Raw genomic sequence first — 144,179 nt, 5'->3', positions numbered from 1 at the left:
GCACGACCGCGTATCGATTCATATCGGTTAATCTTCCCATCCCTATTGCAATCATGACGTTCATTGATAGATCCATACATATACAGTCATGGACAAAATTGTTGGTACCCTTCGGTTAATGAAAGAAAATATCACAATGGTCACAGAAATAACTTGAATCTGACAAAAGTAATAATAAATAAAAATTCTATGAAATTTAACCAATGAAAATCAGGCACTGCTTTTCAACCATGTTTCAACAGAATTATTTAAAAAAAAATAAACTCATGAAACAGGCCTGGACAAAAATGATGGTACCCTTAACTTAATATTTTGTTGCACAACCTTTTGAGGCAATCACTGCAATCAAACAATTCCTGTAACTGTCAGTGAGACTTCTGCACCTCTCAGCAGGTATTTTGGTCCACTCCTCATAAGCAAACTGCTCCAGTTGTCTCAGGTTTGAAGGAAGCCTTTTCCAGATGGCATGTTTCAGCTCCTCCCAAAGATGCTCAATACGATTTAGGTCAGGGCTCATAGAAGGCCACTTTAGAATAGTCCAATGTTTCGTTCTTAGCCATTCTTGGGTGTTTTTAGCTGTGTTTTGGGTCATTGTCCTGTTGCAAGACCCATAACCTGCGACTGAGACCAAGCTTTCTGACACTGGCCAGCACATTTCTCTCTAGAATCTCTTGATAGTCTTGAGATTTCATTGTACCTGCACAGATTCAAGACACCCTGTACCAGATGCAGCAAAGCAGCCCCAGAACATAACAAAGCCTCCTCCATGTTTCAAAGTAGGGACGGTGTTCTTTTCTTCATATGCTTCATTTTTCCATCTGTAAACATAGAGCTGATGAGCCTTGGCAAAAAGTTCCATTTTTGTCTCATCTGTCCATAGGACATTCTCCCAGAAGCTTTGTGGCTTGTCAACATGTAGTTTGGCTTTTTTATGATTTGTTTTCAACAATGGTGTCCTCCTTGGTCGTCTCCCATTAAGTCCACTTTGGCTCAAACGACGACGGATGGTGCGATCTGACACTGATGTTCCTTGAGCTTGAAGTTGACCTTTATTCTCTTTAAAAGTTTTTCTGGGCTCTTTTGTTACCGTTCGTATTATCCGTCTGTTTGATTTGTCATCAGTTTTCCTCCTGTGGCCACGTCCAGGGAGGTTGGCTACAGTCCCATGGATCTTAAATTTCTGAATAATATGTGCAACTGTAGTCACAGGAACATCAAGCTGCTTGGAGATGGTCTTATGGCCTTTACCTTTAACATGCTTATCTATAATTTTCTTTCTAATCTCCTGAGACAACTCTTTCCTTTGCTTCCTCTGGTCCATATTGAGTGTGGTACACACCATGTCACCAAACAGCACAGTGACTACCTGTAGCTTATATATAGGCCCATTGACTGGTTACAAGATCGTAGACACCTGTAAAGCTAATTAGTGGACACACCTTGGATTAACACGTCCCTTTGGTCACATTATTTTCAGTCTTTTGTAGGGGTACCATCATTTTTGTCCAGGCCTGTTTCATGAGTTTATTTTTTTAAATAATTCTGTTGAAACATGGTTGAAAAGCAATGTCTGACTTTCATTGGTTAAATTTCATAGAATTTTTATTTATTATTACTTTTGTGAGATTCAAGTTATTTCTGTGACCATTGTGATATTTTCTTTCATTAACCGAAGGGTACCAACAATTTTGTCCATGACTGTATAAATGGATCTATACACATATAAACATTGATGTTTACATACATTCAATGGACTATACATGCATGCAGGCCTACATATGAATATACATGAATCTATACATACATGTATTCATTCATAGGTGTATATGCACATAAATATTGTACATGTTTATTTTATATCAGGAACCATGCACCAAAAATGTTAATCTCAGAGGAGAAAAGCTGCATTATTCCAGATTTGGCAACTGGCTAATTTCCATCTGCGGTCCCAGAATAAATAAATAAAATAAATATAGTTAAATAAATATAGTTAAATTCCAAAAAGTACAAAAACAATTAAACAAGCAACATCCCACTACAATAGAACTCATAATAAACCTGAAGTCATAAACTTACACCACTATTTAATTTCCTATCTTATAGACTTAACAGTTTGAAGATGTATTTATTCATATTTAATAATAAAATAAGATTACAATATGATTATGCATTAACATTCTTTAGTCCTGCATTAAAAATTCTGAAAAATCACATGTTTTCAAGGCACCAAGAAGTTTATTCCACTCTTTAACTACCCTAAGTGAAAAAGCAGATTGTGCAAAAGCAGAGCTTTGTAGCAATCAAAAGTTTGGAAGCAGATTTCTAGTTGAGTGTATGTACATGGGTTGATGCACACATACATGGATCTATAAATATATACAATCTAAACATAGGTACATACTTGCTTACACACATACACAACTGGTCAAAAATTTTAGAACACCACATTGTGGACATTCAAGCAGTTTGAGTCCAATTGCATGAAATGGTAAATGGTGAACAAGTAAAATGCAATTAACAATGAAAGAGCGACAGACTATGGTGAACGTCCCCTTTAAATGCAGCGGATGACGTCAGATGCTTGGTTTACTGGCTTTGTTTGTCCGGAGCTGAGCTTCAGACTGACCGCAGAGACGAGAAGAGACCAAGTTGCTCCGCGAGCCGCTGCACTGTTTCTTCATCAGGCTACGACTGTGTTATAACTGCGACAGAGATGCCGTCTGACAGACCCTTCAAACAGCGGAGGACATTTGGTAAGAAGCCCGCCGACATGAAGGAGAGAGAGGGAGAGAGAGAGAGAGAGAAAAAAAAAAAAAACGCTGAGCGAAGAAGCTGTAGCCGGCCTGTTAGCCACCTAGCTTAGCCCGTCTGTTGACAAGTGGAGTTACATGGTATCTTCTGGTCTGTGGTGTTGTTACAGAGGTATGGAGGCTGCTTATAACACAATAGTAACACTACAGGAAAGTTTACAGCTGTCAAGTTAAACGAGTATTCCAATTTAGTGTGTTAATGTGAGAGGGTGAATATTTTGATTAAATATTTGTCAGCTTTAGGGTTTTAGGCATTATGTAGGTTAACTCGGCTCTGCTGTTTAAAGGGCCATCTGGGTCACTGTCACATTAGGTTGGCAACCCTTGAGGTTACCACGGCCTGCCGCCAGTAGCTTTTATGCAACTGGATAAACTAGCCGACACTGTAAGCAGCGAACACTGTTTGCTGAGAGGAAAAACAACATGTGCTGACACATTATCCCAGTACACGTGTTCCCCGATTTACGTTGTAATTTGATGCCAAGAGACGACCCCTGTGCTCGGTAGGGAGGAGCCCAGAGTGTCCATTGCATAATCTTCCCACACAGAGGAATAAAGGAAAGGCAACTGAGTGGAGATGGACTGGAAAATGCATTTACTATTTTCTTGTATCATGAGTCAAACAGCCTTGTTGCATGTTGATTAGCTGACCTCTGGCCCGTTTTATGAACGGCTGCTGTTTGTTCATTGTGAGCCACACTGGCTCGCTTCACAGTTGCATCATTTAACAGCAAAAGGACATTTTTAAAACTCAACTAGCTTGGTCATTTAGTTCCATCAGCATTTAGGCATGTGATATATATATATATATATATATACACAAATAAAAAAATTGTAATAAACACAGAGAGGACATCTTATTAAACTTATAACTTTTTATGCTTTAAGAAATTAAAAAGTTCGTAACGACCAGAACAACACGTGACATATTACTCCATATCAATAGTTACCTAAAAACTAAGCCAAAGTAAATATGTAGTGTGTGAAAAACATAGTACTCCTTCGTTGTACCATAGGACTGCTACCTTTTCTTACATTTTTGAACATCTCTTCAAAATTTGGGCTCTCAGGTTGTTAATAACCTGCTCACATTCAAAAAGTAAAGTCTGAGTACTTGTCAATGTTAAGTTTGCACTACAAAAAATAGTGAGAAAACTAGCAAGCAGAGATGTGCTAAGAGGACATTTTTAACTTCAGATAATCAAAGAAAGGAGACATATCCATATGGAGAATTATATGTTGTTAAAAAATAACATCATTACTGCTTATAAAGGAATGAAGAGGGTCAGTAGCAGCCATGAGCCTCTGATCAATGCACTGATTAATTGATCCTCATCAGTGTGAGCTCCTGTATAAAAGCAGAGGTTTGTCAGTTTGCTGCTCTGCAGCGTTCAAGTGTGGGTTAACACAATGCCAAGGAGGAAAGACATCAGCAATGATCTTAAAGAAGCAATAGTTGCCGCTCAGACTGGGACGGATTATTACATTATTTCCAAACTATTTGGAGTCCATCACTCTGTGAGAAAGATCATTCACAAGTAGAAAACATTTAAGACACCTGTCAATCCTCCCAGAGGTTGATGTCCGAGCAAGTTCAGCCCAAGGTCAGACTGTTTGCTTTTAATGCATAAAGAAACTGCTAACAACCCAAGATCTACATCCCAGACTCTCTAGACCTCAGTTAGTATGTTAAATGTTAAAGTTCATGACAGTCCAGTTATAAAAGACTGCACAATTATGGCTTGTTTGGATGGACTGCAGGAGAAAGCTTCTTCTCTCTAACAAAAGAACATGGCAGCAGAGCTTAGGTTTTAGGCTGCATCTGAAGAACTCACAGGACTACTGGAACAACATCACTTGGACAGACCAGACCAAAGTGGATATGTTTGGTCATAATAGCCAAAAATCAAACACAGTATATCAGCACAAACACTTCATACTAACTGAAAAGAACAGTGGTGAAGGGCAAATAAGTTGGTGTTGCTCTGCAGCTACAGGACCTGGACAGCTTGCAGTCATTGACTGGACCATGAACTCCTCTGGATACCAAAGTGTTTCAGCATCAAATGTTAGGCTGTTGGTCTAACAGCTCATGCAACAGGAAAATGATCCCAAACACAGCAGCAGATCTACAACTGAATGACTGAAAATGAAGGGAATCAGGTTGACATGATCCAGTCAAAGTCCAGACCTCAACCTGAATTACACGCTGTGGTGGGACCTTCAGAGAACTGTTCAGAAACTAGTCCTGCAAACCTCTATGAACTGAAGCAAGGTTGGAAAGAAGACTGGATTCCTCAACAACCATGTGACAGACTGATAATTACTATTATTAAAACCATTATTTTAACTTATTGCTTGTAAAGGAGCCTCTCCAAGCTGCAGTTTTTCACACACTACTTCTTTCACCTGAGCTTTGAGCCCAGTGAGAGTTAAAAATAAAAAAAAATAAAAAAACAGCTCAAGGTGTTCTGAATTTGACCATCAGGCTGCAGTGGTGAAAAACTCAGAACAGGTAGTGAACGTAAGGAAACACACCAAGGATTACAGGTGGCATTTACATACAAATTATATGCAAAACTGTAAAAGTATGCAAATTCAGTGCACAATTATATACTTTATCTACGTATATCATGAACAGTTTGGCTGTTAAAAGGGAAGAGACGTAATGCAAATTGTGGCTTCAAATGGTGTTGTGTGTTACTCTGATAATTATTCTCTTATTTAGGTTAGTCAATCGTTGCAGCTCTGTTGGTGAAGTTGCTCAAATGACAAATGAACCTCACTGCGCTGCAGTAAACCAAACGCATCTCTCTATGTTTAAATATTACATTACAAAAAAAGATGTGGACACTGAGGAGACAGCAGTTAGAGACAGACATCATGGGTTGGACGACAGGCTTGTTTTGTTGGATTTACTGTCAGTGGCTGGTGTGGTGTGGTGTGGTGTGGATAATGTGGACACAGATTTGTTGCAGCCGTAGTTTAGCTTCACTGATGAAACAAACATTGACATGTTGTGTAAGGTTCTATTTTAATTAATGAATGTGCACTTGGATCAGTTCCTGTGAATTTTATGAATATAACCAGAAATCTTGCAAAATTAGTACTAAATTATTTTTCTTCTATAGAAGCAGACGTGTATAAAATATTGAATATTTTTCATTCTGACCCAGTTCGGTGGTTTTACCCTCCAGTGATACTTCCGGTAGATAACATGATTCCAACTAAAGTCAGTCCAACTGTAGCCTGAAGTTTAACCTTACAAATGGATTTTGTTTAAAGTTTCTTTAGAGGCTTTAAAAGCTGAAGGAAACTGGAACATGGAGCTGGGAATGACATCCCATCTTTTAGTTCATGTCTGAAAACCAGCAGGAATCAGTTTTCACTCAGAAATGCCATAGCAACAGATTCCGACAGTTTTACTCTGTCAGCACTTTGTGTGCAGGGCAGCCATGTTGGATTTTCAGGTCGGTACAGGGTTCCTCTGACTTAGAAATCTGAATTTGGGATTTATTCTAGTATATTTTTCTTAGAGGGGAGCTGGGATTTCTGAGTTTAAATGAAAAAGCTCTGCTCAGAGAAACTGCTTTGTTTTTTCTCTGTTTTGTAATCTGAGTTGTTCTGTTCTGGGTCAGGGCAACTGGTCCAGCCTCCTTTCTGTGCAGACTGCAGTGAGTGAACTCATTATTTTCTCCACTGAATAAACCATTAATCCTTAGGCTGTAAGGCCACACAGAGATCCGGATCAAGCAAACCATTATCCTCAATCTGGTTTCTGAAGTAGAGAAAGATGCTGCAGCTCAGAATGGTTCACTAGGATTGTGGGAAATTATTCCATCTTAAGATAATTTGCTGTTCAGCTTAGAGAAAACTCCTGTAACTGCCACAACATAACCCTCAGAAACTGGAGTTACAGAAAGATCCTCATTACACCTCTGCATCTTCACTTAGATAACAGATGGTTTCTGCTAGATGTTGTCTGTTAAACCTTTAACTTGCTTTCTGCTCCTATGTTTTAATTGTGTATGATTTACATGATCAAACTACAACCAGTGTCACAGCAGGATCTCCCACACAGAGATTTCAAATCCTGGTCTGGTTGTTTCCACCTCTGACAATACAAAATTTCTCTTGGATCTGATTAAAGCTGTAACGATCAGCTGATTTATAACACAAGGTTGTCAACTAGTTCATGGTTTGTCTGTGTAATCAGATATCAGAACAGAATCAGATCTGTCTGATGAAACGTTGTCACGTCATGCAGATTTATTTATCGTTTGCAGCAAGATGAAGATGAAAATATTAATAAAAGAAACTGGAACTGTAAACTACATTAATGAAACCACAGCTTTATGAGTGGTTGAGGTTCTTTCTCTTTTTTTTGTCCCCACAGCTGACCGGTGCAAAGAGGTCCAGCAGATCCGTGAGCAGCACCCAAACAAGATCCCTGTAAGCTGCTGTTCAGATCTAATCTCACACTTCACACCGCACAGCAGAGATTCACGAGCATGTATCATACTGGTGTCTGACTCTTTGGGATGACTTTCTGCCCAGACACCATAAAATCAAACTTACTAAATATACTAATCTGCTTTTAACGATTGAGCCACATTGAAGCTGCATCTCCACTGAGGTAACCAGAGGGTCATTTCCTCTGCCCCTTTCCTTATGAGACAACCCCAAACCTTTAGGCTTGCAGAGCTGAACATTTCTGATTGGTCAAGTATTCCATCGTTTTCTTTCTTTGTCATGGTTTAATGTCTTCATTGTACCAACAACATTAAATCTGGAACTTTTACACACTTTTAATCAGCTGAGAGGACACCAACACACCGTCAGCCCCACAAAGAATGAAGAGAGAAAACTTATTTTGACAGGAAAGCAGTGAAATGAGAGCAAGATGTTCATCTCAGGTGGTTTGGCAGCAGTTATGCATTCATGCAGCTCACAGATCATCCCAAAAGTTATGTGACAAGATGAGGTTTTTAATGTTTCATTCTGACACTGCTGTGTTTTATGTCTGCAGGTGATCATTGAGAGGTATAAGGGAGAGAAGCAGCTGCCCGTTTTGGACAAGACCAAGTTCCTGGTACCTGACCACGTCAACATGAGTGAGCTGGTCAAGATCATCAGGTAAACAAACACCTGTTTAAAGCCTCTTGACAACATAATTTTAACAAGGTTTACAGGAGCAAGCAGAAAGGTCAGCCACTGTCTGAAGTGCTGTCCTTACAGCCATGTTTGAGCCGATTTTTTTCAACAATGCTGATTGGACCAAGTCGCTCTGTTATGATCGTCATGGAGAGATCCACGAGAATCCAGCTTCTTCTCAGGCAGAGAACTAATCTGCCATTTTACAACTGATTCCAGTTTCACTGTCAAGCTCTGCAGTTCTCGCCTGTCGTTTTTCTTCGTTCCAGATGAAAGTACGCCGGTCAGAACGTCAAACCAACATTTAACATGATGTACAGCTTCTGATCAGAGCCAATCAGAGGAGGAGACCCAGTCCTGCTCCTAGACCTGATAAATGTTAGACACACTGGCACAGCAAAAACAAGAAAAAATATTCCTCTAGATCTCTATTGCCATGACAACCAGGTCAACAGTTATTCATTATAGGTTTTTGAACTGTAACCCACAATTTAAACCGTATGGCCTCGGCCTCCACAGCTGTTCATGGCCATTTAGACAATGGTTTGGTTCACATCAGGTGCAGAAGCTCCCAGAAGCACCTTGTCGTGGCTCCGCTAAACATACGCACGAGTCTATTTTTGATGGAGCACGCGTCCAGAACGCCTCAAACTCCAGAAAGGAAATAAGACATCGGAGCAGTGTAAAAGCTTCCGGCAATTTTCAAAATAAAAGCCCTGTGCATGTAAACATTATGTCATTAATCGGTCACAGTGTTTTAGTGTTTTCTTTCTTTATCATGGTCAACGAGACGTTTATCCTGGAAGTGGATAAACCCGGTGGAAATTGGGGGTAAGAGGAAGTTATTTGAGGTGTATGTTCGGTACATGCATGAGCATTAGGAGCTGCCAGTTAACGTACACATGTACCAGTAGTTTTACAAACCTTAAGATGTGTGTGTGCATCAGTGAAGCTCCACTTTTATTCAGCTGCAGATTAACGAGCTGGTTGTTAACCTTGAGGTATGTGTGGTAAATAGTAAAGGGATTTGTACTTATGCAGTGCTTTTCTAGTCAGCTTGACTTCTCAAAGGGCTTTACACTTCATGTCATATTCACCCATTCACGCATATCCCAATACACATCAGGAGGCAATGCAGGGTTCAGTGTTTTGCCCAAAAACAAGGGCATGCAGTCAGGGGAAGCCAGTAATCAATCCTTCCAGTTGGAAGACGTCTGCTCTTCTACCTGAGCTACAGCCGCCCTTCAATGCCTGTGGTGGGGATTCACTTGTTTCTGGTGAACCTGAAATTCTGAGCAGGCCTTAATACAAAAGCACTTTTACTTGTCGAAGATGTAAACAAACTATAAACCTTCATTTGCCATCGTGTCTCAGTCGGCTTGTTCTGGATCTCATTCACCATCACAGCAGCGAAGGCTGGAAATGGAAAATGAGGAGACTCAGAGGAGGTGAAATATGAGCATGGAAGCTAAAAATGAGCTGAAACATGAAACGAGATGTCTTAGAAACGTGGGATTGGTTTGACATCCTCTGTTGCGTTTATACATTTTTTATTTCTAAAATCAAACTAAAAATAAAGCATATTCAGAAAATATTTGTCTGCAAAAGCTGAATCTGTGTACATCCTTGCATGTGTGGACATGAATTTGCTTAGCTTATTTTTGTGATTCTGCAGAAGATTTAAGTCTCTCCTGATCGAGCAGCTGATGAAATGTTGTAACACCTACCAGTCAGATCAGCATTGTAACCTGTCTTCTTCTATTTCTGATAACGCCCCCCCGCAGGCGTCGGCTGCAGCTGAACCCCACCCAGGCCTTCTTCCTGCTCGTAAACCAGCACAGCATGGTGTCGGTTTCCACTCCCATCTCTGAGATCTACGAGCAGGAGAGAGATGAGGACGGTTTCCTCTACATGGTCTACGCCTCGCAGGAGACCTTCGGCTGCTAGGGAGGAAGAGGAGGAGGGGGGTACATCCTCCAGTATTGGGAGGATGAACGTGGGGGGAGGGGTAAGGCTGAAAGGGGATGCTCAAGGTGTCAGAATCCATCAGAAACCGTCACCGTCCTTTTCTCACCTTGTTGCATTACAAGCTCACATAACTGCATCCTGTCAGAGTACACGTGATCGACCCCCCCCTCCCGCCAACCCCCTGCCCCACTCCATCATAATCGAGCACCCTCTTCACGTTGGTCAGTACGTATATTAGCTACAAACATCGGAGGACTCAGTTCAGATCTCAGACTCATTTGCTCCCGAGTTCTGATTATTTTTCATCTCTAACCTCACACACATTAGACAAGCTAAACCGGAACGCCGCTCCGGGTTCTGGATGTAATCCGAGGCTAAACTCCATCTACAGGCCATCCTCACTGCAACAGCAGTAACGTAAGCTAGAAAAGTCTTCAACACGTTTTACTTTTAGCCTTCTGTTTTAGCTGTAGTTTAGTTTGTGTTCAGTAGAAAAGTTTAATCAGATTTCCTGAAGCTCAACCAGCCGCTGGAGTCACCGCGTTGGGCTCAAAATTCCTGCGATCTGGGTCAAAACCTCTTAATGTGCAATACTTTCTCCTCACGCCTCTTTCAGGTGACACACAAGCACAGCTGTGGTGTTTGTTGTATCACCTGTCTTCACCGCCAACCTGAACACACGCTCATCCTGCCTTCCCCCTTCCCCAGCAACGTAAGCACAACGACATCACTGCTCATCACACTCTTTAACATTGTAAGCAACCAATCAGGTCAAGCCGATTCTGTCTGGTAGATGTTAGGCAGCTGAGTTGGAGCGAACATGTGAGCATCGCTCCGATCCACCAGGTCTCCAGCTGCATCCACAGCTGTTTCACAAGGGTTGAGATGTTTAGCACATGACGCTGCTGCTTCAGGAGGAGGGGTCGAGCAGGATGTTTTTCTTCCAAAAGTATCCGTATTTATTCCTTTCTTCAGCCGGAACAGACGAACATAACAGTAAAATGATCCGCTTCGTGTTTGGAGCTGACGCCTCCTCCTGGTTAGAACACTACGGTAGCATCGTGTCAATTATTAGACCTGACAAAATGTAACTGATGTAGGAACTGAATGAGCTTCTTTTGCACATGAATATATAAAAAGAGTTGGCATAGATTTTTTTTAAAGAAATGACTGTATCTATGTAACATTTCTCTTCTTTTGTATCTGCTCCCCGTCTGTCTGCCTTTCTTTAACAAGAATTAGTAGACAACAGTTTTCTGCACTACAAACTTGCATGTTTTGACCTTTTTTTAATATAAGTAAAAATGTATATTGATTTGATGCTATGGATATAATTGTACTTTTTAGATGTTTTCCATACCAAAAACCCAAGTGTGTGTGTAAAAATGAAAACTGCGCGTATAAACGATCATATAATCAATCTGTATTGGTGTGTTATTCTTTAAGCTTTCTCACTGTTTGGATGGGTGTACATAGATGCACTGCTGCAACCTTATTCAAAGCATTTGCCAATAAATAAATAAATAAAGTTGCCTTTAAACAGTTATCTTTGTTTTGATTTTGCTGCTTTCCATGTTAGTGAACAGTTGCTGCTTCCTGCCAGCAGGTGGCACCAAAGGCCTGCAAAGCCCCGAAGAGAAGTTTTTAGGCCAAGTCTAAGAAATGCCTATTCATGTGAATAACTGGAGTTGCATACATCTAACAAATAAAAAAATCTATGATCCTAAATCTGGTGATTTGAAAAAGATAAGCAGACTGACAGCATCACTGCAGAAGGATGCTGAGTTATCCAGTGCTCAGTTAGTTAATCAGTGTAACATAAGGGACATGTGACAAAGTTTGTTTTCTGTCAGAGAAGCTTATTACTTTCCCTGTGGGGGGGAGTTCTCCCCCGAAGAGAAAGAGAAAATTCAGAGCCATTGTGCTTAATGTCCACACATTGTCCCCATTTTAAGAAAGAAATGTAAGGCTAAAAGTTGTTAATTTAACTTTGGCTTTATCAAAGGACATGACTTAACTCCCCCCCTTTAAAAGTATAAAACCAAGAATGGTTTAAGCAGAGTGGGGCACAGGGTCCATGACTTTTTAGTATTTGCATGAAGGGGGCCCTCAAAGAAAATGGGTTGTTACCCACTACTGTAGATAGATTTTAGTTTGTCAACTTTCAGACTCCAGAGGACTTTGTGGTTGTTCAGATTTGTCCTGGGACTTCAGCCTCCAGTACTGTGAAAACCCCATGACCGCCACCATGCTGTAGAACATTAGTCAACCTACAAAACCAAACGCAAACTCAGAAATTTGACTCACGGTCATTTCGGAGAGCTGAGACGGAGCTCTAGTGAAAGGAGGAAGGCTCCAACACAACTAACGGACCAGGATTAGATCAGACTGAACCACACCTTTGGATTGGGATTTTGTAAAATTATCTTGTTAATTCAGAAATGGACCCCAGGAATGTCTCCCACCTAACAACCTAACCTGCTCAAAAGTGAATCATCTTTGTGATGGTGAAAATCCAGTTAACTCATAAACTGGTTACATCCACACCAGCATGTGTCCCAACACTGACATAAGGCCATTTTGCAGGTAAAATCCAGTGTTTCTGATTCTCTGGAACTTCATATCAACCACTGAATACTCATCCTGCACTTGGAGGCGGAGTCTAACTTAGCATACAATTTCTTTCAATTTCAGCAGAGGTGAGGCAGATTGGTGGGCGGGGCTTGCGGTAGTAAGAGAAGATAACCAATCAAAACAGAGTGGGCTTCAAGAAGGGGGGAGAGTAGGGCTACATACTGTTCCATTTTTTACCATGTGACTGACTGCTGATGCAGATGTATAACCAGATATTCTGATACATTTTCAGTAAACCTGTAAACTTTATTAGACTGAGATTTAATCCTCACATCGCTTTGATTTCTGACTGATGGCAATATGTAAAATCTTTATTGATCCATCATGATATGGATATAATTTTTCTTCCCAATTAAAAACAAACTTGCATTTACGTTTTCAGTATGCATTCAATAGTTGCCAATTAAAATCTCTAAGGTATTTAATTTTTAATGAACGAGCTGGTTCTCACTGATTCCGATCTCATTTAAATTTGATCGTGAAGCAGATTTAATGTATATATCTGTTGAGATGTTCAGTCCTCTCACCCCTGACATGTAGACCGGGCTCCTGCAGAGGCTCGAAACAAGTCTGATGATGATCTATATGAAAGTACTGCTGCAGTTCTTTGAGTTTTTGTTGTTTCTATTCCATATTTCTCAAGGAGAAACCTGATATTTAAGGTGCATTTACAGTGTCAGCACTTCCCACTGACTCGTTATAATTCAACCAAATTTTGGCCATGTGTTTAAAAAAAAGAAAAAAAAAAAGGAAAGCGATAAAAAGAGGGTTTACTTTATTTACAGTAAGAAGTCCAAGGAAACATTGGTTGTGTCCAATTTGTCTCATTTCATACAGTCTGATGAAAAAACCTCATTTCTGCATAAACACGAACAAACACTTTTTCATCTCACTGCATCATGTTTTCATTTTCTGGATGCTGCAAAACCAAATGTTGATTTCAGACCTCAGACTGAAGCTTTCTGAGCGCTCATTCAGGCCAATTATCACCTTCTTTTTTACTTTTAAAATTCATGTTTGCTTTCTGCAGCCTTCACATGATCCAACGGGTCAGACTGGAGAAAATTTATCTGTAAATATTAAGAAAATGGAGATGATTTTAATCTTATGACTACAGGAAACCAAACATGTCTAAGCAGCTGACTGTGTGGACTTAGGCTTCAAACAGCAGCACAAAAAAAAGAAAACATTCACATCACTCTGTTACTGCACTTTTCCTCCCAACACACTGAAACAAGACTGCAGCTAGTTTAACTCCGTCCATCAGAAGCTTCCACGACGAGAACGAGCAGCTCAAACTTCTCTCTGCTCAAATATATTCAAAAAGTGATACTTTAATACGGCTGCAGGTGAAAACTGGGGGATCTGACAGAAAAAGGAAGCAAGTTTGTGTTGAAGGAAATGCGGTCCAGCAGCTTTGTGTGGCAGGGCTCCTCCACGGCAGGAAACTGACGCAGCTTCTACGCCATGCTGGTGAGAAACAGAAGAGACACCAATTAGCTCATCAGACTAGGTGGAAGCGGTGCAGGTTGAGGTTTCTCTGAGCATCTGCTGCAGGAAAACATTCACTTCAGACTTGAAGACAATTTGAAACAGACGTTATGCGACTGACGCTAAGAAGAGTGTTTCCAAGAAGTTCATGTTTATTTTAGTAAAAGTGAAGCTGCTGCTGGTGCATTCAATAACAAATGGGAAACTGAAGTTTCTAACTTACAACTGGGAAAAAATAAAGACGGTCTTTTACAAGTCAGATTTTCTACCTGTGATAAAAAAAAACATTACTAATTACAAGGATTGGGCATGTTAACACATTATTGTGTAAACACATTATTTATTAACGCTGTAATTATTTAATTGATTTTTCGTTGCATGTTACAGGTTTTTTGTTCCCCCCCAAACTTCTTGCTCATTGGCTCTGAACACAGAGAAACCACATGCAGAGGCAGCAGTCCATGCCTCGTCCTCCTGCTGCAGCGGTGCGTTTGATGTAATCAGGAGAGAGCAGGTTTAATAAAATGAAGAGAAGTTTTCTGTCTGGAACTTAAGAAAGAAGACGAAGAACCGACGTTTCTCTTTGTCTGTCAAAACCCATACAGATGGGCAGAACGTTTTGATTTTGGGACGAAAAACTGCTCCCAAAAGACAATCAGTGACTTAGTGTTTGTGTTCAGCTTAATGGCTGAAATTAAAGCTGCTAAGCGTATTAATGGCAGAAATGTAGTTACCGGCAGAACTGAAATTTTTCCTTTTATGACAGTTTTGTGTGAATATATTAAGGTAATGGGATTTTCTCTCTAGAGCAGAGTTTAACCTAAACAAATATAGCCCAACCTCAATTTAAGGACCAGTCTAATAGATTCACTTGGAATTAGAACAACAAAACGGGTTGATCTTATTGGTTGTTAAACAAAGGAGTTACAGGCACTCAGCACAGTGTAAATGTTGTTTATGTCTTATGATGTATATTGTATTTTGTGTTTACTAAAAATTGCTGGCTTATATAACCAAGTCTTAAATCTGATTTTGATTTAACTAAGCTACCACTCCTTCTGAGCCTAGTACTGGTCCAGTGGCTCTGTCTTGACAGCGATGTAGGTGCTACAGTAACAAATTATCTAATTATCGATCCTTAAATACAGTTACTGGTACTTTAAAAAAAAAAATCGATCAGAAAACCACATGATGTGACTGAATCACTGTCTGGAGGTTGTTTATCTGCAGCAAATAGGTCTTCAATGAGCAGAAGGCAGCCCGAGTGTGCGGAGCAGCTGAACAAGTGTTCGTGAGTCAGTTTATCCCACAGGTGTTGAGGAGGAGTGTTACAATCATCTGCGTGTCTGAGTGTGTAACACAAAACAAAGAAGTGGGTCAGAGCAGATATGAACATTCAGCATCGTCTTCAGATCCAAGTTACTGATGAAAACAAGATAATTTGAGTCGTGACACCGAACGGCTCAAACGTTTTCACTCAGACGATTTTTCTCTGACTACAAAAACAACAGGTCATAAAACAAGTGAAGAATCTATTCATATTTGTCATCTGTGGGAAAAACATACTGAACACTATCAGGTCATCCTGTTCAATTACTGTTAACACAAGTATCTATTCAGCCAATCACATGGCAGCAACTCTGAACATTTAGTCATGTAGACATGGTGAAAACGACTTGCTGAAGTTCAAACTGAGCATCCGAATGAGGAGGAAAAAGGATTTAAGTGACTTTGAACACGACATAGTGGTTGGTCTGAGTGTTTCAGAAACTGCTGCTCTGTGGGGATTTTCACACACAACCATCTCTAGAGTTTACAGAGAATGGTCTAAAAAAGAGAAAATATCCAGTGAGCAGCAGTTGTCTGGACCAGAATGTCTTGTTGGTGTCAGAGGACAGACGAGAATGGGCAGACTGGTTGGAGATGATAGAAATGCAACAAATAACCACTGGTTTCCACCAAGGTATTTAGAACAGCATCTCTGAACACACAACACATCCAGCCTTGAAGCAGATGGACTACAGCAGCAGAAGACCACACCGGGTGCCTCCTGTCAGCTAAGAACAGGAAGCTGAGGCTACAATTCACACAGACTCACCAACACTAGACAATAGAAGATGGAAAAATATTTCCTGATCGGATGAGTCTTTATTTCAGCTCCACGTTCAGATGGTAGGGTCAGAATTTGGTGGAAACAACATAAAAACATGAATCCATCCTGAAATGCATCAACAGTTCAGGCTGCTGGTGGTGTAATGGTGTGGGAGATATTTTCTTGGCACACTTTGGGCTCCTTAGTACCAACATGACCTAGTTCAACCACCACAGCCTACCTGAGTATTGCTGCTGACCATGTCCATCCCTTTATAATCAGTGTACCATCTTCTGATGGCTACTTCCAGCAGGATAATGCACCATGTCACAAAGCTCAGATCATCTCCACCTGCTTTCTAGAACATGACAATGAGTTTACTGGACTCCAAAGGCCTCCACAATCACCAGATCTCAATCCAACAGAGCAGCTTTGGGATGTGGTGGAACGGGAGATTCTCATCATGGATGTGCAGCAACTGTGTGATGCTATCGTGTCAATATGGACAGTTATGGAGGAAAACGGAGAACCAACTAGGTACTAGCAAGGTGGACCTGACAAAGTAGCTGGTGAGACAGCGTTCCACTTCTGCATCAGTGCATGTTGGTTAGTTGTAAGTTAAGTTTCTGCAGCCTGAATTGTGGGACAGCTGCAGCATGAATGCAGCTGCATACATGCAAACACACTGTTACCATGGAAACGTACACAAACTACGGAAGTGAGGCACTAGTGCAACGTGAAACACCAGTATTCAGGCTGTCTGTGGGAATCATTTTTGTCTAATGAGGAGACACCAGCCGCTTGTTGCTTTCAGACTCTGTTCAGGGTAACTGTGTGTTGTGTGTGTGTGTCACCTGTCGATCAGCGAGTCTCTCATGCTGGTGGCGATAGCAGACGGCTGTGCCGAGTCACTGAGTTTAAAGACGCTCTCGATAACAGACAGCTCAGTGCTGGTGGTGTCCAGCCCACAGAAAGCGCACCAGTCGTTGACCACCATCCCCGCCGCGATGACCTCGCTGCCCCGGTTCACAGTGCCGGCCTGGAAGAGACCGTCGTGACCATCTGGTACTTCGTACACTCGGTCATATGACATAAACAAACTCATAGCACAGTAAGCAAGAGAAAACAACCACAACGCTGCCGGCACTCACCACCAGGGGGACCTGCAGCAGAGACGACAACTCGTCCTGGTCTTCGATGGACGTCTTTGGGTGGACGAGGCCTCCCTGGTTGCTGAAGGCGCAGTAGGAGCCGACGAGGACCTGCTCTGCAACCGTCTGACGGAAAACCTCCACCTGCAGCGTGTCCGCAAGGATCTCCTCCGTCTCCTGAGAGTCAGAACGGTCACGTTGACACAGAACTGATGAGTCACCTGCAGCTTCACTGTTTCTGAGCCAATAATCCCACATTTAATGAAACCAACGAAACCATCAAAAGCAGCTCGATTAACCTATAAACTACTCACTAAAAGTTAGATATTCAGCCGTTTGTTTAATGGCAAAATTAAGTTAAACGCAGTATAATCTTTACAAGTCAACTTAATTTGTTCTTCTCTAAACTGTTGAAAGTACACGTATAACTGTTCAATATTTAAGTATTATTGCACAACATGCTGTTCGCTAACAACATAATTAACCACAAAAACCTCTAAAAGAAGTGTCTGCACCATGAACTGACCATTGATTGGCGCCTCTGTATTTGTCTAATTGGAGCATACTCCGGTTAGAGCTTGGGATGTAATAGATTTTCTTGGTATGATTATTGTCAAAGAAAAAGACGTTTTTATGATCATCATGATTATTATGTGTAAATCAATTTCCCAGTACTATAATGTGTAAAATTTACTGAACACTCCTTATATGTCTATTAGTTTTATTTATTTCTATTTTTCATGCCAATAAACCTAACTTATATAACAACAAAGTAACTAAGAAGTCCAATTCCAGCTAAATCCCCTCTTCTGTGTACAGAATAAATAAATCTACATATTAACTCAGGAATTCTCAAATGTTTGCAGGTCCTCTACCTGAACGTGGGAGGCTTATTTTTGTAACCACATTATCAAAATTGTTTTGAACATTTCTTTTCAACCTGAGTTGAGAGTTTAGAAACACAAGAAAACATCCAGCTAACTTTGACGTCCAGCTGTTTGTTTGGGACATAAATAATACAACAGTTTAAAAAAAAAGACCATATATCTGGAATTAAATGCCATCTCTTCTACGAGCTATTGCACACTAACAAGTGAAAGCCACGGACCTCATATTGGGTCAGTTATGTTTGAAACTATCCGTCACAGAAGACGTATTTAGTTTTTTTTCTCGTCTGTGTAACGTAATGTTCAGTGAACGCGTCCAAGACCAACCCGGATCGTACATGATTACAAAATAGTAAATGACAGGATAAGATTTCATTTCAATGTTTCGTTTGATAAATATTAGCGTCATTTATCACAAACTATTGTGCATTTATCTTTACTGTAGCATAAAAAACTGCTGGTGATCCTCCAGTTGGTGAAACGTATTGGACGTATTTCCTACTTTCTCTGCAACTTTTTATGTGCTGCTTGACAGGCTGGTGAGTCGTCCTCCACAATGACACCTTGGTCATCTTTTTTCCTCACGCAACCAAAACAAAGCAACACAAGTGGAAACTCGTGGAAGTGGTCTAACGTAGTTTTTGCTCCGTGAGGAATTTGTTCTGATCTGCTGATATAATTCATACACAATATTGTATATGAAGTGATGATTTTCAGGGATCTTTACAATTAATTAATCATAGTGTTTACTACTGTGATTAATTGTAAAAATAAATAATCGTGACATCCTCGGTTAGAGCTCTGAGGTCCTCCTCACAGTTGCTTCTGGAGGTTCCTTGAACCACATCCATTTTCTAGAGGTGAGAGCCTTTTCTGTGCCGACTCCAAAACAAAAATGTGCCGTTACATGCCAGACGTTCTCAGTCCATCTCTGCTTTTAAATCCTTGCTAAAACAACTTTTTTCCTTGGCTTTTGAATCCTAGTCAAGAACAAAGTATAACAGCTATTTTCTTACTTTTAACTATCTTAATCTAATTGTTTTAATATTTTTTAAGAATGCTTTCATTGTATTTATTTTGGAGTCTTTTATTGCAGCACTTTGTGCATCAGTGGTCGCTGCAAACTTGCTATAGAAATAACTTAAACCATTACATGTTCTAGCTCAATGACGGCTTGTATTTAGGGCATTCACACTGACGATGTTTAGTCTGCTTTGGACTAGACCTGAACGATACGGGAAAAAGGGGAAAAATCTAATTGCAGTTTTTCTGACCAATATTACAATTTGGTCTGTGATTCTTCTCTATATTCTAACAAGGATGTGAAGTTGAGATATGAACGACTTCACTTACCATCACTGAAGCCTGAAGGTTACATTTCCTCCAGAGCAGGTTTATACTTTGTCCTTGTAGTAAAAACTGAACCGGCTGATGTTATTTATCTTATTTACACCAAAGCGGCTCATTTCTCTCTACATGATTTCTGTACTGCAAACAGCAGAGTTTCACCCCGATGACACACACAGACGTGTGTGTGGCACCGAGGGAGATGGAAACACTTGTGTTATGGTGGAAACTTCATGTCCATCACAGAGACGCAGCAGAACCAGCTGAATCTACCTTCACTGTAGCCCCCCTGGGTCTTCTACAGGTAAAGACAGCAGGCTGACCACCCATTGAAAATAAAGTTCGATAGTCTAACTGAGGTCCATCAAATACTGGAATGATTCATTTAGAGTACACCCCCCCCCCCAAAAAAAAAAAAATTCTTTCTTCGGATCTACACCATTCATGTAAGTCACCCATTTTGGATTCAAAACGGCAAATTTCAGGAAAATGTGAGATTTTCCTGTCTGAAAATTCTCCAGAATCAAGATACCAGGTATTATAGAAACTTTCCTTGTTTTTTGTTTTGCTATTTTTATGTGTCGCATCAAACTTGCACTGTTTTTAAGTTCTGAATATAATCATGTTGGTGTGTTTAAGGTTTAAGGTGTGTTAAAAGATGTGTTTCTGTCGTCTCACCCTGTCGAGATCGGGGTGCACCAGTGCAACGTAGTCATTGCAGGCGATGACGTTCCCGAGCGCAGACAGCCTCTCCTCCACTCGCTGGATCTTCACAACCTCTGGCAGACAGTTTCTGATGTGCTGCAGCTCCTGGTCTGTTGTGTTGTTGGGCACCAGAAGGCCATGACGGTTCCCTGATCACAGGAGAGGGTATGAGGAACGTGAAGAGCGAAGTGCTGCTGCAGAGGAACATTATGAGAAGCTCAGATTTACCCACCGACACACAACCTCCCGATGATGCGACAGCCTGCGATGGAGGCGTGAACCACCGGGATGGTTTCTGACAACTCGCCCTCAAACACACTGCACAAAACAAAAAGCAAACACAACACACATTTTAATGCAAGTGCAAAAAAAGAGGGAATTTGTCAGACCTCCCTCCAAATCCCTGAAAATGTTCATGTGTTCATAAAGTCTAGTTTTAGATGGATTAGCGGAATCATTTGAACTTTTTCAGACATCACATTGCTGTACTGACTGAAAAAATACCGTTGGATCTGAAGTGACGTCACTATGGCCACCATCGTGCTCCGTTTCCTTCTATGATGTTTAATGGTGGCTCGTCAATCTAGACTCCTGCTGACCCTTTCATTTTTGTTATATTCTTAATATTTATTTGTCTTGTCCTTTTTCTGTGAAGTACTTCCTGTCGTCTCATGGTTTGAAGCCCAACATACCATCTTCATCTCTTTTAAGTTTCATTGTCTCAATTCTCCATGTACTCCTGATTATTGACCGCCCACTAAACAAGGAGGAGAGAATCAGAGAATAAGGAGGTGTTTTAGGACACGGCTTATGGTTGTCAGGAGGAGGAGCTGCCTTACAGGCTAAACTCAGGGCGAAAAGTCATCATACAAACTACACTGTTTTTAAGTCCCACTGTGGCTTGTGATTCCTCCTGATTCTCTAAATCTTTTGATATTATACTGTGGTGTATAAGTAAATAGTGGGATCTTTTAAGTTTTCACTGTTTTTAGATGCAGTTCATCTCTGACCTGTTGCCAATTAATCTGATTAGTTATCAAATGCTCCTTTAGTTAATTTTGATTTGTACCAGTTACTTCCAGCCTTTTGCTGCCCCTCTTCAAATCAACTTCATAATCATTAAATTCAAACTGAGGTAATATTTTCAAAGAAATGTTAAAATGTCTCAGCTTTAACAACTGATATGTTGTTTATATTTTACTGGGAATAAAATTTGGGTTGAGAGTCCCAACATATCTGGACTTGAAGTTGTAAAATGAGCTCTACCTGCAGCAGTTGAGTGATTTATACATTAACACACTGCATATGAGTCTGAAACAGGTCATTCTACTTGACTCCACTTATGAAGGTTTACTTGTCCTGAAGCACTATTTTTAGGTGTAACATGAATAAATTTAAGGATCTAAAAGGTTTTAATGTCACCATCTGCTCCATGTGTGTTGGTCGTATTTCATTATATTTCCAGCTCAGCAGTTTTGACTCTCTGCGGTCGGGTGCTGTAAGGTCACGTGGTTTAATGAATCTTCACTTAGAACTCTGTAGCTTGCTTTTTCATTGATGCTTGTTTCTGTCACAATATCTGGCAACATTGTCTAAAACTGAATGTCATGATGTCTGGTGGACTGACAACCAACTTCTCATCCAGGAAAGACGTGTATGCCTCCACGCGCCCACACCTGCCTGTCTCCAGCTTGTGAACAAAATGACGTGACAGGTCATAGGTGGCAGCTCACCTGTAGAAGTTCTCCGAGCCGCCGATAGCCACCAGGCAGTAGGTGTTGGTTAGTTTGGCGAAGCAGCCGATCTCGTTGTTCTTCTCAAAGGACGCTCTCACGGCCATGATGGAGAGGAAGATGACGATGAGGATAACTGACTTCTGATCCTGGAAAAGCGGGGATGAGTTTAAAGACGCAGAGCTCCGAGTTGCAGAGTTAGCTGAGCGGCTAAAAGGCTAATCTCAGAAGTTTACGGTTTATATTCCGGAGAGGAAAACGCGTCAGAGTGACACGTTTCTCTTAGAACCTGAAACTTTTCGTGTTGGGCAGCTTCTGATTGTTTTAAAAACTCCGTAATACCAATTAAAAAAGGACTAATTACCTGAAGAAGAGTCGTGGCCTCTCAGTATGCGAGGTGGCGAACCCTTCAACCACACGTGTCCACTTCCGCAGTTAACACGATGACGTAAGACGTACCGTAGACGTCAAACATGTCGTATATTTAACTTTATGAAAACGATTTTTAAAGTACAAAACCTATAATAATCAGCATTAAACACACATTTCTGTTAAAATATTGATTTATTATTAAGTTATAATCAGTCTAGAATTAAAATAAATGTTTTTGTGACTTAAAGTCCTTCATCAGATTACCCACCAAACTCATACCAAAAGTAGTGTAATGTTTCTTCTACACCTAGTTTTCTAAATTATACTTTAAGAAACATCATACACAGGAAAAATAATGCACAAGGTTCTGATACAGTTTTCATTGTTTTAATCTTTCTTTCCCAGTAGTCAGACTTGGTTGTAATCTGTTAAAGTGGTCTTGATCAATTCCAGCTTCAGTTTTCTGAAAGTGTTTCACATTTTCTGCTTTATTTCCCTTATTTTTAGTACAGTCCTTGTACCTGACTATTTTCAGAGGAATCTGCTTTTTTTCCTGTTAGGCCAACTAACAATGAATCATTCAAGAAGAATGATGGATGAATCCCGCAACCTGACACAGGACCTTCAGTTGATCCATCTAGCCTAAGCCTCATCAGGCATGGTCTCCATGGAAGGCTGGTTGTCAAGAAGCCATTATTAATGAAGGGAAACATGGATAAAAGGCTGAGGCATGCCACATGACACAAGAACTGAATTGAAAATCAGTGGCAACAGGTGTGATGGTGGAGGGATGAATCCTCCCCAGAGCGTGGATCTCAACATTATTGAAGCAGTGTGGGATCATCTGGACAGAGAACAGAACAAAAGGCAGAAACATCCAAAGAAGAGCTTTGGAAAGTCCTTCAAGAAGCCTGGAGAACTATTCTTGGGTGCTCTTGTGTGCTTTATCTGTGTGAGTGTGTGAAAGATTATGATTGGAGTGTGTTTCTGTTTTTAATTTGGTTGAGTTACATGCTTGGGTATGTGAAGGCTTATCTTTAATTTTGTTTTGTTGTTGATATTAAGTAGTTGTTGTGTAAAGCTCTTTGTGCTGCTCTTTTGTATGAAAAGTGCTATATAAATAAAATTTTGATTGATTGATTAAGGATTGCTAGAGATGACAAGAAAGCATGTCTAAGAAGGTTCAGACTGTTTTGGAGAATATAGCTGCTAAGGCCAAATATTCATTTCAAGATGTTTAGAATTGGACTGACTGTTTATTCATCATATACTGGATTTACATTTGTGTTTGCATGTTTCAACAAATCACTGAAACTATATTCTGTCTTTTTGACAGCATATAAAAAAATTGAGTCCCACATGTTCAGGCTTTTGCATCTGAAACATCTAATGACTGTGATATTATAATTATTTTCGTTTTAAAAATGATGTTTGATTTATTTATTAATACTTTTGTGATGTATGAACTCATTGTTTTCTTTTCGGTTTGAACATGCTGAACTTTCTGACTTTTTGATGAATCCTCAAACAAGGTTTATTTTCATCAGGTGTTTTCATGCTCCCTCCTCCCTCCAGCCTCGATTATTCACCAAGATGCTCAGTGTGTGTGTGTTTGTGTGTGTGTGTGTGTGCGCGCGCGCGTGTGTGAAGAAAGACACTTAAAAAAATCTCTAAATTGTCCTCCTGCTCAGCAACCTGCATAGCAACGGGCGTCCTCTTCTTTCGTCCTCGTGCTTCACAGGGCTCGGCACTCTCTGCCAATCACGTCGGCTTCTTTGCGTGACGTCACTGAACAGGTCAGGGCAGGGAGGGGGTAGAAGAGGTGGGGTGGACAGGAGCGGAGGGGAAGACAAAGAGTAACCAACAAAATGAGGAGGTGTCACTCCTCCGCGTTTTAGTGCGCCTCAGCTCTAACACGTTTTATGGAATTTAGATTTAACAAAAATGATCGTTCCTCAAACTTACACTCCTCTGAATAAAAACAATAATATAAAAGCCCATTTTTTAAAAACAGTTTTCTTGTGATAACAGGACAATTTATCTAATTATAATTGATAAAGGTTTTTTCAAATGCAGAGTCTCGAGGGGGTTGAAGCTGTCCCTACTCCATCTCAGAACCAATGCAGAGACACATATTCAATCAGACTCACAATCACTCCTCGAATCCTCCAAACATGCATATCACTGGACTGTGGGAGGAAGCCACATAGTTAATAAATTATATTGGCTTTTATTGAGTGTGTTTGTGGTCTACAGGGGGAAGTGCTCCAGTTTTTCCAGTCTACCTGCTGCAGAAATCCATGACCTGCAATAGCTTCTTCACACTTTGGGTGCAGCGAAGGAGCTGTCAGTGCTCAGGTGGGGTTTGAGGCATTGGGGAGGGGGCTGTCCTTCAAAATGGATGAAAGCTTAGCTATTATCCTCCTCTTTCCCACTACTTTTAACTGGTTGATCCAGGGGGATCCCAATACAGAGCTGTTCTTTACTGGGATGCCTCAGTACAGTCAAGCCAGCAAGCTGATGCCAGATCAAGGAACATCCATCAACGCATCCGACTTTACTTCTTTGAAATCTGACGAAGGCCAAAACTGCGACGTGTCTGACAATTAAAATTTACCAATCACTCATTCACAGACTTATATACCATGACTTAACTCCTCCTTACTTTACCCCCATAACAATTTCATTACCTTGGCAAAACAAACTTAATTTTCTAGAGATAACAAGATAAATTATTCTGTTTTCACACACACACACACACACACACACACACACACACACACACACACACACACACACACACACACAAAACAATCATCGTCATCGTAAAAGTTTTCAGTGTGCTGTGAAACTTCGGCTGTCTGAGAGTTATACTTTAGTCTTCAGTTGCCATAACTGCTCAGTTATTTGCCTGCCTTAAAAAAACAAACAAACAACAACAACAACAACAAAAATAACATGTATACAGCAGTTAGCTTAATATAAACTAAAATAATTTAACTATCTATATATCTTCATATTCTTCTTAATGTCTGATAATTTAAAAACTAATTTGTGATTAAATACAATCATATAACTCACAGGCAGATATCTGAGTTAAACCAATTGTTCTGGAGCATGTGTTAGTCTGCAGCCCCTGAACCCAGCTGGTGATCCAGCCAAAACTCTACTTGATTTTCTAGCTTTTATTTTCTTGCGACACTACTTAGCACCGCTCTGCTATAACGCGCGGAGTGATGCCTCTTCTTGCTTGTGAGGATCTTTGCAGTCCTCCACACCGCCGACACGTCTGTCGGGATTCTCTGCCTGGAAACACCGCAAACTAATCGGAACCTGCGACCGACAGAGACAGACGAGAGGTCGATTAGGTGGGATCAAATTAATTTCTGTTCCCCGAGTAGCTCCAGCTCTTGTTCTTTCGCTGCGTGTCTGTGGACGGAACTGAGTGTTGTAAACAAGTCAGGATGAAAACGGAAAGGAACACATGAGAACAGCAAGTCCCAATAACAAACACACGAGCTACTTTACACACCACATTAGTCAATGACAGCATAGGCTCATCCACGTGAAGCAGTTCAAGGTTTTAGTTTTCACACACCATCTATTAGCTTTAAAGGATGCATTGTGGACACGTTAAAGGTCTGCAGAGTTAAAACAAAATTCTCTGGCATAAACAAATTAATTTGAAGGCCAAAAAGGGGGTTCAAATTTAGCAGGAAATCATATTTCAGCACAACGCTGGCTTGTTAAGAAGCTGCTTCTACAGTTATGGGATAATTGTTTATGTGCCTATTTGGATTAGTGCATGCAGCCAGCTAGGTACAAAGTTTAAGGTTAGTAAAAGATGTGTGTCAAGATCTTTAACCCTCTTAAACACGGTACATTTCCTCTCTCTCTTTGCTATCTCCATCTCTTTCCTCAATCAAATCTGAAAAATTTCACCAACTTTTCAGCCAAACTCAACCAAAGCTAACCAGATAACAACTGTGGTGGTCACAGATAAACAGGAGAACATTTCTCACAAGATGGCACTCGCTTCCTAGAATGCAACCTGATGTGACTGACTCTGTACACTCTCTGAAGGCTGCTTATTTAGCACACAGAGGCTGGACATTATATCGGTCAACATAGACCATCATGCATCAACGTCTGCTGTGTGTTGTTGGGATTGTTGGAACTGTTGTGTCCTGTTAAGTCTTCAGTCGGATTAGTGGTTTGTTTCATCTTTCTGCTGCCTGAGCTGCAGTATTTTAGACCAGTAAACTCTACACCTGAACCAAATAAAAGCAAGTATTTGCCATATTTGTTTTTGTAAAGATAACTTGAACTAGTTCACTTTTCATGACGCATGCACCAGGTGATGCTCTGCAGTCATGATGGGGTGGAGGAAAACTAAAGCTGATACAGATTCATTCTCACTTCAAGGGAATCAGTAATGCAGATGTGCTGTAATTAACCTGCTGCTGAGAGATGATTTACCTTAATTATTTCCTGTAGGGTGGACTCAGCTCATGTTGAAATGTTTCATTAATGATGGAGAGAAAAATAAAATGAGCTGACTGGTTTTATGGCACAGTAAGAACAAGAGTAACTGTCACAAAGAGATGTCTGTCTTCCTTTTTTCTCTATTAGTGTCATTTAGTCTCATCTAAATCTTTTAAGCCTATTTGTTGTGTTACTTCTATCTAGAACACACAGCCTCATGCACACCTGTGCACACATGCACACCTGTGTGCCCTGCAGCTGCACCCTGTGGGTCGGTCACATTTAGGTGTAAAGATGAAAGTCCTCTGACTCCCTTAAATCCGAACCGGCTTGTCTGGAACAGATGAGGGCAGCAGTGCAGATAAGGAGACACACATGTCAAAACACAACAGCATCTGAGAGGATGGAGCTATTTTTATCCTGACTTTCTGTCCCGCTGTGATCTGCTCCGCTCAGACAGCTGGGGAGGGAAGAGAGGCGACCGCACTGAATTCTGATTGAGGCGATCTGAAGTTTGGGAATGAGGTGTGTGTTGCTGCTCTGGTTTGTCCTGTTTAGACTGTAATGCTTTCTGAAACAGCAACAGAGATTTAACACACATATTATTATGTTATTATATCATTTGGTTCTGTATTTATTGATTAGTTACAGGCCTTTAAGATTAAACTCTGGGTTGCCAGTCAAAATCCAGGATGACACTTTGAGTTTGAGATGAAAAGATGTCCAGTTTTAGGGATGGACGTCTTAAGTGATTTTTGAAGTTGACCAGTCAGGCCAATTAAAATCTATTAGTCAACTAGTCATGACATCATCAATAATTAAATGGAAATTACTTTATGTCCATAGGGAAACTGTAAAATGCCTTCAAAAGGCTTCTTGAATAATGTGTGTGGCCACCAGGCCAGCTCTAACTATAAGATTTATCAAAAAGGAGGTTGAAAGCCGGAGAGGGTGTCTGCTTCCTGCAGGAAGCTGGTCCCACATAGAGAGGTCTGATAATTGAAGGTTCTACCTCTTATCCCATTTTTAATAACTCAAGAACAGGTTAATATTATTAGGAACAACTCTGTGTTGACATCTGAAAAATAGGTTAAGGAACATTCATCATTTTCTGATTTATGCTCAACATATCTGAAACTGGATAAGCTCTTAGCAGTTACAACAACTGGGGGTGATATCACCCGAAACTACCACTGACCAAGAAGAAAGATCAAGAAAATCACAAGTAAACAGTGAAGCAACAATAAATCTATGCTGTTTTTCTGTTTTTACTTTGGTGTTCAAACCTAATGCGGTTTTCACCAGAATCTGTCCAGTATGAGTAGCAGGAGCGGCAGCGAGTTATCTCTACAAGTCTTACATCACTTCCTCTCTTTGGGTCACTGGTCTCTGGTCCGTTTGCTTTAACACTGCAACTGAACCAGAGTTCACTTGCAAGCGGACCCAAACCCTCGTAGTTTACTTCATTTGGTCTGCACCAGAGTGTGAATTTGTGTTCATACTGGTCCAAACAAACTGTATTATTTATGCAAGCGGACCAAACAGCACCGGTTTAAATGCACCCTAAGAAACAAAATGAGGAAAAACAAGTGTTTCGTTGTGCTTTGTTTTGTGTTGTCAGTCAGCACGTGTTTCACGTTCTTGCCTGATAAGTCAGCTGCTCCACAGTTCAGAGCCTCTGTTGTCATTTCTTTCTCCTCCAGATGTTTTCAGCAGGTGATAGTTCTGGACTACAGGCAGATCAGTTCAGCAACTTTTTTAACCACAAAACCTGCTGTTTTATATGTGGACAGTGGTCTTTGTAGCTGGCATCCTGAAAAAAACACGCTGTTCAGATCAATCAAAACTTTATTTATATAGCACCTTTCATACATTAAGATGGAAACAGATGCTGCCCAAAACCTTTTATATGTGATTGAGGGTTACTTAAGTGCATGTGTGTGTGTGTGTGTGTGTGTGTGTGTGTTATTGATGTGCAGTGTGTGTTATTGATGTGCACTAACATGGAACCACACCATCAAGATGCTGGTGAGGAACTGTTTGCTGATAGTAGACTGGATGACTCAGAAGCATGCTGAATTTTTTCACACAGAAACTTAGTTTCTGTTTGGTCAAACTATGGGACAGTATCCATTTAACCCCAGGGCCCACAGAAAGGTTTCTAGATATTACACTAGTGAATGAAAATCTTTATCCACCCCTCAGATAATCTGTTACAAGAAGTCTGTTACAGAGACATGGAAGTTTATTTCCATTTCTTTAGCTTCATCTCTGAAAAACAGCAGATAGGACAGTTTGACAGACAGAAAATAGGATTTTAGCAGCAACAAGAGGATTCCCAAACAGCTGTTAGCTGAAAACCTGGCATATCTCAGAGGAAACTGGACAATTGGAGGACAAAAGAAGAAGTGTCAGGACTAAAAAACTATCTACAGCAGATGAACAGGATCTGAAAGAGATGTCCTGAAGAAACAAGACCAAATTCAGCTAAGACCTGACACAGGACCCGAGAGATGCATCTGGACCTTCAGTTTATCCATCTACTGTTGGCCAAAGCCTCATCAGAAATGGTCTATGGTTTACAATAACGAATAAAGAAATTAGGAGTGGCTCAATACTTTTCTACAGTATTATTGTTCCCTTATGGCCTCATCATTTTCTAAAATTTTATGAACAGTTAAATGTTCACTGTTTTTAGAAATAATTTCAAGCCATATTCCCTCTCTCCCATTTTTAAATTCTCACTGCCTCCGCTCTGCTGTGGTTGCGTTTGTCTAGCAGAAGGTTCCTCTCTGATGTTATATTTAGGTCAGGAGAAAAGGTTAGACCCATAATTAACTTTTATCTGAAAATGATCAGGACTTAGAGCTTTCTACTCCAGCCGGAAGCCACTGGCCACCACACATCTGTGAGGCAGTTTATCTCCTGTTATTTTACTGGCTCCCATTTCTCCAACAGCCCTCTGGCACATTGTTAGAACCTCCATTTGTCGCTCTACTGTGAATAAAATCAGTCTGAAAAAGAAGTGTGAAAATATTCAGCAGCATTTTGTTCCTGTTTGTTCCAGAGTCAGTGACGGAGACATCCCGGCATCCCACCAGCTGGCGGCCAGTGTGTATCAGTGCATATGAACACAAGATGCTGAAACTAACCGAGTTATCCATGCTTTGTTTTTATACATTATAAAAGAGAAGAAATTATTAATTGATTATTTGTTGAAGTATTTCCGTGTTTCTACCTGATGGTGGCCGTTTATAAACGAGACTTACAGATACAGCAGCATGTTTGATGACAGAAAGTTTTACTCCAGTGTGTTTTATTTATCTGTCCTTCACGATAACTGGAGTTGGGAAACAGTGAGGGTTTTGTTCTCCCATTTCTTTTCAGTAAATAAAGGAAACATAAACACTTGGTCCATCTTCTGGTGTCAGGAGCAAGGAGAACTTCTGTAGCTGATAAAAAAAACTGTAAAAGTATCCCAATCATATCCTGGTGAATGTCAGGATGTCAACGGTCCAGATTGACAAGTAGCTGTTATTTTCTTGTATTCAGTTGGTGACTGAAGTGGGGGTCAAACCAGCTAAAATTACTAATATAGATCAGGAAGATGCGAGATATTAGCTGAGTTTACATGGAGCTCTTTGGATCTGATTGAACGTCCATTCAGAAAAAAATGCATCATGTAAATACCTCCGCTTATCCGATCACCCACAACTGGAAAGAATTTTCAATCTAATCGAGAGGTGATTTAAACTTTTTCACGATTGGATCAACAGAATAAAAATAGCCATGTATATACTCCTTCCGATCGTTTCTGTGTTGTATGTTGTTTCTGCTCATGGTTGATCCACAGGGGCTTTTGAAGAAAGGCTATGCGAGTTTTTAGGATGTGTTGGGAAGCTGTAAACTGCTTCATTGTGGAGCATTAACTCCGCCAATCTGTGTCGGAAACTGATGTTGGATCAAGGGAGTGAACTCTAAAATCAGCACTAGTGGAGGAATTGACTTAACAAACATGGCAACGTAAAAGACGCATGGCAGTATGAAGACGGTGACATATGTCAACGTTTGAAACAGACATCCCTATTTACATACGTAATGACTCTTTCCCACTAGCACCCACTTAGCCCAGCCCAACACCACCCCTCCCGATTTGTAGGTCTTCCCATCAGGATTCTCTTGGAGGGAATAGATACAGTTTTTGAATTTGACGTCATGGGATGAGTCATGGGAGCGACTCCCGACCCTGCCATCTTTAAAACCTTGAAGCTGCTACTGTGGATAACAATATTGGCAGCAGCGGCAGCAGATATGGTGTTTAAAAAACAATCACCATGGTCCAACACAGAGGTGAAGACCTTTTGTGCTTGTTGGATGACAAAAAATTTTAGAGCAAGCTGGACGGTGCAGCTCATAATGAGAAGGGATTCCATGCTTGGCGGAGTTAGTGGCAGCTCATGTTGTTGTTGTTCCGTGTGTGTCACAAACAAATGACTTCACAATACTTACTAGCCACCTTGCTAAGACAACCACACTGAATGCGACATCAGTTGCCTTCTATTGTAATGGGAACAATTGAAACCGGGGTTGTGGGGTGTCAGCTGAAATAAGGTAGGGCTAAGTTGGTATTGGTGGGAAAGGGCCATAAGGGAGCATAAATGGGTCTTTAGTGTGCAAAGTCCATCAGCTGTTTTGACAACTGTGACATTGTTAAAGGTCAAGAATATACTTCCTTTTTAACAACATGTTCACATAGTCAACTGGCTCCCTTGTGAGTGTACTAGTTCAGTTCAATTCAATTCAATTCAATTCCATTCAATTCAATTAAATTCAATTCAATTCAATTCAATTCAATTCAATTCAATTCAATTCAATTCAATTCAATTCAATTCAAATCCTTTGTCCCCAGAGGGAAATTGATTTTGCAGCCTGACCACAGACAGAGGACAGACATCACAATAATCAATCAAAAACAAAATCAACCAATGGCATATATAAAAAAAGAGATACACACAATCCAGTAACAATAAATGAGATTAAATAGGATAAATAAAATCACAGCTAAAAACAAACAGAACAACTAGGTCACCTTAGTGGCCATTTCCATTTAGGAGGTGAACAGCAGTAGGGACAAATGGCGCTTTAAGTCTCTTTGTCCTCCCTAAAGGGGCCCTGAAGCGACGGCCCGAAGGTAATAAAATAAACTCATTCTGGGTGGTTCAGGCAGTTCAATATAGAATGAGCCTTCCTCACAACATTTTTGTTAAAGATGGCCATAAGGCCCTTTGGCTGGGATCCAGAAACTTTGCCAGCAGCTTTCACTAAACTACTCAAGCGGTTCTTATTGGTCAGACTTAAACTATCAAACCTATCTATTATTAACATTACTGCGACACTCGTCAGTGACAATACCACAGATATTGTCAGGTCCAGGGCTCTTGGCCCTAGTATGCCTCAACTGGTTAGCCACCTCTTTAACATCACAGGAAAAGGATGGAAAAGCAACAGTCTTTCCCTTTAAAACATCCGGTTGTTCAGTACAGTCAGGATTCTCAAAACAAAGAAAGAAATTATTAAGACCATCTGCTATTTATCTAAATTAAAACCATCCAATGAAATAGTGCAGTTACTCTTTGTCTGCATTCCCATCATGATTTTCATTCCAGACCAATCTCTCTTAATATTATTACTGCGAAATTCAGCTTATATACTGTCCTTATACCTTAATTTAGACTTGTGTATTTCAGATCTAACTGCCTTTTTCCATTCCCTTTCAGCAAGTAAGCCACCGTCTTTAAAGGCTTTTTTGCTCTTGAGAATCATGTCCCTAATGTCCTTGGAAAGCCAAGGTTTATTTTTCAGGTATATCTTAATGATTCTAAAGGGAATCACAGAGTCTTTACAAAATGAAACATAACTGTACACCACGTCAGTCAGTTCATCCAGATCAGAAGAGTTCTCCTGGAAAACCAACCAATCAGTACAATCAAAGCACCTTTGTAGAGCAAGAGAACTGTCATCTGTCCAACCTTTAACTTGCTTTACACAAGACTTTTATTTTTTCAACACAGATCTATGGGCAGGTAAGAGGTGCACAGTATTGTGGTCTGAAGATCCCAACGCAGGACCTGCCACAAATTTATACGCTCCCTTAATAGGACTGTAACATAGATCCAGGGTTCTGTTACGGTGAATGTAGCAGGTGACATATTGATAAAATGGATCAAGTGATTTCTTAAGATTACAGTAATTAAAATCACCCAAAATAAAATGGGGAACATCCGGAGAAATGGACTGAAAGTTGTGAGACACTGTGAGATGTGCAGCTCTGATGTCAGCCTTAGGATGGATGTAAACAACTGTGATGAATATTTGTGGAAATTCTCTTGGGAGGTAGAATGGCCTTACTGACACAGACACAAGTTCAATGTCAGGATGACACAACTGCTCACGCACAGTGACATTGCTACACCAACTACGATTAACATATAGACAAACTCCCCTTCCTTGGGGTTTGCCCATCATCAAACCGTCTCGATCAAAATGAACAGGAGCCCCAAAGACGGTAATTTGTAAGGAAGAGTCGCTATCCACATCAGTGAGCCAAGTCTCATTGAATGCCAAACGACCGGCATCTCTGTATTCACGTAAGTGGAGTACAATTCATCAGTCTTGTTTCTGAGAGATTGTACATTAGCCAGGATCATGGAAGGCAGAGGAATTTGATTCTTACTTTCAACCTTTCTGATGCGCTGACACACACTGCCTTTCTTCCCCCTTTTCCTCAGATGACGTGGCATTGAAGACTTCACTTTTGTCCCATCAGAAAAAAATTTCAACAGTGTTAAAATCCGTGTCGGAATATTATGGATTGTTCACAGCCAGATAACTCCCAACACAATCTCAGGAGCGTATCCCGTGAAATTGTTTGGAAGAGGAAGTGGCTCATGGTATCATGTTGTTCTTGTAGCCACAAGAGCAAGAACAAAGTTCTTTTCTCATGGAGTATTTAAAACTTTTAACCAAGGACTTTGAATCTTGTCTTTCCATAATTTATTTTTACAGCTGTTGACCATGTGACCTTACAGCCAGTTAAATTATGCTCTACACTGCCCCCTACTGGTTACTCAAAGATAGCAGCAGTTCAACTTCTGAAGACGTGCTCAAACATTTCAAACAAACAAAAAAAAAAAAAAACAAGTCAGCCATGATAACTACCTGCTCACATAATCAAGTGTCATTTCTCACACATTTCATCAACATTTGTGGTTTTAATTTTTTTTCAGAGGAAACATTGACATATTATTAGAAATTAATCAGACCAGAACAGATCAGATGTATCAGTAATAAAGAAATTTTCAGGTCCAGTAAAAATTCAGCTGAAAACATCCATAAAGTAATGTGAAGGTATTTTTTTCATGTTAAGTCCTTACATACAGAACTGTTTAAGTGTTGATACTCCATAATTAGGCAGAATTTGGACTTCGTCGTCTCCTGTACATTTCAGTTTGGATATAAACGGGTTATGGCTTTATTATTAGCGAATATAAGCCATTACCTGCAGGTTTATCTGACAGAGATGCTGAGCTTTTTCAGTAAAAAAAAACCCCTCTCCCGATCAGGTTTAATTTCCCAGCATGCATTACAGACCACCGGGAAAGCTTTCACCGCTCGCAGCGATCGTGTTAAGCAGAGTAAGATGATCCCATCAGCGGTGTTCTCTGAACTGATTGTGTTGGGTTTGATTGGATTGGTGTCCTGGACGGGATTAGAGATGTCTGAGCTGATAACCAGGAGAGGCTGTGATGTCTCATCGTCTTCCTCTCTATCTCCATCTCTCTTCCTCTCTATCATGGTCTGTCTATCTCTGTCCACTCTTATTTCACCCTCCACCAAACACACATACCCACACATATATATGTACACACTTCTATCTTTTTTTTAAAAGATAGAAGTAATTGTGGCTGATTTTCCTGGTTGCTCTGCAGACAGAAACCCTGAAGTGATGTAACAGTTATCCAGTGGAGATGAGTCATAACGTAATTCCTCTCTTTCATATCAACCTACGATGTCTCAGACCTCATTGTGGCCCAATTCCTCCAATTTGTTTTTAAATAAAAAAAAATACATATATTTCTTAATGTGAACAAATGTTATTCATAAAGACATTTTAGCAATATTTAGAAGTTGTTTGTTTTTTGTAAACTTGGGTTCTCACACGGTGTTTTAACAGTTTGCTGTGAACTTGCATCACACCATGCTGAGAAAGTTCCTTCTCTGAAGTTAACAACCAACAAATAGACTTCTAAGAACCTTTAGGGGGACACATGGACCAGGCAATACTTCCTCCTAAGAATAATTAAAACGTTGTCTCTCGAGATACAGATGGGCAGCTTTTCAAGATACAGCACCAGTCTGCTAAGCAGACTGGGAGGAAGACTAAGAACCAAGCCTCACACAAACATTTGGTGTGAAAACTTTAAGTTTTGTTGAAATTAACTGATAAACATGAGAAATAGCTTTATTTTTTAATAATTTGCGTCAAACAGTTTTTGTGGCTGGTTAAGGAGACCTCAGCTCTAACTTCAAAATGTATTTTGTGTTTTAGTCCTTCCTGAATTCACCAGTTGGCCAAAGTGCTCTTTGGATAGGTTACAGAAGACAAGATATCACAAAAAGCTTCACTTGGTACCCTCCTTTAAAAGTAAAATGCCTTTATTCCTGTGACATTGTCATAGGTCCAGTATGAGCAGCAGCAGAGACAGTAAGTTATCCAGCTTGTTGTACTACAACGCGTCCTACGCCACTCCCTCGCTTTGGTTCACTGGATGGTCCGCGTGCTTTCAGTTTAAAGGCTCATTTATGCTCCCATACATCCGTAAATAGGGACGTCCACTTCAAACGTTGTCATACATCTCTGTCCTTACACTTCCATGCGTATTTTGCATTGTCATGCTTGTTAAGTCAGATCCTCCACTAGTGAGGAATTAAGTTTACTCCCGCTAGCTGACGTTTGTTTCAGACACCGTTCAGCAGCGGTAATGCATCACTATAAACGTTTTTCCAACCACCCAACACGCTTTAAACACTTGCATGTTGTCTTTTATCAAAAGCTGGCACATTTTCCACAGCTGTTGTCCTCGTGTTTATTCTTCTTCTGCTTTTTTTCCTTCCCGATTATCTTCTTCTTCTCTGGTACTTTTCTATTTCTAGTCCCCGCGATTTTTGGTGGTATTGCTCTGTCTTCTGTGTCAAGTGACAGATAGCTAAGCTCTCTGAAAACAAACCAAATTATGCGCATAACTGATGCAGGAGACGGACAAAACTGTCTGTCCGTCTGCATATAAACCACATCAAGATTCACTTGCAAAGGGACAGAGAAACTCGATTTTTAAGCAGACCAGAGTTCACTGACTTGGTCTGCCCCAGACTCTGAATGCGTGTTCACACTGTTCCAAACGGAAGAGGACCAGGGTTTGTTTAGAGTGGACCAAACTGTGGCAGTGTAAATAAATGACAAACAATGAATATTTTCTGTGATATATTGACCTCAGCTGCAAAGTTAAAGAGATAATTCAGGACTTAGAAATAACAGGAATGAATTAATGTTGAACTCTGCACTGTGACGTGATTTAAGAGAGAACAATGAGGTTGTTTGCAGTGAGTGAAAGATGTATTTGCGTGTGAGACATCTTTGCAGTCTAATTAGAATATTCTGCAGGAATCAGAAAAATGAAGTTGTGCATGTGCAGAAACTTTGGATCCGTTTTAAATCTCATCTGTTTCAGTTTTCTTAAAGGGTTTTTAATTTTTGAGTTTTTCAATTTTTGGAAATGCTGTATTGATGAATTGCTACCTTATGCAAGCCATTCCCAGTCAAGCAGCACATTATACATGGATTTTTGTACTTTGAGTAAAATAGTGTTTTTCCTTGAATCAGGCTGCTGCAAGAACAAATTGAGAAGCTCACACATAGAAGCACAACTTCTGTTTACAAAACCACACCTAATGAATTAGATAGTTTTTGCATATTTTTCTCTTATTTTTAGGGGAGTTGGGACCACTTTTGGCGGTCGTAAAGTTTTTTTTCAGCCCTTTTGCGGCTTGGGCTGGAGGCCCATAGCATAGACCTTGGTTACCCCATGGTTAAGAATTGCTGCCTTAAAGCGACTGTGACTGTGCAGGCAGGTGGATTCTGCTGCCTTTGAAGAAAGTCGGCTGACCTGTGCCAGATGTTTCCAGTGGTTGAAGCAAACTCTTCTGCTCGGCTGTTGCTTTTTATTTTTCTGACATTGTTTTTACAACTTTAGCAGAATGTTTATTTTCACAATACTTACTGATTGTGAGCCAAATATGACAATGCATCTGAAACCCCTTTCAGGATGAATTTACTGATGAATGCAAGCTCATCAGTGTACCTGATTGTTTTCATCCAGGTGTGAATTGCTGTTCTAAAATGGGAGGAGACCAGAGTCATGAGAAGGAGGCTGAGGAGCGAGGAGAAGAAACAGAGAAACAGCAGGAGTTGGACAAAACCGACAACTCAGCCTCTGAAGGTACAAAAAATACATTTAGTGAGATGTTAATTCCCAACTGGTCCAGTTTCACAATGAGCTGCTGAAACAGGAGGGACAGGGATGATGGTTGTGGTTTTGAGGCACATGGAGACACCAGCCTGGCTTAGTGAGATGTTAAAAATGTCTGTGAGCTCCCCGGCAAAGTCCCTCAACACACGACCAGGTATGTTATCAGGACCAGAAGACATGAGACTGTGTGTCTCAATGGGACTGCCTGTATAAATAAAAGTTAATAATAAATAATAATGATACACCTTTATGACCACATCTAACATAATTTCTTTGCACCCAGCTCTAATTTCCAATATAGTCCATCAAGGTAGCTTTACAAGAAAGTGAAGGAAAATACCTTCTAGAATAATCCAATAACATCAAACTACTCTTCAAAAATATACATTAGTGTCCACAAAAAAAATGCAACATATTACAACTATGCTGCAAAGTATGGCAACTTAAACAGGCACAGCCCTTATAAGTTTGAATTCTAACTTGTAACTGTAGGTTTATGAATAACATGTTTTAACCATCCATTTATCAATTTATCTACTGTATGCTGTCTGATCTATCTGTAACCATTATGAAACATTTTCATTAGCATTTAATTCCTTTCTTAGAAATATCTTTATCATATTGCTTTGATTTTATTGGGTTCTTTTTACTTACTTGATATTTTGGTGCACAAAAAACGACTGGATATCTATCATTTTTCATTTTTCTGCTGTTTTAACTGACCTGCTTGGCTGACAGTCGGAGACATTTTTGAAATACTGTAACTATTCGACCACTCAGCACTCAACGTAATTCAAGCGGATTCTGAAAGCTTAATGTTAACTTCTATGTTAGCAAAGAGCTTAGCAGTGCAGCAGTAAACGTTAGCTTGTTAGTAACTAACTCCATCTGATTTGTATTCACTTCATTCAGCCTCCAACTGGACCTCCATTCAGTTCTTGTTTTTATTCCACGGTTGAAAATAATCCCAGTTGCTGTATTTTCTTCCACAGACACACTAGGAGAGTTGCCACAGTGCAGGATGGGAAACAGGAAGGTGGACAACATGTGTTTCATGATCTCATGCACCAACTGGTACTAAACTGGTCCTGGTGAACTTAAAGGGAGTGAAAACAGTGTGAGCTGCTGGGTCGGATGCTGCATGCATGGAAATCTCGATGTCCCTAAGCCCTGCTGCATCCTTTAATCACTGCATTTTGGACGACTTCTCTGAGAAATCTTGTGATTAATCCATCATTAAACTAGCAGTCAGGACTTTAGGTTGTTTCCAGTGAGATTTAGTGGCCTGTAAATGTCAGGCATATCAGTCAATATTTCATGATGTGACAGCTTTTTTTTCCTCTTCTTTTATGCATAATCATACAAAATGATAACTTTATACCAGGAAAAGTCCAGAAACATTAGCAATAGTGCTTGTAAAGCTGAATGTTGATTGATTGAGGCACAGACTGCAAATAAAGGACAACTGTGAAGTAAAACTCAGAAAAGCGCTACTGTGTTGAGGTGGTGAGTCTGCAGACGTGATCAGGTGGGAGGGTGTGGCATGGATGCGTCTTCTAGTGCAAGGCCACAGCAATAAATTATAGCAAAAACCAGCCTGAGTGGGGAAAAGTAGATGACTAGCTTCTGAGTTTATGGAGGTGGATTTCAAAACCACATCTTTGTCCTCGGATCACTGCTGCACATGATGTTTACAAGGAGATAAATACATCCACCTGTTAAAGGAAAGAAGTTTCTTCAGGCTTTTCATAAATCTGACTTATAAAAGACTGTTTAAGATGTTGGCTGATTGTTGGAAGCTAAATAAAACATCTGGTGGACATCTGGCTGGTGTTCTGTTTGTATAGCTTTTGAAACAAAGGAGGCAATGTGAATGTCAGATTATTTAAAGCCTCTTTACAGGAAACCAAAGATAACAATTTTACCCATAAAGACAATGCTCCAACTTGCTGTATTGCATAGGATTGATTCAATTCTGTCCTCTCTGTAATTCAATAACCCAATGCAACTACAGAGGCAGTTCAATGTTACAGGTGAAGATGGTGTATCAATAAAAGGATATTTCTGTATATTAATTTTAAAATTTCTTTCGAAGCTGAGACAAAGGAGAAGAAGAGACAATGAAGGAATTTTCAGAACTGTATATGAGACGTGTTCCTTGTTATGTCAGTGAAAACTGTTGAAATAAAGTTTTTTCTTGTCTTTAGCCTTTTAAAACCAGAGGTCCCCCAAATTGGAAACACTGAGAACAGATGGTGCAAAAATGGCCATTTCAAAGATCTCTCTTGATGTGTCTGTAATAAAACCTTTTCAGAGATAATGTACACCTATTATATTATGATATAATAGAGGTTTAAAACTACAGCTGCATCTTCAGGAATATTCATATTCATCCTGAGAGTGGTTGTTTTAGGAAGCCTGAAACTTTTTCCATTTGTGGTTTGTGCCATTTGTGCTATCTAACTGTGGTTGCACAGTTAGACTCATTTCATCACAGCCTAAAAGACAGACGCAGGGCTCAAAGGGTTAATGTTGATGGGTTAGAAAAACATTTTGGAAATCCTTCTTTTGTTCAAATTTTAATACCTGACTTGGAAAGACAGAAGTTTGGGTTTGTCTAAAACAAAATCCAGAAATATTTCTATGAACTCACTGACTGAACTGATTTGTGGCACAAAGAAACTTAATAGTTGATGTTAAAGTCAGATAATTGGTATGTACTTTCTTTCTAAAGGGCATGTCATTTAATCATCAATCACCACAAATCAATTATAATTACTCCAGCTCAGAAATAACTGGAGATATTAATTGCTCTAATTTCCTCCCTTAATTGCAATTATGGCTGCAGATCATGTCTCTGTCTAATTAAATCCTGTAACACCTCAGAGGAAGCTCATCCCTTCCTCTCATCACTTCCTCCTCATGCTTCTGACCTTCTGTGATCAGCATCATATGAATACTTCTCTGAGTTGGTTATGTTTATTCTCTAGAAGAAGAAACGGTAATTAATTATCCGGTCAGCCATAAAAGTAAACATATTCACTACAAGCCTTTTCCATCACACTGATCCACTTAAACTCTTTAAATAAAGCCATAGAACTTTCCAGTTTCACAAGTTCAAACGCAAATGAAAAAATGTTTCACTTAATTCATCAACCCTGTCTTACGTCTGCTTCTTGCCTCGCTATATGTGGTGATTCAGAGACCACAGAATCGATATCAGACATGGCATGCAGACGTTTTAAGTTTACAACACACTAGATTGGGTCATAATATTATTAATGTTATGGATGTTATCATTCATCTATATTCGAGTGGATAAGTAAACAGTGCTGCTTTAGTTTGATTGGATTTAAAAGAGAATGAGCTTTGATGAAATCAAAATGAAAAACTTCAGTTTTAAGAAAAAGCAAAACAATCGAGCAAACCAAACATCCATCTGAATAAAGAAATAAAAACTTAAGAGTCCCTTTTATCTGTTAGATTGTTTCCATTAAATTAGGTTTAATTTGTATTGTATGAACTCCGAACAAATAAACTTAAAGAAAAGAAAGCAAAACGCAGGAAGTGGTTAAAATAATTAAGGACGCTCAATAAATGAAACAACTAACATTTATTTTATACCTGCCAGTAGCTAATGAGAAAGACATTGTAAAGTGGAAATGTTTAAATTTAAATTGGCAATTTGCAAGGCTGCAGGTCCAGATGGTGTCAATCCCAGGGTTCTGAAAACCTGCTTAAAACAACTATATTGAATTCTTCTGCACCTTTTCAACACCAGCCACCACCGCCAGAGTCAAAAAAAAAAAAAAAAAAGAGTCCCTGTGCTGTGGAAAACAATCCTGCCTTGTTCCAGTAGCCTACCTAAAAAAATCCCAACCATCTGAACCAAATGACTACAGACCAGTTGCCCTAACATCTCACATCATACAAGTCCTTGAGAAACTGTTACTGACTCACCTCAATAAGCAAGTGAGCACCTTTCAGGACCCATTACAGCTTGCTTATCGTAATGGGCTTGGGGCTGAAGACACCATTACCACCTGCTTCAGAGAGCCCACTCTCATCTGGGCCAATCAGGCAGCACTTTGAGGATCATGTTCTTTAATTTCTCGCATGCTTTTAATACAATTTAGCCTGCTCTGTTATGTGAGAAGCTCAATAAATTCCAAGTGGATACCTCCACTATCACCTGGATCTATGACTAGCTAACAAACAGACCACAGTTTCTGAGACTGAAAGGTTGTAAGTCTGAGATGGTGGTCAGCAGCACAGGAGCACCACAAGGGAATGTACTCTCACCATTTCTCTTCACACTGTACACCTTAGCCTTCCAACACAACTCAATACAAGTCCTGTCAGCTGCGGAAATACTCTGATTACTCTGCAGATGTGGGGTTGAAGCAAGTACAGAGAACCGATCAGTCAGTTTGTGAGATGGTGCAGAAACAATCACCTCATCTTGAACATGAAAGTGTCTACATCCTGGGAAAAGAGTTGGAGGTGGTGAAGTACTCAGAGTCCAGCTGGACAAGAATTTAGACTGGAAATGTAACACAGAAGCCATCTACAAGAAGGGACAGAGAAGACTGAGATAATTTAATGCACTGGTGTCAATCTCCGGTCCTCAAGCGCTGTTATCCTGTAGGTTTTTGTTGTTGCTGTGCTCCAACACACTTGACTGAAATTAAGGTTTATTGTGAAGAAGCTGGCAAGAAGCTGTTGGATCCATTAGATTTGAATCAGGTGTATTTGATCTGGGAAACATCTAAAACCTGGAGTGATAGCAGACCCCGAGGACCGGAGTTTGACACCCCTGAGAAGCTCTTCAGCACCAAGATGTTGCATATCTTCTTTAAGTCTGTTGTGGAAAGTGCAATTAGCTTTGCAGCTGTCTGTTGGGGCAGCAACATCAGAGCCAGAGACTTGAAGGAGCTAAACTGATCAAGATGCTCTGGGTCTGAACTGGGGAACTGGAGCCATGATTGTCCAGAGAAGAATGCTGCACAAGATGCAACAACGTGCATGACAATTCCTCACATCCTCTACAGCAGTGATTTTCAAAATGGGGGCTACAGCCACCTGGGGGACCACCAGGAGGGCACTAGGGGGGCCTCATAAAATTAGAGGGAAGCTAAGGAACTTGGTGGCTAACAGGCTGCTCTGCTCCTCAAGCCAGTGTGTAGCTAGCTAGCACAAAATGGACATAGGCCAAAGGAGCAACCAAAGTTTATTATTCAGTGGAAATACATGGTGATGAAAAGATGTTTGTTAATAATTTTTGTATGCTTAACAAATATAAAAGTTATTGAATGGTGAATAAAAGTAAGAAAATATATTCTGTAAGTTTGGGGGTCCCTGGCCAGGAGCTCATGCATTTTGGGATCTTGACATGGAAAAGTTTGGGAGCTGCTGCTCTACACGTCACAGTATGTTCAGCCAGACTTCAAATAGCTGCAAAACAAAAAGATACAGGAAGTCATTCTTGCCAGCAACCACCACCCTCTGGCACAAGACTCAAATAAAAAAGGCCAATTACAACATTAAAATTTCCCTCTGGGGATAACAAAATATTTTCTATTTAATTTCATTCACATAGCCTCTGTAGTACTGGCCACCATATTTATCTTGCTTAATTACGCCAGTAGTCACTTGTCATTGAATGAGAACGTATTATGTTAGTTACCTCCTGGTCAATTTGTCCTGTTTATAAACAATTAAAAAATAAAATCAGAAAAAAGTGTACTATAAGTGGTCATACCGGACCGCTAGGATGCAAGACATTTGGATCCACCTTTAAATACACTGAACTGTGAAATCGACAAACTCTTACCTCTTGTGGACCAACGGCAGCTCCCCTAGGTAAAAAATAAAAAAAAAGAAATCACAGACTGAGGTTGACTTCTTGTCTTACTCATGATATCTATTATCTTAGCCTTTTAAAAAAAACCACATGAACACACCAGCAAGGTTAAAAATTTGATTTATGTCAAAGGCAGTGCTGCAGGGAGCTTGAGGTGAAACTGAAGGTGACTCAAAAGAAGTTTTTTTAGTTTGACCAATGCAGTCATCTGAATTTTAGCAGGTGTTAATTATGTACCACAACTGATAAATAAAACAGACTATAAATGTGGGTAAAGTGCAGCTGATGCGAGACATAACTGGGGTGACTCACCAAAAATCACAAAAACCTGTGAAGTGGTGATACACTGACTCATCCCAAACAATTACACTGACATCCATAAAGTGCACAAGGTCAAAAACGTGGGCAGAACTAATGATCTCTTTGGAAAAAATAAAGAGGCTGAACTGTATCCAAATAACCCACGAAATTTCTATGAAATAAAACATTGTTGGAAGGCATCAGCATGTGCAGAGCCTGCTGTCCATCTCTGGGCAGGTGGCTGAACATATTGAAGATCACTAGAGGAGGTCCACGTTTATCCCTGCAGGGGTCTTTTAGGAAAATACCACAAGGCAGATTTATGATGCACATCTGGTGGATTTATACTGCTCATAATGTTGCAGATGGCCAAAAACAGTTAATGATCCTGCAGAAATTCATCCACCAGTATGGAAAAGGGACCTAAAAGACAAATGTTTCTTAATACACTTTATGCACTTTAACCCTGTAATGCTGTATGTATCATATTTGATACATACAGTTTCTGAGACCTTTTGCATCACTTTATGGTAAAACCCTGGCTCAAAACCCTGTTGTACACAATCTAATACATGTTTTTTTGGCCCCTGATGGATACATTAATAATACAACAATGCATTACAATAAATTTTGACATGTCACACGGTACTAAACAGTAAGTATACAAAATTAATTTTGGTAATTATTATTTTAAATTATTGTTAAAGTGTGAAATTAAGACTGCCGAAAAAAAAATAAACTTAAAAAAAAAAAGACTTCACCTTTTTTTTGGTCAGGATCTAAAGAATGAAAAAATAAATGAATGAATGAATAAAATATTTATAATGATATATTTAAAAAATAAACAAATGGTTGATATTCATAGACTCATTTATTGTAATCATCTACAATGACAGTAGAGAAATCTAGGGAGTTCATTACTGGTCTAAAGAAGAGGACAATCCATTTTAAATTCAGGAATTTTCCTGAAGTTACTAAAAATAAAAGGAAAAATACATAAAGAACACATATTGGTCATTTTTACAGTTTTCATTTTACAATACAAGGGACCTCACAATAGCTTAGTACCTCCTCCTCCTGCCTCCTCCTCTTGCTACACCACAGATGACAGATAAACAAATCTTTTTCCAGAATCCTGGAGGAACTATGTGATGATCCTGACTCTGTGTGGGTTGAGATAGGTCCCAGAATCTGGAAATAAGATCACTACTGGCTCCATCAATCAGGTATCAGTCATACATCTGTAACTGCTATACATCAGGCAGACATCCTGTTGGTTTTCACAAGAATGAGAATATTTAAACGGCATTTTGGCAACTGGGGGCATTGCTGTGTTGCTCATTATATAATTTTAGAATTTCCCTGAGGGGATTAATAAAGTATTAATGAATTTTATTCATTAAAAAATATATATCTCTAAAAATTGTATCTGGTACATATATTATCTCAGTGTTTGTGTGTGTGTTTCTAAAAAGGTCTAAATGAATGAATAATCACCTTTATCTCTCCTGGAAGCTAAAGTGAAAACATTCTAGTTTTACATGCAAATAAACCTTTGAATTAAAGTCACTAGTCCAGTGATCCACAGTCATCCATTCAGTAAAAAACACATCTTAGGCAATGACGTCTTCACTTTTATTGACATTTCCTTGTTAACAGAACATGGTGTTATGGTTATATAATTGGTGTGGAACAATAAAATCAAACCATATGTAAAAAAAAAAACAAAACAACAATTTTTTTTTACATTTCATATAATAAAAACTTAGTCTTCTTTAAAATCCTCCTGGAATGAGACTGTTCATCCAGTCATTAACATAAACATGCTGATCCAATCAGTCACCATAAAAATGGTTTGACAAATGCAAAGGATGATGGTGTTCATTGTAAACAAGAGAAATAAAAATATAAAACTTTTCAAAAGCTTTTGGTGCTCTTTTTATTTACACAAGCTGATAACTGGTTCCCAACTGGAAAGAACTACACAGCAGAAACAAAACGGTGAGCCAAGGTTGCATTTTTTTCATTTTGATTTTATAATCAACCCATTTAGTCAAAAAACCCAAAAATTAAACAAAAAACCGTATTTACACAAAGACTGTCTCTTTAAGAAAAACTAACTGAAGTGAATCTCTTTTAAAGCTATTCTGTTAAAATCTCCCTATACAAGTAGAAGCTCTTGTCATTGTAATATTATCCAAAGAACATCAATATATCTTCAAAAGGTCTGCCCAGACTACCGCTGATATGTTTTTATTCTTCAACATTTAACTCTATAAGAAAAGATAACATTAGAAACTAAAGGCAACAACAGGCAAGTTCAAGGAAGACTCCGCCACATGAAACCACTCTCCAGACTTACAGGGATGCTCGTCCATGTAAGGTGGAATTAATGAGTTGTGAAATGTTGTTGATTGGTGTGTGGATAGTAAAACTTTCAACATTCATTAAAGCTTTGGAAAATTCTCTGTTCACACTAATTTCTTTGTTGTTCATATCCACTAAAAGCATATTAGAAATGTGACATAAACAGCAGATGTTTTATTGAGCACAAACACACAGGAAATATATTTAAACCAAAGTAAAAGTGAATTGATAATCCATGGATCTGCACTTTGTTCAGGGTCAGAATAAATCACAGAGGGCCCCCGCTAAGGTCTTTATTTTTCTCCAGTATTTTGCACAAATGTATCTAATGAAATGCATCACATTATTTTGCACATATCCTCTTGACCTATAATATTAATGACTAAATTTAGTTGCAGGTTTGGTCTATTTTTAACTTAATGTTAGTATCTCACTGCTGGGGTTGTCAATAACAAAACTTTAAAACAGCTTTACTCCAGCAAATATAATCTAAAAAACATTAATCATCAAGAGGAAAAATGCATTGATTATGCAATTCTCGGCTAATTCTGATGTTAAAGATAATCAAAGGACTAATGGCCCATAGCTGATGCAAACTCTTTAGTCACTTGAAATCTACTAGTTAAAGAATGAAATGTAAATAACAAAAAACTAAACAGTATACTAGTCTCTTCTAGACTACAAAACCTTAATTATAACCTTCAACATCAGTCTAAAAAGAACAACTTTTCATTGCTGACATGACCCAACAAAAGGTTTTGTTTTTGCTGCATGAAATGACTTGTAAAAATATTTTTTGGTGGGGGGCAGAAGTTAAGGGCAAAACCAATTTGACAAAACCACAATAAACATGATAAACATTGCCCACTGTCATCAGTTTATGTTATACTATTTGCTGATCGGCCAGTTTCGTTAATAGGCTGATTTAATTATTAGGCACATCCCTTATACTAGTAATATGAGTAAAATGTTTCTAATGTTTCATGCTGATCCTTTAAATTTATATTAAAATGCTGCTGTGGTAGTTCAGTCTACAGTTAGCTAGCTTAAAAAAAAAAGCCTGTGGAAACCCAGGATACGATCTCTTCGGACAGAACAGTGAAACAAAGAAAAACAGATTAAAACTGTGTTTACCTCAGAGCTGTAATTGTAATAGATGCTGCAGCATGTTTTCAGTGCAGCATCAATATCTGCAGAAAGTGGTACAAACTTATGTTTCTTATGGTTTCATTTTACTTTTAGATTATTATTTTATAGTTTTAGAATTATTTTTAGAAGTTCTTATAGTTTCATTTCACTGTTCCTTTGTGAAAAAAAGGGGACTGGGGATTTGAATTAAGTCATACATGTACAATGACAATGAAGATATTCTATTTTAGATCAACCTCATGCATACCTAAGTGGTTTTTTGACCAGCTGTTAATTTCTACTATAGATTTACAGCCTTTATCATCTTCAAAACCTCATGTCCAGTATGAAACTAATAATTATTATGTAGGTCCTTTAAGGATTTGATTTATAGAGACTATGGGATCTGTAAAACAAGGTGTTTTGAAATAAAAACAAAGTTGTATTTTGGTGTTTGTTAACCAGTTTTCTGAATGAAATGTATGAAGCATGCCTGATTCCTGACAAGCATCACGCTGTGTGAGAGTGGCGATATCAGATGACCAAGTCTACCTTTAAAGGCAACTCACTGTTGTCTGAACCCACCAGAAAACCATCAGACCTTGAATAAAATGACACTGAACTGATACTAAACCCCTGAAATGTAATTTCTTCATATATTTTCAAATTTATTTATTTACTGCGGATCATTGAATTTCCCTGCCTGGCACAGTGACAACCACATCCCGTCCGTTCTTTAATAAAGTGAAGCTGAGTGTAGGTGGACACTATGTGGTGAAAAATAAGAGAAGGAATGTGACACTGGAAAATACAACAACGTAATTGTGGCAGACAAATCCAATACCAGCAGTGGACTTAAGTACAGTTAAGTGCCAGTTTATACCAGGTCTACATACATTATCAGTAAAAGAGGCAGATTTTCAGAGGACCCTTTGCCCTCCATGACAAGTACCGAGCTGAATAAATAAATCCAAACTGAAGAGTTGCGGAAAGACAACATCCACCACTTTAAAAAATCTCATGTACATATAGTCTATAATGTATGACCCATAAGTAATATGAACAATGCAAGCACTACAGTGTGTTTTCTCCAGGTACTCTTCTTCCTTTACCACAGACATCTGCTGAAGTATACAGTAAATTTCTTCTGTAAATCTCAGTCAATATATACAAACATCATGCTCCCAGAGGGTTGAAGTGGTACAGTGGTAGTGTGTATTAACACATATGGACATATTTTCCTCTAAGGTATGACGTGTTGGAAAATGGATCCAACTGTTTACCACTTCACTGGTAAAGTTGAACAAATTGCCATCTTTTTGTAAAAACTTTCTGAAAATTTTCCTGCAAGCTGACGAGAATAATTTAGGAGCAAGAGCTTGTTCCACAAAGACCTTTCAGGCGGGTCAAAGCTGAAGCTAAAATATCAAACACCTTGGGTCAGTATTAGTCACAATTTAGTCATGACCAAATTCTGACTCTTTGATATGATAAACTCAAAATAATCACACCATAAAAATGTGAAATACTTTAAAAAGAATTAAAAATAAAGCAAGCACATCATAATTAAAGTAAAAATCCCATTCCATTGTGGTATGGGAAATTAAGGTTAGCTAACGAGATAGACTGAGCCAAGCGTAATATACCTTATGCACCTGTTTCATATCATTTAAAACTGACTTTGTTAAAGTCATTGGCAAAGACAAAAGCTAAATCTTAAGAAAAGCCAACTAGCTAGAATTCAGCTAAGCTAGCTCTTCACAAAAATAATGTAAATTAGTATGAATGTTTCTTTAAAGTCACATACTGTAGTTAAAACCACATTCAGACTTGTTTCATCTGACACTACAACACCATTGAGATGTGTGTTATATAAAAAAGAACAAAGACAGAGAACTGTATAAAACTGTAAAATGGAAGTTAATTCCCACAGCTACTTTGGCTAACAAGAAAAATTTAGCTAATCCTAATTTATGCATTTTTATATAATTTTAAAGACGCTCTTTTTTTCTTTAGTGTCTAAGTGTGTTAAAACAAAAAGGACAACATCTAAATCCCTAACTGTACAACAAAGAAAAAACAAAAAGGAAAAGACAAGAAACTGCAAGCTAACCAGCCTAGCTTAGCAAAGTTGCATTTTACTTCAGTAGATTTCAGGTGATTTAATGTAATGTATCTAATTTATCATTAATTTCTTAACTTTGATAAAAATAAAAAAAACATTTGATTCTTGTAGTGTACTTTTTACATCTGTAGCTTAAGACTGCCAAAATATAGTCACTAAAATCAATTCAATTCAGCTTTTTCTGTAAAGCATCAATTAATGGCAAAGCAATCTCAAGATGCTTTTAATGACAGTCCAGTTTAGTCCAATTAAATGTAATCCAGTTATAATAGAATTTAAAGTGGCATGTGCAAACAAACAAACAAAAAAACAAAAAAAACAAGAATCCAAAGAATGTCTCTGAAACATGTACCTGACATCTTCAGTAAAAACCCTGTACACACCTTATTTAATTCTGTCTTTGACCAGGAGTTACACAGGAGTTCCATCAAAGTTTAGACATAAATTTAAATATGGGGGACTATGAATATCAATAATCTGTTTGACTTCAAAGATGAGTCTTTGATAATTTGACCATAGATGCATCAGACATAGAAATAGTTTACCTCATGATACAATAGTTTGCTTTGTGATCCAACAGGAGGTGCTCTAGTGTCAGCTACACCCGAAGATCTATGATTAACAAACAACACATTTCCTATTTCCTGTCATACTGATTTGAGTTTTTTTCCTGATGTGTTGTTGTCTTCTTTGGTCGACATGTATGTTTCCCTTTTACAATCTTCCCTTTTTGTTTGTACTTGCTCTAAATGTTTGGTGCAGCTGACTCTAAGTGGAATTACCTTCTTGTATTCTGTAATCCTTTCCATTGTTCCCACTGGCAGCTCTTGTTAGTCATGTTTCCCTTAAGCTCTGCAAACACTTACTTTAACTGCAGATTAATTTGCATATCTACACTTGTGCAGATATTTGTTTTAGAAATGCAAATTACAAATTAAATAATCCCCCCCCCCATCAAAATACGAAGATTCCATATTTTTCGAGCTCTAGTTTGATTATAAATTTGGTATTAATAATATTGGTTTAATTATTTCCTCAGGCTTGTTTATCCGTTTATCTATGTTTACCTTTCTCCAATTTTAGCTTCTCTTCTCTGGCTTCCTGTAAATTCTCAAACTGAATTTGGATTTAACAGGAATTTTCCAAACAGAGCACTTCTCCCTCAGACTGTAGGTTTACCTGCGGTTCTTAGAGGTTCTGAAAGTAAAATGGGAGGCAGAACCTTCAGTTGTCAGAACCCTCTTTATTGAAAACCAGCTCCCAGGTTGGGAGACCACTACCCATTTAAGATTAGGTTTCAAACTTTCCTTTTTGATCAATTAATAGTTATGTATGGTTTTGTGACCCTTTCTCAGCAGGTATCCCTGGCTTATAGTTATAGTGCTTGTTGACCCCTCTTTCCTGTCCTCTCCATCCCCAACCAGTCCCGACAGATGGCTATTCTTCCTGGTTCTGATGGAGTTTTTTCTGTCCACGGTCACCCTGTGCAGCTCAGGATGGAGGACTGAACTGAACTATACCTGTAAAAGTGCCTTGACATGAATTTGACAAAAATTGGTGCAATAAAAATAAAACTAAAATGAATTGTGATTTGTTTTGTTTTTCTACTAAATGAAACAGATGAAGACAGCAGTGATTCAGCAGTTTTGACTCCAGAGATCTCTTTGTGGAAAACAGCTTTTCAGTTTTATTTCCTTCCATTTTTGACAAAGCTGAGGAAATACAGAGAGACATGTTCACTTTAAGTTTTTTTGGGCAGACATTCAAGTTTTCACAAGTCTGCCAGCAAACTGATGCTGTACACTTAATTCAGGCTTTAAAAGGTGAAAGCAGCCGAATGTCTGTGTTTATTGCACACCTTCTGAGAACAAATATGCACTTTTCCCCCTTGAGTGAAAACACTGCTGCAGGACATTGAACGCCATTGATTTTGTGCTGAATGCTGCATGTGCTGAACTGCTCTCGACAGCAGCAAGTAATTGCGAGGATATGCAACGAGAACACATTCAATTACTGCAGGACATAGAGCTCGCTGATTAAGGTACAGAGCTGACGGAATGAGAACAAGAAGTTGGAATGAGATGTGTGGAGAGGGTGAAAGATGCTGTGTTCACTTTTCAGAGTGTGGAGGTTCAAAAGTAGGTGGCTGGCTAAGCTTATGAATGGACTGCATTAAAAAAAGTGATATGCTGTGTTAAATGGAAATAAAAAATGGAATACAACAATTTAAAATCTCATATTTTTTCCCATTAGAACATAAATATATCAGATTTTGAAACTGAGACATTTTACCCTTTCATAGAAAATATCAGCTCTTTTTAAAATTGATAGCAGCAACAGATCTCTAAAGTAGTTCCAGGGTGATGTTTATTATTGTGTAGCATCCCCACTTCTTTTAACAACTGCCTATAAACACCTGGGAAATGACCTGTTGCTGGGGTTTTAGGAGAGGAATGTTGTCCCATTCTGGTTTGATGCAGGATTCGAGCTGTCCTGGACCTTTGTTGCTGGATTTTTGATTTCATGATGCTCCAGATGTTTTTTTATTGACGAAAGGTCTGGACTGCAGGCAGACCAGTTCGGCACTCTTCTCCTGTGAAGCCATGCTGTTGTGATGGATGCAGTATGTGGTTTAGCACTGTCTTGCTGAAATCTGCAAGATCTTCCCTGCAAGAGACGTTTTCTGGATGGGAGCAGATGTTGCTCTAAAACTTCCATGTACATTTCAGCACTGATGGAGCTTCACAGATGTGGAAGCTGCCCACTTTATAGGCACTAATGCAGCCCCATACCATCAGAGATGCAGATTGTTGAGCTGTCTGCCTCTTCAAAATGCTCCTTTTATACCAGGTCATGTCGCTGACCTATTACCAATTAACCTAATTAATTGTCAAATGCTCTTTCAGCGGTTTTTGATTTGTGCTAGTTACTTTTTCAGCCTTTTGTTGCCCCTGCTTCAACTTTTTAGGGATGTGTTGCTGCCATCAAATTCATAAAAATCTAATATTTTCCACAAAATAGTAAAATGTCTAAATTTGATATGTTGTTTATATTCTACTAAGAAAATTTGTGTTGATGAGATTCATAAATCATTGCATTCTGTTATTATTTAACTTTTATTTAACTTATGTAACTTTTTTACAATTTTTGTAGAGTTGGGGCTGAAAAAGTGTGTTCTCACTCAATAGAAATAGGTAAAGTCTTAGTTCAGAGGGATCAACAGTTATTTCAAGCCAGAAATGGATGGTAGCAGACAGATGAGTCAGAGGCAATTAGCCACTGATTGAGTCGCTTTAGGACGTTGACATCATTTAAATAAAAAGCTTGGGTGTTTAAAGACAGCAAGGTTTACTGATGTGCTGTGATGTAACAGGACTTAAATCTGCTTCTGCATGTGCTTCATTCAACAATGGCAGTTTTAGGGGCCTGGTCAGGATTACATTAACCACCCCTGTGACCATCCGAAGTCTGACTGACAGCTTGTCAGGTTTATTAATGTGGGAACCAAGGCCTACCTTCTTGCTTTTATAACTATCTTTATTATAATTTGTTATTTTTTGCGACTTGTTTTAGATCAGTTTATCATCTTTATTTTTTTATTTACTTATTTTTATATTTAAACTGTTTTAAATACTATGTCCTTTTATGTTGTTTTTTGTTCTATAAAGCCCTCTGGTTTGCTCTTATGCATTTGATAAAGTGTTATATAGATATATAAATATATGAAAACTAAATCTGTGTTTTCTAAATTAATGACAGAAGGTGACAACAAATGTTGAGATCCAATGTTATATATATGGCTAACCAGTGTTTGAAATATGGGCAGACATGGGCTTGGGGTAGAGGGTTGGTTGGGTACCCTCTGTTACCCTTGTCTGAACTTGTGGTAATTGGTTGACCATTTGTCTTTCCATTTGTTTACACGCAATATGAGTCAAACAGTTCATATCTTGTATAATTAAAGTCTGTGAACAAAATTTTGTTTTTGACATTGAAAAGAGCCAAAACTGTTATTCTAGGTTTTCTAGTCACCCAGGAATCCCTTTATTTTATACACGGATTCTAACAAAAGTTAATAGCAATCCTGCTGGACATTGCAGTAAGTAAATGTATTGACTGGCCACCCCACACTAACTTCTGCCTTATCTTGGCCACTCCCTTAAAATTTTCCTGAAGAAAAACTAACACAACCAGCCCAAAAGTGGAAAGTTTCTATGATACAAATATAAAATTTATCAGTTGTAGTTGTTCATCAATCCACCCAGGAGTGATGACAGGTCAGGCAATCAGACTTTTAAAGGGAACGTCCCTAAAACCGTAAAGACACATGCTTTTTTTTTTTCTGATGTCACACCTTTAGTTTTGTGGTTATTCACAAAAAGAAATATAACTCAGCATGTGTTTAAAACTCTTCTGGAGTCAAACACAAAGAGATTTGGCACTTCTGACAAAAAGTGCCAAATCTGTGACAAACGAGATGGTCTAAAATGACCAATATCTGCAATTAAAAGACTAATTAAATCCACAATGTTAGAAGTTTGTTAAACAAGTTCTGGACACAGATGGATGAATTCAGAAAGACGCAAAGGTCAGGAGAGAGTGACAGCAGCACAGATAGAGTCAGCTGGAGGTCAAGGGGGGAAACGATTGGATAGACAAAAGGCAGAGAGGCCAGATGGACGGAGGAAATTATAGAAAGACAGAATGAACTGACAGCAGGATAAAATTAAAGGATGTGGAAAACAAGTGGTCCTTATAAGAGCTCTGTGAACTGAAGTACTTCATTAAGTTCAGTGGATGTCACTTGACATGTCCAGCATACTAACACAGACTCTGTTCCCTCACTGTGCTTTCAGATCTGTTTTTCTTTACTTTCTCTTTCCTCATGTAGATAGTCCCAATATCACATGGTCATAAGTATTTGGGCTCTGGGGATACATATATTTGTATCCCCAGAGCCCAAATACGTATGACCATGTGATATTGTGATATTTCTTTTTTTAATTTCTTTTTTAATAAATTTGAAAAAAATTCTACATTTCTGTTTTTTCTGTCAAGATGGGGGAAAAAAAGAACTTTTTCGATTTTAGCAAATGTTGCAATAAAACAAAGAGTGAAAATTTTAAAGGGGTCTGAATACTTTCCATACCCACTGTATACATATATTTAATCAAAACAAACTGGCCTGTAGGCTTCTGTGAATGCTGACAATGATTATCTTTGCAAAAGTTCTGAGCCACCTCTCACTTTTAGATATTTCTAGGGAAAACAGGAATATTGTGCAGTTCTGGGGAGGTTGGAAATTAATATTTAGTCTGAGCAGCTTTATTCTTCAACACAGTGTGAACCCAGTTAGACAAACTTTCAATTATTTCTGTAAGTAGTCTTCAGGAACAGTTCTCCAGACTTCATTAAGGACTTTCCAAAGCTATTCCTTTTCCCAAATTGACTTGTAGAAACTAACATGTTTAAGACTGATATCAATGCTTAGTCATTAGTTTCCAGTTTTCTCCAGTGGTGCCCGTAATTAATATTTTTCATTATTAATTTTATTTAATAATAATAACTGTTCTAGGACACGTGATTAATTGCTAATAAGTAAACCGGTTCCCATCAATCCTCAACATAGTCTTCAGGAATAGTTCTCCAAACCTCTCAAAAGACTTTCCAAAGCTCTTCTTTGGATGTTTCTGCATTTTGTTCTGTTCTCTGTTCAGATGATCCCACACTGCTTCAATAATGTTGAGGTCCAGGCTCTGGGGATGATTTATCACTCCATCAGACCTGTTACTACTAATTTTAAGTCCAGTTCTTGTGTCATGTGACACCCTTTAATAGAGACCATTGGCTTCGGCCAACAGCAGATGGATCAACTGAAGGTCCAGATGCATCTTTGATCCTGTGTCTTCAGGACATCACTTTCAGATTCTGTTCAGCTGCTGTAGATAGTTTTTATTTAGTCCTTACCCATGTTCTTTTGTTCCCCACTTGTTCAGTTTCCTTTAAATGTTTTAGGGACACAAGGCACACCATGCTGAGATATGCCAAGTTTTCAGCTAACAGCTCTTTGGAATCATATTGTTGCCTGTCAAATCTTTGCTGTGTTTTTGAGATGCAACAAAATATATGCAAACTAATTATATGCCTTTGTAACAGGTTGCTAGTAAAAAAGAATCTAAATGTTCAATTTAAAATGAGTTATTTGTTAAGTTGTTTGTTATGTGTTGGACACTGGTCCACAAATGTCTGAATTAAAACTCTGTGAGACCTTCAGAAACCTGGAAAACTATCCATAAAGACTACTTTTAAGGATTATAAAAAAATCTGTCAGGTGGGAAGTTAAATATAAAGAAATAAGAACTGGATCAAGAATTTTGCAAAGTTGGGAGCAATGCTCAGCATCTGTGTTGATAGAGTTTTTTCAGTTTTGTGGTTTCCTGTAAAAGTTTCAGAGTGGAGAAAAATAATTCTACTTTAAGCTCAGTATAGCTATGCATAAAACAATTTAATTTCTACTAAAAGATCATCTTAACTGTCTGAAACTATACTTTAACTTTAAATGAGTTTCAGTCATTTTCAGTCATTTGCAATAATTAAGAATTATTTGTGACAAGAGCTTAGTATTCTAAAAATGTAACACATTAACCCGCGAAGCAACAAAAACACAAAGGAAAATTTAGCGATGGACAAGATGGATGATTAATCAGGATGTACTTGTGCATGTTTAAGTTGCTTGACTTTTTTTTTATCAGTAAGTCATATGATGTGACTGACTGGTGCTAGTTCTGGTACTTTAAAAATTCAGACTGCAAACCAACACATGAAGATAAGAAACGCCACCTCACTCATACCTTCAGGAAACAAACGTGTGCAGTTCTTGAGTCAACCACAGGAATAACCAATCAGATAAATACTGGTCCTTCTTTAGAAATGAAGCATTAGTGATGTTTGCCAGCTAAAATGTGTACTTTTTCTGTTAGTTAGCGTTCTGTTAGTGTAAAAGTCTAAATATCCACAGTAAGAATTAGTTTTATGACACAGAATAAAGTAAATCCCACAGCAGGAAAGTTGCCTGCTGGTGGAAAATGAATTTGACATGCTGGCATGTCAAATAAACACAATTGAGATGACAAATAAAAAAACTAAACAAGAAAACAAAAATGACATGATGATAAAGAAAGTGCAAATATTGGTCTAAAATGCCCTTTCCCTCTAATTTAGAGAGTGCCATGACTAATTCTATCTTGTACAATCACTAAAACATGTCTCATCAGGGAATTTGCTCACTTGTTTTTAAAATACAATCACATATACTTCTGACCCAATAGGAACCCCTAATAGGAAAAGTTAAGGGGTTTTACTGTTAGCGTTTCATAAGCTGAAAGATTCAGTTTTAGTTGAGTGATAATTATGGGTCCTGACTGTGTGGCGCAAACGTGTTGACAGAAATAAGGCTGTATATAAGATGTTACTGTACGCTGATGACTCACTGCTCAGTATCTCTAAAAGCCAATCAGTACAGGTTGTGCAAATCAATATTTGTTTTTGTGAGATTAGCTGAAAGAAGTTTTAACTTGACAAAATGGATGGTGATGAGTGTGTGTTTTGTTGAGTGGTGAAAAAGAGAGAAAAAGGTCCTCTTTGTTTTATATCCCAGTACAGCTCAAAATAAACAGAATTCTTTGATCTACAGAGAGATCCTTGTTTTTCTTTTTGTTATGGCCTTTCTACCTATATTTTATTTTCAAGTTTAGTGTTAAACTGTCTTTTTTCCCCACTGAATTTCTTCTAGCTTGATAACTAAAGTAGTTCATGTTTACATGTTGTTATCAGAACAAGCTTGGAGGTGTCTGGCTTAAAGGAGCATATTCCTTTAGCCCAAATCCTTTTTCTTTTCTCTTTTTTGATTTTCACTGAGAAGGTGATGGTGTATTGTAGGTCCCAGATGTAGTTCATATCCATCATTTACATTTAAGTCTGCTGCGAAGAAGTGGACCAATCTGTTTTTAGGCCTCAGAGCTTTCTGTCAGTCATGTTTTCCTTTAAAGGTCCTGAAACATTGAAGTGTGTCATGACACAAACACTTTTAGCCAAAGTCTAAATCTACTCTCAAAGAACTTTTTTAGTGTGTGCCCTCACTAGCTGGCACAGTTTCCATAGTTCAGCTTTGTCTTTATCTAACATTGTTGACCATTTGCCAACATTAGCTAGCTTACAAATGTGCACAACTACAAATGACCACAGCTCCAACCTTAAAATGGGGTGCTTGTCATACCCACTCTTGCACCGGGTATTTGTAGTAGTGCTGCATCATGGTGTTCTGTTGGACTCCTTTGTTTTTAAACTGGAAGATGGTGTACACCAGTACCAGGATGCACAGCGACAGGATGCAGGGTATCACCACGGCAATGGCATTAACTGTCGTGGGGACGTCATTGATGGTCACCATGATGTCTACATCATCTGGGGGCAGCTGGCGATCCCCACGGTTACCGCCAGAGCGCTCCATGTCTGACTGGTCACAGCCCATCCAGTCGCGCAAAATGGACTTGGGGTATCCGGGTTCCACTGTGAGCTTCTGGTTGTCAAACTTCCAGTAATCCTTTCCCTTGTAGAAGTAGGTGTAGTCTGAGTAGGGAAAGGTGAGAGGGAGACATAGGTGTTTGAGGTGGGGGAAAACAAATGTGGGTTGAATGAAGAAAAGAGGAGAAATTAATTAGATTTTAATCTCAGTTGATGCTGAAAAAAAAAGGTTTGGCAAAGTAGGCAAATATTAAAGGGTCCCAAAAAAGTTAGTAATTAGGTTTACTTCTAAAGAAAGAAATGACTAGTCCTTGCCCTCAGTGTGACAGCCCCAACTGACCTGACCTTTAAACTGACCTTTAAACTTCATCATCATTTTGCCAGGTAGCTTATTATTGTTGATTTTTTATTATTAAAGGAGATGGGGAGGGAGTTTACAAGTTATACTACTCACTACTTTTCAAAATTATATTTGTATGTCTTAAATGTTTTCTTTTCTTATTTTTCTCTTTTTTACTTATTCCGTCTTTTATATTTGAAATAGACACTTCAATCAATCAACTGCCTACACCCCATGTCCTAGCCCTACAAAGAGGACATCAGTCATAGAAAACCCACCAGATGTGGCGACTGTGAAAATTTCAACAGTTAAAAAATGCTGAAGAAAAACTGATGCTGATTTGGCTCAAAGCAAATTTTTCTTATCTTTGTGCAACACTGATCAAAGACATAAAACGCAGAATCATCCTAAGTAAACGACTGTTAATGAAAAAATAGTCTTTTTGCAAATTTTACTTTACTTTTTATATTAGATGACCACTTTAGTTTTAATAATCACTTAATTATTTCTTAAAATCTAAACTTAAAATCAATTAATTGATTAACTACATTATTAAGACCCCATTTACATTTGCCCCTTGTTTCCTGGTTAGTACCCCTATCTAGATCCCCATGACCCCCTAGACTCAAAACATTTTCTACACCCACCCCTACATAAATTCCAAAGGAAGCAAACTGATTCTAACAACTGATTGTATCTCTTATAACTGCAGAGAATTACATATAACCGGAATAAATACTGGGCTTTTGATTTATAAATTGTGTACATTAACCTTTGCAACTACACAATTAAAATTTCTATCCATTTTTGTTAAGAATGGTTTCATAGTTTAGTCATTTTTCAGCCTATTTGACAATGACTGTATTAATATAATAAGTGTCAAAAAACACTGTAATCAGTTTCAACCACCAAGAACTAAGGCAGTTCTGAAGAAAAAAAGGTGGTCGACCCAGTATTAGCAAGGTGGCTCTAATAAAGTGGCTATTATTTTTCATTTCATTCATTCATTACATATGATGCATATAATAAAGTATATGCTTCGTATGATGACCTGATCCCAGAAATTTATAGTAAAGGTCAGGTTTGACTGCTGGAAGTTGGTCCACCTGAAGAGATAATGAGATTGAAACTGGGCCATATGTGATCCAGTTTTTCTTCCCGCTGAATTTTCATTTTCATTCATTTCAGTTGAATCTTTTGTTGAATTTTAATCTCTCAATTTTAAGGCTTTCATAACCTCAAGGAACCATTACAAAGCCAAATTTTCTGCAGGTATAATAACTTTATTATCAATAGACAGAACATTGCACCTAACTTCTTAGCTGTCAAATCTTTTGTGTTAAAGGCAAATATCACAGGCCAAGGTCCTAACAGGCCTGAATCCATTGATGAGGCACATCAAAAATACCTTAATGCTTCAATTCTGTCTTCATAACAGCTTTCATAACAGATTACATAAAATTCACAGTTAAAATCAGAATCTATAAATGTGCTAGGATCTCTGTTGTTTTTAATATTTTTACTATTTTGAACTACTTATGTAAGTCTTACCATCTGAGACTTGTGTGACGTTTGGGCATCAAAATTCAGCTCATAGTTAACTTCTCCGCAGATTTCATGAAAGTCTGTACCTTTTAATTAGGAATCTAATATTATAGTTAATTATTATATAATTAATATTATTATTTGCATAAACTGGACAAACAGTACAAAGTGATCTGTGTTCACTTTAAATAAACCAACATAAAAACATCTGTAGCATAATCTTTTTTTATGTTTTAATCTCTCACTACAGCCACCAGGGAACCCCTTCGTTTTCTCCAAACGCTTCAGTGCATGACATGGACAAAAGGAGAAACCTCCATATTTAGCTTGTTCTCAGCCCTCGTAATACCCTGTGGTGCAGGATCTCATTAAAGGCAATAACTTTTCCTCTGTGATGCAACTGTTAGAGGCAGCAACATTAGTTTGGTCCCAGCAGTGGTTGTTTTTATTGAAAGGCAATATTATGTAATGCCTGAGAGATAGATGCTGTAACTGGGAGGCCAATGGACCTGTAAACAAACACACACATTTATCAGCCACACAGAGAGATGTGTGCACATTAGTTAATATTGGTATTAGTTATCGGCTGGTTTAAATTCCTTAATTACAATCATGGTATATGTTTTCAGCCCTTTAATAAAGCGGCAACATCACATTTACCAACAAACATGTAAAAGTTGTGAATTTACAGTTCTACTGTAAAAGCAGCAGGATTTATTCTTTCTTTCCTTTTCCTGAATCAGAAATGGAGAAACAAGGATCCATGTGACACCAACAGGGTTTGCCAGAGCAGACTGTGGTGAATGGAGAATTTAGATATTTTACAGCTTTGTGCATCTTTGTAAATTAACATTAACTACTTTTGTCATTTCTGGGTCAAAGTTCAGGACAGAAGCTGGAGTTCTGAAGCCAACTTGAGTCCAAAAAAAATGTACACATGAAGAAGTAACACCCAACCACTTTATCTGGGCATATTAGTCTGACTTTAAGGTTGCATTCACAGTGGGGCTGTTTGGTCTGCTTTAAACAAATCCTGGTCTGCTTCCAGAGACACTACAGTTCATCTGAAGCAGTGTGAACATACATTTGCATTTTGGTTTGGACCAAAGAAATTAACTCTGGTTTGCTTTAAAATAGCAGTAGTTTTCCAGAAGTTTCTCTGACGGTGTGAAAGCAAATGACCGCCCAGTGAAACAAAGAGAGAAGGTGACGTATGACGCGTCATAGAGCAACATGCTAGATAACTCGCTGCCTCTCCTGCTGGTTATACTGGACAAATGTTGATATTGATGATGATGTTGGTGATAAATTTGATGATTATTATGGCAATGAAAATGATCATAATCATCTTAATATTGATGATTATGATGTTGGTGATATTGAAATTGATGACATTGATTATGACAGTAATGTTGATTAAGATGATGATGTGGAGGTATAAACTGATATTGATAATGGATGGAGTAATGGATAATGGATATGTCCTTAAGGTTCAGTTAGTCTGGAGGAAAAAAAAAACAAAAAAAAAAAAAACAAAAAAGGTGCACGTGCATTGTTTATCTAGGTGTTACCATAGGATAACCAATTGCACATGGACACTTGTCCATGATTCAGAGTTTTACCATTCCACATTTTACCCTGTTTTCATGATTATGTTACCCAGGTGGCAACAGAGAACATCGTAGTACTGGTCAGTGACCAGCATCTGTTCTGTTATGTGTTTGGGCCAATAAGTAAGGTATCCGACAGCCTGATCCTAGTTTTACATGACTGCAGCAGCTCAACAACAACAACAAGGAAATTTTTGTGGTGGCTGTTTTTCTTGTTTGCCCCATCACCTCCAAACAGCGCAAATAAAACAGAGTCTCACACATTTATCTGCTGTCTTCAAAGTCCCTGCAGGCCACTTTCTCATCAGCAGTGCGACATGGCGCCCGATCGACCGTGGCGCCCTGTCACCATGCAACACAGAGATCCGTCTCTGGCGTTCACGGCTCCCCTAGAGGAAGATGCCAGGTCGCTGGGTCACTGTTCAACGATCAGAGGTGATGAAAGGCAGATTTCTCTCTCCACACAGATTTGAATATCTGCTGCACAACTGCTGAGGCTTCGTCTGATTTTTATATCCATTCATTAAAAAGCACTAATCTGACTTCAGCTCGCAAAACACCCAACATCAGACTTTTGTCTGTCATTTGTCAGAAAGAGACGACATTGATGGATGAATGGATGGAGAGCTTTGATAAGAAGTGTTGAAGGTCAGAAAATGACATGGAGATCTGATTCAGTTTTAGTTTTATGTAAACTGATCTGAAATCCTTCAGTGTCTCCCTGAAAGCAGGAGCTGAACATGATGATCATTCAGAGGATGGCAGGAAAATGTCTCAGTCTGAGCAAAAAAGTGTTTTTCTTGGGATTTCTTTGAAGTAAATGAATACAAGCAGATTGGCTTCATTCTTATACAGGCTCAACTGAGTTTCACACCTAAGACTCTTACACTCCAACAGCGATGCTGGTGCAATGCACAGTTAAATATTATGGATGACACATGTTCACCAACATTTCTAATGTGCTCCACAGGTAACTGATGGCTTAATGGGTAAAAGCCAGAACACCTTATTTTCATGTTTGTGTGTGTTTGTGAGTCAGTTTATGCACTCCAATAGAAATCATTTCTGTTGGGACAGATGTGTAGTCCTAGTTCACGAGGCCTAATTTGTCTGCCACCTATCCAAAGTTACTTTCCCAACATAAATTAAGTATATCTTCACCACTGCATGGGCTGTATGCAGAGATGAGGACTTGAGTCTAGGACTCTGACTTGAGTTTTACTTAAGTCGCATTTCCAGTGACTTCAGACTCAACTTGGACTTGTAATTTGACACTCATAAACAAACAATCTTGTATTTTTAATGGTTTGTTTTTCATGATTTTCTCTTTGTCTGATCTCCTGTCTGCTGTGTGTGTTGTGTGCTGGAATTTCCCCAGAAGTAACACTGACATGATGTCACACCAGTACAGACATGTCCACATCCGCAATTAATCAAACTGTGCTACAGCACTGGTGAACACATCTTTTGCTGTAGCACAGTTGTAACTTTTGGATATTAAAGGGACAAACATAAGAGCAGCAAAGTAAAATGTTTGTGGTATAAAAACCCAGGACGTTGGATCCACCACATCCACTTTAAAACACACCTGGAGAGGTTAGTCACTGTACTAGGAAAGCTAATGTTAGCATCTATGTTAGCAACAAGCTTAGAGCCACACCAGTTTGAACGTTACCTTGTTAGCACCTTTTTGCTTAAATAATGTTTACTCCATCAGGTTGGCTCCACTGGATGTGGTCAGAAGAAAAACGAGCCATTTACTGAAAAGCGATTCCATAAACTGCTGACTTTGCCATAATGACGTTAAACTGGGATCAAACCCACTGATAAACAGACCCACAGGGTCTGATTTAGGAAAATAAGGAATTTAATTGGATCTACAAATATTGGATCTAAATCAATTAAAACATTTAGTTTAATTTTAATCCAAGTGAGAAATTCAAATGAATATGTTCTGTACTCATCTCAAAGTTATGTCAAACCATTTTAGAAAATAATAAAATAAATAAAATATCAAAAGAATTAGCAGAGGTACGTTCAGACCCTTACGCTTCCTTCTCCTTGTTCTGCTGATATAATTCTGTTTGATTGTCCTTAAAACTGAAGAAGTAAACTAATAAAATTAGACATCTTCCCTGCAGTAAAGTATTAATTTATCAGAAATTAAATGTATTTCCTTATCTTGAAGACCTGACTGTACCAAACAAACTTGTAAAGAGGCACAATATCCCTCCCCAAATACTCCAGCTTGTGTTTACTCAAAGTGTAAGCAGTTCTAAAGTGAGGACTTTGTTCCCCTAAAGAATCTGAAAAGCCTTCGTCACTACAGTTGAGACTAGCAGAGGCACTCAAAGCTATAAATCTGGTCAGATTATTTGTTTCATAAGGCACAGAGTGAAAACAATTAATCTGCTGCCACTCACATCCCTCCCTGCTGATGAAGGCTCCCTGTGGAGCCTCAGGGATTCCCTTCCACACAGTGATGGGTTTGGGGTATCCTGGGTCGGCTGTGCGTTTCTCCTCGTTGTAACGCCAATATTTATCTCCTTTGAAGAAGTAGGTTTTCCCAACAGGCTCCCAGCGTAGCGCCGTGTCGATGCCGTCTTTTGGGAGAAAGCTTCCCAGCTGCACCAAGTTCTGAGGGTAACCAGGCTCGGCTGTGACCTCCTTAAACACCCAGTACTTATCACCTGAAATGAGTTAGGTAGATTCAGCACTTTCATATATATAAAAGGATATATATATATAGTGTTTTTATCACCAGATTTTGTGACATTAAGACAAGTTTCAAACTGAATAATCTTCCAGACTAGAGAAGGATATTTATTTTTATTTCAGATGCATAAATAATACAATTATTGAAATTAAATTTAACTAACTGCTCTTGGACAAGAGTCTGAGCACAGACATAAACATATTACTTCTTCGGCAGTACAGTCATGTAAATAATTAACCCATAAAGGCCCGACCCATGAAAGAAATTATAAGAAAAGTCCAGTTTTTTTAAATGTGAGGTCTCTATTTGGGCCTTTGACAAAATGAAACAAAAACATTAACATTTTTTGGGAGGAGATATCTACAATTTATTACCATGTGATAGTTTAAAAATATTATAATGTGGTTTTCTGCTTCTCAGTATCTATTAGGGGACAGAAGACAAGTATCAGATTGTGTTCAACAGGATTTTAAGCAAAGTTTATACCATAAATTGAAACAAAATGTCTCAGAAACTGTATGTGACAAATGTGTCACGTCGGGCTCTTATGGGTTATGGACTTCTCTAAGTTTTACATATCAAAATGCCATCCAGTCCTCACTTAAGTCTTGTAAATACAACCTTAGATGAACAGCAACATGACAGATTATGGTGTGTCATTAAACAAAAGCCAAAAGAATGAATGTGGATCTACTTTATTGTGGATCTTTAATGTGGATCTATATTTATTTAGATAACAAATTGCTGGATGTGACAGTAACACCTTTAAATAGCATAAAGACTTAAATGCAAATAAAGATTTAACAGCATTTATATTCTTTTCCAATAGTATTAGCTTTCCAATGAGAGACTGTTAAAAAAGGGATGTCTTTAACCAGAAGATTTAAAGTCTTTTCTGAGGTTGAACTTTAAAAGTTTTTTTACATGGTAAACATTAATCATTACTACTTGAAAAAATTCTTTTTTTATTGTTAGTGCACACTTCCAGGACATGACAACCAGTCAACGTAATATCCTCTGACGTAAAAACAGAACTTTTTGTGTCAATGCTAGAAAAAGAGGAAGATTAGTGAGTCCACAGTCAGCAGGCTGAGGATGAAGGAGGTTTTATACGAACACTGAAATTCTATTACTTCAGGCTGACTGCTCCCTCACTGCTCTGCCATTTTCTATTTCACACTTTATTAAATATATTTTCAGGAGGATGAGGGAGTTTAGAGAGCAGGGCAGAGTCTAATAACACTGGCAGATGGAAATCTGAATGACTCTCCCTGATTTCGACAAAGTTTTTCTGCTATAGTTTGTGGATGATTTATGAAACAGTACAAATAAAAATTGACGTTTTTATTGGCACACTAGCAGAAATCTAAGCTCAAATTATGAAGAGAAATATTTTTTAGATTCTTTACCAAACTTTTGTCAAGAGAGCATGTTCAGGGTCTGAATTTACATTCCTCCATTTAACACTCAATAACTTCTCAGTGAGACACAGTAAATGGATTCAGATGGAGAATAAACATAAAAAGAAATTGAGTTCCTACATTTTGCTTAACTTATTTAATTGCAGACAGAAAGTGTCCAAAATATTTCATATTTCGTCCCGTTACATTCTTTTTACCTATCAGTCAATTATTCCATTTCAGGCAACAACACAGTCCAAAACAGGTGGAACAGATTGTTTCTAAAAGCAGCATCCATGAAAGTCTTTGAGTATCACTTATAGTCAAAGAATTTCCTGTTTGCCACCAATTGTGAGAAAATCATTGAAGTGTTTGAATGTTACTCAATTTGAATGATGTTGGTGTCGATTCTGGAGTCAATTGGATCAAGAAATAGAAGTCAAGTTGATTTTATTCAATCTTTAATGGAGGGATTTCCATATTTTTCCCACAGCAGTCATAATATTATTAAATCATTCAATCAGTCTGCAGGAATTTTAGTGTGTGAAGGCCAGGCAGCAAGTCTAAGCTGTACACCGTGATCGGATCGGATCCCTCAGACAGACCTGTATCAGAAAGCATCATTCACCAATAGCTGATAGAACCACATGAACAAAGATTTACGACACCTTTGTCAAGTTCTACAAAACAGAGGGACATTCACAGATGTCACTTCAGACTTTATTGTGCACAAAAGAAGCTATATGTTAACCTGGTCCAGAGTTACAGAGGTGCCGTCAACTTCCCTAGACTAGGAGGCATCTGGGATGGACACAATGGAAACCTCGTCAGACCAATCAGTATTTTAGATCTTTGTTTGAAGAAATGGAGCAAAGAGCAAAAGAAGCATCCACACTGTTATTAGCAACAAGTCCAAAAGTGCGGTTCTGTGATGGTATGGGATCGGAGTTCTTAATAAAGAAAAGTTCTCTGAGACTTTATTGCAGCATCTGCTGCCTTTAAGACCACATCCCTTCCAGGGACATCCACTTTTCAACAAGACAATGAAGAACAACGTTCTGCTACATTTTAGCAGCGTGGCTGAGGAAGAGGGGGGTACAGTTACTGAACTGGTCTGCCTGAAGTCCTGACTCGACACATCCACGACCCTGTATTGTTGAACACCCAGCTTGGTCACAGGTGTAATAGTTCATATTCTACTACAGTTGTCATTAGACTATTCCACTAGGGGGGCACATTTGCAGGATGTAAACGGTTTACACCGGACAAATCACAAAGTTTTAACATTTGGTTTAAGATCGCATTAGTAAAAGCAAGTGCTTTGACTTTGCAGAAGTTTCAGGTGACTAAATAAATTAAACTAGATATATATTCTGAAATTTGCTCGTACACAGCCTCTTTCAGTTATCTCCATATGGTATTGCATGTGTATAGTTTTAATTTCTGTGCTCATGAACAATGAAACAAGTAGCCATGATAAATGTGAATACAGGTAGTTTAAAGCATGTATATTCTCGGCCCGTGTTTGGAGTAAAAACTAAACACAACAGCTGAAACTCTTCATCACTTGTTGTGAGAAGTAATGGAAACATTTTAAAGTGCTAAAACACTTTATTGTCCAAATTTGTATGGAATATGTTGCAGATAGAAATGAAAAAATGGATTTATATTAATAAATTCAATGAAGTTGGTAGTAAATAAAAGTTAAAATACCCTGGGTTTATTCTGTCTGCAATGAAATAAATGTACATTTCCAAACTGTCCAACATTTTCTGATCTGAGGTTGTATCTCTTTGAATGTGGAAGACCGGGCATATTTTCTAATGTTAATTTGCAGAAATAAGTTGTTTTGATTTTTTCCTTCCTTTATATTTCCCCATTGCGACATTTAAAGGTAATATGCAAATGGACTGGATTTGCACAAGAGTATGATACAAATGCAAGTGAGTGTTGTTGGTAAAGACTTAATAATCAACAGCAAACCGCAAAAACTTATGTTTTCAGACATTTGTAGCTTACAAGCTGCAAGCTATTTAGAAATTTGCATTTGTGTAATTATTTTTGTCGTTTTAAGTCAGCAATCCACACATTATCACACTTTTTGAGAATGTTCAATCTGTAGCTCAAACAAATCTGATGCAGTAACAAAACACAATCAAAGTTGCATCCATTTTAGTCACAGCATTCATAATACTTAGTAAAAGATCTGATTCAGCTTTCAAATCTGATTTTTATTTTCTGCATACCTTTGAAGAAGACAAACTTTCCGTCAGACCTCTCATAGGCAGCATCGATGCGAGGTGGCAGTCCTTTCCAGAACTGATCAATCTGCATAGGATAACCTTCTTGCACCTTGTTGTTTCTCAAACGCCAAAACCACCGATCCTGGAACAGAACACAGAAAAAATTGACCCTGCAGCTGTTGTCTGAACTCCCGCAACATCATTACGCAAAGATCAGAATCAGAATATTCTATTAATCCTGGAGGAAATTGTGTGCACACAGTCGCTCCATACCAAATCAAGGATAAGATAAAGATAAAGATCACAATAAGAAAAATCACAAATTAGTTATAATAGTCACAGATGACAGGACAGACGCTCCAAGAAGTTTTCTTTGTTACCTGTTGATGAAAAACAGGCAAAGGTAAAGGATAAGTAGGATTTTTATCTCTGGATTACACCAACAGAATTGGGTGCATATTGTTCCTGTTTCAGCAACAAGCCTTTGTCAGCATAAATAAAAGCTGGTTCTCATTGTATCGCTAGCATTGCTTGCTTCACTGCTTCACTTAAGATCACCAAAGTCCTCTAGCAGAATCATCTTCCACAAAATTAACAGTAAAACACACTCTTGATCTGCAGCATTAATTGTTTATCAAATCAGTCATAGTTTATCAGGGTAAGAAAATGATCATTCACAATCACTCAGCATGCCTACAGGTGTTCTGTAGGGATCTAAACTGGGTCCACTTTAAAAGAAATTTGTTTGTGTCAGAGCACATCCTGGATTCCTCAGTCCTTGTCCAAGGTGTTCTTTGTCATTATCAGGCCATAGAAAAAAAAGCTATTTCAGTTACATTTTAAACAAGAGTGCCTTGGAGGTTTTTGTGCTACTGGCGCCACTTTTATTTATGTTGTATGTAGATGATCTACCAACTATTTATCCTGGACTTAATACCCAGATCTTTTTTTGCTTTTTACCTTTTTTTTCTCCAGGTAAAATGTTTGACAATTGTCATTTTCAAACATGACCTGGGCAAAAGGCCCCAGCAAAGATAACATACAGAAACACGACTATATAAACATACCAAACTCAGTAAAAACACAGATCGTCTTAAAAGGGCAAAAAGTGAAATTGTTTCACCACAAAGTTTGCTGTTGTTTACTGCCTGTAGACCAAATGTCATGAGCCACACCTTCCACTACCTCTTCCCCCACCCCCAACTCGCATCATCTGCCAACAAATGTGCAAAGTGCAAACACACTTAGCAAAACAATATCACCAAGGCTTCTAGAGTGGCCTTGCTTCCAGCATGGTGTGGTAACTGCCCCTCAGTTTTAATTGCAAACAACACACACTTCACAAACATTCAAGAGCGGAGGAGGTGAGGGCAATGAGGTCCTCTCACACCCCTGTTTCCTTGGTACCACTAGGCTAGGTAGAGGGCAGAGGGATTTTTTGGGAATTTTATCTGTTCTTTTTAACTGTAGCTGAGGACTACTAAAGTATTTCTTTCTTTCTTTCTTTCTATCTTTTTTTTGAACATTTTTATTTAAAGAAGTATATTTACATTACATAAACAGAAGCGAATCCAATAATAACAATAGAACACAACTTATAATTCAGGCTCGGGTCATCATCACATAACATTCTGGTTTTCACAGCTTTTGAATTTGTGCAAAATGTTAAGGACTTCATATACATGTTGACATAACATAGGAAAACTGACAAGCTTGGTTTTAGCTTAGCAAATTTACTACAATGTATATGAAATTCAGCAAGTAGAATGAGGAGGTTAATGACAAATCTTATTTTGTAAGGGAGGTGATCATTAAAGCAGCCAAATAGAACATATTCAATCTTCATCTTAACTTGATACTCCAGTTTTTTGTTAAGGTACAAAGTAACATCATTCCAGAAGATTTGACAATAAGAGCAATCCCAAAAGAGATGACATATAGTTTCATCTGCTTGCGACAGAAAGAGCATACATGCTCCACATTGTTATTAAATCTTTCCAGAAAACCATTAACTGGATAACACCTGTGGAGAATTTTCAGAGACACTTCTCGCACTTTGTTGGCAATAAAGAATTGTCTAGGTAATGACCAGACCTTCTTCCAGTCCATATCAAGATACTCATTATTCTAAACAAAAACAGCTCAGATCGCTTTGAATTAATTCATTAATTCTCTTACACATTTGTTATTGTTATGGTTGTTTTTTTGCTAATAAAGGGCTCAGAGTTCCCAATAAATAGTTCTGGAAGAGCATTAGGTGGAGCCGCTCTAGGTGCAGCTGAGACAAGATGTTTGCTGCCTGAGGGAATAGCACCAGTAACAATGGCATATTCTCTGGGAGTTACAGGAAAATTAAATTGTTCTAGAAATTCATAATATGTAAGTAAGCGACCATCCCTGTTAAGTAACTGACTGAGGAGCAAAATGCCATTTTCCACCCATGTTTTTTAATATAATGATTTATGCTTAAAACAGATGTCCTGATTATTCCAAATGTAATAGTAATAATAATGAGTGTGGGGTAAAGTTATGCTTGTACACCAGGGACCAGGAGAGAAGCATTTGCATGTGAAAGTTGGACAATTTGATGGGTATTTTATCTCTGTTGTAATTGCACTTTAACAAAAAATTAAAACCTCCTAAGGCAGGGGTGTCCAGTGCCGGTCCTCGAGGGCCACAATCCTGCAGGTTTTCGATGTGTCCCTGTTCCAAAATCACCTGACTCAAATTAATGAGTCATTGTGCAAAACTTAATTGGCTGTTGGATATATTGACTTTGAGTCAGGTGTGTTGAAACAAGAAACACTGAAAACCTGCAGGACAACAGCCCTCGAGGACCGACTTTGGACACCCCTGTCCAAAGGCTTCAAAAATATGGTGGGAGATAAATGTCCATAATGAGCTTGGATTTAGCAAATACCTTTTAACCCTTTTAAGGAGGAATGCAATGTGTAAAACTCTAAAGTGTTAAAACCATCAGAATTTAGTTTATTAATCACTACATTCTTGTGGATTTGATGGACTTTTCTTTTCCAAATGAAATTAAATAGGGCTTGTTCTACAGTAGAGCACACATCTTTGGGGACATCTAATGCATAGTCACTCTCAGGTATTTAACTTTAGATCTTAAAGGGATACCTGCAATTTCTATTTCACTGCACGGTTTTATGGAAAACAATTCACATTTGGATATGTTGAGTTTAAGACCAGAGACTTTGGAAAAATCATTAAGAATTTTGATAGCAATTTTCACTGGGGTTTTATCCTGTAGAAAAGGGTGGTGTCTTCTGCTACCTGGCTTGGAGTGATAACCCTCTCCGCAACAGAAATGCCTTTCAGCTCACTATTTTTAATGCAAGTGGCCAGAATTTGCGTTGGTAGTAAGAAGAGACATGGAGAAACCGGACATCCCTCACGTATTCCTTTTTTTCAAATCAAACCTTTTGGTAGTTCCATGTGGTAGCTTGAGTTTTTATCGATTTTATGTCTTCCAAAAGAACAGACAAAAAAACAAAAAAAAAAAAACAAAAGAGAAAAAAAACTTTATTAGAAAGGGAGCTAATTCCTCTGAGAAATGTTTATAAAATTCAGAGGACAGGCCATCGATACCAGGAGATTTATTTGGTTTGAGTTTGTTTATTGCTCGCTTCACTTCTTCCACAGTTATTGGATCGTCACACATGGATTTGTCTCCTTCACTATTAACAGTAACGTTACTAACAGCACCAAAGAAGTGATGTTGATCATCTAGTGATAGTGTTGATTCATATACAGATTTAAAACAATTTTTACAAATTGTAGCTATTTCTTTTGGATTATCTTTCCATCCGTACACAGTTTGTTTACCATTCCTTGTTTGTCTTTGTTTTTCTAATTTGAAGAAGTAACTGGAATTTTGTTCACCCTTTTCAATCCACTTAGCCCTTGAGCGCACAAAAGCACCCTTAGCTTTATTTACATATAGTAGGTCCAGTTTAAGTTGTAAGGAGTTCAATTGCACTTTCTGCTTCTCTGATAAATTTTCAGATGGAATTGAAGACAGAGCAATTAACTTTGTTGTCAGATCATCTTCCTCTTTCTTCCCATTCCTTTTAAGAGTAGCACCAGATGTTCTCAGAAGCTTTTGCAATTCAAATTTTATGAGCTCCCAACATTTGCTATAACATTTGTCATGTTTCGCCAAGCTCCAGTACTCCAAGATTAGTTCTTTAATGTTCCGTCTTAATGTTTTGTTAATTAAGAGATGATTGTTTAATTTCCAGTAACCAGGGGTTAGCTTTTTCGTCAAATCACCTGAAGATAGATTTAAAGTAAGGACAATGGCTTTATGGCCAGTTAGAGGGCTAGGGACAATTTCAGCCCTATATGGTAGATTTAAAATAGACTCTGAGACCAACCAGAGGTCGATTCTGGATTAGGAGGTGTCGGTTTTGTTACTCCTTACAATTAGGTTTCATTAATCGCCATGCATCCGCCAACTCATTTGCAGTCATAAAGTCAACTAAAAAATAATTTTTCCTCTTTTTACTAGGAAATCTATCAACCTCATCATTCACAGTAACATTAAAATTACCACCTAATATTACTTTGACATTTCCAAATTGTTTAACTGCAGACCCAATATGTGAACTTAGGACCAGTAACAACTCCTTATTTTCTGTCATTATTTTACCCATAAATGTTCCCAACTAAATAAAATTGGTTCGACAGATAAACAGTCAAATATAAAATGTCCATTTTTATCAGCAAAAACTGAAGTAATCTTGCATCTAAGAGTCATTGTTACTCCTGAACGTTGGTTTCTGTGTGGCATCCAAAGATCTTCTCCCCATTGTGATTTCCTGAAGGTATAGCCAGTTTCCACTGAATGATTTTCTTGGATAAAGCAGAAGTCTGCATCAAAGTTTTTTGCATAAATAAAGAGAGCTTTTTGCTCCGTAATGTCTCTTAAGCCCTGAGCATTAACAGAAAGAAATCTTAAAACTGAAATGATAAGATCAAACAGAAGTCTGAACTTCCTGAAAAACCTAGCAGTTATTAACTAACCAAACTTTCCTCATAAGTAATACAGAATATTAGCATCATAACAGGCTGTGCAATTTCAGATCATTCAACCAACCAAGTCAGTCTGAATGAACAGTCGTCCTCACCATCTTACAGCCGTCGGTCTGTGCATCAGCGCGCATCAACCTGTTGGAATCAGCCAAAACAGGATAGGCTCGAAGATACGAGCTGTGCCTTTCAGCAAATCTCTTTGTTGTCAACAAAGGCTCTTCCTCCGACAAAAAGGCGATCTTTTTCTCCTCACGGACCTTCATGATCTGTGGCCACAGTCGTTTGAGCAGCTCCTGATCTTCTGGAGTAAGGTCTTCTTTAAAACGGATCTTCCTCTGCTTCAGATACTCCGAGTTTTTGGATAGTTTCCAGACAATGTCTGCACAATGCTGCACAATATAACTCCGCACCGGCTACAGAGTTCTAGTTTGCTATCTGGTTGTTTTCAACTTTATAGAGATGAGCTTCCAATTCAGACCTTCACCTCCAAATCTACAAACAAACTACATTTGTTATGTGTTCTGATATCACTAAAGGAGGCAGAGGAGAAGAGAAGCCATGCTAATTATTTTATTTTAACGTTTAATTTAAAATGAACGGTGCACATTGATGAACATCAAAATTTAAATGTGCCAGAATTAACAGCTTTTTGTATGTGTTTTTAATTATCAACATTATTAACCAATATTAAAAAGGTCAGAGAACCCTGAAATAAAAGGGGCACATAAAACAAACAGCAACTTAGAAGATCAACCTGAAACACAATCACATACAAACTGCATCGAATACTGACAGTGTTTATAATATTTTTTTCTACTACTAACATACAACTATAAAAGATATGAAATATGGGGCAGAACTGTGATTATTGAACTGCCTGGCAAAAAGACCAAAAACTGTATTTTCAATGCTGACAAATCTTGTTGTTTAGCAGCCACTTCTTCAGACTGGATTTAAATGTACTGTAATGCCCTTTGTCTGACACTGAGTGGTACTGCTTTCCTCTGATGTGCAGCTCTAAAAGAAAACACATTTTGTCCATGTCTGCTTCTTCATAAATGAACCACACAGTCCCCTCTTACTGTGTTTCATGTAGATTTGAGGGCTTATGAGTTAATCTTAAACATGTTAATAAAAGAAAGAGCAAGACTATTCATTATTTTGCACACCAGACAGCCGCTTGCTTATTCAATCAAACTATCTTCATGATTTACATTTTACCAGGACAAGACAATGATAATGATAGTTGAATTTTCTGTCAAGGACTTTAAGGGTGAAAAAACCTTTGAATAAGTTGGAGAATATAATTTGTTAGAACAAGAATTGAGCTAAAGAAAAACTAAAAGAAGTGAAGTCTGAATGAGATATTTATACAGTCATGCTAACAGACCTCCAGCAAGCTGACCTCTATCAACCTATTTTAAATATTCCTACTGTAGTCTAATTATTTGCATAAGCCTGGAGCTTTTCTGGTCATGGAGCCTCGATTATGTAGACTGCAGACGTACACTGTAACAAAATGCTGTATGAAATGGCTCAAACTGAGCAGTATTATACATTTTCTCTTACAAAGAGTTCTGTACCATAAAAGGAAAGCATTTTGTGCAATATTCACCATTTTTCATAAAATAATGCAATATAATGTGAATGGTATTGCAATCTGGGAATGATGTTAGATTCAAAGGCAAGGGGGATTTATCTAAATTGTCTAAACACTGTCGTATTTCTCAAGGAGACAGATGTGGAAGCAAACTGAACTATTCTCAAACTGGAATATCCACTTAAAGCCTGTATTTTATGAACGCATCTTGTGGTAAGCTGGAATACACTCAATTAGTTTTGTGATGTTGTATTAATGTTGTAGTTTTAAGACAAACTGAGGCTGATTATATGTTAGCATGCAGCACTTCCAACTGGTTCATTACAATGCTCTTGTTGATATGGACTGTATTTTGTAGATGGAATAATTAAACTATTTTCATTGTTTCCTCTCTTATTTACAGTTAATTTATGTCCAGATATATTCACGAGTTTGGAAGTTCTTTTTTCTCTAGTCTTTGTGTTTTAACTTGTACTACTTTTAAATGGTAAATTTGACATTTTGGTAGATTGAGTCTTAAAGCTTAAATGCATGAATGTAACAAATTTCCTTTTTTTTTTTTTTTTAGTTTGGGTCAAATTTCATGAAGTTTTCAGTTGCATTCTTATAAAAGATGATGAGTGAGAGATGAAGATGGTTATAACTTTTCAAACAACAAAAAATGTGATGTTTTTGCCCAAAACTGAAAAAAAGAAAACAACTTAAGCTGTTAATATCATAAAAACATTGCTTGCATTTGTTTGTCAGGTTCCATCTCTACTGTGATTGGTTATAATCCATATTCCCTTTGGTACACCCACTTTACTATACATCAGTTTTTTCCCATTTGAAATAAAAAAAAACAAACAAAACAAAACAAACAAAACAAAAACATTTGTCTAAAACAACTGAAATCGATTGAGCTGTCATCTCATCTTGTGCTGCTTGAATTCTGGAGAGATGATGAAATGCCATGTGAAGTTCAGGTCATTGGGGGCCAAAACATTGCTTTTGGCATTCAGACCAAATCTCACTGAGCAACACTGAGAATAGTGTTATAAAGAAAATAAATGATGTAAAGACAACAGAGGTCTGGGTGAAAAGAAAGAAGAACAAAGAGGAGGACCAACAGGATTGGAAACATGTGAGGAGAGGAAAGAAAGAGGAGGGTGGAGAAAGCAGGGGGAGATGGATGTAGAAAGGAGGAGAAGAAGGTGAGCATCAATCTGAGCTCATTATCATTTGGCTTTGGTGAATCTAGGACATGGCCAAGTCCCTGCTGAGCAATGAACACACATACTTGTGCATCTGTCACTGTGAGGACCTATGTGACCACATGCGTTCTGGGGATCTGGTTACAACCAGAACCTTCAAACAGCTGTCTCCAGGTTTGACCCAGAATAAGAGTGGCCACAATATTCCCACTTTCTAGAGATGTCCTCGCTCACAGATAGTCCTCACAAAAATACTAACACTAGCATCCACACACACATACGCACACTTTTGCTTGAGTCAGCCAACATCATCTAGCAGACCGCTAATGCTCTGTTTGAACCCATACAGAAAAACAAAGGAAATCATCCAGTGAAAGGAGCCATGAGTGTTCGTCTCTGTGGAACCGTCCCACAATGAGTGTCTCCTTTCCAACACCTGTGGTTGCAAAATGATGTGCATCTGTGTTGCAGCTGTGACAGCAATCAGAAATTCAAATAAGTATTAGCATGTAATAAGTATATTTTTAGAATCAGTGGGCAAAGTTTGGGACAGTTAAAGCATGCTGAGTCTCTGGAAAGGAAACAAACAAATAACGACTTATGGGAAATCTGCTCTCCCTCGAGGTTCCTGATATGGAATCAGAGAGAATCGAGCAGAAGGAAAGAAGAATGAATACATAGGATGGGTAGATCAGAGCCTGGGTTGCTATTCAAGCAGATGTGAGGACAGTTCTTATTTGGTTTTAATAAGAACTGAACTGGGATCAAAGTATTAATCCATTTTTTTTTTTCCATGATAAAATTATGAAAAATAACATATATATTGAAAGACACCCACTATCCCACCCCATCCTAACCCTTCCCACTTTTATGCTTGGATACAGTAAATATTTTTGTACTATCAAATTGAAACTATCATATCTGTGGTTTTTTCATAGTCTATTAATATTAAACAAACACAGAGAAAATCTGCTCTTTCCAGTGAAGTTGACAGGATTGCTTCAGGTGATCTTTTGTTTTTAAGGGTGCTTTTAGTGAGACCACATCCTGGTGTTGTCCTAGACCCTTAAAATGTTATTGTCATTATAATGTCCTCAGAAAGGACTGAAGGTTTTCTTGCTACTTTTTCCTTAACCTAAAGGAGTTTCTTAAAATGAGTTTAGCTCTTAAACAAAAGAACTTAGCAACCAAAATAAGGAACAAATGCAAGGTACCTGAGCTGTTTCCTAACTGAAACATTCCAGAGTTTATGGAGATCTACAGTATTTGGAAAAGTCCTAATCCAGCCCTCATTTCTTCATATTTCTCTCCCAAGAACCCACTTAGTGAAAATCTCTAGAAGTGCTTAAGAATTTCTGGAGGTCTTCAAAAGTTTTTCTTTGAGTCTTTTCTGCTTTACCCGTCATTTCGAGTCCTTGTACCTGACAATTTTCAGAGTAACTAAACACTGACCTATGAATCATTCAAGCAGAAAAAGGCTCCTTTTAGAGGCATCTCTGAAAAATAGCAAAGATAACACAGTTTGACAGACAGGAAATAGGAATGTTGCAGGAACAAAGTGATTCTCAAAGAACTGTTAGCTGAAAACTTCTCAGCATGATGTGCATTGTGTCCTTAAAACATTTGGGGGAATTGGACAAGTGGAGATCAAAAGAAGACGTGTCAGGACTAAAAAACTATCTACAGCAGGTGAACAGGATCTGAAAGTGATGTCCTGAAGAAACAGGAACAAATCCAGCTAAGACCTGACAAAAGGACCTGAGAGATGCATCTGGACCTTCAGTTGATCCATCTATTGTTGGCTGAAGCCTCATCAGAAATGGTCTCCATGGAAGTGTGGTTGTCACGAAGTCATTTTTGAGGAAGAGAAAAACAGAGAAACAGCTGAGATACGCCACATGACACAAGAGCTTGACTGAAAATCAGTGGCAACAGGTGGAATCTGGAGCTTATCACTCATGAAAACATATAATCCCACTGATTCTCAGGAAAGGAAGCTGAAACTTCTCCCATGTTATCTAACAGTGTAACCTTGTGAGAAAAACCTAAGAATGTTGGCGGTCATCTTGTGTTACCCCTCTGAGTAGTTTCTTTGAGGGTTAAGAAAGAGTTTTGAAAAACTGTTCTGCACCAAATGTGGCCACAGTAGTGCATAAAGCTGTATCTTCATGTCAGTCACAGCCTTTGATAGTTATAAAGTCAGACAGATACACAGAGAGGTGGAGATGGAAGTGAGGTGCAGACATTCTGGTATAAATCCATCAGAGCAGAGACAGACAGGTGTGGACAGGTAGGCTGACAGAAAGGAGAAAGATACTCACTGACATGAAGTCTTGTTGGTGAATGGAGAGTTGGATGGGTCTGTGACCTTTTCTAACATTCAGTTTAAAGATCAGATACATCTGAATAGATTTTTACACTTTTTTTCCTCTCAATCTCAAAGTCAGACTGTCTCTTTCACAGAGGTGAAAATTCAGTATAAATAATTTTTAATATTTTAATATATTTAAATTTAGTAAACATTTATTATTTATTTACAATTTTATCTACCTGTTATGTTACTAAACAGTGTTATTTTTGGCAGGCATCTCAGTTTTAGTCTCAGTTTTAGTCTTCAGGACGAATTATTAGTTTTAGTCACATTTTAGTCATTTCTATGTTTGATATTTTTAGTCTAGTTTTAGTCGATAAAAATTCAAAAAGTTTTTAGTCTAGTTTTAGTCAAATAAAACAAAAGTATTAGTCTTAAAACAAATTAATTTAGGTCAATAATATGCATTAAAAAGTGGAATCAAGGCTGACAGGTTATAACAAGTATTGCAATTATGTTGTATTTATATTGTTTACATGATTACAACTGATACTGTTTTGCAGCCCATCAATGTACTTTTTAATTCATTGTGGAGATTTATTTTGAAGTGTCCTTTTAGAACTCAGAATTGTCTTTTGTATAACTCTTTAAATTGTCTTTCTCCCAATTCTAGAAGGCTCTATCACTGGTTTCTTTTTATATTTAAATGTGTGTACTTTAAATGTCCCTCTTAACTGAAGGACTTTTTATTCCCATGTACTACATCACATACACTTAGACACTCTCAGTACCCATACTTTTTTGTTCCTAGAATCCTTAAAGTTATTGCCTGGCGGTCATTTCAGTATAGAGCCCCCCATGACTGGAATAATCTCCCACTTCCTCTTAGATCAATTGTCTCTTTTCAGTGCTTTAAGACTTCCCTATTTGCTTATATTTAAACACCTCACTCATGCTTTTAATTTATGGGTAACTTTATTTTACTGTTGTTAACTCATGTTTGTTTTATTTTATTTTATGTTTTCTCTTTATATTATTATTATTATTATTATTATTATTATTATTATTATTATTATTATTTTTTATTTGTTCATGTTTCTATTTTTTTATTACTCCTATAACTTGACAATTGTGTGATGGGTGAGCAAGTTGTTTTTAAGTTTTTTTGTTTGTTTGTTTGTTTGTTTGTTTACTTGTTTGTATTGTATTATGTCTGTTTGTTTGTAAATGTTATCTTGGCCATGTCCCAGTTTGTATTGTGGGCTGTTTCTTTGTTTTATGAACCCCCTTGAAAACAAGATGTTGCATGTCAAGGGGTTTTCCATTAAATAAATTTCAAATTTCAAATTCATAAAACAAGTTAACCTTAATGCTTTTGCGTAATAACCAGATCCTTTACCAGACTGATAGTTTTAGCTGAGACTTTCCCATCAACAGGGATGCAATGCTGTCGCGCTATACTTAACTGATGTTGGGCGGAAACCTTTTATTTTTATATTTCAACTTTTTTCATGAACTGATGCCCTACTTCATCATACAAACATGTCACACAAGGAAATAGCTGATCTATAAGTTCAACATATAGCAACACATTGTGAGCTTGTTGTTTGGTTTTTATTTTAATCAATAACTACAAAATTAAAATGAATGCTTTTAGACTTAGAATTTTTCCCAGCCAACAGCGAATACTTTATGATCTACTTAGAATTGTGCATTGTGCACTTAAAGTTCTTACTGTTGAATCAGTTACTCAAAAAAAGCAAAGAGTAACAACATCCTTACTTTGGTAACTGTGGCTTTATTTCTGAGAATTTTCTGAAGTGCAATACTCCACCCTGAACCTACACATGCCCAAAATATAAGCAAAGAATGAGGAACACATGCTCAACTTGACCTGGTCTGCCAGTGAAATTATGATGGATTATAGTTAAAATATGTCCATTAATCGTTTCGTCGCTTCAGATCACCAAACCCCTTCGTCAACATTGCTGCCATGATTTATCTATGAGTGAATAAACTGCTTGTCTGTGTGCACGCTGCAGGTCTGGTGGTGGGCGTGGCCAAGGTGCAGCAGCATTGTTGACTGACAGATTGCGCTCAGAAATGTCATGCATTTTTAATGTCGGACAGTCAGTGCATGAACATTTTCATCTCATCTTGTCAACAAAATCTCACAAACGTCGTCATGTTTTCGTCATCAGAGAGCCATTTTTAGCTCGTCACTGTCTCGTTATCGTCATGAAAAAAAGGTTATTCAACAAAATACATTTGTCATCGTCATCGTTGATGAAAACAACACTGTTACTAAATGAAACAATAAAATCCGTAAATGAAAGTATTTCAGTCCTGAAACACAAATATTAAAGTTTCAACATTATTCCCTTCACATGCTTTTTACAGATATTTTTGACTGTTTTTGACTATTCTACACCCTCAGCACCAACCTCGCTAGTATTGGGTTGGACCCCGTTTTCCTCCAGAACGGCCTCAATTCTTGCTGTCATAGATTTAACAAGGTGTTGGAAACATTACTCCAAGATTTTGCTCCATATTGATATGATACCGTCACACGTCACATCCATCCCTGCAGATTTGTTGGCTGCACCTCCATGATGAAAATCTCCTGTTCCACCACATCCCAAAGCTGCTCTATTGGATTGAGTTCTGGTGACAGTGGAGGACATTGGAGTTCAGTGAAACCATTGTCATCTTCAAGAAACCAGATAGAGATGATTTGAGCTTTGTGACAGGTTTTATCCTGAAGGAAGTAGCCATCATAAGATGGTACACTGTGGTCATAAAGGGATGGACATGGTGTGCAAGAATACTTCGGTACTGTGGCTGTGTTGTTTAAACCATGCAATGCTGGTGCTAAGGTAATGGTGCTTAAATTGGATTTTGCAGGGAATCAGACTGCAACACAACACCAGATTGTTAATTGGTCATTGCAAAATTGTATTTGAGATGCCTTAGATTTTTCACTTTTAAACACACATAAGGTGTATCTACTCAATCCAGAAACACAAATTACAATCTGGTAAAATCTGAGCTGTGTTTGTACATCAGAGTCAGAAATCTATTCCAGGACTAGGATCTGTGTTGTTAATCTTGTTGCTTCGTATTACGATTTTGTAAGGTCCATTTCTGTTCTTGGCTCATCTCTCCTTTTGGCACTGAATTTGTTTTGGCCCACTTTTTGGCCAAACTAAACCAAAGCTCACCAAGAAAACAGTGGCAGGCACAGATAACAGGGTGGTGCTCCCATCACAACATCCTGCCTGGCTTGACGTATCTTCAAATCTCTACATGTGTTCCTCTGAAATTAGGTTGCTGTTTTAGTTATTTCAACTAATGAGGTAGTTCCATAAAATCATCATAAACTAAATGAAAAAAAAAAAAAAATGATAACCTCAAAAATTTTATTGCAGTCTCAGGATGCAGCCAAAACAGTGAATCTAAGCTAGGTTAATTAGCTTTCAGCAGCATCTGTTTGACATTTTATTAAATTCTGATTTTATTCTTCTGCTGCAATAATTGTGTGGCACAACAAAGTAAACTCCTAAAAGAAACAGGTAAAAGTGGGTCATATAGCTTTAACTAGTTCCCCGGCTAGCTCGATTGTTAGTTATTCCATTATGGAAAAAAATTAATGGGACTTCTTCCAGCATGTGTAGTGTATCAAACCTGGCTTCTCTCAGTGTGACAGTATAAATATTATGAACAAAATGTCCAGATTTACTGTCATGAAACATCATCTAAACGTACACGCATGCTGTGTGTGCTGCAACACAGCTGCATCAGTGTGGTGCTAACTGTCCTGGAAGCATATGGCTGATTTTAATGATCATAAGCTAGTAGAGCCATATGCCACTGGGCTGCTCACAGTTTCATGAGCGTGCTGGATTTAGCAGCAGGGCGACATGCCCTTGTAAAGCTTTTAATGACTGGCCATTGTTACCTTCTGAGCCCCTTTCTTACATAGACTGTCATGTATAGACCTCCAGTTGCACATATTTGTACTCATATCTATATTACACAGAAAACAAAACTATATTAAGCAAATTAAGAAAATATATATATTTTCTTTATTATTATTAATAATAATTTATTATTACTTATTATTATTTCTTTATTATTATTATTTATTATTTATCACATATTTACCTTTATGCCTTTACATGTAAAGGCATGAGAGGCAAAAACAGAGCTTGTACAAGTCTAAGAAATAAATATTTGGTCTGAGGAGCTTTACTCTTCTGAAACCTCTTAGTGAAGCTTTCAGTCACTTCTTTAAGCAGTCTTCAGGAAAAGTTCTCTAAACTTCCTAAAGAGACTAGTGACCTTTCCAGTGTGTACCCTACCTCTCACCCAGCAGTAGCTCCAAACCCTCGCAACCCAGCATTGGACTAAGTGAGTGCGGAAAATGGATGGATAGATGGATGGACTTATTAAAGGACATCCCAAAGGTCTGCTTTGGATGTTTCTGCCTTTTGTACCACTCTGTCAAGATATGCGTACACTGCTTCAGTAGTGTTAAGGTCTGGCAACTGGGGAGGATTCATCCCACCACTGGACCTGTGGTCTGATTGTTAGTCCAGTTCATGTCTCATTTGGCATACCTCAGCTTTTTCTCCCTATTTTTTATCCATCCATTTTCTTGCTGCTTATCCATGGTCAGGTCACAGGGGCAGCTGACTAAGCAGGGAAGCCCAGACTTCCCTCTTTCCTGGCACATTTACTAGCTCATCTGGGGGTATCCTGAGGTGTTCTCAGGCCCACCTAGAGATGTAATCTCTCCAGGGTTTCTTGGGCCATCCCCAGGGGTCTCCTTTCGGAGGGACGTGCCAGGAATACCTCAGCAGGCATCCTAACCAGATCCCCAAGCCACCTCATCTGGTTCCTTTCAATGCCATCGATTTTTTAAGGACACACTGCACACCATGCTGATGTGGTGGGAAAGGTTTTCACCTTGTCCCCTCTTCTCTCTCAATTGCACATCCCATGTGCAATCTATTAGCACTGAATGTGGGGGCAGAGCTGAATGCTGGTATATTTGACAGGAGCTCACCAGTTAGCGTGGATTACATCTTCCTGGGTGGCCCTGATAAACCACTTGCCATCATAGTGGAGGTGATAGAGCATGTCAGCTGAATGTACCTGTGGTGTGCAGCAGCTCCCTGCATACAGGCTGCCGTCATTGGCAGCAGGGGGTTTCACCATTTGTGGATCAGTTGCCGAGTAGCTCGGTGGCTTAAGGAGCTGAAGCCATGTTAGGTTTATGGCGGCTGTCTTACTGTATCCTGTGTCGGTTGTTCACCTTCTCCCTCTGTGGAAACCGCATGCATGGGCCAGTGGATGAGTGTGCATTGAGGCGCATCACGTGTCGGCTACGATGGACACGCCACTGTTTTGTCCCAGGTCAATTTTCACACAGTCATATGGACCTAGCCCACCTGACTGTCGATTCCTGTAGTATCCAAGTATTGTGGACGAGTCTAGTCCTGGCTATCACTAGGAGATGCAGCCTGTTTTGTTATTGATTTAGAGGGCATTATTGTGTGTGTGTGTGTGGTTTGTTTTCTTTTTTTATGTTTTCTTTGCATGCATTAACCCTCTTTTTGCTTTCAGGATTGCAACTCCTAGTAGAACCCGCCATTGTATCTTGGGTATATTGGAATAGTGATTTGTCAGTTTAGTTTTTAACCTTGTGTATTTTATGATTGTGTGTAAATAAAATATGGTTTTGTTTTGTGAATTCGTCTGTCCAGGTGTTTAATTTGAGCCTTAAATTTTTTTTATTTTATTGGAGGTTGGATTGTCTCCCTCTAGTTGGCGTTTTCACTCTAAGGTTAAAATAAAAAACCGAACTACCTTGTGTGCTCTGCCACACTGAGATATGCCATGTTTACAGCTAACAGCTCTTTGGGAATCACCTTGTTGCTGTAAAAATCCTATTTTCTGTCTCTCAAATTGTTATTGTTGCTGTTTTTCAGAGATGAAACCAAAAGGAGCCTTTTTCTGCTTGAATGAATCATAGGTCAGAGTTACGTGCCTTAACAAACAAAAAAAAACACATTCCTCTGAAAATGCTCAGGTACAAGGACAAGACTGAGTAAAAAAGCAGGCAAAGAAAAAGTCTGAAACACCCTCAGAAATTCTTGAGAACTGTTGCTCAAGATCTCTTTAAGTGACAAAGTCTGACTGCTTGGAAGCAAATTATAAAGAAATGATGTTTGGAAGTACATTTACAAGTGGCTCCTAAATCCCAGAACTGCATTTGGATGAGACAGACTTTAGTTTTAGTAAGCACATTTTAAAAGATGTCCACATATTCCAGGAAGGAGTTAAGTCTTGCATCCTGCCTTCTTCATGTCCAATTAACCTTTATCTAAATATCCCAGAGTCACTGTTTTTCTTTTATAGCAACCCACGACTGTATGACTCATCGTCTGTAGGAGGTAACACCCACTAATTATAAATGGAGCAGCATTTGGATCAACAAGCTAAAGCTGAAACAGAACCCTCCTCCTCTATCATGGACCAGTTTCATCTCTGCTCACCTTGAAGACAAACATCTCCCGTCTGAAAAAGGCCACAGTGTTGAAGTTTCCGTCACAGATGTTGGGTTTGCCGTTCCCGGGCAGTGCAGGTCGGTCGCCGGGTGGACGCGCTGGACGGGAATGCCGGTCATGTTTCCGCTCTGAGGTGGAGTGTGTCCGCCGGGAAGGTAATGTGGGTAACGGCCGGGTGGGTTCCAGCATGGCCGTGGGAATGCCTGAAGAAAAACGACTCAGATCACTTCACTGCTGTGTTTCACTAATGAAGACCTGTTGTACAACATGAGTCACAGGATTGTGAACTTTTCTTGGTTTCACATAAGATCTTCTGAGTCTCTGCTGTCTTGGAGCAGTGGGATCCATTGATCCATTCCAATTTTAATTGTATCCCAATTAACTTACACTCACACACAACTCAAAAAGGCCCACTGGGCCTGCTTGCCAACATCCTGTGCTGCATAATCTTAGATAATAATCATAGACCACCTCTCTGCATGTCATGATGCTGGTACATGACAGAGTTAAAAAAAACAAACAAAAAAAAAAACAAGATAAAACACAAAGATTCTCTGAGACAACACATGCAGAGAACAACAACAGAGAGTATACGTCTTCAAGGTGAATAGTTTGTGTTTCTACAAAGAATGTAGGGCAAGATAAAGATGATATCTATTTCGGTGGTCATCCTCTGTTTTTCCTTTGTTTTATTTTTTTATTTTTTTATTGCTTTTGTTCTGTATCTTTTATTTTTGTTTTGATGAGACCGTTTCCCACAAACACTGAAAACTGCAGCGATCACACCAATGCTAAAAAAGAGCAATTTAGACATCTCCACAATAAACTACAAGCCCATCTAAAACTTCCCATTTTTAAGTAAAATAACTGAAAAAGCTGTTTTTTGCTTTACTAATTCTTGCAATTGTTTTATCTTTCAGTAGGACCACACCACCGCACTGAAGCTGTCTTCATTAAAGTCTTAAATGACACCCACGTAAACACAAAAAGCGACAGAAGTTTGGCTTTGGTTCATCTAGATCTCAGCACTGCCTTTCATACAGTTGCCCGTAACATCTTATTAGACCTACTGTAAAATTGGGTGGGAAACTCCAGTCTGGTTTTGAATCCTATTTGAAGGACAAGAACTACTTCATATCAGTTGGTAACTATAGATCTACTGAAACAAAGATGACATGGGGTTTTCCAGTGCTCCATTTTATGATCCCTGTTGTTCAGCATCTACATGATCCCAGTGGCTCAGATCATGGAAACAATCAAAATATCCAATTATAATTATGCTCTATATTACTGTCTCACCAGATGGAGGCAGTAATATAAAGCTGATCCCCTACAAAGCTTTAGTTTGACCTTGGTCAAATCAAAACTTGGATGTTCCAGAGTTTTCTTTATCTAAATAAAGATAAATCTAAAATGTTTGTCTTTGGAGCCCAAGATGGGAATCCAAAAGTTAGGGCCTAGTTTTAATAACCAATGTTAACAGCCATATTAAAGATGTAACCAAACCAGCCTTTTCACCGTGTGACAAATATATGTACAATATGGGGATGGATGGCTCAGCCTGACTAAAAAAAGAAACCTTCATGCATTGGGCTTTTACAAAACTTTTCTGAAGACATGAGGAGTTTGTCCTCAGAAGTGGTACATTTTCATTCACATTAAGAACCATATTGACAATGAATGGGACTTTCACTCCAGCCATCTGGTTGTGAAATGAAATTCTTCAGTAAAGGTGGTCGGTGAAGTCGGTGGTATTTCCAGATCAAGGAGAAACAGAGCAGTGAGTCAAATGTGTTAAACTCTGAGCAGATGAAAAAGCAGGCTCTGTTTTCCACACAGAACACTGAAGAGCAGTGGAAAAACACTGTTGACCGCACGCTTGTGGTCAGTATTTTCATTCAACGCTGATTCGAAATGTCAGCTGCGTATCATGACCTTTAGTGTGAGGATGAGTTTTTGTTCTGTGGAAGATAACCTTCAAGCTTTGCTGATTAAAGGGAACCAGAGCGAGGAGGAACAAAAGTCCAATAAATAAACGCTACAGGTTCTAGATGTGAGGCTTATCGGGGTGTTTGTGGAATATGATGGATGATGTGAATGGAAATATTCCTCAACGACACATTATCTCTGACCCAACAGACAGGTTTTGTTTCTTCTCTCCTTTTTTTGTGTATTTGCATCACAAATATTACGCAATGTTACAACAACAGCCTGTCAAGAAACATGTCTGCTGCTGACAGACATCAACCCGCCTTGTTCTCTTAAAAAAGAGAGATGACAGAAATGTGAAGCATCTTCTCATCTCTTAAAAAAACACAAAGTTTATCTGTTGTAAATTAAAAAAAAAAAAAAGAAGTATGCATTTAATTTTCTCTTTCTGGGCAGAAGCTGCTCGGCTCTGCGTGATGTTTATCAGCCTTCCTTCCCCACACGGCACTCTGCTCTGGACACTAAGCATTCTTCATAATTCAGAAACTCTGAGTTTGAGGATTAATAATTGATATCCACCATGTGCTGTTTTAGCTTTTGCAAGTTTTTGCTTTTACTGAAGTCTTGTGTTCAGATGGTTCCTTCACACTTCAAACAGTCCAAAATTTGTTTAGTTTATTTTTATTTTGGAGGTATATTATAAGCTTTGAGGTTTCAGTAAAAACAGTGATACGGACATTGTGGAAAAAGGACTCAAATGCAGGATGGGACGGGAGGCAGGCGGATGTAGGAAAAGAGGATTCATTAAAAACACAACAAAAGGCACTAAACAGGTAACAAAACAAAACTAGAAAAGACAAGAAACCAAAACTCCAAAAACAGACTGATTACAGTGAAGAACACGAGGGGAAACCAGGACGAGGAAAACAAGGGATGAGAATGGGGATCGACAAAACCCATCAGGTAAATATAGAAAGGAGTGAATTATTAACAGGGAACAGGTTTGGTAATCAGTAAACAGAAACCAGGTGAAGAGGAAGTAAGACACAAGAGGAAAACATCTAAACACAAAGCAGCAAAGAAGACAAAAACCCAATCCTTACTGAAAAACCCAAAAAAACATTAAATACAAACCCAAAAACTAACCCAGACCATGAAACCTTGACTATCATATTCATCAGCACTTTCATATGAATTGTAAATTTGAATCAAATTTGTGGAACCAGTGGTAATAATCCTGATGTTAAATAAACAACTTAAACAACATTTTACAGCATTTCTTTCATGAAACAAAGTTATGAAACAGAAAATACAAACTCCTTCAAAGGCAGAATCAATGTGTAAAAGTAACTATAAGTTGATGAGTTCATGGTCCACTCAATGACTGCAAGGTGTCCTGGTACTGACCCTCTTAATTCAAGTGAAAGCAATAAGCTGGACCAGTTTTTCATGCCCTAATTTTGTATTATGTCTTGTTCAGTAAATAAAAAGACAGTTATTAATCTGAGGTTGTATTTGGCCTCATTTTAAAATCTTGTAATGACCAGATGATTTATTTTATTACGTCTTGATGTAAATCTGAAATGCTCACCATAGATTTTCTGTATGCCTTGCAGGTCGTCCAGAGGCAGCTTAAAGTTGTGTGTGTCCATGTACTGGTAGAAAGGAGCCATGATGGCACTGGGATCGTTCGAGTGCTCCAAACCCAGTGCGTGACCCAATTCATGGACTGCCACCAGAAACAAGTCGTTACCTGCAGAAAAAGACAGAAAGAAATTCCTGAAAAGGAAACTGGAGCAGACAGAGGGAAGAAACAGCTTCCCTCTCAACCTCATTGCCAGTTTAACAAACAATCCGTAAAATGAGGTGATAAAATACAAAAACAAGAGCGTCTGGTGCCCCTGGTAGACCTTCGATGCTGCTTCTTGTTCATCTAAAGACAGATAACTGAAAAAAATCTCAACATCTCTGTTTGTTTGAAATGAAGCAAAGCTTTCCCAGTGAGAACTCAATGAAAAAGACTAATGACAGCTGGCAAAGTGAGAATAAGTTGGTCTGTGATGCCATCAAGTCATCAGCAGTGTTGCATGAATGTCACATCAAAAGAAGAATTTGCAGTGAGAGGAAGCAACTGTCAGTTTCTAAAGCTCCACTTTTTAAAGTCCACTTCTTCAAACGCTGCTCCTTGACGGGGATTACTCAAGAGTATGGCAAACAGTTCAGCGTCACATCCAGCGAAACACACAAGTTCACGCTCATACAAACTGAGACTTTAAATTTATAATCCGTGAATGCATAAATAATGAGCTGCCGCTCTACGACTTTAAAATGTGCCTGTGGAAAAGCAAACATGTTGAATTTAGAGGAGAAAACTATCTGAGTAGAGATGCTCCACACGTCTGATGTGAGGTCTGAATGTTTCTGCTCATTAATGAGCTTGATAGCATTTCAATCATAAAAATCTTCAAGTTATTCTTTGGCAACCCAAGTTGGGAACTACTGCTGCACACAAAATAAACCACAATAACAATAAAGATTAGCATCCATCCATCCATCCATCCATCCATCCATCCATCCATCCATCCATCCATCCATCCCACTTATCCAAGGTTGGGTTGCAGCTTTTTCCAGCATGTCCAGTGAGACGTGTACAGAACACCTAAACAGGTAAACATCCAGGAGGCATTCTAACCATCTCATCTGGCTCTTCTCCATTCAGGGTAGCAGCGACTCTACTCTGAGCCCCTCCATGACCAGTCTCCTTACCCCATCTCCAAGGGAGATCTCAGACACCCTGCGGAGGAAACTAATTTAATCTATTTGTATCCATGATCTTGTTCTTTCAGTCACCACCCACAGCTTGTGACTATAGGTGAGGGTAGGAATGTAACCGAGAGCTTCACCTTACCATTCAGGTCCTTCGTCACCACAACAGACCAGTAAAGTCTGGGTCACTGCTGACTGATCTGAGGGATAAGCTCAGAGCCAGCAACAACTAGTTGTTGTTGGCTTCACAGAGTTGTGGAGGACTTGAGCTAATTTGAACTTTAGCTAATGTTTTTGCTTTTTTCGCCATAATGTCCTAGCAATCTCTGATGAAGACAACATAGACTCCCACGAAGAATCTAGAACAAAACAGAGTGAAACAGCCGGTCATAGTCTGTTTACGACCAACACACGTAGCTCTATAAAAACACTATATAAACATTATTAAAACACCAAAAGTCGTACTTACAGGAGCAAAAACAATATAGAATCTGTCATAAAGGTTCTAAATCCCAACTGCTTTCATCCATTTACATACAAAGACGTTTTAGACTTCCAAGATTTTCCATGTTTTCATCAGCTTGGCCGTGTAGAGGCTGGTCTGAAACAGCAGATAGTTACCAATATTGGGAAACTGAGCTAAACTGATGGATATTTCTCCAACTGAAAGCTTCAATCTTTTACTGAGTAACATGATCTATGACATAACAAAGCTTAACGTTTTATCATTTGTAATATAATCTAGTGCTGAACACAAATAAACTTAGGGAATACTCAGACAATGTCTCACATCTTCCTACAAAACATTAGCGATTGTGCTTTTTCTTAACCATCCCTTCACTGAAAGTATGTGGGCCTGTAAAAGTCACGTGTTATAAAAAATGTTTAAGATGGAGATTTACAGAAAAGTTCACCCTTAAGATCGTGGTAACTTCACCACAAGTAGATCACATTAGGTATGAGTATCCAGAAGACACAAAACTTATAAGTTGATGAAGCTCCTGTAGGAGGGTTTTTCTAAGCAAACACCGAAGATTTGACCAAAGCATCCACCACAATGCTACTTCCACTAGTACTTGTACTTTACTTTAACTAATCAAAGTAGAAGGAAGAAAGAGAAGAGGAGGGTCATGTTTTCCCGAACGTCTTGTATTCGTACAGGATTAGTAAAACCGGCTCTGAGCTGCCGTCAGATGCTTAATGACTTCTTACAGTCTGAACACAGAGCTCAAATTAATACATTTCATGGACTCGTAATTGGTTTGACTCTGCCTGAACCTAATTACAGAACATAATTATCTTTTCTTCTTTACCCCGGCCGCTGTATTTGAAGATTACAGCCTCAGTGGCCGGCAGCTGACTTACACACTAATGCAACTGTACAGATGGAAAACAGCAGAAGCTGCTGACTGCTTCCTTTGGCTCTTTCATTAGCTCCCACTTTAACAGATCTGCAGTTTCTCCTAACTTTATTTTTCTATTAAGGAAAACTTGTTTACATGAGTCTCTGAGCTGCTTCAGACCTTTAAACTCACCATCAGAACATCTTCTAAAGTTTACATTCAAGAAGCCATTTCTAATATAAATATTCAGTGGAAGAATTTCCTTTTTCACTTTGCTTAAATAGTCTCAAATGTCCACAAAGCAACAACTGTTCACAGAAGGAAAAAAAGATTACCCTTATATCTGATTTCATTCATTCATTCATTCATTCATTCATTCATTCATTCATTCATTCATTCATTCATTCATTCATTCATTCATTCATTCATTCATTCATTCATTCACTCACTCACACATTAATTTATAGGCTTCTCCATTTAAAGATAAGGTGGTGGACCAGTATTTGCCATTTCAGAGGCTTTTATTTAAAGCCAATTATTTCTCACCATTTTGTAGTTTTACATCTTTTTATGGTCAAATGATCTCTTTCAGATTCTTGTGTTTTTTTTTATTTTTATTAGCATTTCCTTATTGATTTTCTGATAATTTTGTGTCTTTTTAGATGATAAGGTTATTTATTTCTTTTAGTCATTATTTTTGAGCATTTTGGACCATCTGTAGTTAACATAACTTATGCGTGATGTATAAAATGCTTTTCTAATATTTAATAAAAATGACTTCCACTCATAGTCTATTATCTTTTTGTCACAATGCATCATGGGCAGTAGCAGAATGGGTGCTACTGATGCTTCCAATTTGTTGCCAACTGTTAAGGCACTAGTGTTTATCACTGTGCAACAGGTAAGAAAATCGTACAGATGACTGTGGACATGGTCTGAGAGACGGTCTTCAAAACTAGCCGCCATTGTGTTACTTCAGACCTGTCATGTTCATGCTCATGTTTGTTTGACGGAGAAGACAGAGCAATTCCACGGGAAATCACAGGGCAGTGCTGAGCAGAACAGCTGACGTTTGACAAGGGAAAGAAACAAACGAGAGAAGAAGAGAACCAGGAAAGGAACAAATAAAGCAGCAAAAAAAAAAAAAGAAGAAGAGCACAGCAACTGTAAAAATTGCCCGAACTTTTGAATAAAGACAACATACAAATGTTTAGGGCGTGTTGGGCAGTTGGTAACAGCTTACAGCCATGCATTACCCCCGCCAAATGGGGACTGAAATTGATGTCGGCTTACTGGAGTGAACTCTAAACTTAGCACTGCCCACTAGTGAAGGAACTGACCTAACAGCCATGGCGACGCAAAACACGCATGGAAGTATAAGGATGGCGACGCATAACAACATTTGAAACAGATGTCGCTATTTACGCACGTGAGGGAGCATAAATCAGCTTTCAGTTGCACAGTTTGAAACTAAAACAGTATATGGACATTAAACAAGTTGCTGATGCATTAGTAATGATCTCATTCCTACATGTTAGTGATACATGACAACACAGTACACAATATTTTCTTCCAATTTCACCAGTTTCCATAGTTTTCCATTGACACATGTTGTGTCTTTTTCAACCTCATGGTGGCGCTGCAGAGAAAGTCAAAGAACCCGTTCTAACACTAGAAATAAATAAATGTTGGACATGATGCACATTTCAATCTTTTGGGGAATAATTGAGATATTTTGTCTAAAATCAGGTTTCTGAAAGGTTGATTCTGTGATAAATAAAACCAGTACTGCTTTAACATTCACGTTGCTTTGCAGTGAATTTTCTCATTCCCTATCTTGCACCATCACACACTTCTGTCCTTGCATGCGGATGTTTCTTTCATCCCCCTTCTCCAGTACCTCCCTTTATCTCCCTCCTCTGCCATAACCTTCATCCTCCTTCTCCTCCATCTCTCCAACAGCCTTTATCTGCCCTCTCTCTCTTTCTCCTTACAGGAAAGATAAAGTTGATTTCAGAGCCTACGACGTACACTTCATGTACATTTGCCTGAGGGAATTCCCAGTGGGTGCTCTCCATGTCTCAGCCTGTCCCCTCATGGCTGCTCGGCTGCCCCACGGTGACAATAACGCTTCTTTCTATCATGTTTCTCCTGCAGTCATCCTCTCTCTTGTGATAAAGATGTTTGATATCTCTGTCATGAAACCTGTCTTTCAAGAAGTCCCAGTTTGATGAGTCTATAGGGTTCGCTTTGTTGGACTCAGCCTGCTGCAATGAGTCGGCATTGTGAGGGCAGGAGAAATGTTTCACCTGCCGACGAGCAAAATTACCTGCCAACCATGTTATTTTTCTCTCCAGCTAAAATCATTAATATGTGGAACATTTCTTCACGTCAGCCTTCTTCACTCCTCCTGTCTGAATTTAATGTTTTGTGTGAGATATTCCTGCAATTAGGAGACAAGAGCAGATTTATTTTATACGCACTTCTTCGTGTGCATAATGACTTGAGTCAGTAAATCATAGAAATGAAAGGAGGAATGTATCTTTGCGCAGCTGCCAGAGAAACATGATGAAAGAGGCAGCGACTTATGCTTATGTTACCCGTTATCCAAAGCAACATTTTTATGGACTGAGGTTCATTCAGCAGTTTCTGTGGGCCACTATGCCCTGAGTTCTGCCCTCCAGGTGTCAGCAGGTTAATAACAGACCGTCCCTTCGCTAAAGTGAAAACATGAGATTTTAAACTGGAGAGTAAATGCAGCTGTTTCTCCTCGCGGTGCCCTTCTAAAGCTGATATCATGAATTAGTTTTCACAGTGTCTGAAACTTTCTCGTCTCACTATCTTTTCTCATATCTTTCAATTACTCTGTGTGTTTCTGTGTGAGTGTATGTGTGTGTTGAAGGATTTTAGACATAAAGAGACATTTTTGAGAGTGTGCACCTGGACAACGTCACACTCATTTAGTATATCAAGTGTCATCAGCAGTGGCAGGGACTACAGGCAAAAAACAAACCAAACTAGAAAAGCATGGAACTGGAGAGGGTTTATTTTGCTGTATGCCTTATAAAAGTCAAGCAACGTTGGAAGGATGTTAAAGATGGAAAAACTACTAGATTTCTTTCCATTAAATGACTTTTTGGAAATGGAAAAAAGGTTCCCCATTCCTAATATATATATTGAATCTCATTTTAAGTTGTGAATTTTAATGTTGTCATAATACTTTTAAACTCTTCAATGAGGAATAACAGTTCTGCTAGTGGAAAAAGTTTGCTTGGCATCCTGACACGATGAGGAGTTCATGGTGCTAATTTGGGCTTCGACGCCTCCAGACCTCAATCTGATCCTGCACCTGTGGAACATGCTAGAAGGTCAATAAATGGAGGTTCCTCCTCACAACTTCCATGACCTAAATGACCTGCTGGTGATCTACTGGAGTGCATGTTTGGAATAAGCTGAAGAACATTTTGTTTTACAGCTTCATATAAATCACCAGGTGATCTTCTGATATATGCACAAACCCTACAGCTATAAGAATACTAAATGAAATAAAAACTATAATGAAACTGTTTCCTGGGATGGTTGCTACAACAGAAACATCTTCACACTGACACAAACTTAGAACTTCTCTGTCAAAGTTAATTCTCTTTTCCACTAATCTCTCAAAGCAGGTTCCTTTCCCTGTGTCTCTGTGAATCAATGCGTTATTCAAGCAGACACAATCTGGCACGAGCCATTCGTCAAACTGAGATAGTTAAATCAGAGCGCTGGAAGCTTTCCCTCCATTTTTCATCCAATGACTAAAGAAAGTGGCACTCACCGATATTAAGCAACGACTGAAGGGATCTTCACAGCATAAGAATTTATTTACACAAGCTCAACCAGATAACTCAAAACATCAGCTTCTGTTTAATTAACTGAAGTTTAATGTGTTTCCATGTTTCTGACGATGAATGTTAGAGATTACTGTAACCACGGCGACAGTTGGTCTTACCATCATGATTGGCGCTGCCGAGCGTCCAAGGCTCGTCCGAGTCAAAGTGAGTGTCTCCCCCGATGCCAGCGCCAGGGAAGTATGCGTGTGCCAAGAAACCACCCTCGCCATCAAACGGGGAGCTATCACCGTGGAAACCGGAGGCAAAGAAGATCATGATGTCGGCCTCTTTACCCTCGTTTTTAATCTCTGAGTATGGAACCTCCTGAGGGGGATCAAAGAGGGAGTCAACACAGAGTCAGGATAAAAAATGATCATTGTTATACTGTTGTTAAACACACTGAAAATAACACAAATCTCAGAGGTTACATGGAAGGATGAAGGACAAACTGAGGGAGAACAAACAGCCATCAAAAAAAGTCTTCTGATTTTCATTTTGTTTTCAAGACTGTTTAAGTGGTTTGTCATAATTATAAGATTCTGTTGTTGACCCAACCCTAATTGCTTTAAAAATTCTCTCCTCAGGAGTCAGATTTTGTTGTAATCTGTTAAAGTGAACTTGATCAGGAAGTTCTCCAGTTTCCTGAAGGTCTTTCAAAAAAAAATTTTTTCTCAAAATGTTATGCTTTTTCACAAATTTTCTGTCCAGTCCATTTACTTGACCATTTCCAAAGGAATAATCATTCATTCATAAAAACGGCTCCTACGGGATGAGCCTGTGTTGTGTCAACAATTTAACATATAACTGCACAGCACATGGATTTTTAGGGCTGGTCTGAAATCGAAGATCTGATTTCCATGGATCAGTGAGCAAAAGTCAACCCTGTTCCTAATACTGAAATGTTATAAATGGGCCTGTGGAAGTGGATTAGCCTTAAACTATCTAACCATGCCATTTATCTTTGCAGCTAACAGCTAGCTAATTATAATGTGAGCCATCCAGTAAATTGCAGAAAAATAATTGAGATGAAGAAAAATTTTTCTACATTTTGTGAAGTTTGAAGTTAAAAAGCAACCGTTGGAGGAGCTACAAGTAGCTCAGAGAATCGGACTTGTGCTTGGAGGACTGATGATCGTGTCCCAGAGTGACTACAGGACAGAGTGTGCAGAAACTGTTGTTACACTGTGGACTGATTTTGTGTAGAGCTGCATTAATGTTTGGTTGAGGATCTGATACTGATAATCAACAGTGATGAATGAACAGTCTCTCCATCCCTTTGGGATTTATCAGGCATCCAGGAGGCAAGAGGAATATAATTAAGATCATTGACTTAGCTGGGCTGAAAGTCAGAGTTTCCAGAGTCATCAGAAACCTGTTGTTTGAACCTGCTAATCACCACCGTAATTGATGCTGAGTTCATAGCTTGCTTTGAAGCATTGTCTATTCAGTATATTCGATAAAATTGCATGAAAAAATTATGATGAATTATCAAATATAAGTTGATACTACAACCTCACTGAAAGTGTTCAATTGATGTTGAATAAAGTAGGAAAGACCACTAATAACAGAGCAGGTGTTTTCTGACCTGAAACGAGAGCGGCGTGACGGCCTGCCACACGTTGAAGGCTTGTCGGATCGCTCTTTGGGTGTCCTTCTCTCCCACTTTAGGGGTGTAGTTTGATATGCTGTAGAAAGGAAGAAGCAACAGTTACTGATCCACAGTCACAACCAGTCCACCCACACCCACGGGCCAGTGAAAGTCAGGAAAGTCAGCATGAGATGAGCACAGGGAAAGAAATATACTAAACAAAACTTAGACAGGTAGTTGGGGATCAAAACTTTGACTTTGGAAGAGGTCTGCTGTCTGATTAGTCACTAGAAACATCTTATTATTGACAATATCAAAACTGGCTTTAGCTGGGAATTGCTTGCCCTTTTTACTGGACCATGTTTCTGTTTATAAATCCAACAGCTTCTGTAATAAAACACAGCTTTCATTGGTTTTACATGCAAGTGGCTGGAAAAGACAACAAATGGTAGAATGTAATGAACCAAGTAACAAAAATGATCAGATTTAGAGTAATGCACACAAACACAATATGCTTTTTTTGTGACAGCCTGTAGACAGTCTGGACCACATGTTGCTTGAATTTTGCAGACAGAATAGAACTTTTCACATGGTTAGTCAGAAATTAAAAAGCTTTCTAAAGAATTATTGACTGTTTAAGCCCAAGTCCGGTCCTCGAGATCTACCTTCCTGCAACTTTTCGATGCAACCCTTCTCCAACACACCTGAATCAAATGACTGGCTCGTTACCAGGCCTCTGCAGAGCTGAATGACATGCAGATGACATCTTATTCAAGTGTGTTGGAGACGGGTTGCATCTAAAAGTTGCAGGATGGTAGATCTTGAAAACCGAACTTGAGCACCCCTGGTTTAAACAAACCAGAGAGTAAGAACGCAATCTTCCTGTCTACTTGTTTGACTTTAAAGCTGGACCAGAAACTGGGGTTATTAAAGGGTTTAGACAAAGAAGCCAAGTGTGGCCTAGTGTAAGGAATTGGAAAATCCAAACATAAATAAAATGAAGTGCAACCCAATCTTCTAACAGAAAACCCCAAAAGAAAAATTCTTCAAAATTGTACAGTTATTACTTTTTCTTTTCTGTGTTCTTTACAAAGATGCAGCACGTTTCAACACATCACACTGATGTTCAGCATCTCCACGTCTCACTATGTGATGTTACGCTCCATGTTTTGTCATGTGTAGGGGATCAGTAGGGATTATTTTTTAAAATATTCATTTAATTGTAATGTAATAGTTTATACCACTTTCTTGATATGCAGCTGTCTTGCTTTAACCAGCACCTGCTGGTAATGAGTTCCTAAGTGGCATCACTTTATAAAAATGTTTGCCAACTACCAGGAAGAAAACAACAGAAGAACTCTTCACCACTGCTAGGCTCTGGGGCAAAGTGTGTCGCAATGTGATATTTGATGCTAATGGAATGCAAAAGAGAAGAAACATGCAGAGTGAGTAGACAACAGCCTGCAGAGCTGCTAAAGAATGAACAAAAATTATATCAAGTTCAACTTATGCCAGGTGCACAAGTCTACCATGAACAGTCATTAGAGAGTAAAGGGTCCAACAAAAGGTCTATCTACAAATCAGCAATCAGCAAGTTTGATTTTAAATGTTAGGAACAAATAGTGGACTTTATCTCAAAGATGATAACTACCGACATTTTTCCAATCAGATTAGTTGGAAAAGCTGTTCGCACAAGCAGTCCTATGTAACAGTTAAGACTTTACTTACTCAGCTGGAACATGTACATTTCTGTTCTACAGAGGTCACAGCAGAGAGACATACTGATGAAAACCTCAAGAACATGCTTTCTACAGCTGCTGAACACATTTGGCAACATGTTTAAGCCAACAGCAAACACAACACTGTATGAGTGGAATAATTAACAAAATTATATAAAAAGAAATAGCATCATTAAGTTTAAAATAACACTATGACATAATTTTATTAAAGCATAAAACTTAGGTATTAAATTTATATATACATGTACAAGTAGGATATATGTATGGATGTGTGTATCCATACACATATCCTATATCATATATAGTGTTTGTATGCCCTGATGTGATGTATTTATGTGTATATGTTAATGTATGTGACTGTATCTATGTGTACAAATGTTTGTTTGTACTTAATGAATGAACCCCAAGAAGAATAGTGGCAGTTACTGACTGCAGCTAAAGGGGGTCCAAATAAAGATAAATATACAAATAAACACCTGATTGGGTGGTATTTGAAGAATGGTTGGATAATTTTATTATAATGGCCGTCCTTTCTGTACCTGTTCAGCACTGATGAGGAGAGGAGGGAATAGTTCAAGCTGTCCTGTTATAGACCTTCATACCACAAGTTTAAGACCCATAAATACACAGTCCTTTCCTGTATCTGCTTCCTTCTTGCATGCGGTGGACATGTTCCAAGAGACCCAAAAAATTTGTTCAAGAACCAAGCTGAATCATTTCAGCACATCCAGGTCTTAATAAACATGAGCATTTGAGATGCCACATCATATTAAGAACTAAAATCCCAAACTAAACCTAATTTGAACATTTCAATAAGAATAAACAGCAGGTGTGTTTGGCACCAGCTTGTAGCAGAGAGGATTAACGTACTGATCCAAAAGTGTATGTTTGAGTAAAATGATTGGATTAGTTTTCAGTATTATCTGATACTTTCGGTCTGCAGCAGCAGCAGCTCCGTTAATGCGCAGGGTGATGCATGTTCAGCTGTGGGAGACGAATGAGCCAGAAAGGTCATTACAGAGTAATTGCAGGAGAGGAGACGTGCCATCCATATCTATTCTGCTGTGAGAGAGGATGCTGCCGGTTTTATCGCTCACTCCACTGTCACTTTGTACTCTCCGGAAACACTTTCATGTCGCGTCTTTCAAAAAGCCTTTTTAAAACCTTTGGTGTCACTTTCTGACCAAGTTGGAGGAAGCAGCAGAGCGATGCGAGGAAGCGTTAGAGGACAGATGGGAGTAACTGGAAGAGGCAAAGAGGAGGAGGGAGGAGAAAAGCCTGGACAAGAGAATGAGATGGAGGAGAGAGGCAGTAGGATAAGAGCAGGGTGAGCGGCTGAGTTCATTTCACACAATCTGTCTCTCCACAGGGGGCTCAGCTTTGTTCTCACACAAGCAGAAAAATACATTATGGAAATAAATATCAGCACATTCAACATTCATACAGGAGAGCACAACAGCTTTATGATGTGAGTAAACAAGTCCACCTGGCACACAAATACAAACGTTTATAGCACTTTGTCTCATTTACAGCTCCACGCATGGATTTTTACTAGTAGTGGGTTAAGATGGAGAGAATATGAAACCTGATTTAAATGATCAAAAGGATGATGCAGACGGAGTCCAAATGAGATGCTAAGATGAAAAGTAGCTTATGTCTGTGCTGACTGCAGCCATGCTCTGGGTTAACACTGCTGAAGAGAAGAAAAACTGCAACTCAAACTATTTCTCTATTTTCCTCTGACCTTATTAAAACCGGATTTGGGATGAGATATACGCTACAGGGTGTTACCAGAGAGGAGCCCAGATAAACCAGTAAGGTACAAAACCAAAGTTTATTTTTTGATAGAAGGTACAGAAATCACTTTAAAACAACACAATGAATCTATAAATGATTCAAATATTGGTTTCCTATTGTTCCACTTGTGAATCTTGCCATCATCTATATAAGTACAAGTCTATTTACCATTTACCATCATCTCATCCTCACTTATCTTCTAAGTTGCACTCCCTCCATGATCTGCTTCTCCATCAGCCTCCAAACCAACACACCTTCATTCCTCTCCTACTTGCTTTCAACTGAATAGAACTGTTGTTCGTGGCATCCTGACACTGAGCGTGACCTGTGGGTGTGATTATTTGTATTTTTACATGTTTTTCTTGTCAACACAACTATCTAATCAGCCAATCACACGGCAGCAACTCAATGCATTTAGTCACATAGACATGGTGACGACGTTTGAAGTTTAAACTGAGCATCAGAATGAGGAAGAAAGAGGATTTAAGTGACTTTGAATGTTTCATGGTTGTTGGTCTGAGTATTTCAGAAACTCCTGATTTACAGGGATTTTCACACACAGCCATCTCCAGGATTTATAGAGAATGGTCAGAAAAAGAGAAAATCTCCAGTGAGCAGTAGTTGTCTGGACCAAAATATCTTGTTAATGTCAGAGGAGAATGGGGAGACTGGTTGGAGATGATGGAAAGGCAACAAGAAGTCAAAAAAGCACTGGTTCCTACCAAGATATGCAGAACAGCATCTCTGAACACACAACACGTTCAGCCTTGAAGCAGATGGACTACAGCAGCAGAAGACCACACCGGGTGCCTCCTGTCAGCTAAGAACAGGAAACTGAGGCTACAATTCACACAGACTCACCAACACTGGACAATAGAAGATGGAAAAATGTTGCTGGTCTGAGTCTCCATTTCAGCTCCATATTCAGATGGTAGGGTCAGAATTTGGTGGAAACATCATGAAAACATGGCTCCATCCTGCCTTGTGTCAACAGTTTTGGCTGCTGCCACATACTGTGCAAATGACAATAAACGCTTTGAATCTTTGAATCTTGAATCTGGTGTACTTTCTTGTCATACTTTTGGTCCCTTAGTACCAACCACCACAGCCTACCTGAGTATTGTTGCTGACCATGTCCATCCCTTTATGACCATCTTAGTGCAGCATCTTCTGCTGGCTACTTCCAGCAGGATAATGCACCATGTCACAAAGCTCAAATCATCTCCAGCTGGTTTCTTGAACATAACAATAGGGCTGCAACGATTAGTCGACGTTGTCGACAACAATCGACAATAAAAATATTCGACAACGAATTTAGCCGTCGACTATTGTCGGGGAAAAAGAACTACAAAGTGAGACATCATCTTCTTTTCTTATCTCTGCTGAGAGTTGCACATGAGCAATAAAGTCCGCCAGGGGAACAACATGGCGGCGGACAAGGGAACAAAACGGCGGCAGAGAACGTCAAAAGTATGGGATAACTTCACATTAAACTTACAAAATAAATTAAATACATGTGAGATTTGTAAAGCGGACCTTGTGTACCACGGAAGTACGTCTGTAATGCTCGAACATTTAAAGAGGAGGCACGTCGGACTTACTTAACAACCCTATGCAAGATTTCAAAGCTGAAAGTGAAATAAGATCCATTTATAATAATCACGAGATACATAATCCGATTGTTCGACTAGTCGTTTTAATAGTCGGTGACTAATCGACCATCAGAATAGTCATTAGTTGCAGCCCTACATAACAATGAGTTCACTGTACTCCAACGGCCTGCACAGACATCAGATCTCAATCCAGTAGAGCAGCTTAGGGATGTGGTGGAACGGGAGATTCTCATCATGGATGCACAGCTGACAAACCTGCAGCAACTGTGTGATGCGGTCAGGTCAGTTTGGAGCAAAATCTGAGGAACGTTTCCAACACCTTGATGAATCTATGATACCAAGAATTAAGGCAATTATGGAGGAAAAATGAGAACCACCCAGGTACTAGCAAGGTGGACCTGATAAAGTGGCCATTTTTCATAAATTTCTGCTTGTGAATCCTTTTAAAAGGTTAATTTAATAATCAATTTTCTATTCTAATGCCCAGAGATTAATTTGTGTGTGTGCGTGTGTGACAGTTAGGAAGCAGTTGTCTGATTTGAGTAAATGGTGTAGCAACTTTACAGCAGCGAAGCAGGCCAAATGACCTGTGGCCAAAACACACAGATGGTGTCCTCTCTCTCTCTCTCTCTCTCTCTCTCTCTCTCACACACACACACACACACTGGATTTAAATTACAAATACTTTTGTAAATCAAAGAGTTTGAATTAAAGATAATTTATCTAATTATTTTTCTGTATCACAGCTGCTCACCACAACACAGTGATAACTCAGCCTGTCAGATACAACACTTGTTTAGGACTGTCACAGCAGGCCACGTTGATTCAAATGTCACCAGTTCAGCAAATTCCCAACTTATGATGATAAAAGGCAAAGATTAGCTTTTCTGTCAACTTTTTACCTTACCTTCCAGATTTGTGGAAAGATTAAAAGTCAGTACTCAGCTTCAAACAGCTAAGTTCAAAACTAACAACCGAGCCAGAAATCTGGGAGCAGTCCTGGACTCAGACCTGAATTTCAGCAGTTATATTAAGACAGTTGTGAAGTCAGCCTTATTTCCCTCAAAGAACATATATTGAGGATTAATGGACTGATGACTCAGCAGGACTTAGAAAAACCTGTCCATGCATTTATCTTTAGTAGACTGGACTATTGTAATGCTGTCCTCACAGGTCTCCCTAAAAAGTCCATCAGACAGCTGCAGTTAGTCCAGAACTGCTGCTCCAGTCCTCACTAAGAACAAGAATGTGGATCATATAACTCCCTTTACACTGGCTTCCTGTCTGTCAAAGAATTGTCTTCAAAATTCTGCTGTTAGTTTACAAAGCACTGAATGGTTTAGGTCAAAATACATTCAGGATCTTCTGGTTCATTATGAACCAAACAGATCCCTCAGGCCATCAGGGTCAAATCTACTTTCTGTTCCCAGACTCAGAACTAAACGTGGAGACGCAGCGTTCAGCTTTTATGCTCCTCACATGTGGAACAAACTCCCAGAAAACTGCAGGTCTGCTGAAACTCTCAGCAGTTTTAAATCAGGGTTAAAAACTTTTTTATTTGTTGCCTTTTATCAGAACATCTGTTAATTTCTCACAAGGCAACTTCTTTTTTTTTTTTTTTTTTTTTAACTTTTTACTGTTTTTAATTTATTTTGTTTGTTTTTAAAGTTTGTTTTTAATGCACTTGTTATTGCTTCTTCTGCACCCCGCTGTGATGCTTTTAACATTTTATGTAAAACACCTTGAATTGTCTTGTAACTTGTAAACTTGCCTTGGGATTAATTAAGCAAACGAAGACACCAGAGTAATTTGCTTTGTGGCTGTTTCATTTGACGTTTTCCTCAGTGTGGGTGGAAATGTGGCCATGCAGGGTTTGAGACTATCTTCATGTTGTAGATCAGTGCTCTCTAGCGCTGGTCCTCAAGGCCCACTATCCTGCAGGTATTAGATATTCCCCTGTAGCAAAACATTTTGTTTATCCCTTTTAACAGTTTACTTGAATCATTATACTGGTATCTTTTTATGCACAATAAAGTTTAATTCAACATTTACACAGTGATTTAGAGGAGATGTCATGATATATTTTGAGATATATATATCGTGTATTGTGATAAACTGATATTAGTTATAATCCATTTCACCCAGCCCAACTTTCAAGCTTCTTAAAAATATATAAATTACCTTCATTGTCATGGTTCCTGGGTTTAGGTGTGTTCTTTGGTTTGTGTTAGGTTTTGATCATGGTTTGGGTTTCTGGTTTTCTCATGTTTAGTTCAGTTTGTAGTTTTCCCTCATGTGCTCTGTGTTTTCTGTTCCTGGCTCGTTAGATCACCTGGTCTGATTTCACATTTAATTCACCTGTTCCTCATTACTCATTTTGTGTATATATGCCCCTTGATTTTCAGTTGTCTTTGTCAGATCCTTATGTGGTTCATCCCCTGTCATGTGTGTTTCTCTGTTCCTGTGTTTTTGGGAAAATAAACCCTTTAATTTGCACCAATTCTGCCTCCCGCCTGATCCGCCTGCATTTGGGCCCTCACCACCACCCCCACACGTAACATTTATGTTTGCACAGTTAAATAAAATGGTTCACCAATTTTACACTTTTGTCACAATATCTTAAGATATTTGGGAAGACTCCAAACTTGTAGAGAATTTTATCACTGCTGTGCAGGGATCTCCAACTCCACTCGTCATTCCCATTCCACAGCCTGAATTTCAACACTGACGTACTATCACAGGCGAAGGAACGTCACCTTCTATTAAACCTCTAAAGATTAAACTACTGCTCATCAGGCAGCAAGTCCATCCATCATACTTGTATTATAAAAATAGCAGCTTTAACCATCTCCAGCAGAAACGTTGTCAGGGTATCAACCCTGATTAGAAGTTTCCTTCTCTGGCTTTCACTCCTCAACTCATTGACCTCTACTGCCTCACCACGCCTACCTGAATCAAATTTAAATGACTCATGTAGCTTATATATTGACTTGTGGGTCTGCCGTCATCACCCCAGAGCAGGCTGAGTCCAGATTGGTCCTTCTTCACTTTCAACAATCTCATAAGATTAATTTTGTCATACACTTTTTCTCCTGATACCTCCAACACCCTGAAATGCCAAGTGTACACCGTTTGTGCTCATTAACCAGTCCCACCTATAGTCTCTGTTGGATAAATGTAGCTCTAACCTGGTAAACATCCTGCGTGTTGTGGTTATTGCGAGGTTTTACAAAAAAACTTTTAAGGAATGCTTGTACCAACCTTATGGGAATCCATCCAGCAGTTGTTGGTATATTTTACTAGAAAACACAACTTCAAACCTCATTGTGGAAATTAGGAATGCTCTTTTTGTCTCTGTTTCTCACAGTCTTTCTGCTTAGTTTCGATCAAATGTGCTTTGTTGGCAGAAAAGTTGATAACGATGCTGAAGAGGCTTCCACATGAAAGTTAAACGTCATTCTTGTGATTGCTCTTTCAGCTTTCTCTCTTTTCCTTCACTCGTTTTCTTCTTTTGTTTAAATTTGCTTCCTGTCCTGAGGCTTCAGAATTTAAAAAGAGATGCAGAGTTGCATAATCCTGTAGCTACACGATCAATCAGCAGTAGGCGTTCAGAGATCATCCAGACTCTGCTCATCAATATTATTTTTCAATATGATATTTGCACATGAAAGGCAAGAATACTGATAAGCCAACTCCATTAAGTTTGTTTTGGACTAAGTAAGAGAGGATGAATGTGGAATGTAAATAAAATTGTGGGGTAATTTCAGCCTCATACCTTAAATCTACAACCACAACTCCCAAAAGTTGGGGTATTCTGTAAAATGTTAACTAATAACAGAATGCAATGACTTGCTAATCTCATCAAGTTATATTTTATTCCCAATAGAACATAATGGCTCGAGGTTTCAACCTGGGGGTAGTGGCCTTTCTGTGTGAAGTTTGCATGTTCTCCCTGTGTATGAGTGGGTTCTCTCTGGGTACTCCGGATTCCTCCCACCGTCCAAAGACATGCATGTTAGGTTAACTGGTCTATCTAAACTCTCCCTAGGAGTGAATGCATGTATGAATGATTGTTTCTCTCTGTGTTTGCCCTGCAATGGACAGGTGACCTGTCCAGGGTATACCCTGTCTCTCACCTGCTAAAATGCTGGGATAGGCTCCAGCTTACACACGACCCGTAATGGATGAAGCAGTACAGAGAATGAATGAAAAGAACATAATGGCAGCAACACCTCTCTAAAAAGTTGGACCAGGGTGAAGTTTAGCATTGTGAGACTCCTCCTGATTCTCTGAGTCTTTTAATGTTAAACACTGTAGATGGTGGGATCGTCAGTCTTCACAATTTTATGCTGAATAAATTTTTTAAAATTGTTCCAAAATATTTAGATGCAGTTTGTCTCAGATTGGAGAACTTCTGCTCATTTTAACACCTGGGAGGTGCTGCCTCTGAAATGCTCCTTTTATACGCAGTCATGTTACTGACCTGTTGTCAAATGCTCCTCCAGCTGTTTTTTATGCCAGTTAGGTTTTTCAGCCCCTGTTCCAACTTTTTATAAATGTGTTGCTGCCATCAAATTCAAAATGAGCTAATATTTTCTTTGAAATAGTAAAATGTTTCGACATCTGGTATAACATCTGGTCCAATCTAAAACTTCAAATTTAAATGGATTGCGATGGATCGGTTATTCCCAGAAGATACAGAAAAGATGTCTTTTTTATTTTAATTTTTTTCTAATCAGACCTGACCTAAACATTTTCTGACCTGAACCAACTGGACTGATAAGCAGAAAATCTAAATGTGTAGAAAAAATACATACATTTATCAAAAGATAAAGTATTTTGTCACAAAATATTGTCCAAAATCCATTTATGTAATGGTTTCATCTCTCCTGATTGGATCTGCAGTCAATAAAAGTCTTCTGCACAGTTATTAATCACAGGACTGAATGCCAAGTGGATAATTTCCAACAGAGAAAAGTTCATCTTCCACCTCTAATGTGCAAGGAGTTAGAGTTCAGTATGGGTATATTATATATAACCAACATGCATTAGGTAAGTGGTTCCCAACCTATTTTCCTCAGGGACCCCCTTCATGCATATACTAAAAAGCCATGGTCCCCCTGCCCCACTCCATGCCGAAACCATGTTTGGTTTTATGCTTTCAAAAGTGAGATTCTCAACATAAAAAATGTATTCTGGTTGAGTCCTAAAGCCAAAGTTAAATGAACAACATATAGCCTTACTTTTTTCCTTTAATATAGGGACAATTTGTGAACATTATTTACAATGTTTCTTAATGTTCAAAGCCTCAAAGACCCCCTGTGCTTTTTGGGGGTCCTCCTTGGGGGTCCAGGACCCCAGGTTGGGAAAAACAAGGTAAATACAGTGCCCAACAGTTTTATCTATAAAGAGATAAGAAGAAAAAAAAAGATATATCTGTTCTTTACCAGATTTTAAATTTAGCTAAATACTATCTGAGCTTAACATGAAACACTTTAATGGTTTTCTGGATGACTTTATCAGTCTCTCACATAGTTGTAGAGGAATCCACTCTTCTTTAAACCAATTATTTTAGGCTGGAAAGATAAAGGGTGAAAAATGTCTCACAAAGTTCTGTTTTTACATAGATTTTGCTTCATATTTACAATTTGTAAATTTCTGTGTTTTTGGTGTTAATATTACTATTTGTCTCCTATAAAGATAACATTATTCTATGTAAGTATTGTGTAGTTAGACTTTAAAACCCAGATGTTAGTGAGTTTTCTGGACCATCATGTCCCCAGAATGATTTCCACCAATGCCTGGGCCACAGATAAAAGTCTATTTATCATATTTCTATTTTCGTGAATGGAGTATGACATGTTTAGGTGCAGCACTGCAGTCATAAAACACTGCGTGAGTCTGTACAGTTGCAGCTCCTCAAACCAGAAGCCACCTCCAGAATTCACACAGGGAGTCACAGAACAAGGAATGAGACACTAGAACAAAACACAGCAGGTGAACATAAATGCTGCATGCACTGTAAAACAGGGTAATCCAAGAAGCCTTCTCCAAAACATTAGCAAATGCAAATTAGCCACATATAATGCAGTGGCCTCAGGAAACGAGGTTTGCTCTGGAGGAGGTTGGCGCCTTTAGAAGATGAACAACAATCAGGTTTAAAACGATTGCAGTTTGCAGGTATGTGATGGCTGATCACAGGTGAAACGTGAGGAGGACGAGGGGGGTTAAGGAGACTCACGTACGGTGGGGGTAACCAGATAGGACTGGGATCTCACATTGTGGGCTTTATGTAATGTTGTAGAGTGGGAAGCTGTAATGCTGGAGAGCCGGGATGCCTCCAGTGTCTCATGGGAAGACTGTAATTTACATTAGCCCAATAAAGCTTGAGTAGGATGTAGAAAGGAAACAGAGAGAGGAGGGAAAGAAAGCAAGCTGAGACTCTTCAAGCAGTTAAAAAAGATGAATAAAAAGAAAAAAACAAGGACAAAAACACTAAAAATGATAAAGGTTTTAAGAGCAAAACAACCAGAAATCTTTTATGTATTAACTGAACACACAGATCAAATATTCACCCTGCCTGGCAGCCCTGATCAAAACACACACTCAGCTGCATGTACAGTATGTACAGAAGATAATGTGGGCAAGAGGAACATTTGGAGCTAGGATGTGTTCACTGTCCCGTGGGACGTCTCTAATCTGCATTAGACCCATATTACATGCCTGAGCTGCTGGGTGGAAGGTTTTACTGTATGAGCACAGAAGAGAACAACAGAAGAAATTGGAATGGCGAGAATGGTAGAAAGACAAGTGGGCAGATGTAATGCACGGACAAGATGCATCCAAGGTGCCATGAGATGCAACAAATTTACATTAGGTCAAGTTCAGATAGAAAGAAACAGTCAGGGAAGGAGAGGATAAAGATGGAGATAGGACCATTTAGAAGGATGTACATACCTGTAGGAGATCTTTTTATCTTTCCATTTTTGTCCTGTCAGGGCATAGCGTTTATTCCTCTGGCGGCGGCTGGTGTGAGGATGATCTATGACACCACAACGGGGTTTCCTCATCCACCTGAACATAGCACATTTATATTACTCAGCATATTTTCATAAAATAAACTCAGTTTGATGTATATGTTTACATGAATTTCTCTGGAGTCAGGGTCTACCATTGTAGCTATTTGTTAAACTAGGCTAGTTAGCTTTCAGCTAAATTAAATTGTCTATCAATATCAATTTTGGGTCTGCTGTTAGTAAATTAATTTCTTGCATTATGTGTGAGATAAAACTGAATTAATAACATGTTGGAGTAGAAATGGAAAGAAAGAAATGAAAAAAGTATATATATATATATATATATATATATATATATATATATATATATATATATATATATATATATATATATATGTACATGTGAGAACTCAGCCTTTGGTTGTTAAAAGGTTTATATTTTCTTGTTATATTTGAGTGATTGATGAAACGCATTATTGTTACGTTAGTCATCAGTGAGTCATTAACTCATTAATGAAATAATGAGTTAATAATGAGAATAATAATTCTTTTATAGAACATACTCATGAAAATCATCAATGGAAATGAGTATGCAAAAATGGGGGAATTTAATGCACAATCCTGTCCACTTCTATTTAAAGAAAACAAATCAGAAGTAGTTCTTTGCATCAAACTTTGTCTCTTTAAGAAGAACTTTCTCTGTTTTTTGCATTTTAACAGTTCTGCAGAAACAAAGACCTGAAGTCACTCACTCTAAAGTCGTCTTATCCAGGATTCCTGTCACAGGGATGCCATAGAAGCGTTGCATGGCCGCCACGGCAAACTGCATGTCCTTTTCCTGCTGCAGGTCTGACGCCCGGATATTATGAGGCAGCAGGTAGCCATAGTTCTTCAACCATGTCTGAGAATGAGTAGAACAGAGAAGAGGTTGGTTTTATGGACAGATACATCATTTAAGGGAGGGTATAAACCTTCAGATTTTCCACTGTTTTCCTTTAACTTTTCAGTTTAAGGTTTGTTAAAACAAAACAAAGACACTAAAAACAAGTTTCATCCCTCTGGTAAGGAACCCAGTTGGCTGCCATGTTCCTAACATATGATACATTGCTGTGAGATTCTAAAATATACATGATGCTTCCTCAACCATACTTTTAGTACTGCAAGGTCTTTTGCTGCTCCCAAGGATGACAGATTTATTCCAGAAGTAGAGGATCAAAAATGAGAGATATCAGACTGTCTGAGGAGGCTGAAACATCAGATCTGGTTACTGACTGACAAATCTGAGGCTGGGATTGTTGTTGTCCAGGCAGCCTGGATGTAATCGCAACAAAATGAGTTATAATGACATGAGATGTCCTTGAAAGAGACTGCAGTGAATTTTAGGTTTGTTAATGATGCAGATGCATAATCTTTGTTGAATGCAAAGACTTAAAATGGCTGCAGCAATTCACCTGCCCCTCTGTCAAAGACAGTAACGTCACAAAGAGGCAGGAAATGATATAATAATTAACTTTATCATGGGAAAGCCTTGTACCCCCACACAGTAAATTGTAACACTGGCTTTAGTAGAGTATACTCAGAGAATACAACTTTATTTTAATCCAGTTGTTATTTACACTGATGTTCTTTGGAGAATAAAGTGTAGAATAAATCAATTTACTGAAGCTGAATCAATAGAAATGAGTATGCAAAAATGGGGGAATTCAATGCACAATCCTGTCTACTTCTATTTAAAGACAACAAATCAGAAGTAGTTCATTGCATCAAACTTTGTCTCTTTAATATCATAGTTTAATAATAATATAGTTTGAATTACTCTGTAGTTTTTAAAGTTCTTTTTTGATCAATAATTCACATGACTTAAAAAAAACTTTATAAGGTTTTCAGTGAGAGCTGAATATATTTGAAACAGATGATTATGTCATGCCCTTTTCCCAATCATAAAAACTAAAATGTCTCAGTTTTTATTGTTTAGTTTTCAAACTGAGTAATTTACTTAAAAAAAATAAAAAGTTTACAAAATTATCTCATGTCATTCTTGATAATGAAAGGAGAAAAACTCATGATGTGGTCAATATCATCCTCAGACCTCAACCCTACTGAGAACCTGTGGAGCATCCATAAAATGACTATCTATGAGGCTGCCAGGCAGTGTTCTGTAAATGCAGAATAAATTGGAACAGGATGCATAATACAACATATTAAAGAGGGAGAAATAATCAACCAAACACAAATTTTCTTAATTTTGTGCTAAGTTTATTGTCATGTTTTTATAAGTAATGAATGGACAGAACTTGAGCAACAATTTCCCCTGCAGAGATGCCAAATAATGCAGCTGAATCCTAATCTGGGGATCTGTCTGGGGTCACAATTCAGTCAAATACACATCTTTAGTTTTTAGTCTGGGATTTTGAGGAGATATCTAGTGTTCATCTCTAATAATGCCAATAAATGAACTGAAATCACGTCTTAGATCTGCAGATCCTCTCTGTACATCAGTTTTACAGGCAGAAACCACTAACAGGTCGTTGTATGCATACTTTGTTTACCCCTGAAATTGTGGCAGCTGTAATTCAATATCACAGGAGGTGAGCAAACTCAAGCAAGAGACAGGTGGGAATAAAAAGTGAGATGACAAAATGCCAGGATTAAAATAAAGACTCTGGAAAAAAAAAAGCTACCAGGAGATTTCTTGTAAATGTCATAAAGGAACTGAGAGCTTTTTCTCCTGAATAAAATCTGATTCACATGGATCCAAAAAAATCAATGTTAATCCACAGACCTCACAGATGATTCTTATTATGTTGTATTTTTCCACTTTGCAGCCGCCTGTCTCTTTAAAGTGACATAATACAATCTCACAACACTCTAGAGACGAGGATGGAGAGGAGGGAAGAAAGGATGAAAAGGACAGAAAAATTAAAAGAAAGGCTGTTGAAAAAGAGCAGCAGAGATAAGAGGAAGAAGGGTTGGGAGAGGAGAGGCGACTGAGGGGGGAAGCTGAGCTCTTCTCTACAGCAGGTCATTAATAATTCAGAGTGTGGCAGCCTCTCCCAGCCAGTCCAGGCCCAGAAATCAGCTCAATATTCGTTTCATACTGCCACAACACAGGCAGCTTTCCAAACCCCAGGGATTCTTCCTCAGATTAAAAATCTAAGTGTTGAAGTACGCAGTCAAACTCTTGAGATAAAAACTCACTTATTTACTTACTGTCTTAAAAGTAGGATATTTAAAAATTCCAAATATTGAACTCAGCAAAAGATAAAGCTGAGACAAAAAGTATGAGACAATAAGTAAAAATCTGAGATAATTTGCCTGAATTGGGCAAAATGAGTTTAAAACAAGCAATCATATTCTATTCTATTCTATTCTACAGTCATTTAGCAGACGCTTTTATCCAAAGCGACTTACATTTGAGAGGAAGAACAACACAAGCATGAATTCAAACAAGATGGGACGTCATAATTAAGTGATAGTCAGACCGCTTTTGAGTCCAGTTGGACCCAGGTGCTGTCATGTAGTGCTAGTGCAGTGCATATAATTTTTTTTTTTTTTTTTTTTTTTTTTTTAGTCATTTTATTTAAATACAGGATCACGATTTCATCACACAATATCATCTTGGGCATAAGTGCACACAGCTTCTTCAGTACTTGGTTGAGCCAAAAAGCTGGACAAATCTTTCTAACTCATTTAGTTAAGCTAAATGTGGAAATGCTCCTTAAACAACTGAGTCTTTAGCTTGGTCTTAAAAGTGGATACGGACTCTGCGGATCGGACGGAGTTTGGTAGATCGTTCCACCACCGGGGAACAACAGAGGAGAAGAGTCTAGCTACTGATTTTGCACCACGTTGTGGTGGGAGCACTAGGCGTCTTTCACTGGTAGAGCGTAAGTTTCGATAGGGAGTGTAGCTCTGGATTAAGGAGTCAAGGTAGACCGGAGCCGTTTGGGTTATTGTTTTGTAAGCCAGAAGCAGAGCTTTGAATTTGATGCGTGCTGCAACCATAGAATGCAGACCTTCACCTAGACAACGTATTACTTTATTGCAATTGTTTTTCTTTTTTGTTTGTTTTTTGTATAGAAGCTCTAATGACAAAATTATGCCAATCTCCCAATAGTAAAAAAACCCTTTAGAACAATTCCTGGATCCAGGAGGTGATCCGGATCACTTCCAAAATCTAATCACTTGTTCCTTTTTACAATTTCTAAAATTTCTTGAAAATTTCATCAAAATTTGTCCATAACTTTTTGATTTATGTTGCTAACAGACATACCAGTGCTGCCAAATGCATGACTACATGAATACATGTAATTAAAAAACAAAACTGCCAAATATTTATAAAATAAATTTTTATATGCGTATGAATTATGAGATTACATTTTAAAACTTTGACTTGAGTCGAAATTCAGACAAAAAAGTCAAGTCGGAAACTTATGAGGTCAAATGGATGTCTGAGTCAAAACCAAATGATTTTCAGATAAAAAGAAAAAACTAGTTTTTAAAATGACCAAAAATGAATGTCTGGCTTTTCACGAGGAAAGATAAAAATAGAGAACATTTTCCATTAAACCTGACAGAAACAGCTCCCAGTTTGGCAACAGGAAGCAGACATCCTCTCTACCTTTGAGATCAGGCTTTAAACTTTCTGTTTTCATAAATCTTATAGTTAGGTCTGGTTTGGGTGACCCTTATCCATCCCTTTAGTTCTGCTGCTATAGTATGAGGCTGCTGGGGGATGCCCCATGATGCACTAGGCTCCTCTCTGCTCTCTTTACTCTTCATGTATTAAATGAATATCTGATGTTGTCGTCATTAATGTGTGTTTTGCTTGTTCTTTATCAGCTGGTATTCCCAGCCTAGAGATACACCCTCTTTCCTGTCCTCTCCACCCCCACCTGGTCCAGGGCAGATGGACATCCTTCCTGGTTCTGGTTATGATTGAGGTTTTCCTTCCTGATAAAAGGGAGGTTTTCCTCTCCACTGTCTCCTCATACATATTAAATCAAAGATAAATTTAATGCAATCCTTTGGTTACTTTGGCTCTGTAATATTTTTTTTTAATAAAATGGTTAAGCTGAATACAGTTATTATAAATTGGACTAACGTGGATCATGTGGATTTGTTTTAATTTGTTTAAAATTGAACTACAATGAACTGGTTTGAATTGGGCTGTCTGTAACAGTACTTTGAAATGACTTTGTCATGAATTGATGCTAGACTAATAAAGGTGAATTTAATTGAATATTTCTTTGACTTCTTGTCAAACTTCATAAAAATCCAAGATAAATGGTAAAATAAGGGCAAAATACATCTGTCTTTTGTATCTCAAACTAAAACATCAACTTCTTATGTCTCAGCTGCATTATTAGTTGTTTTTATGTGTTAAAGTCAGTGCTTTTCTTTTATTTTGGTGTTTTTTTTTATCTTTCACTTCATCTGTTTTTGATTAAAAGTGTAAATGTAGACACAAACATGGCAGAGTGGACCAGGCGGTAGAGCAGATCGTCCAATGATCGTAAGGTTGGTGGTTTGATTTCTGCTCCCCTAGTTGATCTGTCGTGTCTTTGGGCAAGACATTTCACCCTCCTTGCCTCCAGTGTCGGCATTGCTGGTGTATGAATGTTCAGTGGTGGTCGGAGAGGGCGTAGGCACAGATTGGCTGCCATGTTTCCGTCAGTCTGCTCCAGGGCAGCTGTGGCTACACATACAGCTACCATCACCAAGTATGAATGAGTAATGGACACAATTTACATTACAATGTAAAGCACTTTGGGTGCCTTGAAAAGCGCTATATAAATCTAATCCATTATTTTATTATTATTACAAAGGCACAACATGCTTTATGAGGCCAGAGGAAGCTGACAATCCAGTGAAAAACTCCTCTGCAATAAATCTGCAGTAATGACAACTCCACTCCAACAAAACAGCTAAATCTAATAAATTTTATTCTGTTCCTTCAGAAGCAGTCATTAAAAAGAAAACAAAAGACATCTGCACCCCAGGCCACAAACAACTTCCCTGCATCTGTCAGGTTCCTCATGAAGGAAGACAAGTAAGTGTTATTACTGTGAATAATTTGTGTCAACTGTTTTAAAATGAAACAAAAAATTTAACAAACAAGGTCTGAACAACAGTTCTTCACAAATACAAATAGAGCAAAGCCCTCCCCATTCCACTTCTAAAGTTCAGCACATTACGGTGTAACAAAAAAAAAATCTGGTCTCTAACAACTGAATCCACTCTTAGTGTTTCCTAAGGAATTAAGATGGTCAGTAGCAGCCAGGTAATGCTAACCGATGCACCTATTATTGATCATAATCATTTTGAGCTCCTCAATAACAGCAGATGTTTGCCGGTTTGACAAGGAGGGAAGACATCAGCAATTATCTAAGAGAAGCAACTGTTCTTCTTCAATCTGGACAGGGTTGTATATAGGTCATTTCCAATCTGGAGTCCATCATTCTAAGAAAAAATGTGGAAAACATTCAAAACAGATGCTATTCTTACCAGAAGTGGACATCCCAGCAAGTTCAGCCCTGAGTCTGAGCGTGCAATGCTCAGAGAAACTGCAAAAAAAAATCCCAAGAGCTACACTGGCGTCTCTCCAGGCCTCAGTTAGCATGTTAAATGTTAAAGTTCCTGACAGTTCAATAGACTAAACAAGTATGGCCTTTTGGGAAGGGGTTGCAAGAGAAAGACTTTTGTCTACAAAAAGAACACGGCAACACAGCTTAGAAGACTTCTGGAACAGTGTCCTATGGACAAACTAGACTGAGCCGGATTCTGCCGAAGGTTTTTCCTTCCTGTTAAACGGGAGTTTTTCCTTATCACTGTCGCCCCCTTGCATTCTCAGGTTGAGGGATTGGATTGAAGTCAAGATTAGATGGAATCTGTTGGTTTGTCTTAACTAGTCTATTATTTATTATTAACTGGCTCAAACTGATTTGTCTGTAATGTGCCCTGAGATCAAATTGTTGTTAGGTTGTGCTTATAAATAAAGCTGAATTGAATTATAGTAGGTGATTGTCATTTTTTTTCAGCCTTTACACCGACTGATCGAGCTGACATTGTTATTTGCGTTATGAACCTGAACCTTTACCCATTTCAGACCTTAGTGCTAAAACCTGAATCATCAAACAACCTTGTGTTCAGGTCCAAAATGTCCTCATGGTGCATTGGTGTCTTTTTCAGAGATGTTACGAGAATTATTTACAGTGATAAAATGCCACAATTAATTTATCATACAGATGAAAAAAAAAATAAATTAAAGATTTAAATGAAAAATACTATATTAATCCCAGAAGGAAATTTCAATAAAGAAAAATAAAGAAAGAAACTCCATATCTGTAAATAAATTTGTTTTAAAAGTTAAAAGAAATGTTCAAAAACATTTTCATACTGTAGTTTCAAAAAAGTCCAGGTAGAGGTCCTGTAGCCTTTTCCCAAGTTTATATGTAGTATTATGTAGTATATTTATTGATTACAGACCATTTATTGTTAATTAACTTTGTTTCTATATTATTTTGTTACGTTGGCATCAAAGTTTACAGACCTATAAGGAGTTTGGATGTAAATTTAAATATTCAGTGTTAGAAAATTAATTCAAGCTAAATAATCATGATGTTAAAACTATTTCTCTGAATACCAAGAAAATTTATAGTCATTATGACATCCCTAGATAGTTATAAACTAAAATCTGTCCACAAACACACAGACACAGACACACACACACACACACTGCAGTAATGGACCTTAACGCAGCATCCATCAGCATCTTTGGGTGTATGTGTGTGTTTGTGCATCCAGCTGCTACCAGCTCAGAGGAAGCAGTTCAAGTTAAATAATTGACCAGTTGCTAATTTACAATAATTACTAAAGCACGATCAAAGTGTGCACGCACACACACAAACACACACACACCAAATCATGTTTCTATTACTTTAGAAGACATTACATTAACTTACATTAACGTCTTCGACTCTTCACCAACCCGAACCCCGAACCTGGCCTAGGAGCTTTATCTTACATTTAATGATTCATGACATGAGCACCTGGTTTTTATCTCAACAGGAAGTCAAGCCATCACATACAAACTGACCTATGTCCTCTCAAAACATACACACAGACACACACTGGATGCCACCCGGTGGTCTCACAACTGTCAATCAACAGCCACATGGTGGACATCAAAGTCTTCTATAAGCCTTCAAATCTCATTAAGAGAGCAGTAATTTTCAATATGACCACCAGCATGTTTAATACACAACCTGAATTTATCGATTGGCAACAAAGAGTTGTTAAAAGAAATGATGGATTTATTATTTCTGGAGACAGCTTGATGCATTTTAATACTGCCAGGGTTTGCTTTTTTATTTTTATTTATTTATTTATTTATTTTAGATCTCTTCAGTCAGCTGAAGTCCCCTCATGGCTGGGTGTAGAGGAAATATTGTGTTTATAAAGACATTCAATCTGATGTTTGCAGAGTGCAGAGATGACAGTTCGACATTTAGTAAAGTTCAAAGTTCAGTTTAACATTGGAGGATGAGCCGAAAGGTCCACAGAGCAGAAAGGTCCATTCTATACTGGAGGAGGGGAGGGTGGTATTTTGGCAATGCCTACACAAATGCTGAAGATCCACATCATCAGGTCCATCTGCTCAACTGCATGTTAACACAAATATCTAATCAACCAATCACATGTCAGCAACTCAATGCATTTAGTCACGTAGACAAGGTGAAGACGACTTGCTGAAGTTCAAACTGAGCATCAGAATGAGGAAGAAAGAGGATTTAAGATACTTTGAATGTGGCATGGTTGTTGGTCTGAGTGTTTCAAAAACTGTTGCTCTACTGGCATTTTCACACACATCCACCTCTAGGGTTTACAGAGAATGGTCTGAAGAAGAGAAAATATCCAGTGAGCAGTAGTTGTCTGGAACAAAATGTCTTTTTGATGTCAGAGGTCAGAGGGGAATGGGCAGACTGATTGGAGATGATAGAAAAGCAACAAGAGGTCAAATAACTACTGGTCGCAAACAAAGTGGTAGAATAGCATCTCTGAACACACAACCTGTCTAACTTTGAAGCAGATGGACTACAGCAGCAGAAGACCACACTGGGTGCCTCCTGTCAGCTGGGAACAAGAAACTGAGATTACAGTTCACACAGACTTACCAAACCCGGACAATAGTAGATGAAAAAACATCTGGTCTGATGAGTCTTCATTTCAGCTTCATATTCATATGGAAGAATCAGAATTTGGTGGAAACAACACGAAAGCATAGATCCATCCTGCCTTGTGTCAACGGTTCAGGCTGCTGGCGTTGTAATGATGTGGAGACAGACTTTGGGTCCTTTAAGTCCCATTTCCACCAACGGAAATTATGCTGTTCCTGCTGCTTTCTTATTACAGAGTCCCAAAGAAGTTACAATTCTTTCAACCAATCAACGAATTGCAGTGTGTCAAGCTCCACCCTTTAGAGTTGGATCAGTAAGATTGGGACCCCAGTGGAAGGATCACAAAAAATTAGGATAGATATTCTGGTACCCTTTACAGGGTACCCTTTACAGTTTTTGCATTTGGAAAGGCGAGAAAACATACTGACCAAGGCTGTTTGGAGGAAACAGGGCTTTAGTACCAAAATTGCATCATTTAAACACCACAGCCTACCCAAGCACTGTTGCTGACCATGTCTATTCCTTTATCACCAGTGTACTGTTTTATGATGGCTACTTCCAGCAGGATAATGCATCATGTCACAAAACTCAAATCATCTCCAACTGCTTTCTTGAACATGTCAATGAGTTAACTGGACTCCAACGGCCTCCACAGTCACCAGATCTCAATCCAATAGAGCAGCTTTGGGATGTGGTGGAACGGGAGAGTCTCATCATGGATGTATAGCCGACAAATCAGCAGCAACTGTGTGATGCTGTCATGTTGATATAGAGTAAAATCTGAGGAATGAACACCTTGTTGAATCTATGACAACAAGGCACAAGAATTAAGGCACTTATGGAGGAAAAAGGGGTCCAAGCAGGAACTAGCAAAGTGGACATGAGGAGGTTAGTAGCCCCCTCACTGCTTGTGATCTCTGTGAACACATTACTCAAACTGCATCATATAAAGTTTTTTTAAAATAATGATTTAGCATGTTACAACCATTTTGGCAGATCTGCAGGTCAAACTTGATTAATGTCAGAAACAGCAGGTTTCAGACATGGGTCAGTGTGTCCATATAAATGTTTAATGTTGTAAGAAAACTAAAAGGAAAAGAGGCCTCTGCACCACAAGATGACATACCCATAAATATCAGAGAGAAAAAAAAAAACAGACGGGTCTAACATCCTAACAGAAAAAGTGCTTTAATTTAAATATTTTAATGGCACTTGAAAGCTTTAAATCACATTTAACTTGCATGAAGGCAACAAGCCTGATGATTCAGGCTTCACTGCTGGTGGGAGGCGGTGACTCTGAACCTAAGCTTTACAAACCCCTACAGGGCTCCCACCATGTCAGAGGACTAAAAATGAATCAAAACAAAAGAAAGCATGAATCTTAATTCTTGCATCTTGAAGGGGGATCAGTAATTCTTCAGGGGTCAACAGTCACTTTGAGCTGACTCACCCTGTTTGATCGTATGAAAAAGTTTGAGCACAGCCTGATTTTTCTTTTTATATGAGGTGACTCACCTTGAGATCAATAAAAGGTGAGATGACAAAAGAATGCAGGAAGGATTGCTGCTGTGAAATCTTTCATTTAAAGGCATCAGAGCACATCATCAGGGAAGGAAGCTGGTTTTGGTCAGAATATACAATTCTAATTGACAGTGGAGGACAAACATCATCAGCTGTGTTAGCAAATGGTCCAAAAACTGTAGTTCATACCTTTATATTTACATTATTCGTGCTATAAACATGATCAGCCTTTTCCTTCAACCAGGACACTAAACTTTCCTTTTCCTCGAGCGTTCCATCTCTTCTCATACAGCTTATCTGCTCAGTTACATAAATCCCTCAAAACATCTCTGAGAAGAAATCATCCACTTCTGTGACTCTGAGTTCTGTGTTATTCACCAAAAAACAGTCAGTACTGCCTCTTCTTTGTAGCTGCTGCAACTAAAAATATCATAAAACAAACAGACACCTGAAGGAGGTCACCTATTAAAGCTGCATCCATCTCTGCCAAACAAACCCTAAGATGCTCATAAATGCTTTGCTAGATTAGTTTTTTTTTTTTTTAATAATTTTGTTTTGTGTGTTTCTTCAGGACTGTAAAATTAGGGTCATGTAGACCAGCAGTTTATCATCAGCTGTCTGACGTGCAGACAGTCTGAGGATCTTACAAGCCTATGCAAAGATTTAATATTTATGTACTGTTAATGCATTAGTGCAGTCTCAAGGGTGCACAAGCCAGTGTTCTCCTTGTGCCGGTCCAGAGCCCGGAAAAACGCAGAAGGTTGTGTCAGGAAGGGTGTTCGATATAAAATCTATGCCAAATCAAATATGTGAATCAGTCCGATGGAAAGCGATAAAGAATAGGAGTTATCTTGAAGCAGGAATTCATTAGGAATGCTCTGGAGGTGCAAACAATACTGTTAGCGATAAAGCCCCACATATAGGATGTGAGTTAGAATAAATGATGCAAAGTATCCTGAGAGATGAAAGAGTTTTTACTGGTGCAGACTTCAATAGACATGTTGGTGATCGGTGATGAGGAAGTGATGGACAGGTTTGATGTCCAGAATAGGAACACAGCGAGACAGATGATAAAGAGGTTAGGTAAGAAGAGATTAGACAGAAATACCAGGATAAGCAGTGTAAGGTGAAGGTATAGGTGGCAAAGACCAAACGTGGCATGTTAGCTAGATTGGACAGTTAGGAGGGAGTGACTGGTTTATACAGGCTGGTGAGGCAGACAGATAGAGATGGACGAGCAGCAGGTTAGGCTGATTAAGGACAGAGAGAGAGAAATGTAAGATGGAGAGAGTACTTCGAAGAGCTGACGAATGAGAAAAACAAGAGAATTAAGAGTAAAAGAGGTGGCCAATCATAGGTAAATCTGAAAAACTGGAGGATCCTAGAGTCAGATGTCATTTGCTTGCTAGGGGTTCTGACTACAAACAAAAAAAGCAACCAACACCATCACAGCCCATGCAGCCAAAGACCTGGTTCTGATAAGTTCTGTGTCAATATTGTTCAAGGTTATAAGGTAATTTCCAAACTATTTAGTCCATAATTCTGCAAAAAGAACGATCATTTAGAAATGGAAAACATTCAAGACTGCTGCCAATCATCCCAGCAGTGGACATCCCAGCAAGTTCAGCCCAAGGTCAGAACATGCAATATTCAGAGAAACTGTAAAACACCCAAGAGCTACATCTCAGACTCTCAAGGCCACAATTAGCATGTTTAACATTAAAGTTGATGACAATTAGATCATCTATTGATGTTCTGATCATATTAAAACAGTGAAGTACCAAACTTTTTAACAGTACAGGTGTTGCAGAAATCCTGCCCTCAGAGTAGAAAGTGCAGTTGGCACTGATCACTTTCACCTCCTGTTCTGAGATGCTTGCAGCAGAAGTGTTTGCGACACGCTGTCTGTTTGCATATTTGTCCACCTGATTGGCTATAGCTCCCTCTGTCTCTAAGCTTGATTGCTCCCCCCCAGCCCAAAACACTCATCTGTGCATCAGCCTGCCAGTGTGTCTACTCCTTGTCTGCTGTGATAAAAATAGACCTCATCTCACCCTGTTAAACTATTTACCGTCTCAGCCTGAGTGCAGCGGATGCTAACAGCCGACTACTTTCCTGTGCAAATACAGTCTTTATCTGAATAAGTGGGCTGTTCGGCTTTCTGAAGACTTCTAAAATCAGCCTGTAAAAGCATCTCCATCTGCTTAAATATGGATGATACTGATGCAAAAGTAGAAAAAAAGTTCAAATATGTAGGAAGTCATGGTATCTTATTACAAAAAGAGAAGATTCGTGATCAAGGAAAAGAAAAATGTTTAGCCTGTAGTATAAATCTGAAAAGTACTGAACTGTGTTCCATTAACAATGCTGTAAAAAACAGGTTTGAGCCTCATTTCTTTATAAACTATACTTTCAGGAAAACATGAAATAGTAGCAGTACTATATTAAAGCATGTTCAAATATGGATATAAATACAGTTTATGGAGCGTAAACAGTCAATCCAATTTTAAAGGGTGGTCACTCCATCAGACTGGTTGCGACTGAGTTCAGTCCAGTTCTTGTGTCACGGGACATCCCTCAGCCTTTTCTCCTTGTTTCCCTTTCTTAATTCCCTTTCTTCTTGACAGCTAGTCTTCCATGGAGACTATTTCTGATGAGGCTTCGGCCTACAGTAGATGGATCAGCTGAAGGTTCAGATGCATCTTTCAGGTCCTGTGTCAGGTCTTTGCTAGATTTGTTCCTATTTCTTCAGGACATCACTTTCAGATCCTGGTGTAGATAGTTTTTTTAGTCATGACACTTCTTCTTTTGTTCGCCACTTGTCCAGATTTCTCAAATGTTTTAAGGACACTGCACACCATGCTGAGATATGCCAACTTTTCAGCTAAGAGCTCTTTGGGAATCACTTTGTTGGTGCAGAAATCCTATTTTCTGTCTGTCAAGCTGTGTTATTTTTAGATGTTTTTCAGAGATGCAACAAAGGAAATGGGAAGAAATTATGCATCTTTGTGACAGGCTAAAAGAAACAAAGAGCCTAAAGATCCATTTAAAACTGGTTCTTTGTTGTCTGTTATGTGTTGATAACAACACTGGTTCATCCCTTGAGTTAGGACTCAGGAGCCATTTTTATGCTTGAACGATTCAAAGATCAGAGTTAAATGGCTTATTATATAAAAAAAATAACACACACACTCATTTGAAAATAGTCAGGTAGCAGGACTAAAAATGGGGGTGAAAAAAGAAAACATCCAAAGAAATACTTTAAAAGATTACAACAAGGTCATATTTTAAGAAATGAGGACTGGACTAACAATTTAGTGCATGATTAGAAGTTGGAACCAGCATTAGTTTCTTATTTTTCTCTTAAAATAATTTTGTTAAATCAGTCTCACACAAAATGATCCAAAAGTAACTCAACAAGCTGTGATTCATGAAGGGAGCCATGTGACCGAAAACTGAACACATTTTCCCCACCCAACACACAGTACTTATTTTAAAGAAGCTGAAAAAGAAGCTGTGAAAAATAAAATAAAAAAGAAGCTTGATTTTATGAGCTGTTGTTTTGTTGAGTGTTGCCTCATTCAGATAAAAAGCTGGTGGAACTAATTCTCCAGTTAGAGCCATTAAACCATTTCAGAAGAATTAAGATTAAAGCAACACTACATAACACTACTTCAAACTTGTTTTGGTGGTACAGTGACATTTATTATGTATCATTCATGTATCCAGAGCTGCTGCTACCATTAAACATCCTGATGCTGAGGAAATGCAATTTACACTTTTTTTTCCCTTCCCAGAGCATCACATGAAAGCTGTGATTTGCGTTATGGCTCCATGCCACACACCAGCAACTGGATATCAACACACTGGCCATTTTGAACATGCACTGTGGCTGATTAGGCAAAGAAACCCAAGAGGACATTAGGAAGAGAAGTAAAGATAGAAAGAAATTTAGAAAGCAAGACATAAGACAAAAGTCAACATTGGACTGACTTTTACTGGCTGGAGAGAGCTCAGAGAAGAGACAGAATGCAAGATGGATGCTGAATTAACTTTCATTAGGGGGGAACAAAGTTCAGTAGTGTGATTTTAAAGTATTATTACTTTGGATTCAAACAAGTTCTTCCCTGTTGATACAAGATACCAAACGGCTGAAAGACAAACAGAAAATCATGCGAACAAGAAAACTGGTGATTCTCCTAAATCAAAAGAGATTTTAAATCTGATCTTTACAGGAACAGGAAGCAGATGCTCTGAAGTTGCCTCCTCTTACTATCACACGATTCTTCGGCAGAAATCAAAAGTCAACACAGAGCGAACAGTAGACAGCGAGGGATTAATGATGGAAAGTGGTGCTCATTGCTGAGTTCAGGTTTGCCGGTGCAGGTTTTTATTCATAGGCAACGAAAAGGAGTCATCATTTTGTTGAATATTCCCTCATCAAGTGAGGCCAAGGAGCAAAGAGGCAGATTCTGAAATGTCTCTGAGGAAATTTATTCTCAGCATTTCTGCACTTTGTCTCCTTAACCTGATTATCTGAGCGAGACACAAGAGGATGGCCCGATGAGGGTCGGCTCTGATTCATCAGCCAGGAAATACTCATAGTTTTCCCTCCTGTAAATATCAAATTTAAATGTAGGTGACTGATTATCAGATTGATACCTCTGAAACTTCCACAGACTAAAGATAAAGCCAATATTTTGACAATACAAAGATGAAAAACGAAACAAACATGAAAAGACTTCAAACTCTAAACCAGTAAGAAGAGCGAAAAAAAAGGCTTCCACACTGCAGCAAACACACAAAAACTGAGACAAAAGACTTTTTTTTTCTTTTTACCTCCAGCTGAAAACAACAAAGTTCCAAAAACTCACACACCTCCTTTTCCTCCATCTACACAGCAGCAGCAGCTTCCTGCCATCAGGGATGAATCTGTTACAAACGTGGTGAAAGCTTGTCCTCACACATTCTCATGCACCTCCTGCTGCGATTGCTTCTGAATCTGTGTCTGAGAAGACTGCAGCTTCATTTTTAGGATGAACAAACAGAATTAATTCAACTCTACTAGTGTTACCTTTTATAATAAACAAATTAATTTAGAAATTAATCTTTAACAGTTAATCTGTCGTGTGTTTTAAACTGAACTAAACATCAAACATTTTGACTTGAAATCCAAAGTGAACTCACAACTTGCAGCTCTCAGCTGTTACACATGAAAATAATAATAATAATAATAATAAAATTTTGCATTTACAGTAAAACAAATGAGTTTGTTGCATTATTATGGAGTCATGCATTTAAACAATGATTAACAATGACTCAAGTTTGAATGCTTATTAAAAACACTTTCACAGCACTTTTAAAAATGTTTTCAGCCAGTAGAAAAGGGGCTTAACCCTTAAAGACGTACTACAGAACTTTGTGGATTTTCTCAGTAATACACTCACTGCTGACGGCTGAGTCAGCATCCATCTTGCGTCCTATCTGTACAGCGAGCTCTCTCCATCCAGTAAAAGACAGTCTTATCTTGACTCTTGTCTTATCTCTTGTTCTGTTCCTTTCTCTGTTTCTTTTCCTCTCTTCCTCCAATAATGTTTGTGTTTCTTTGCTGAATCAGCCACAGTGCATGTCTAAAATGGCCGATTTGTTTATATCTGCTTGCCAGCGTGGGATGCAGTGCATAAAGCGAAACTCAACCACAACGTCATGCAGTGTCCCTGCTGAAAAAGATGTAAAGTGCAGCTTCTCAGTTTCTGGGCGTTGCAGGGCACCAACCGATCCAGATATGCACATAGCAGATGTCACTGTGCCCTCAAACAAGTCCAGAACGCATATTTTTAACGTCGGAAAGTTATGTAATGCGTCTTTAAAACCTGACATGAAATAGATAAAATTATAATGATAACCATCTTATCTAATAACCACTAGGGGGCAACCATTATGAAAATGCATTCTTAGGGACTGTTTTTAGCTGCAGAACATCAATATATCCACTAGGGGCAGCATTTTTAGGATATTGGTCTTCATGTAAATATTTTATGTATTTTTGTATAAAATATGTTGTATTTAGCTTTTTAGCTGATGATTCCTCACCTGAAAGGGTGCTGGTTCAGAGGATGTGTTAATGAGTTGTATTAAATTATGTGATTTGGAGGATTTGTTGAAAGCATTGCAGTTTAAATAAAGTTTGGGTAAACTTACAACATCAATTTCTCAGTTTGTCTCTTACAATGAAGCAAAGTTTTAGAAAAAAAAAAAAAAAAACTCAACAGGTCTGCTAATGAATTTTTAGATCACATCTAAAATTCCACCTGTAGCTCGTCTCTTAACAAACGTAGAACTTGTGCAGCTAAATCATTTGAATTTACACTGCGCATCAACAACCACACTCAGGCTGATGTAAAATGAAACCCTCTGAAGAATGCCCAGGTGGGACAGATGGGTTTGCAGCGATGACTTCATGTCTGTGGTGTCGTATAACAATCATACATCATCCACACACGCTCTGGAAGACAGACGGTCGATGTCTGCAAGGATATAGACCATTGCCTCTGTTAGGAGCTGAAGAGGGAGTACAACAGTGAAAAAAAAAAAAAAATAGACAAGAAAGATGATGAAAAAATTATTTCCTTTGTTAAAATCATACCAGGGCCAAATAAACAGGCATTACTAGTTAAATGACTGGTTTATAGTATAAACTATAAAGAAAACAACAGATTACATCATGAAAATCTGGACTAAACACCACAGACGCCCATCCAGTCGTTATTCAGATATTTCAGTGTGGACCCCTTTGCTGGATCGCCTGATGCAGCAAACATGGCTGAAAACTGTCAGTCAGCTGTAAATCAAAGTGGGGGAAGCAGAGAAGACGCTCTGGGTCAACAACAGGAGCTTCACTACAAATATGTGCTGAATAATTCAGAGGACCCTCAGCTTTGCATCACAGTGTGAGGAGCTCATAACTCCTGTCAGATTATTTGATCCAGATCACTATCTGACGTTGAAGTCAGGACCAGACTGACAGGGATTTACGATCCAAAGTGGCAGTGTTCAAACACCTGACGAAGAAGTGACAAATAAATATACACAAAGAAAAAAGCCTTGTCCTCTGCTATAAAAACATTAACGATACTTTTTTTTCATTTTTGTTGCTCCAATCGCTCAATCAACTTAACTTAAAATTTATTATCATTTCAATTATGTTATCCCTTTAAATATCAGTTGGATTACACAATATCACTGTTTTTATCAGGAAAAAATTGTTATTTTCCATACAACAGTTGATGGGTGGGTGGAAATATCAGTCTTAACCATTTAAGGCCTGAGTAAGTGGTAAGAATTTTTGAAAATTAGGTCTTTATTTGGCCCTTTAGCAAAATGTTACAAAAAATGTACTAAATTTTAATGGGATATTTACCATTTATTACCATCTGATGTATAATAACTATTATAGTGTAATCATCTGTTCCTTGTTTTCTATTAGGGGCCAGAAGACATGTATCAGATTGTGTTTAACAGGATTTTGAGCAAAGTTTTTAACATGAAGTGGTGCAAAATATCTAAGACATTGTACGTAATATCAAATATCATATCAAATATGCCACAATGGGGTCTGTTTGGTTAAATATACAAAATCTTGTAAGAAAATCAATTTTAATGTATCATTATTTTATTTGTGTTAAATTTAGAATTGCCTTCCCTTTCGAGTCATTAGAGGACTAAAAAGAGAAAATCTCCCATGAGCAGCAGTTGTCTGGACAAAAATGTCTTGTTGTTGTCATGGTCAGAGGAGAATGGGCAGACTGGTTGGCGATGACAGAAATGCAACAGGAAGTCAAATAACTACTGGTTCCAACCAAGGTATGCCTAACAGCATCTCTGAACACACAACCTGTCCAACCTTGAAGCAGGTGGATTACAGCAGCAGAAGACCACAACGGGTGCCTCCTGTCAGCTAAGAACAGGAAAGTGAAGCTAAAATTTACACAGACTCACCAACACTGGACAATAGAAGATGGAAAAACGTTTGCTGGTCTGATGAGTTTCCATTTCAGCTCCACATTCAGATGGTAGAGTCAGAATTAGGTGGAAACAACATGAAAACACTGATCCATCCTGCCTTGGATCAACAATTCTGGCTACTGCTGCTGGTGGTGTAATGGTGTGGGGATAATTTCTTGACACAGTTTTGGCTCCTTAGTACCAACGTGGCCTGGTTTAACCACCACAGCCTACCTGAGTATTGCTGCTGACAATGTCCATCCTTTTATTACCACAATGTACCATCTTCTGATGGTTACTTCCAGCAGGATAATACACCTTGTCACAAAGCTCCAATCATCTCCAACTGCTTTCTTGAACATGACAATGAGTTCACTGTACTCCAGGGGCCTCCACAGCCACCAGATCTCAATAAAAGAATTGAGGGAGTTCTGAAGGAAAAAGGGGTCCAACCTGGAACTAGCGAGACAAACCTGACAAGTGACCAGTGAGTGCATCGATACTCTTGTTACAACATCTATGACCAGTCTGGAATTCAAAACACCAAGTTTTGGGCCTGGACTTGATTTAACTTGGAAGTTAAGCAGAAAAACTTGCAAGGTGCACAATAATGACTTAAATAATGTCACACTTCTAGATGGGCTCCAGTTCCAGATTAGATGTGACTTAAATTGCTTTAACTTGTAAAGATCCTGGAGAGTAGGAAAAAAAAACCTAACAACTCTCGACAAACCGTTCAGTTAGTTTATGATTAGCGATGAGCATTATGAAGCTCCAGCAGGATGATCTGTACCGGCTTCAGGCACACAGCATAATTAAATTTACATCTCGGTGTGAAATGGTTTCCTCTTCCTGTGCTGCCACTCTGATCAAACGTAATCCCTCTGCGCTGCACCTGGGGAGCTTACAGACACTTTTCCTCCCAGCACAAACAGCCCTGCCTGGTGTTCATTTATAATTAGAACTGCCTCCCGTTTCCATCCTGCTCCCATCCCCATGACGCTGCAGGACACACACCTTAAATCTCCAACTAACTGCCACAAAAACAGCATTGTGGTGACTAAAGTCTGCCTGCACACTGGCTCTCTGTTAGAGTTTGTGTTGATGATTAGATCACAACAGGAGCTTTTACACTGAATTACACTCTGAGACGATTAGTAAACAGATCAACTAATCAAATGATAGTATTTAGTATCAAATATCTGGGTAATCAAATCATTTTTAAAATGTTTTTAAAATAAAAGGACTAATACTAAATGTTATCATTTATTTTTACTTTAGGGACTGCTTTTATACACCTGTATTTAGTAACATTTAAACATCGTGTGGTTAATGGATTCAGTGAAAGGAACAAAGAAAAATAACATTATTTTATTTTAAAACATGACAATGAATTTGTTTTGTTTTTTGTGAATTGTGTCTGGAATTTGCCCATTTTTGTTGTGAGGGTTGACTTTTTCTTTTAAATTAAATGCTTTTTTTTTTTTGTCAGGAGACCATTTTTTTCTGCCTCCTGTCCAAAATGACATACCCAAGATAAATGAGGCGTATCTTCAAACCTCCAGGGGCTGTGTATAATCTTGGTAGCAGCTTTTGAGGTGATCACAGAAGAACAATATACAAACAATAAATACAAGCAGAAAATGATAATTTAACTGACATAATTCAGGATATAGAGATCACACAATTAAACTCTTCTGGAAAATACAAGCTCTAAAATTTACAGATTTGATTCAGTTTAAAACAGCAAAATAATATCAGAGCAAGAAATCATTTATGTCCAAATATCTTTTTTTCAGAGAGATTAAAGCAAAAAACATCTACCAGTTTAAAATAGGGTACAAAAATGTAAATATTAGATAAATATAAGAACAGCAGTCTCTAGGAGAGTAAAGTTAGAAATATATTTCTTTTGTTTTTGTTCTGTTCTTTTTTTGCTTTTGTTTTGTGTCAGTTATTTTTGTTGTTTTTTGGGGGATGGGGGAAACATTGTAAATCATCTGTGGTGAAATAGAAGATTTGAATTGTGTGTTATAAACTGAGATAGAGACATAAAAGTTTATTCTTCTGGCTACTCCTTTTCAAACGTAAGGGGAAGGAAATGTTAAGTTGTAAATATTGTTAATGTTGTAAATTAGCATGTATGAAATAAATAAAAAATCGGGACACTAAGAGGAAAATGCTTGACATAATTTGACTCAATTACTTAATATTATTTATTGTTTTTCATGTGTCTACAGAGGCACTAAATCTCTCCTGGAGTTAAATGCTGAATCTTGTTCTGTGTCTCTCTGGAGTGCAAAGCCCTGCTGGAATCCTCTCTCTGGTGAAAGCAGGAAATTAGCCACAAGACTCGGAGGGGTTAGACTGGATAAAGTGCTGTGGTTTTATTCAGATGCTGGAAGAATATCAAGAATAGCTGACAGGAAGCCCACATTTAGGCCTTCTAATGACTTTGTGGGCAGGCCAATTAGAGTAGGAGGGAGGAAAAAACAGAAAAAAGCTGATGTACACTTTTGCTTTTGCCCATTTTCCAGTTGTTCGTTGCTGCTATATGTCTGCACTAAAGGTGCATTCACACCTAATAGTCCACTAGACTCGATATAATTGGGAACTTGGTACAGTTGGGGATTACAGCATTATTCTGGACAGAGTTTGTCATCACACTGTTAACAACGTAAGCCTTTTAAATAATATATTCCATCCCTGCACGGCTGCACGGTGGTGTGGTGGTTAGCACTGCACTGGTTAGCCTGGGGGAAGGTTCTAACAGTGGCCGTTCTGTGTGGAGTTTGCATGTTCTCCTTGTGTATGTGTGGGTTCTCTCTGAGTATGCCGGCTTCCTTCCACCGTCCAAAGACATTAGTTACTCTACATTCTCCCTAGGTATGAATGTGAACGTGAGTGGTTGTTTGCCTCTATATTGGCCCTGCCACAGACTGATGACCTGTCCAGGGTCTACCCTGCCTCTTGCCTGTTAATTGCTGGGATAGGCTCCAGCTTTCCCGCGACCCTGAATTGGACTAAGTGGTACAAAAAATGGATGGATGGATGGATTCCACTACTCCCCAGAAGAATTACTAAATGTAAAGATAAACAACCAAGAAGAAAACCTGCTCATCTATTGGTTAAACGTCTGTTTTCACCACATCAGAGCAAAACATGGAGATGAATCAAATCCTAGCTTTGTTGATCACATTTCTATCAAAACTGTTATCGCGTTGTCACTCCACGTCTCACTGCAAATCATTTCTCCAGCTACCATCCAACACATGCAAACATTTTGGTTGTGTTTACCCAAAATGCCCTGCATTGAAACCACAATGCATTTTGCATTGTAGTCCGCTTTCTGGACCAGAGTTCACTTCTTTGAGCCATATTAGAGTTTGGTTTACATTCACACCTCCCCAAACCACCCAAACTTTCCAAGCAAACAAAATAGGATTTGAATGAGAAGGGCTGGTGTGAAAGTGCTCTAAATAAGCCTGAATATGCTAAAACTGGGTCTCTCTCTCTTAGAAAGTCAGAATCTCTTCTTGAACCTTGTGGGCAGCTCTTCTTTGTTTGTTAATGTTTGTTTTGTTTGGTTTTAAAAGGTCGAACGTGGACAAGAATATCTCCAGACAAGAGATACGGCTCCTTTTGTCTAGTCATCATGTTCAACTTCAACATCTGCAACAGCTTCAGTTTCTGAACTTTCTCTGTCTACTTTCACCGCTCAGCACAGCTGTTCTGCTACATGCAGGTTTAGTGGTGCAGCAATAAAAAACGTCCCCCCTCAAACAATTTCCAGCCATGTTTCCAATGTTTTTATGCCTATTTAATCCTTTAAATCCGACCATGTCGTCTGCGACAAAGTGTTGATTTCTTGGTCTGCTCATTTCCCCCATCTCATCCACAAAGGCAATCCCGGGATATCCTGTAGCTCTCCGCTTCCCTGCTTTCTGAATCTGTTGATCAATGGCATGATCGGTTGATGAATTATGATGATTTGAGTTATGCATGTCACTTCCTGTTGCAGTATAAGCCAAATTCATATAATAAAAATAGAGACTGGTTTTCAGTATGAACCAGTACACTGCCCAGCACTGACTTAAACTGATCTAATTTAATGTTATATCATATTATATCACTGTTTTCTTTCTTTTTAGCATGTTTGAAACAAATCTAAATGCAAAAGACACAAATACAAAGATTCACCTTTAAATTTCTGTTGGATTTTCATGAAAATTATATCAGTTCATGGCTGTCTGCACAAATATTCATGATCTATTTAATAGTTCACTATCAAAGCAACTTATTCTAAAAATAATGTATTTTCTGCTTTGTTCTCTTTGAAGCTACTTCAAATAAATACTTTAAGACCTCTGATAACATCAGCCTGTTTAAAGATAAAAACCAGTGAACAGAATAGTCAGAGTTCATCAGAGCGAATTATCGTCTGCATCCCTCCTCCTTCAAACTGCTTTTAAAATGCAGTTTGTTCCCGAGTTGCTGCATCCAAACAGAACAAAACCCTCATCAAACGAGCAGTGACAGCTCTGCTTATTTACAGCTGCAGCGAGTGAGCAGGAACGGAGAGTGGGTGTGCGAGGAGGACAATGGCTGGAGAAGAGGGAGAGGACAAAAAAAAAAAAAGAAAAAATTCACACCTGCCAGTACATCCAACATACAGTCTGATTTCTCAGATGTAATGTAGTGTTTCCAATCCTCCTGGGACCTGCACATTCCCAAAGCTCCTCTCATCCTGCGAAACAGGAAGACAAAACACACAGAACCCAGCCCACAGGAGTCCAGAAACAGGCTTTCATCTCATGAAACTGCGACTGTCCACAACTCGGCCACTCTCATCATCAGTCTATCATCTTTTCCATTTCATTTAAATCACAGAAACTCTTCAGATTGTCGTCTGTTCAGTTTATAATCTTTCCACCTACAGTCTGACTACCATCAATCCTTCTATTTAACAGTGACACAAAAATGCCACTTTAAATCCTCGTCCATCTCTCAAACATCAACGCCCCTTTGTTATCCCATTTGTTACCTTTAAACTTTATCATCCTTTATTGAAAACCAGATCAATGAATTGATCCATGCCTTAACAGCATTACAGTAATGACAAACAAAGGGTTAATCTGCTGTTTGATGGGCTTTACGTGAAGGCAGCTCAACCCAACAGCAGCTACAGCCCACACAGCAGTTGTCTGCAGCTACTGGCCAAAAATATTCCCTCCAAAAACGCACAGCCGAAGCTTCGGAGCAAAAAAATCTGACCTGTTGTGTAAAACAGCCAAAAAGACAAAAGGATCACGAAGAAGTGAGTCACACAAAGAGCTTGACGCCTCCTTCACACTATGCACTGTAACAGCCTCCCTGTCTTTCAGGGCAGAGCTGCATACTGCCTGCAGCTGCTCGGACACCAAGCGTTTCCATTCGGACACGGGTCCTGCTTGGTGCAGAGCTCAGTGGCACCAACAAAACAACGAAGCAGCGTTCATGGCTGTCAGCTGGAAAAATAAAAATGTCTTTATTTTGAGAATGCCATGAACTGGTGCTTGTTTTCTGAAGATAAAATGCGGATTTCTCTCATTACCTTCTTTTGAAAGATCAATCAACCTTGTTATTTTAGCAAAGCCAATTTCATCACGGGATAACTTAAAACTGAGGACTGATTTTCATAAAACCGATTTCAGTGTTCAAGATCAGTGAATGTGTGGAGGAATGTGTAAACATGATAACCACTGCTGTTTTCTTATTATTACAAAAATATTTCTTTGTTGTTTTAAGGAAATAAATTCTTTCATGCAGAGAATAGTCTTCCTACTTGGCACAAGAAGTCGGTAAAGGAGTGTTTTGTGTTTATTTTTGTAGTAAAAAGGCTTCTTGGCATTATAATACAATGTTGGAAAGCCTCTTTATTTCTTTTTTAAACAGAGTCACTTGATATTCACATTATACTTGACATCACATTAAAAGAAAGTCTTTTAGTTGTTAACTTTAACATCAGTTTTAGTTTCTGAATTCAGTTTCAGTAGAAAGAGAAACTGAGACTAAAATCAACATCAGCCAACAGTTTTATGTCTGCTCCCAGAATAACATGAATACCAGTGTTAGTGGTGGTGGTGGCTTCTCTCAGCGAACCATCCTTCACACTCATGGTGCCAACTTTAACATTCAATCAGACCAGAATATTCCAACAACATTGTCTAAATATGATGCAGGAAGTAAAGCACATAACTTAAATTTTTTATCACAGAAGATTAAATTCCCTGTTCTTTAATAATCTTGATAAATAATCCCGATTTCAAAATTGACCAAAATGATCACGATTATGATTTTTTTTTTTTTTATAATCAAGCATCTAAAGTAACCAGTGGCAAGTCCATATCCCCACAGCGTGAGACCAAACTCTATCCAAATGACAATGCTGGCCCCCACAGAGTGGGGTTTATCAGAGATTACCTCCAGAATTTAGTGAGTTAGTGGATGAAATGTCTGTTTGTGCTTCAACATGCTGCTGACAGACCTTAAAAGTACAGGACAGGATTGTCATTATTTCCTTAAAAAAATCTTAAAAATTCATGCTTCAGTGAAGTAGCTGTTGTAAAAATTGAAGCTCCTGATTCTGTGGTTCTGAAGCAGCAGAAACTGGTACTGCAGATACCTCTTACTCTTCAGAGTGAACATCCTTGCTCATTGAAACAGAGGAAGCTCCATTTATTCATGTTTTTAAATCGAAAACAGTGAATAATTGGCAGATATTTGCAGATTTCCTATCTCATGGAAGTTCACTGAACATTTGACCCAGTCTCACTGCAAATGTGGACAAAGCCAACCTGATTTTTTACAGTTCACAATACAATTTTCAATGAAAAGAAATTTTGCGGTTTCTTTTAAATTTCAAATCTTTTTGAAGACCATCATGTCTTAACTTGAAGCCCTCCTGCCTTCTCACACTATCTTCATCAGTCCTTCACAACAGCTTCACAAAGTGCCAAAAGGCTGTTTTGCTGTTTGGACTTCAGAACATTATGTTCCAGGACACACGTCAATAAATTTAACCATGTTGATATATTTAAATCTTTTTTAGGACTTTTTGAGGCGCAACACATAAGAATGTGTAATCTTCTGCTCTGCAACAGTTTTGGGAAATTTTAAGCAAATCAGATGTTGATTAACTCACACTTGTGATATCTTTTGTCTTTTTTTTTTTCTTCTTTTCATTGAATCACTCCAATCTGAAATGAACAGGAGATTCAAAGAAAAAATTTTTGCCACTTGTTTCTTTCTTCTTTTTTTAAACACAAATTTGCTGATTGGAGTGTATTAAAAGAGGCTATGTGTTGCTTATTCTTCCTAAATGTTGCTGCAAACTGAATACTTGGATGATTGTTGGACTGCTGGTTGAACAACACCAGAATATGAAAACTTAATTCAGATATTTGGGACAATTTTGATATTTCATTGACCTAATACTTTATAATGAGAAAAAATAGCATTGAATCTTGTCTATGATCCTCCAGTTAAACCTAAAACTGTTGCAGAGACTGTACATCAGCATGTCGTGTAACAACAGGAGTGCAGGCAGGATTGTGATTTGACAGCAGGCAGAAAACATCTCATCCTTTGTGCAGCAGCGTGATACGTCGGCTGTTTGCAGCTCGCTCAGCACCGCCACGGGCGCTTCCTTTGTCTGAATCAAAGTGTCACCAGCAACACAAACATTACTAAACACAAATGCCACTGATCATGTCTCCAAGAGCTGAGAGGAAAAAAAGAATAGCATGACCCAAATTCCCAACAAGGTATCCTGCACATTCAGCAAACAATACTCTCTAACACCTGCTCAAGCCTGCTGAGGCTGTAAAAACATCACAGCGAGCATCAAGACAAGAAAAGCTCGTCCTTCACATCTCATCAACAACAGCCTGCTTTAACATTTAGGCAGGATTCATCTGTTTTTCTTTCCCCTGGCTTCTTCTCCCCTCCAACTCTGCCATTTCCATAAATTATGGAAGGGGAGGCTATATTTGGACTCACAGGGGGAGATGGGGGGGGGGCAGAGTCTGGAGATGCTTTGTTCAGCAGCACATGAAAGCAAAGGTTGACTTTAAAGTTCCCAGAATGCTTATGGATGTTTATTGATATCTTCCTCCAGGCTGATGCAAAATCAACCTGGACGTGAACATGCAGCAGCTGTTTCCAAACGCGCACACGAGGATGTGGAAAAGCAATTATCATCAGCAGCGTGTTTTAACAAGTTTTTCACATCGCTTCCTGGACCCACTCCCTCTGAGAACCCCTCACTGAACCAACGGAAACAATTCAACCTGATGAGCAAATGAAGCACCTTTGTGTGCAAACAAAAGATCTGCGCGCAGGCTCTCAGCCCAGCTGATAGCCGCGCGCAGATCTTGTTGATCTGCTTTGATTCATTCAGTTCAGTGACTCGTGAATCTTTTATTCGCTGCTTTTACAGAGGCTGCATATCACTTTCGTAGCAGGTTGAAGGCCGGAGGGGAAGAAAAGAGGGAGAGAGAGAGGGAGAGAAAGAGGTGCGTGAAAAGCATCCAGAGGAGCGCACGACTCCTCGGCTCGATGTTTGGGACTCTCACCTCCACTATGAACGTCTTTTCGTCCCCGCACACCGAAACGACCCAGAACAAAATGGGAAAGTAGCAGGTTTTCCAGCAGAATCCAGGGAACCCCGCTTTCCTCCTCCGCCTCACTCTTCCTCCTCCTCCTCCTTCCGTCGCCATGGCCGTGTCCCCGAAATCTCCTCCTTTTCCTCCTCCGCCGCTTTCCGCCGGTGCTTTCCAGGCTCCTGCTCCGCTCCTCACCGGAGGAGACGGTCCGTGTGCCCGGGCTTCATCCCGGCTGCTCAGTCCGTCTTTCCTTCTCCCCACGCCGTTTCGGTACGGCTCGTTCCGTCGTTTGAGGAGCGCGCAGCTCTTGGAGGTGCAGCAGAACAGCTGGAGGAGTCAGGCTGCAATAACGTGCGGATGCAGGTTGGTCGCTCCGGGTACCAGAGAGGAGGAGAAGGGGAGGGACGGAGAGATTTGATGGATGTTGTTGCAGAACCGTTTTGGTACCACGAGAGGCGCTGCGGAGGCAACACGCCGTGTGTGTGTGTGTGTGTGTGTGTGTGTGTGTGTGTGTGTGTGTGTGTGTGTGTGTGTGTGTGTGTGTGTGTCTGTGTGAAGGCTGTTTTTAATTCAGATTAAAATGTTAAAAGTTAAAGACAGATAAAAAACACATTGCTACCAATGTTGCAGGAAGTCATTTAGAAAGAATAAAAATATCAAAACAGAAAGTGAGCTGTTCTGGTTTGCATTTGCCTTTAGCAAACAAACAAACAAACAAATAAATAAACACTCTTAATATTTAAGAACCAACTGGATTAGTTATTAATGAATTCAACATAAAGATAACAATTTGTTTGTCCTACTTTTTAAAACAGCACTTCTTTAAAGTATTAACATTTTCACTCACTGTCCACTGTATCAAGTCCACCTTTCCAGTACTGGCATAGACTTCTCTTTTTCTTCAGAAGTGCCTTAATTCTTGGTGTCATAGATTCAGCAAGGTGTTGGAAACATTCCTGAGAGATTTTGCTCCATATTGACATGACAGCATCACACAGTTGCTGCAGATTTGTCGGCTGCATTCATGATGAGAATCTCCTGTTTTACCACATCCCAAACCTGTTGTAACAAGAGTATCGATGCACTCACTGGTCACTTATCAGGTTTGTCTTGCTAGTACCAGATTAGACCCCTTTTTACTTCAGAACTCCCTCAATTCTTTTATTGAGATCTGGTGACTGTGGAGACCACTAGAGTACAGTGAACTCATTGTCATGCTCAAGAAAGCAGCTGGAGATGATTTAAGCTTTGTGGCGTGCTGCATTATCCTGCTGGAAGTAGCCATCAGAAGATACTACACTAAGATGTCCATAAAGGGGTGGACATGGTCAGCAACAATACTCAGGTGGCTGTGGTGGTTAATCCATGTCATGTTGTTAAGGAGCCCAAAATTCACAGAGAAAATATCCCCACTCCAGTACACCACTAGCAGCCTGAATCACTGATACAAGGCAAGATAGATCCATGTTTTAATTTTATTTCCTGACCCTATATAACATCTGAATGTTGCATCAAAAATGGAGACTTATCAGGCTAGGTAATGTTTTTCCATCTACTATATGTGGGGGAATCTGAAAAGTCTTAAGCTACAGCCAGATGTTTTTTGTTTTTTCCAGGGAAAGTTTGGGGTGAGTGGAAGTGTTTTACTAGGGTAGTGCTGGTGGAAATGTGGAGCATTTTTTAAACCTCTGGGAAATAAAAAAAAAAGTTCCTGTGATAGAAAATGAGCTAATCACACCAGCAGCTGCATCTTGAACTGTTGATACAAGGCAGGATGGCTTCATGCTTTCATATTGTTTCTGAATGTGGAGCTGAAATGGAAACTCGTCAGACCAGACAGCATTTTTCCATCTTCTATTGTCCAGTGAGTCTTAGTGAAGTTGGAAGTGTTCTGTGATCGGTATTCTACATACCTTGGTTGGAACCAGTGGTCATTTAACTTCCTGTTGCCTTTCTTTCATCTCAAACCAGTCTACCCATGCTCCTCTGACCTCTGACATCAACAAGACATTTTGATGTGAAATCCACAAATAGGTTAAAGCTCTATCATGCAAAGAAGAAGCCTTATGTGAACATGATCCAGAAGCATCACCATTTTCTCTGGACCAAAGTTAATTTAAAATGGTATGAGGCAAATTGTAAAACTGTTCTGTGATCAGATGGATCAAAATGTAAAATTTATTCTGGAAACCATGGGCACCATGTCCTGCAGACTAAAGATGGGAGGGACCATCCAGCTTGTTATCAGTGGACAGGTGAAAAGCCTGCATCTCTGATGGTATGGGGCTGCATTAGTGCCTATGGTGCGGGCAGCTTCCACATCTGTGAAGCTCCATCAATGTTGAAAAGTACATGGAGATTTTAGAGCAACATCTGCTCCCATCCAGACAACATCTCTTTCAGAGAAGGCCTTGCAGATTTCAGAAGACAATGCTGAACCCCATCCTGCATCCATCACAACAACATGGCTGCACAGGAGAGGAGTCCAGGTGCTGAACTGGTCTGCCTGCAGTCCAGACCTTTCACCAGTAAAAAACACTTGAAGCATCATTAAATTGAAAATCCAGCAATGAAGGTCAAGGACAGTAGAGCAGCTCAAATCCTGCATCGAACCAGAATGGGACAACATTCCTCTCCTAAAACTCCAGCAACCGATCACTTCCCAGATGTTTATGGACAGTTGTTAAAAGAAGAGGGAATGCTACACAATACTAAACATCACTTTTTCAAGTGTTTTAGAAATGTGATGCTGCAATCAGATTCAAAATTAACTAATATTTTCCATAAAATGGTAAAATGTCTCAGTTTAAACATCTGATATGTTGTTTATGTTCTTCTGGGAATAAAATGTGGGCTGATGAGATTAGCAAATAATTCTATTCTGTTTTTTTTAACATTTTACACAGCAAACCAACTTTTTAGGAATTAGATTTGTAGATAGATGCAATTGTATACACCTTGACACTGTTTCTCTGAGGCATTTGCACGAAAACAAAAACTACACAAGGAACCTGCTCCTGATGTTATACTATAAATCAGGGATCACCAACTCAGATTTTTTTTCTCAGGTTTTTTTCTCTGAACTGAATTTCAGTTTCAGATTCAGATTCAGTTTCCTTTATTAGTCTCACAGCGGGGAAATTCACAATATAACAGCAGCAGAAAACACACTGGAAAATAAAAAATAGGAAATGCAAGACATAAAATAAGATAAAAAAAGAAAAACATTTAGCAGAAAGATAAAAAAAATAATTATAATTAAACCTGTACACAGTACAATACATTTGAGAATATATAATATCCCAAGTAGAAAATAAAAAGTGAAAACAGTGAAACAGTAAAATGAATAGTGAGGTGAGGCGGAGTGTATTGTGTAAAGACCTGCAGTATCATGGATGGAGCAGCCAGTCACTGAAGGAGCTGCCTAGTGCTGCCAAAGTGTCCTGTAGAGGGTGGGACATGTTGTTTAACAGGGATGGCAGCTTAGCCATCATCCTCCCATTTCCCACCACCTCCACTGAGTCCAGGGGGCATCCCAGGACAGAGCTGGCCTCTAATCACCACACTGTGTCTATTCTCCTCCCATCCCTGTCCGTGATGCTGGTGGCCCAGTAGACTATTCCAATAAAGTACATAGAATTAGTCATTTCAGCTTAGTATTTTTTTCTGTAAACTTACTGACAATACAAGCAAGCAAAAAAAAAAAGTGACATTATAACTTATTTTGCTCCTAATACTTACATTCTTTCAACTTCAGAGATTTCTCCTGCAGTTCTTCCAAAAATTGACACTTGTTAGATTGCAGTGTTCTTAGTTTAGCCTTAAAGTATCTGATTTTATCTTCAACCACTTCTAATAGACCTCTTAAAACTAGCATAATCAATCTCATGGAACTCATCACTATGGCAACCAAGAAAATAGAGGAGAAGCTTCTTATGGTAGACAAAAGTGCATCCTCCAATGTAGATATTTATTTGTATTTTATACCAGAACATAATGTTTTCCTCAAGATTAACAAGTAGATTTGTTGCCTGAAGCTAACCAGACATTGGACATTCTCTTTTGAACTGTTTTTACACAGCTAATTCCCTCCAACTCCCAAATGTGGCTTTTAATGCTTTTTCCTCCCGCTCATTAAAATATGGCAAGAACTGTACCACGTTGCAGTGACATTTACTGTATATTTATGTCTCTAGAACAACTCTGTCGACTTGCAATTATTTTCTTTCTACACAACCAAAGGTAATTCCTCTAAAACTGAATCTGTTGCTACACATGGCATCATTAAGCACCTGCCCGCCACATCACCAGGTTTCAACACCCTGCTGCCTCATCTCGTCTTTAACCAACTTCCCCTATGTTGCACGTTTGTGTCTGTGTTGCCGTGCAGACACATATGACTCGCCAGCATGCATGTGTAAGGAGGAAACACTCAGCACTGAAGGACATCACAGCTCACCGCTTGTACCATAACTGGCTGTTACTTAAAATGCAGCGTAGCTACTGAAGCAGGAAATGAATCTCATGACAATGCTGTCGACTGGAACTCTGCTTGTCTGAACCATGCAATCAAATCTGAGTTTCAAATGTGTCTAATGGAGGCTGCCACTGCTCACGTCACTGCAGGCCATTTCCTCCCACCTGCTTTCACATGGGCTTCAATTATGAATGAGCAAGTATCGATTCATAATGCATTTGTCCCCGGGTGCCTGCGGACAGTTGTGTAATATTTGTTTGTGGAAAAGGAAGCCTTCATGCAGCCACGAACTCTCTCTAAATTGGCTGGACTGTAGTTCTATATTTAGTTTTAGTGTTGTTAAACATTTTATAGATTATTTTTGGTCTTTTATGTGTCATTGACTGGTGATTTCTTTTTTTGTCTGACATATAAGACACTAAAACTACCACAAAGCCACAAAAAAAAACAAAAAAAACACACACAACAAGAGGGACAATACAACAAAAAGCATAGAAGCAAATAAATAAAAGTAAAGCAGAATGGACAACAAGACAAAAGACAATAAAGTAGTAAATAGCGCATAACAACCAAGAGACACAAACTACACAAAGAAGCCAAAAGGTCCTAAAAGAGAGACAGAAAACAACAAAGTGACACTAAAATGACCAAAACAAGATTCCAGCCCGATCTCACAACATAATGTTATTGTACACTCACCGTCCACTTCATTAGCTCCACCAAAAGCAGAAATGTCTGATGAGCCAATCACTTGGCAGCATTTCAGACCATGTAGTCACGTGGACATGGTCAAGACAACCTGAAGTCCTGAAGAGTTGGTCTTCAGTTTCAGAAACTGCTGATCTACTGGGATTTTCACACACAACCATCTCTAGGGTTTACAGAGAATGGTCTAAAAAAGAGAAAATATCCAGTACATAGTGACACATAAGCAAGACTGATGTAACTAATAATCATCAGTTATCAGTCAGGTCTGCTGAATTAGATACACGCCTCAATTCAACATTCACACACACTGAACACCAATCTATTGCGTGAGCAGTGGGTGACCTGCTCATGTCTATGGTAACTGGCCGATTACAATCGGTTGCGTGTCAAGCCATCCCATTGTACGAGGCAGTCTCCTGGCCTAAGAAGATAAAATGTGATAACATCCATTGTTTGGGGCTCAGCAGGATGATCAGTCCTCTGAGCCCAGTGCTGCTTTGCTTTACCTGTGACCCAAACAAGAATAAATCTTGGATGAATATAAAGAGATCCTCTCTTGTCTTTTTGTTCTCGAGGTTCCAACAAAAAAAATTGGTTTTAACAATTTGGTGTCGTGACCCGGATTGGTTGACTCCGAGACTGTGTCCTACTGAGGGCCATCAGAGTCGATCGAAGGAGTTCTTTAGACAATTTCAGACTGGTCCAAAGAAAGCTCAGCAGAAAACCTTCTGGGCATTGAACATACTAAAACAAAATTGTCTGATTAAAGATGTACTCTGTTCGATAAATTTCATTGAAATATTCCAGAAATTGAATAATGTTATTTTACTGAAGTGAATGGTCTGAAACATTAAGTCATATGTAGAGTTAAATAAATAAATAAAGACTTTTATGTGGGACAGTCTGAGTGTCCTAGTTTAGACTAATTTGACCAAGTAAAAAACGTAAACATTTGTCATAGGAATGAACAAACATTGAGGGTCGTCTTCCAAATTTATTAGTTAAAAAAAAAAAAAAAAACAGTTCTGGGAGAAGTTAGTTGTTCCGCAGGAACAGGAAACTGAGGCTATAATTCACACAGACTCACCAAAACTGGTTGTCTGGTCTCCATTTCAGCTCCACATTCAGAAACAACATGAATGCATGGAGCTATGCTGCCTTGTATCAACAGTTCAGGATGCTGCTGCTGGTGTAATTAGCTCGTTTTCTATAACAGGAACTTTATTTACCTGAGATTTAAAAAATGCTCGACATTTCCACCGACATTACCCAAAACACTTTCACTCACCCCCAAATTTTCCCTGAAAACAGAATGCCTAGTTGTAGGATTGGACTTTTTAAATTCTACCAAATTAGCGGAAGGCCTGTGTTGAAGAACTCTGATTGGTTGAACATACTTGCAGTGTTCCACTGCTCTGTTCACCGTATGTTTAAGCCAGTGTGGAGCTGTAAAAAACGTTTACTTTACTTCTACACACTTAACTCTGTGTTTTAATTGTTTGGAAAATGGGGCAAAGAGAAATGGAGAGGCGTTCAGTTTCTTTTGGGTGTAATTGCTAAGGACGGCATTCAGTGCAACCTAAAGTCGACAATTTGAAACAACAGGGTGTCTGGAAATAAGCTGACAAGCTTGCAGAGGTGAATGTAGGACACACTGAAGAAACTGAAACAAGAATAAAGAAGCCAAAGGACCACAACAGCTAAAATGGGTCTGACCGCGGTGGTATATATTTTCTGGAGAAGCCATGCAAATTACCAGGAATTATTCTACCCTGGTAAATACAGTAAATTACAGGTAATAAAAATTCCTGGAAAACCCCCTTTGGTGTGATGGATGTTTACTTGACCCACTTAGGACCCCTCATACCAGCATGGCCTGGTTTTACCACCACAGCATACCTGAATATTGTTGCTGACCATGTCCATCCCTTTATGACCATCTTAGTGCAGCATCTTCTGATGGCTACTTGATAATGATAATGCACCATGTCACAAAGCTCAAATCGTCTCCAGCTGCTTTCTTGAACATGAAAGTTCATGGTACTAGCAGGGTGGAACTAATTAAGTCTCAGTATGTATTTTACATTTTCTGGTTGCTGCACAGAAAATCAACGTAAAACAATCACTGCTGTTACATCTTTGACATGTTTTTGTCCAGCATCCTGTTGTCTCATTGTGCATCCTTGTATGTTACTGTGGTCTTTACCCACAATCCTCTCTGCTCACTGGCAGATAGTGTGTGAATAAACACCATCTGAGTGCTGAGTTCAGAACAGCATTAAATTTTCTACTATAAATCTTCATCTCCATCCCTTTTCTCTTCCTCTTTACCTGTCAGTTGCTCCAGAATTTAGCAAGACTCTTGATACCCACTACACATGTCCTCATCTCCTCTGTAACCATATAAATATTTTTATCTTCATTTAAACTTAATGTCCTCCTCTCACACTTTTTATTCATCTTCCTCCTTTCTCATGCTTACCCTCCTCCTCACTTTTCTTTTCTATCCAACATGTCACACCTCCCTCTGCCTTCTGTTCAGCTATAACAGCTTTTAATTTCTGGGTTATGACCCACTTTTCAAGCAGCTGACATGTTCTGTTCATCTGTGTACCACCAACACACATCTAACAAAAAATACTGCATGTAACAAAACTGATGGGTTTCCAGGAAACGTACAGCTTGTTCCAGTTATTATGCAACTGACATTTCATAAGTTAATACAAAAAAAGTTCATGATTACACCTTTTAAATCGCACATAATTAAATGAAAAACCAAACACCAAAAGAAAAATATAGTTTTTTTTTCTCTCTATAATAGCTTCAAGTTTGATAACAACAGTATGTTTCAAAGGGGTTTGGACAGAGGAATCTGTTGGTGCATCTCATGACAGTCAACAGTTTAGAAACATGACTAGATGGGAAAAGATTTTACAATAATTAATAATGAGAAAGGGTTCATGAAGCTGAAAAAACAACATTAGACAAAAGAAAAAGATGTTTAATACAGTTTGTGGATTTCAACAGCAACTGTTCAAGGTATCATTTAAAGTAACATAAGTTTCCAACCTTTAAACTACTTCTGACTCCTTTTGATGCCACATTAACATTTGTTATGGACATTTCTGAAGCCGCCGTTGCCCTGCAGTTTCCAGAGGCTAAGAAACCATTTTTTATAACTTTTTTTTTTCAGCCTGGAGAATCACATTACAGCTGTGTTTTGCTTCACAGCAACTGGATATCAACACGTTGGGCATTTTGAGCATGCACCATGGCTGATTCAGCAAAGAAACCAGTGACAATATTTCTGGAGGAAGTGAGAAAAAGAAAGAGAGACAGAGCAGGAGATAAGACAAGAGTCAACATTGGACTGACTTTACCTGCTGGAGATATCTCAGAGTAGTGACTGGATGCAAGATGAATGCTGAATTAGCTGTTGCTGGGAGGCGCCACAGTGCAAACATCTGCAGTCTGAAGTGTTGTTTTAAATTTCTGAAGTATCAAATTTCTGAGCACAAGAAACAAAGCCTTTCCAGGACCACTTTCTGTGGCCTATGTATAATTCCCAAGATGAGGAACTTCCTGTCTCTGTGTGATGCAGAAAAACAAGTTAATGTATTTCTTTCTTCTAGATTGGACTACTTCTATTCCTGAGTATTATTTTGTTCATAATGAT

At 38.6% G+C, this 144,179-nt stretch overlaps 3 protein-coding genes and 1 long non-coding RNA gene across 4 annotated transcripts; 2 read left to right on the top strand and 2 right to left on the bottom strand.

Annotated features, from left to right (window-relative positions):
- The first annotated feature begins 2,592 nt into the window (after positions 1 to 2,592).
- On the top strand, positions 2,593 to 11,472 carry map1lc3a (microtubule-associated protein 1 light chain 3 alpha). The gene is made up of 4 exons (XM_041979430.1): positions 2,593 to 2,753; positions 7,207 to 7,262; positions 7,840 to 7,946; positions 9,749 to 11,472. The coding sequence occupies exons 1-4, from the start codon at positions 2,714 to 2,716 to the stop codon at positions 9,909 to 9,911; spliced, it is 366 nt and encodes a 121-aa protein (XP_041835364.1). The 5' UTR covers positions 2,593 to 2,713; the 3' UTR covers positions 9,912 to 11,472.
- A 1,854-nt stretch (positions 11,473 to 13,326) lies between these two features.
- Positions 13,327 to 22,425, bottom strand: eif6 (eukaryotic translation initiation factor 6). The gene is made up of 7 exons (XM_041979390.1): positions 22,337 to 22,425; positions 21,973 to 22,121; positions 20,472 to 20,557; positions 20,213 to 20,388; positions 17,301 to 17,477; positions 17,004 to 17,188; positions 13,327 to 14,036 (listed from the first exon to the last, which is right to left on the bottom strand). The coding sequence occupies exons 2-7, from the start codon at positions 22,077 to 22,079 to the stop codon at positions 14,027 to 14,029; spliced, it is 741 nt and encodes a 246-aa protein (XP_041835324.1). The 5' UTR covers positions 22,080 to 22,121; positions 22,337 to 22,425; the 3' UTR covers positions 13,327 to 14,026.
- Positions 22,426 to 25,592: 3,167 nt separating this feature from the next.
- On the top strand, positions 25,593 to 39,321 carry LOC121636155. The gene is made up of 3 exons (XR_006009660.1): positions 25,593 to 25,712; positions 37,266 to 37,385; positions 38,408 to 39,321. It is a non-coding gene; the product is annotated as an uncharacterized LOC121636155 (long non-coding RNA).
- Positions 39,322 to 57,026: 17,705 nt separating this feature from the next.
- On the bottom strand, positions 57,027 to 135,447 carry mmp24 (matrix metallopeptidase 24). Its single transcript, XM_041979381.1, has 10 exons — positions 135,289 to 135,447; positions 108,722 to 108,870; positions 107,911 to 108,027; positions 95,802 to 95,901; positions 94,336 to 94,540; positions 87,827 to 87,988; positions 84,295 to 84,509; positions 67,579 to 67,717; positions 63,640 to 63,906; positions 57,027 to 57,826 (listed from the first exon to the last, which is right to left on the bottom strand). The coding sequence occupies exons 1-10, from the start codon at positions 135,430 to 135,432 to the stop codon at positions 57,468 to 57,470; spliced, it is 1,857 nt and encodes a 618-aa protein (XP_041835315.1). The 5' UTR covers positions 135,433 to 135,447; the 3' UTR covers positions 57,027 to 57,467.
- Positions 135,448 to 144,179: the final 8,732 nt, after the last annotated feature.

The sequence above is a fragment of the Melanotaenia boesemani genome, chromosome 3 (assembly GCF_017639745.1).
Source record: "Melanotaenia boesemani isolate fMelBoe1 chromosome 3, fMelBoe1.pri, whole genome shotgun sequence".
In the NCBI taxonomy this organism is placed as follows: domain Eukaryota; kingdom Metazoa; phylum Chordata; class Actinopteri; order Atheriniformes; family Melanotaeniidae; genus Melanotaenia; species Melanotaenia boesemani.
The sequence above is the reverse complement of the archived record's forward strand: the minus strand, read 5'-3'. Positions and strand labels throughout refer to the sequence as shown.

Bases quoted from the DNA above. Each gene is read 5' to 3' on its own strand.
- eif6 (XM_041979390.1), bottom strand. From the start codon at position 22,079: ATGGCCGTGAGAGCGTCCTTTGAGAAGAACAACGAGATCGGCTGCTTC. The intron at 17,478-20,212 runs GTGAGACGACAG...TCTGACTCTCAG, and splicing joins TGCACCCCGATCTCGACAGG to GAGACGGAGGAGATCCTTGC. The intron at 17,189-17,300 runs GTGAGTGCCGGC...GGTCTCTTCCAG, and splicing joins TGCTGCAGGTCCCCCTGGTG to GCCGGCACTGTGAACCGGGG.
- mmp24 (XM_041979381.1), bottom strand. From the start codon at position 135,432: ATGGCGACGGAAGGAGGAGGAGGAGGAAGAGTGAGGCGGAGGAGGAAA. The intron at 87,989-94,335 runs GTAAGACCAACT...CTTTTTCTGCAG, and splicing joins CGGCAGCGCCAATCATGATG to GTAACGACTTGTTTCTGGTG. The intron at 63,907-67,578 runs GTATGCAGAAAA...AACTCATTTCAG, and splicing joins AAAGTTTGTCTTCTTCAAAG to GTGATAAGTACTGGGTGTTT.
- map1lc3a (XM_041979430.1), top strand. From the start codon at position 2,714: ATGCCGTCTGACAGACCCTTCAAACAGCGGAGGACATTTG. The intron at 2,754-7,206 runs GTAAGAAGCCCG...TTGTCCCCACAG, and splicing joins CAAACAGCGGAGGACATTTG to CTGACCGGTGCAAAGAGGTC. The intron at 7,263-7,839 runs GTAAGCTGCTGT...TTATGTCTGCAG, and splicing joins AGCACCCAAACAAGATCCCT to GTGATCATTGAGAGGTATAA.